This window comes from Tenrec ecaudatus, chromosome 1, assembly GCF_050624435.1.
Source record: "Tenrec ecaudatus isolate mTenEca1 chromosome 1, mTenEca1.hap1, whole genome shotgun sequence".
NCBI lineage: Eukaryota > Metazoa > Chordata > Mammalia > Afrosoricida > Tenrecidae > Tenrec > Tenrec ecaudatus.
Genome location: NC_134530.1, coordinates 1,349,823 through 1,493,968, shown reverse-complemented (window position 1 = coordinate 1,493,968; position 144,146 = coordinate 1,349,823). Strand labels below are relative to the sequence as shown.

The 144,146-nt window shown below is 42.9% G+C and overlaps 4 protein-coding genes across 4 annotated transcripts in view; 2 read left to right on the top strand and 2 right to left on the bottom strand.

Annotated features, from left to right (window-relative positions):
• Positions 1–28,383: 28,383 nt before the first annotated feature.
• LOC142430157 (vomeronasal type-2 receptor 116-like) lies at positions 28,384–66,524 on the bottom strand. The gene is made up of 11 exons (XM_075535167.1): positions 66,367–66,524; positions 64,099–64,390; positions 56,636–57,445; positions 54,777–55,004; positions 52,319–52,442; positions 51,005–51,892; positions 43,978–44,030; positions 43,686–43,759; positions 42,917–43,216; positions 37,787–38,078; positions 28,384–28,461 (listed from the first exon to the last, which is right to left on the bottom strand). The coding sequence occupies exons 1-11, from the start codon at positions 66,522–66,524 to the stop codon at positions 28,384–28,386; spliced, it is 3,297 nt and encodes a 1,098-aa protein (XP_075391282.1).
• A 16,373-nt stretch (positions 66,525–82,897) lies between these two features.
• On the bottom strand, positions 82,898–99,610 carry LOC142430141 (vomeronasal type-2 receptor 26-like). Its single transcript, XM_075535166.1, has 7 exons — positions 99,587–99,610; positions 98,606–98,784; positions 96,113–96,404; positions 88,375–89,175; positions 86,335–86,562; positions 84,235–84,358; positions 82,898–83,811 (listed from the first exon to the last, which is right to left on the bottom strand). The coding sequence occupies exons 1-7, from the start codon at positions 99,608–99,610 to the stop codon at positions 82,898–82,900; spliced, it is 2,562 nt and encodes an 853-aa protein (XP_075391281.1).
• Positions 99,611–114,310: 14,700 nt separating this feature from the next.
• LOC142430125 (vomeronasal type-2 receptor 116-like) lies at positions 114,311–123,935 on the top strand. The gene is made up of 7 exons (XM_075535165.1): positions 114,311–114,471; positions 114,598–114,657; positions 116,987–117,278; positions 118,628–119,434; positions 120,905–121,132; positions 122,471–122,594; positions 123,022–123,935. The coding sequence occupies exons 1-7, from the start codon at positions 114,311–114,313 to the stop codon at positions 123,933–123,935; spliced, it is 2,586 nt and encodes an 861-aa protein (XP_075391280.1).
• Positions 123,936–137,034: 13,099 nt separating this feature from the next.
• The window catches only part of LOC142430109 (vomeronasal type-2 receptor 26-like), a 16,697-nt gene continuing 9,585 nt past the window's right edge, over positions 137,035–144,146 (top strand). The window contains exons 1-3 of the mRNA XM_075535164.1: positions 137,035–137,058; positions 137,859–138,037; positions 140,265–140,556. Of these exons, the coding sequence (XP_075391279.1) occupies positions 137,035–137,058; positions 137,859–138,037; positions 140,265–140,556 (495 nt within the window). The remainder of the gene's footprint in view (positions 137,059–137,858; positions 138,038–140,264; positions 140,557–144,146) is intronic.

Genomic DNA, 144,146 nt, shown 5'->3' with positions numbered 1-144,146 from the left:
CTCCTCCAGCCTGCCTCAGACAAAGTTCTCACCCACACTTGGTGTTCACGCCCAAGGTTTCACGAGCTCATCACTCCACCCTGAAGGTGTCGCCGACTTTGTCAACGCGCACGGAAGCAGCAGGACTCAGAGATCAAGATGGCCACGCAGGCAGATCAGGTGGACAGACCTCTTCAGCGTATTGAAAAGCCAGGCTGTTACTCTGAGGGCTCAGGTGTGCCCGACCCCAGCCCTGGTACTTTCAATGGCCTCATAAGCCTGAAAAAGAGGAAGTCCCTCGCAAGAAGGATGGCCACAGTGGGGGCAGCAATGGGCTAAAATGTAACAACCGTGAGGCTGGGGCAGGACCGGGCAGTGCTGCTTTCTGTGGTGCACGGAGGAGCTGTGACTCGCACCTGACTGGAGGGCAACTAACATCACCATGGTCTGTGACGCTTATCAATAAACAGGTGATACTGGAATCTCTTCTGCCGCATAGGACTATATACTCTTTTCCAAAAGACACGCTCATTTAAAAACACCCACACGACATGGCATTAGGCCTACACAAACATGCATGTAGCTACTTTACTGAATCTTTGCATTAATTATTTTCCTTCTCCAGTGTAGAACTATGACACACAACTTTCCTCTAGTTCTTGAATGCTTCCTCCCACTATCATGATCCCAGTTCTACCTTACAAATCCAGCTAGACCAGAGGATGTACACTGGTACAGATAAGAGCTGGAAACACAGGGACTCCAGGACAGATGAACCCCTCAGGACCAGTGCTGAGAGTAGTGATACCAGGAGGAGAAGGGGAAGGTTGGGTAGAAAAGGGGAACCGATTACAAGGACCTACATATAAGCCCCTCCTAGGGGGACAGACAATAGAAAAGTGGGTGAAAGGAGACAACGGACAGTGTAAGATATGACAAAATAATAATAATTAATAAATTAACAAGGGTACATGGAGGTGGGGGGGGGGAGGGAGGGGGGAAATGAGGAGCTGATACCAAGGGCTCAAGTAGGAAGCAAATGTTTTGAGAATGAGGATGGCAACATATGTACAAATGTGCCTGACCCAATGGCTGTATGTATGGATTGGGGTAAGAGTTGTACGAACCACCAATAAAATGATTTAAAAAAGAAAAAAATTTTTTCCTTCTCATGAGTACCACCCACCTCTCGGGTTGGGTCCCTTTATCACACATATCAGATGCCTCTGGCTTTCCTGTGTGTCTTTTAAGCTCTCTTCCCACGGTGCACTGTAAATCTATGAGTAGACATCATGTCTTCTGCTCTCTTGTCCCTTCTGGCCTGTGACACTGATCGTGAGGAGCACACGGTAGCGACGATCACCTGCTCTCTCTGCTGCTGACAGCACTATCCCGGGAACCATCAGCGAGCACAGACATGTTCTGTGTCTGCGCAGTCCAATGCGACAGCCACCAGCCCCCTGTGCCTAGTTGGCGCAGCACCTACGAGGTCCCTGAGGACCCGGCTGTTTGTAAGCGGCCACACAACAGAGGGTGTGAAGAAGCCAGCAGCACAAGGCAGTGCGTCACAGCTTTTTGTTTGCTGGAAGCTTGTCTTATAGGGAAACGGAGCTGGCCAAAGACAAGACGATATTCCACTTGTTTGTCACTACTACGATTAATTTAACGACAACCCAATTCTGACGTGCTTCATGCGAAGACGGCATGGCACTTGAGCACAGAGGCGACTGGGAGCGGTGAGGCACAGGAAGAGCACCTCGCAGGAGGCGACACTGGCGGGGACACCTGAAGTCTGAGAACGCCCAATCCCAATGGTTAGCGGGGTCTCCTCTAGGTAAAAGAAACACCTGGTGCAAAAGCTGAAAGGTAGAAGAACGCTTCTTATCTTTGAAAAAATATTTTTCAGCCTGCGTAAAGAGCTTTTGTAACATGTAAGTTAGAGAGCCAGCTACAAGCATGGGTGACCAGGGAGGCCAAGGTGAAATACATGGATCTTACTCATACGTTTCTGATTTGCCATGTTTAAAGACACTTTCATCCTGCTGCGTGGAGATGATAAGAGAAAAGGGAGACGAAAGTTCACAGGGGGCGTTCACAAGGTCTCAGAGTAGCCTGGATCGTTTCCAGACCCATCGCAAGTGGATGCTGGTGACACTTACTCAGTGGGAAGGGCAGGTAAGCAGATTTGTCCAGGTGAGATTGTAAACGTGTTGCCTGGAACATGCTAGGCTTCAGAGTTATGCAGCCACAGTGACACAGTGGGTTACATGTTGGGCAACTAATCTCAAAGTCAGTAGTTTGAAACCATGGACTGCTCTGTGGGGAACAGACGAAGTTATCTATTCTTATGAAGAGTTACAGTCCAGCACAGAGGGAGTGGATGTACAGATAATAACGGACGCAAGGGTTTACAGGGGACAGGGGGTGGGCGACAGGGAGGGTGAGGGGATTGCAGGAGTAAACAATGAAGGGGGAGGGGGCACTAGCACTGATTGTGATTACACAACTCATTTTAAAGGTGATTCAACCATGGAGGAAACAATGTTCTAAAATTGACATGGTAACGATTCTTCTGGATATGATTGAATAACTGAACTACTGAATTATATTGACATGTGGATTAGGTGCCAATAAACAGGTAAAACAAACAAACAGACAAACAGAGCTATAGTCTTGGAGGCCCTTGGGGTGCTTCTGCCCTGTCTTACAGGCTTGCTCGGAGTCAGAACTGACTCGATGACAGGAGTTTGATTTTTGTGCAAGCCCATGGTGGACCATGGCTAGGATTGGTTGTCTGAGTCTCCGGGGCCCGTACATAGCCCATCTCTCCACCTGTAGGTTGCATCCTCCTCAGACCAAGAGTCAAACTGTGGCCTCAGAATCAGGCTCTGCTCCCAATTCTGGATCCATCGAGCCTTATGCAGTCTCTTCCTAACTTCTTGACACATGTAGTTATTTTTACATTTAAAAAGTATGAACATTTATTTCTAGTTTTTAATCACAGAGGCTTGGCTATGACATCAAAAATATGAGCAATAAAAAATGGCAACAGAGTTAAATTTAAAAATCTTGTTTTATCAACAAAGTCAAGAGACGGCTACAAAACGGTAGGAGACAGTGAGATGTGTGACATTGGAACTCAGGGGACTGAGGCCCATTCCGCCCCCGACAGGCAGCAGTTTTGCTGTTTTTCTCTTGCTCCCATTAGTGGGAAATGTTTGTGTTTTCCTTTTCCGGCAGGTCTCCACCTGACAGCTCCCAGATTTTACAGGCTTTAATGTATATAAGAGTTATGTGTTGCCTAAGGATTTAGCATCTAGGGTAGTGGTTCCCAACCTTCGTAATGCCACAACGCTTTAATACAGGTCCTCATGTTGTGGTGAGACCCCAATCATAAAATTATTTTTTTTGCTACTTCATAACTAGTTTTGCGACTATTTTGCATCAGGCGACCCCTGTGAAAGGGTTGTACAACCCCTAAGGGGGTCGTGACTCACAGATTGAGCACCACTGATACAGGGTATATAATGAACTCCGACCACTCAGAACACCCCAAAATGGGCAAAACGTGTATACAGACATTTCACCAAAGATGATCAACCAAGTGTCAACAAAAACATGAAAAGATGCAATGGCATTGGTCCTTAGGGAAATGCAAAGCCACCACCACCACCACAGTGAACGAACCATTCCATCATCGCCTGCTGTCATGGTTACCAACAGCAAGCCCAGAAACAACAGAGGAAGGAGAGTGGAGAAGCTGCTGGGGGCGCTGGGAACTGGCACAGTTTCTGCCGAGAACAGCAGCCGTGACTCAAAATGTTCAACACATGGCTCCCGACCTGAAAATCCCCTTTCCAAGAGCAGTCGTCGGCCAAATGGTCATGTACGTGGCTGCCAAGCAAGACTAGTTCTTCAAATCTATAAAGGTGACAGCTAGGAAAACCCCGCGACCTTAATGAGCTGTCTCACTGGGTTGAAATGAGTTTAACATTGCTTCAAAGAGGCATAAACCCCAAAGGCATGAAACCAACCATGCAACCAGGTATATTTACATCAGTGCTCTCTGTAGCACGGCCCCCAATAATCATAAAAGGGAAACTGAGACCAATGTCAACCAACTGAAGCATGGATAAAGACCGCACATTCACTCCTAAAAACATTCTCATAAATGTTAGGATAAGGGAACCAATAACAATGATCTACATGTGACCCTTTCCCAAGGGGGCGGACAATAGAAAAGTGGGTGAAGGGACACAGTGGTCAGTGTAAGACATGAAAAAAAACTTACCAAGGGTTCACGAGGGAGGGAGGGGGGACAGAGGGAAAATGAGGAGCTGATATTAAGGGATCAAGTAGAAAGAGAATGTTTTGAAAATGATGATGGCAACATATGTACAAATGTGCTTGACACAATGGATGGATTGTAATTTGTGATAAGAGCTGTAAGAGCTCCCAATAAAATAATTTAAAAAATGTTAGGATAAGGATAAACCTTGAAAACACTATATATGCTAAGTGAACTGAGTAGTAAACAATGGGACAAATGTGATACGATGTCACTCGAATGATCTGGAACAGGCCACCAGTGACGGTCCAGATGGTCCTGAGGAGGGTGAAAAGGTGGAAGGGAACGGATGCTTAAGGGGTCCGGCGTTTCTGCTCAGGGTGATGGAAACTGACGGCGGGCAGGGTTGCACTACACGGTGCAGTAATTAATGTGACTGGACTGTCCAGGGAAAATGGCTAACACAGGAACTGGTTTGGTTATATATATTTTACCATAGGCAAAAAAAAATCCCTAGCCTTAAATGACAGCATCATTCAATAAAAGAAACTTAGTTCTAGGTCTGAGTGCGCACGTGAAAAACCACAGGCCCAAGCGCTCACTGTGGTCCAGTCCATTCGGACTCACGGCGACTCTGCGGCTACAGGAAGGGCACGGGAAGGAATGCCCGTGACCGCAATTTAATGCCAGGCGTAAGGAGACCGCACAGGAGGAAATGCAAAGTGCAAAGAACAGACCCTTTAAGGCACTGGGTCGGCATCAGCGCGACAGGCAGACAAACACAGAACTGTTTCCACAGTTTAAAAGACTATAGGAACTGCGATTCCGTGAGGATCCCAAAATGCTAACACACAGGCTGTAGGGTGGGCTTAGGAATGATTGCGTGTGTGTGTGTGTGTGTGTGTGTGTGTGTGTGTGAGAGACAGAGACAGACAGACAGACACGGACGGACGTGGGGGAGGGGGCGGGGATGCCAGCCGCGGAGGCCGACAAGGAGACAAAGGGCGCCCGGCGCGCGGGGTCGGGCGTCTGGGGGCGCCGGCCCTGCCCGTCTCCCGCCGGTCCCCGGGGACGCCCTCTGCCCGCGGGCGCGCGCTCTTACCTGGGGACGCCCCGAGCGCGCGGCTGCACCCACCTGGGCGCCCCGCGGCGGCAGCGCCCGGGCCCGGGGTCTCCCGAGGCTCCAGGGGGAGGAGGGGTGTCGGGAAGATCGGGGAGGGGTCGCGGGAAGTCGGCTGGGGACTTGACAGGACCCAGTCGACGGCCGACTCAAGGACAGAACTGACCTCCCACCCCGGCAGGAACGTGACCTAGGACTATTCCGGACACTGTTCGAGGAGGCACACTTCCGCTTCCGGTTACGGGCGCGCGCGCGCGCGCGGTGCCTCAGGAGAGCGTTTCCGTGCGGAAACTCAAAGGGACCTAATTGGGACCGTGGACTTAAGTCCTTTCTTGTTTGAGAACTGTTTTACAGCGAATGAACTGGAACGCGGATTACCACCTTGGAGAGCAGAGAAACTGAGTGAAATTTTACATTTGGGTCGTTAAAAAAAACCCCCAAAACCCGTTAATCACATTATGGTTTAAGAAACGACTTTCTTTGCTTCTCATAAATATTTCATCTATAGAAGTGCTAAATGCTCTTGAGAGCCCTGGTGGCGCCGTAGCTTAAGCATCGGACTTTTAACCACCAGGTAGGGTGTTCAAACCCACCGTTGTGAGGATTTGGGTCTTCTTTACAGTGAGTTGTAATCAATACTGAAGGGTGCAGTCCTTGAGCTTCATGAGAACAGCAAATGCTTCAAGTTCTTGCTTTTAGCAAGTAAGGCTGTGTCATCTACATATTTATTGTAGATTGCTATTAAGCCTCCCTCCAGTCCTGATTCCACCTCCTTTTTCATAGAATCCAGCGTTTCTAGTGATTTGCTCAGCATACCAACTGAATACATATGGTGAGAAAATATAACCCTGACCCATAGTTTTCCGATATCATTTTTTTGTGATTAATCACTCTGCTTTAATTATGGTCGAATTTTAACAATGAAAATACATCTTGCATATCAGGTATTTACATGATGATTCATAACAGTAGCAAAATGACAGTGATGAAGTAGCAACAAAAAAACAATTGTATGGTTGGGGGTCCCCATCACATGAGGAACTGTGTGAAAGGGCCGTGGCCTGGGGAAGGTTGAGAACCACTGCCCTGGGAGAAGGCTTCCTCTCTGTGGCTCTGGAGGAAGGGCCTACTGTCACTGGAGCTTCTCGTCTTGGTGGTCTCCCTGTGACTTGGCATCACTCTTTCCCCAACTCTCCTTTGATTGCTTTTAAAATTCCTTTTATTTCTCAAAAGAAATGGAGTAAATTCTACTATTATCATTAACATAACATCTCACTAACATAACAAAGACAAGCCATGCCCAAATGGAAATATAACCACAGGCAAAGAGGTTAGGATTTACAACACATATTCTGTGGTACATAATTCAATCTACAACAATGTTAAAAGCATAAAGGAGATAATGGGCAGAGAATGTTTCTTAAATCTCTTTGCGGTAGAGTAAGTAGAATACAACAGGGAAAATTATATACAAAGATATTCAATGACTATGAACTTCAATTCACAGACTTCAAATCCACATACCAGTAAACCAAACTGATGAACAAAGTCCCTAAAGAAGTATCGCATGATGTTAGCTAGGAACTTGGAAAGCAAGAGCACAGAACCACAAACAGGTCGTCTAAGGAATATAGTGAATAAATGTGCCTGGACACTCGCCACCGAGTCAATTCCGATGCACAGCTACCCTATGGGACAGGGTAGAACTACCCATCGGAGTTTCTGAGGTTGTAACTTTTTTTCTTTTAAACATTTTATTAGGGACTCATACAACTCTTATCACAATCCATACATACATCAATTGTGTAAAGCACATCTGTACATTCTTTGTCCTCATCATTTTCAAAGCATTTACTCTGCACTTAAGCCCTTTGCATCAAGTCCTCTTTTTCCCCCTCCCTTCCTGGTCCCCCCTCCCTCATGAGCCCTCGATAATTTATAAATTATTATTTTGTCATATCTTGCCCTGTTCGGCGTCTGCCTTCACCCCCTTTTCTGTTGTCCATCACCCAGGGAGGAGGTCACATGTAGATCCTTGTAATCGGTTCCCTCTTTCCAGCCCACTCACCCTCTACCCTCCCCATATTGCCCCTCACACCCCTGGTCCTGAAGGTATCATCCGCCCTGTGTTCCCTGTGCCTCCAGCTCCTATCTGCACCAGTGTACAACCTCTGCTCTATCCAGACTTGCAAGGTAGAATTCGGATCATGGTAGATGGGGAGGAAGCATTTAGGAACTGGAGGAAAGCTGTATTCTTCATCGGTGCTACATTGCAACCTGACTGACACATCTCCTCCCATAGACCCCTCTGTGAGGGGATCTCCAGTGGCTGACAAATGGGCTTTGGGTCTCCACTTCCCCCTTCATTCACTATGGTAAGATTTTTTCTCCTGATGATGCCTTATCCCTGATCCCGTTGACACCTTGTGATCACACAGGCTGGTGTGCTTCTTCCATGTGGGCTTTGTTGCTTCTGAGCTAGATGGCTGCTTGTTTACCTTCAAGCCTTTGAGACCCCAGATACTATCCCTTTTGATAGCTGGGCACCATCAGCTTTCTTCGCCACATTTACTTATGCACCTGTTTGTCCTCGGCGATCGTATCATGGAGGTGTGCAGCCAATGATATGATTTTTTGTTCTTTGATGCCTGATAACTGATCCCTTTGGAACCACGTGATCACACAGGCTGGTGTGTTCTTCCATGTGGGCTTTGTTGCTTCTGAGCTAGATGGCCGCTTGTTTATCTTCAAGCCTTTAAGACCCCAGATGCTATCTCTTTTGATAGCCGGGCACAATCAGCTTTCTTCACCACATTTGCTTGTTCACCCACTTTGGCTTCAGCGGTTGTGTCAGGAGGGTGAGCATCATAGAGTGCCAATTTAATAGAAGAAAGTATTCATGCATTGAGGGAGTGCTTGAGTAGAGGCCCAAGGTCCGTCCGCTACCTTAATACTAAACCTATAAATATAGGCACATAGATCAATTTCCCCATCCTCATACATATTTGCATATGTACATGTGTTTGTCTAGACCTCTATAAATGCCCTTTGTCTCCTAGCTCTTTCCTCTATTTCCCTTGACTTTCCTCCTGTCCCATTACCATGCTCCGTCCCCACCTAGGTTACAGCTATACCTCTTCGTTTCCTTACCCTTGATCATTCCCTACCAGGCCTGCCACCTCCACCTCACCACCAATTTGGATCACTTGTTGTTCCCTTGTCCCTGGGTTTGTTTCCACCACTTCCTTACTCTCCTTAACCCAAAACCCCCCGCAACTGTCGGTTCATTTGCTTTTCCTCCAGATAGTTCATCCAGCCTGTCTTATTTAGACAGACCTGTGGAGATAATAACATGCACAAAAACAAGACAGAGCAAAACCAAGCAACAGTATACAACAAAACAACAACAGCAACAGAAAACCACTGACAAAAAAACAAAACAAAAGACACCAAGAAAGAAAAGCTTGTAGTTAGTTCAAGGATCGCTTGTTGGCCTTTAGGAGTGTTCTCCAGTCCAGTCTGTTGGGGCACCACGCCGTGGCCCCAAAGTCCACTTTCAGAATTCCCTGAGGACCTTGCCACTCCATTCCCTTGCTGTTCCACTGCACTCCCCCAGTGCTTTGCCTCGGTCTGGTGGGATCAGGTCAGGCGCAATTCCCACACTGTGTCTCCGGTGCTGTCCCCTGTAGCACCATGGATCAGTGAGGGGCATCATGTCTCATTGTGGGGCCAGCCATGTTGTCCTCTTTGTGGACTTGCTGCTCCAATGAGGAACATCATCCTCATGGCCTGGTGGGCCAGGCTGTGCTCCGCTTTCTCCTCCTCCCCCTTCATCTGCTCCCATGTGCTCTGATCAGATATGTCCATCTCTCGGACCTGCAGAATCAACGTTGTCCTTTGAAACAAACACTTCTGGGGGGAGGGGCAGGCATCCACTTAATATTTGGTGCTGGGGCCAGCCTCCCAAGACCTCTCCACTGGTTCCCTACTCCACATCGGAATGTTGCATTCATACCTTGAGGCACTGGGTTGAAGTCTGGTACCTCCTTCCCTGTGGAGATACAAGCAACACCCTCCCCTTGGGTGGGTTAGCGCCCCATGCCCCTGCTCCCCATTTCTTCCTTATATTCATCCTTATTTTTCCCTTTCCACACCTCATCCCCAGTTGTCTACCATGTGCATCCCTGGATTTGATCTGGTCTCTATCCTACTACAAAGTCATCACCCCAAGAATGTTTGTATACAGTAGCTTTGTTCCTATGCCCCTTTTGTATTTTTTTTTAATGCTTACCTCAGCGGGCTCATGCTGTACTTGTCCTTTTGTGCCTGAATTATTTCGCTTAGCATGATTTCCTCCAGTTCTTCCCATGCCGCTATGTGCTTCATACATTCATCACTGCTTTTTAGCGATGCGTAGTTCTCCATTGTATGTATATACCACAGTTTTAAATCCAACCGTCAGTTGATGGAAATTTGGGTTGCTTCCAGCTCCTTGCAATTGTGAACTGTGCCGGAAAGAACATTGGAGCACAAATGTCTGGACTTGGTTTGTTTCTTGCCTCTTCTGAGTATATCCCCAGTAGGGGGATTGCTGGGTCATATGGTAACTCTATTTCCATCTGTTTCAGATATTGCCAGATTGATTTCCATAGTGGCTGTACATACTTACAGTCCCACCAGCAGTGGATGAGAGTTCCTGTCTCCCCACAGCTCCTCCAACACTTGTTGCTTTCTGATTTTTTTGAATTGGGCTATCTTTGAGAGTGTCAGGTGGGTACCTCATTGTTGTTTTAATTTGCATTTCTCTTATGGCTAAAGACCGGGAACATTTTCTTATATGTTTGTTGGCCATTCGGATTTCTGTCCCTGTGAAACTTCTGTTCAAGTCCTTTGCCCACCTCTCAAGTGGGCTATTAGATTTTTTTTCTTTTTGGAAGCTAGCAGAGTATTGTAGATTTTAGTAATAAGGCCTTTGTCTGATCAGTCATTGCTAAAGATGTTTTCCCAGTTTGTGGACTGTCTTATTACTCTCTTGGTGAATTCTTTCGATGTACACAAGTGTTTCATCTTCAGTATATCCCATTTGTCAATTTGTGCCTCCCCTGTGTGTGTGTGCTTCCCTATTTCTGATAACCTGTGTACTCCCTGTGCCCCGATTTTAAATCATGCTGTATTACCCAATCTGTTTGCACAACTGCCTCTTGATCAGTGTATAAGTTCTGCATGCGCACCATGAAGTATTCTGTGGTCCCACTATTCTAAAGGTTATCAATATTCTATGATCCACACAGGTGAATCCCTTTTCATAACCTGTAAAATACAAATAAACCTCTTTATGGTATTCCCTGCTCCTGCCAAGATCCACCTGAACGTCTATCAGTACCCAGAAAATGTACTGCTACAGCAAAAATTTACTTACGTGTAACGTCAATGATATGGTTCAATAACTTCCACATTCTTTGGGGTTCTTCTCTTTAAAATAGATACAATATGGGTATCTTCCAGTCAGTTGATTAGGTAGTTGTCTTCAAATTTCTTGGCCTAGATGAATGAATGCTTTCAGTGTTTCATCAGCTTGTTGCAACATGGTAATTGGTAGTCCACCAATTCTTGAAGCTTTGTTTTTGTGGCTATTGGCTCCAGTGGAGCTTGGATTTTCCCTTCAATACCACCAGTTCTTGATCATATGCTTCCTCTTGAAATCGGTGAATGTTGCATGTCAGGGGAGCCAGCCCCTAACAAATTATCACAGGCCCGGCAGGCGCAATTGTACAGAGATAACAGGTAAAGACTGTAGCAAAGTCACAGAGTAGAAGAGAGAATGAAATAAAGGAGTCAGACACACCTCATGGTAGCATGCTCACCTCAGCTCTGCTTGGTGGTCCACGTGAGGATGTGGAAGGTGGAAATTGCAGGAGCGAGAGAGGGGACTGAAGGAGAAGTGACCAGAGGAGAGGGTATGGGGGAGAGAGGACCGGGGCGAGAGAGCTCTTTATTTCTAACCCAGGATAATCTATCTTTGGGTGTGTGCAAGCCTCCTAATTACATCTAAAGACATACATCACAGGAAAGGGTTGTACTATAGGTAATACAGTAATGAGAGGAGGACAATCTATGGATATACACGCAATAGGAAGGGGAGGGATTGGGGTACACATGTGACAAGATGGGCAGATCCTAGATTCAGGAAGGCAGCCTAACTTTGGATGTCACTGATCAGGTTTGATCAGTTCTCTGGCTCACCATGGAAACAATTACTATCCTTATCAGTTAGGGTGTGAGCCCCATCTACAGTGGACCAGACAGTAGTCTGATGCGAAATGCCTTCAGGGAGAACATCTCTAAGAAGCTGATCTCCCACCAGGTGGTGACAAACAGCCTCTAATGTTTGGCATATCTTTGGGTGAGACAAAGTCTTTTTATATCCCATAGTTGACCAGCTTGTTTGCAGAAACATAGGTGAAGGGAGACAGTGGACAGTGTAAAATATGAAAATAAAAATAATTTATAAATAATCAAGGGTTCATGAGGGTGGGGGCGGGGAGAGGGTAAAGAGGAGCTGAGACTAAGGGCTCAAGTAGAAAGAAAATGTTTTGGAAATGATGATGGCAATATATGTACAATGTGCTTGACTCAATTGATGTATGGATTGTGATAAGAGCTGTAAGATCCCCCAATACAATGATTTATTAAAAAAGATAACAAATCCAGGATAGGTAAGTCTATAGAGACAATAACTGAATTAGTGGTTCCTTGGGGTACCGCAGGGGAAGTTGGGGGGAAATGGGGAGCTAATAACGAGTACAGAAAAGAAGAAAATGTCCTAAATTTGATTTTGGTGATGATTGCACAACTCTTCTCAATATGACTGAACGATTGAATTGTATGAGATGTGAATTATGATCCTATCGAGTCAGTTCTGACCCATAGTGACCTTAGCACAACCGAAGGAAACACTGCCTGGTCCTGCACCATCCTCACAACTGTTTCTATGCTTCAGCCCCTTGTTGGCAGCCACTGTGAATTATAACATTGTTTAAAAACAAAGCAAAACAAAGACCCAGCAGATTCCAAATGTCACATTTGGGATTGGGGCAGTCAACTTGGAGTAAAATTTAAAAAATTTCTACAGGTCTCTAGGAGTTATCTTTTCATGTTAAGTAATACGTTTTATCATTGAAATGCAGTTTTAAAGCTGGGCACCAATTCATGGTCGCACTTTTCACTGGCGACTTCTGTTTATTGATCTTGTATCCTGCCCCTCTTCCACACACCTCTATTGCTGTAAGTACTCCAGCTGTGGAGCTTTTGGGGTTTTCAATGTACTGGATCATGTCATCTGCAAATAGTGATAGTTTCACCTCCTCCTCTCCCGTTTGGATCCCTTTGATGTCCTTCCACTGTCCTATGTTGTTAGCCAGAATCTCCAAAACAATATTGAACAGAAGTGAGGACAGGGGACATCCTTGGCTTGTACCCCTTTTCAGTGGGATTGTTTTTGTCTTTTCTCCATTGACTATGATGTTGGCTATTGGCCTTTCATATATAGCTTGTATCAACTTGAGGAACTTACCTTTCAATCCTATCTTCATGAGTGTCTTGATTAGGAATGGGTGTTGGATATTGTCAAAGGCTTTTTCTGCATCTATGGATATTATCATATGGTTTTTAATCCTTTTTTCTTCTCGATGTGGTGTATGATATTGATGGATTTTTGGATGTTAAACCATTCCTGCATCCCTGGGGTGAATCCTATCTGGCCGTGCTTTTGTATTCTATTGGCCAATATTTTGTTAAGGATTTTTGCATCTATGTTCATTAAAAATATTGGTCAGTAGTTCTCTATACCTGTGGGGTCTTTGCCCTGTTTGGGTATCAAAGTAATGCTAGCTTCGTAAAATGAGTTTGGGAGCTTGCCATCCTCTTCTGTGTTATGGAATACTTTGTGGAGGATCGGTGTCAACTCTTCCCTGAATGCTTGGTAGAATTCTGCTGTGAAGCCATCTGGTCCTGGGGTTTTTTTTTTGGTTGGTAAGTTTCTGACGACCCTGTCTCTTTCTTCTGTCTCTGTGGGTTTGTTGAGATTCTTGATCTCTGTCTGAGATAATATGGGGAGAGACTGTTTTCCCAAATATTTATCCATGTCTTCCAGGTTTCTGAATTCATTAGTATACAGACCTTCATAGTACTTTGTGATTATCCTTTTAATCCCAGTGGGGTCTGTTGTTATTGCCCCTGATTCATCCCTCATCCTGGCTATTGGTTTGCTTCTTTCTATCCTTGGTAAGCTTTGCCAGAGGACTGTAAATTTTGTTAATTCTTTCATAGAACCAGCTTTTAGCTGCATTTATCTTTTGCATTGCTCTCTTGTCTTTCCACTGGTTTAACTCTGGCCTGATTTTTTATGATTTCTTTTCTCTTGCTATTGGAGGAGTTGTTCTGCTGACTCTGTTCTAGTTGTTTGAGGTTTTGTGTTAACATATCTCTCATAAGCCTCTCTTCTTTTTTTTTCATATATGCATTTAATGATATCAAGCTACCTCTTATAACTGCCTTCACGGTGTCCCATAAATTTTGATACGTTGTATTCTCAGCCTCATTAGTTTATAGAAACTTCCTAATATTCTCGCTAATCTGGGCCTGTACCCATTCATGTTGCAGGAGATCATTGTTCATCCTCCAGCTGGTTGCCCTTGCTTTTTTTTGGCACCTGCTTATTATTCTCCAGCTTTATGGTGATCTGAGAAAGTTGTCTGGATAATATCTATGTGTTTGAATTTACTCAGGCTGGACTTGTATCCCAGTATGTGGTCTATTCTTGAAAAAGATCCATGTGGACTTAAGAAGAATGTGAAATCCTTTGCATTTGGATGGAAAGCTCTATAAATGTCTTTCAGGCCCTGTTGCCTAATTACATTGTTTAGCTCTCTGGCCTCTTTGCTGAGCTTTTCCCAGTGATCTGTCTTTCTCTGATAGCGGAGTGTTAAAGTCACCTACTATGATTGTTGAGTCTGTGATTTCTTTTTTCATCTTTTTAATAGTTTGATGAAATATTAGGAGTGTAAATATTCAATATGCTAAGTGGTTTACTGAGCCTTTGAGCATTATGTAGTGTCCCTTTTTATGGTTTGGCTCTTGAGGTCCATTTTGTTGGAGATAAGATAGCCACTGCTGTCTTTTTTGAGTTACAATTTGATTGGTAAGCTTTCTGCCAACCCTTTATTCTTAGCATCTTCTTGTCTGTGTGCTTAAGATGTGTCTCCTGCAGGCAAGAGATTTATGGATTATGTTTTCTTAGCCAGTCCTCAAGCCTTTTTCTTTTAATGTATGAATTGAGTCCATTGGAATTCAGAATCACTATCTGTGGATTCATAGTTGTCATACCCTGTTTTGTGTTTTGGGTCTTTACCTATTTCACTTCATATCAGTGTGCTGTGTTTGAGTGGAGAGTTTCTATCTTGTCCTCTTTTCCATCTGAGACCCTGTTGTCCTGGTAATTGTTGCAGGCATGTTGGCTTCTAGATGGAGATGGCTATATGGTGGTCTCCTGTTAGTTCTTGGTGGAAGTTGATCCTATGGCCACAGTGAGTCAGCCAGTATCTTCCGCAGGGTCGGGTGACTTGCAGCATATTCGTTGAGTCTTTCCTTGTCCTGGAAGACCTTTATGCTCACCATCTATCTTAATGGATAACTTGGCAAGGTACAGGATTCTGGGGGAGGCATTTTTTTTCTTTCAGTTTTTGGAAGATGTTGCTCCATTCTCTCCTTTTCATAGTATCTGCTGCTAGGTCTGAACATATTCTTACCTGCACTCCTTTGTATGTGACTGTCTTCCTTTCTCTTGCTGCTTGTAAATCTCTCTTTTTCTCGAAGTTGCATAGTTTTACTATACGTCTTGTCGTGTTCTTCTTGGGGTCTAGTCTAGCTGGCATCCTCTCTGCTTCCTCCTCTACCAAAATCTGTAAATCATGGGTAACCCTCTAGTATTTGAACTAGTGCCCACACCATACTAACATACACCAGAGTACGACAAACTGACAGGAGAGGTGATGAGCGTTTACAGAATTATTTAAAAACAAAAGCCATTTTCATATAACAATTATCCAATATCATGGAAGGTAATGAAGAAATTAGATGGTGCCTGGTTATCAGAAAGCAGAGCATCTGGTGTTTTGAAGGCTTCTTTCCAAACAAGCTACCATCTAAGTAAGGCATCACCTAAGTTCACATGGAAGAAGCACACTAGCCTGTGTGATCCAAAAATGATAAATAATGAAACCCAAATTCAAAGAAGGGAAAGCTACAGAACTCAAATTGTGAACACCCAATTTACAGAAGGTCATGGTTGACAGCTAACCCCTAAATCCATCTGCAAGGCCCCTACAGAGATTAAGCCTGGTGGATGCCCTATGACCATAGCTGAGGGCCAGGAATAACCATGTTATCACACAGATATTGTGGCAGATGTAATTAGGTTAAAACGTGTCATCTAGTCATTGGATCTCTTTTATGATCCATTTTGGATTTGTTCTAGTTTTCAGGATTTCCTGCTTTTTTCTTGACAGAGTTTTTTCCCTCTCTGTTTTATTTTAATACTGCTGTTCTTTCCAAAAATATATTTACTGCTTTTTACTTTGATTTTCCGTATGTCCTTCAAAATAGATAAAGCACAATATGGGCACATATACAGACAAAAACTAGTGAAATGGAATGTGGGGCTATGGAGGCTGGGCGGAAACTTGGAGAGTAATGCGGTGCAAATTATGAATATAGGAGGAGGGAGAATCTTCTAAAACTGATTGTGGAGATGTATATACAATTCTTTCTAACACAACTGACTAAACTATGGAATACATGATACATGGATTCTATCTCAATAAAACTATTGGGAAACAAGTTGTACTTCTCTTCTCCAAAAAAAAAGCAAAGCAAGGGGAAGAAGGATGGGCTGCATGAGGAAAAGAGTAAGAATAATTGTTCATAAATTATATTTTTAAAGTTTATATGGAATTTCAAAATTTTAAGGTATATGTATCAGAAAATATAATTTCAGTAAACCATACTGTACTTCTAAATGATTAATGTCAAATGAGTTATTAAGTGTTTAGTAGAAGTTGCATTTATACATTAATTTAAAATTTTACCATTTAAAATCCAACTGTTATTAAACGAATGTACTTGTGCAAATCTCAAAACTATAAATTATTTCTAAAGAGAGTAACGAGGCACACAAAGGTCTATACATCACCTAATTTCAGCCAAAAGAGTATTTCTATAATGGCCATAACATTTCAGACACTAGACCAGCGGTTCTCAACATTCCTCATGCCATGACCTTTCATACAGTTCATTCATGTTGTGATAACCTGCAACCATAACATTATTTTTGTTGTTACTTCAACACTGTAATTTTGCTAAGGTTATGAATTGTCACATAAATATCTGATAGGCAGGATGTCTTTCCATTGTTACAAATGAAAAACAAAGAATAGTGAGCAATTAATTACAAAAACAATGTTAGTATGTATTCTGAAATGTTTATTTCTAATGACAAATCAATGAAATTTTGTCTTGAAGCATGGTGTAGCATGGGTCAGTCTTCATGCTGAGTACTCATCTTTGGGCGTATCTGCATGTGGGTGGACCTGCCTGGAGACGATAGAGGAGCGGTGTCTTGGTTCCTAAGACCATTGGAGATATGTGTTTACCAATGGTCTTAGGCGACCCCTGTGAAAGGGTCGTTCGTCCCCCACAGGTTGAGAACCGCTGCACTAGAGGCTCTGGCTGACCTTCTCTAGCAGGAGGGAAAGCTTTATGTGAATCTGATTCAAGATAGGAGCCAAGAACAACAACAGTCGTAGGGTTAAATGGCAGCTCCAGGCGAAGTGTGAGAGCAAACCCCGTTTGGGGATTGAAGCTGTCCTCACAGCCCAGTGGAGTGGGGAGCAGGGTTCAGCAATCAAATCTTGAAAAGCCACATATTCACTGAGGAAGCACCCGGTGACTGTGCAGCAGGGTCTTAGCAGGGCTCGCCGCCTTGGTCTGCGGTCCTGCAGCACACAGCCGGTGCCCCTGCAACTCACTTCACACCTCACCCACTTACGGTTACAATAACCCAGCTCTCCTCTGCGGAACTCACCATTTCCTCACGCCAGCTTCCGGGGGTCTCAAGGAATGTCTTCTCTAAGTCCACGAAGTCACTTGAGGAAGAGGGATGGGGGTGGACATAAAGCACGCTGGAAACAGATGAAATAATGTTTACATACCAGTCAGGGAAATTGAAATCCCTCCATGTGATTTAAGGACCCCGGCTGCCTGGACTGGACTTATTCTCCTGCACCACAGGGGCTGAGGAGTGAGGGAAGTGTTGGCTACGCAGCTTCTTCCCAGACTCAGAGCAACCCCCATGGGGTTCTGAACTTGAGGCAGAAGGCTTCAGGGTCCAGAGCTCACATCTGAACTTTCCATGCAGCCCCACAGCCTCTTTTCTCTGACATCACAGGTGCAGACTATCCCACAGTATGGGAAGCATCCAGGGATGAACCTACTGGAAAACTTGAACCCCATTTCTTCTAGGGAGTCAGGAGGTACAATGTGAAGATTCCATTCCTGCCTTTTCCTTTTACAAATAACATTTCTTTCACTCCCTAGGGTTTCCCCTTCTCCTGTGTTCACTAAACATGACACCGCCAGCCCCTGAGCTTTTGAAAATCTGGAAGGATTTCTGACCAATCCTATAAATAAAAAAACCCCCCGAACACTCCAATAAATAAAACGATAAATATGTAAATAAAAACCACTGAACTTTTCTCTAAGGATCCATCTCAGACAGTTTCCATTTCTTTCCGCTCAGCTTGACAACCAAGGTGACCCAAAATCTATCATTTCTTAGTCTCTGTGAAGGTTTATAAAAATATAAACCATTGTCTCCTCTTTCAGCACAATCCCTCCTTTTGCTTTATGTGACAGCACTCCTGAAAACTTACTGGCACACTTATTTCTAGTCTTTTTTAAAATCATACACGAGAAGTGTGTTCAGTATGAAGAATCTCCAGCCCACCCCAGAATTCATGAATGAACATGTGCATTTTAACAAACTCCCTGGTGGGTCAGTCCGGGGAGAGTAGAGAAACAAATTCAAGGACACTAATATGTGTGCACGGAAGAGCTTTATCTAAAAAAGCACCTGTATATTGAGAAAACATCCCAGCCCAGATCAAGTCCCCCAGTCTAATATTTAGCCCGTATGTCTGATAGGGGTCCATAAATTCCTTTTCAGACTCACACAGCACATGCAATGATGTTGAATACAGGAAGATCACAGGCCGGGGGGGGGGGGGGGAAGTCTTGTGGATCCATTGGTGGTAGAAGCATGTCAGCGCTGGTATGGATCTTCATGTGGATCCTCCAGCTCCAGGGCCTCTGGTTCCATTAAGTGTAGCTCCATGTGTCTTGTCAACAAGAAATGTCTCACAACACAGAGTGTGTATCCAAACTTCTTGGGAGGAGACAGGAATTCCCACGATCTTCAGAAGAAGGCCATGCCCACACAGGCTAGACTCCACCCCTTTGAAAGTTGACAGATTATGTAACTGCCACACCTGGGATACCCACTTTGATACTGAAGTATGAGAAATAGTTCCTGATCTTGGAACCTGTAACTGAAGGAACAAGCAGCACTCTGTCAACAGATACCCATTCAACCATTGACAACCACAGTGTATCACTGCACCATCTTCATGATCCCCAACCAATCTCCACTCTAGGCCTTCTCACAGCCTGCCTTGACTGGCCCATAACAAGCTCCTGTCATGGGCGTCGTTTCCAAAATCTCCTTATAGCCCAGAAACTGCTCAATGTCCATCAATGTCCATCCACCGGTCTTCAAAAAGCCCGCATGGTTCTCCAAGACCTGCTGCCATTGCCTCCTTCAGCCTGCCTCAGCCAAACTCCTTCATCCACACTTTGCTTCACGACCTCAATCATATCTGGCTTCCATCAAGGAATGGATGATACTGGATTCTCTTCTGCTTCAGGGGCCCACATATTCTTTTCCCAAATGAAAAATTCTGTCTACCAACACCCATACTTCATGGTATCAGTCTACACAAACATGCATGTGCTAAAGAAAGCTAATTCACTGAATCTTTGCTTGATTTTCCTTCTCTTGCGTTGGGTCCCTTTATTACACATATCAGATGTCTCTGGTATTTCCATGTGTATTTTAAACTCTCTTCTCATGGTGCACTGTAAATCTGAGTAGATATTATGTATTTTGCTCTCTGGCTGTGTTAGTCTGGGTACTTTAGGAGAATTGAAGAGGGTAGAATTCTTTGTCGAGAGAGCTAACAAGATAGAAACACATAGCCTTCAGAAGTGTACAAGCCTCATTGGAGTTTCACATTTTGATGTTTTTGCTAAATAAAGGTTTATATGACCCTTTAACAATTAAAAAAAGAGTTGTATGAACCCCCATTAAAATAAATAAATAAATAAACTGAAAATTAAAGAGAAGGAGAGAAAAGTCACATCCTTAATAATTTCTAGACTACTTCCTTATATAAGCTCTGGTCTGAGTGTTCATAAAGAGAGCAAAGGTTAAAGAAATAAATTAAATTTTAAAAAGTAACATTGTCTTTAATTCTTCTTCAACATGGAAGCTAGTTGTAAGCAAAACCAACCAGCCAACCAACCAACCAACCAACCAACCAACCAACCAACCAACCAACCAACCCACCAACCAATCAACCTTTGTGTCAATAAATTTGAAGCCATAGGACTTCTGTGGCTATGCATCTTTACAGTAGCACTGGGCTCATGATTATCCTGTGCAGAAACTGACCCTGGTGGGACACTGGGTTAAGCAATGGGCTGCTGACAGCAGTCAACAGTTCAGACCACCAGTCGCTTTGATGGAGAAAAACTAGGCTCTCCACTCCAACAGAGTTCCAATCATAGAAAATTCAGGGGCAGGTCTACCATTTCTCATGGAATCACTATCAGTTGAACCAACTCCAGTGAAATGGAAACTCCAGTGAGTTTCATTTTTTTGTTATGTTACAGCTAGCAGCCCCAATACACAAGCCAAAAAACCCCCCAACCCTGACACCATTACATGATGGCCAAACCACCAAGCTCCATAAAATGAATGGTCACATTTAGATAATAAGAAACAGAAACAAACCCACAGCCATCAATTGCATGCTGACCCATAGCAACCGACCCTCATTTGGACTTCCCAAACTGTTACTGTTGATGGGAGTAGAAAGCCCAGTTCTTCTCCTATGGGGCTGTTGGTGGTTTCGAACTGCCAACCATGCAGACCGCAGCCCAACACAAAACCACTGTGCCACAGGGTCCGTAGATCAGATATAAATCCTGTGCAATCCTATATCAGAAGCCTTGGTGACAGAGTGGATCATGCCAGGAAGGTCAGCAGTTGGAACCCCCCAGGTGCTCTGAGAGAAGGATGAGGTTTTCTACTCCCCCAAATATTGACAGTCTCAGAAAACCACGTGGGGAATTCTAGTCATAGGTTGGCTATGAGTCATCTCATTTATTTTTCTCAATACTTTTATTGGGGCTCTTACATCTCTTATCACAATCCATACATTCATCCAGTGTGTCAAGCACATTTGCACATATGCCGCCATCATAATTTTCAAAGCATTCTCTTCTCACTTGAGCCTGATATCAGCTCCCCATTTCTTCCCCCTCCATCCTCTATCCACCTTCCATCACAAACCCTTGATAAGTTATAGATTATTTTTTTCCATATCTTACATTGTCCTCCATCACCCCTCACCCACTTTTCCATTATTTGTCCCCCTTGGGGGTTCTAGGTTGACCCTTGTGATTGATTCCTCTTTTCTCCCCAACCCTCCCCTAATCCTTCTTGCATCTCTACTCTTCTTGGCCCTGAGGGGTTTATCTATCCTGGATTCCCTGTATTCCGGCTCTTATCTTTAGCAGTGTGCATGCTCTGATTTGTAAGGTAGAATTGAGGTCTAATCTGATTTGTAAGGTAGAATTGAGGTAATCTGATTTGTAAGGTAAAATTAAGGTCATGATAGTGGGGTGAAGGAAGCACCAAAGAGCTAGAGGAAAAGTTGTGTTTCATCGGTGCTATACTGCACCCTGACGGACTCATCTCTTCCCTGTGACCCCTCTGTGAGGGGATGTCCAACTGTCTACAAATGGGCATTGGGTCTCCACTCCATGTCCATTCCCCCCACTCCCTATTCACTTTGGGTATGGTTTTATTCTGCATCTTAGATGCCTGGTATCTGAACCCATTGACACTTCATGATCACACAGGCTGGTGTGCTTCATCCATGTGGGCTTTGTTGCTTCTGATCTAGATAGCCACTTGTTTATCTTCAAGCTTTTAAGATCCAAGACAGTATATATTTTGATAGCTGGGCACCATCAGCTTTCTTCATATTTGCTTATGCACCCATTTTGTCTTCAGTGATCATGTCGATTGTGTCAGGAAGGTGAGCATCACAGAATGCCGGATTGTTAGAACAAAGTGTTCTTGTGTTAATGGAGTACTTGAGTTGAGGCCCAATGTCCATCTGCAACCTTAATTCTTAATATATAGATATGAGTACAGAGTTCTATTCCCCTCTCATTTTATATATATCTCATATGTACATGCCTGTATTTACGCTTCTACAAATGTCCTTTAGCTCCTGGTTCTTTCCTCTATTTCCTTTTTACTTCCCTCTTGGCCCACCATCATGTTCGGCCTTCATTTGGGTTTAGTAATTCCTCGCTGCTACATTGCCCTTGATTGAGCCTCAGTAGGCATCTTCCGACCTTCCTTCCATTGATTTTAGTTCACTTATTGTTCCCTTGTCCATGGCTAGGTTCCGTCCACTCAGTGCCGCCCCCCAACCATTGGTCCTGTTCTTTTCATCTCCGAATTATTTTTCCCACCTCTCTTTTCTAGATATACATGCAGTGACATTAGTAAGTGCAAAATCCAGGCAAAGCCAAATAAAACAACAAACGAAGCCCAAACAAGAAAACAATAACAACAGTAGAAAGCAAGAACAAAGTCACTGACAAAAATAGAAAAGCCTATATAAATAGTTCAAGGTCTATTTGTTGGTCTTCACGAGTGTTTTCCAGTCGAATCTGATGGGGTGCCACACTCTGTCTCCAACATCTGGTTTTGATCTTCCCAGGGGTTTCATCACTCTGCTCCACCTGCTGCTCTGCTGCATGCCTTCAGGGCCTCGCCCCAGTGTGATGGGGCCAGACCATGGACTATTCCCACACTGTGTCTCCCATGCTGTCCCCCTGGTTCAGTGAGGGACCATTTTCTAGTTTTTAACAACAGTCTTAGCTATGACATCAGAATAAAAGTCAAAACAGATCAATTGAAAATCTTGGGCATCAAACAACTTTGTCAAAGTTCAGAGAAAACCATGGGAGAGTAGAAAACCCAGTAAAACCTGCACAATGTGGAACTTAATGTGACTGATGGCCTTGGACATGTCGCCATTTTTTCTATTGTTCTCTGTAGTGAAAGTGTTTGCTGTTTGCTTCTTAGGCAGGTTCCCCGCGTACACTAGTTCTAGCTTGTACAAGTTCTAGTGTACTTAAGAATTACACATCTCATATGGGCTTAGTGTCTAGGATAGCTAAAGAATGGTTATGACTCAAAACATTCAAATCTTGGCAAAAGATGTAAATAGCTATTTCATTAAGCATGCCAGAACAGTTAGCAAAAACATGAAAACATGCTGAGTGCCATTAGTCACAACAAACAAACAAAAACAGATGACTGTCCCTTAACAGCCAAATACAATGGCTACTAACAGAACACCAGGAAACAAGAGAAGATGGTGAGAACGTGGATAAAGTGCTGGTGAGACTGTCAAATGGTACAGTCTCTGTTATGAAGTATGGCGGTTCTTCAAAATGTGAAACACACAATTACTGACCTCAAGATTCCATTTCTAAGAGTAGTGGTCAAGCAACTGGTGATGCACTTGGCCACTAATCGGAAGTTCAAATCTATAAAGATGACAGCTCTCAGATTGGTTGCAATGAGTTTAAAATGACCCCAACACCACATAACAGGCACAAGCCCCAACGGCTTGGAAGCAGCGCTATAAAGCAGGTATTTTTATGTCAAGGTTCACTGCAGCACTACTCATCAGAGCCCCAAAAGAGGGAACGGAGATACGTTTCAACCAATGGATGGATGGATAAAGAATATGGATTCACTTGTAAAAAGGAATGACCTTCTTTAAATGTTATAAGGATAAACCTTGAAACCACCATACCTGCTAAGTGAAAAAAGTCATAAACAAAAGGACAGATACTGTAGGATCCCCTCAGATGAATGATCTAGAACAGGAAATGGCCAGAGGCCACGTGCTTACTGAGCCGGGTGAAAGGCTGGAGGGGAACTGACATAAGAGGCCCCGTGTTTCCTGTCCAGGGTGATGGAAACCCAGGAAACTGATTTCAGGGAGGATTGCACGACATGGTGAAAGTAGTTAATGTTACTGGGTGGTCCAGGGAGACTGGCTAAATAGGAACAGAGTTTGTTTTATCTATTTTAGTACTTCTACTACTACTGCTACACACACATAGCATTAAATGTTAAAGGAAACTTAGCTCTAGGTCTGAGTGTATAAGTGAAAAACCAAAAACCATACTCACTGGGGTCCAGTCAATTCTGACTCATCGTGACTCTAAAGGTACCAGGACGCTGTAGCGTGGAAAGCAGATGTTTCAACAACTCAAGGTCAGCTTTAGGCTGCACTGTGGTACATATACAACATGGCATGTGTGGCACTGCAGTGTGTAAAGGACAGGCCCTTTAAGGTAACCGGATCTGCATCACACAAACCCAAGCAGGCTTGCTTCCTTAATTTAAAGGAGCCACTGTATGAACTGCAACTCTGTGCAGTGAAAAGGAGAGAGAGATTATGCTGAAGGCAGTGCTGAGCTCCCCACGATTTCTCAACTAAATTCAGATACTTTAAGTATGCTGCGCCTTTGTGAGAGCTGATCACTGGACTGTCTTGCAGCCACCTATGGGTAGGCTCAAATCACCTACACATCTCAACCTTTCTCACCAGCCAAGGACTCCCTACTTGATCCTCACTTTGTAACTCATTGAAATACTCTTTGTAACGCTGAGCGCTGGTGTTGTCACCAGCAGACCCTCAGGTGAAAGATGACGCTTTCTGCCACGGGAATTCCTACAGCCTCAGCAGCCCATAGCGGCAACTCCACTCTGTTCTGCAAGGGTCACGGTGAGTCGGAACGGACTGGGTGCCAGTGAGCCCTGTAGAGGGACGGACCTTTTTGGATCGGCTGGAGAATCTTGATTCGTATCATACCCACACACTCTCTCATTTCACCTTCAACCTCATTGTTTGCAGTTCTGACATTTTAATATGCAAGGAGCCTCCCATCTATTAAGACATGTGGTTCTTTATATGCTTCAATAGTGTGAATGCACTGAGGATTCTGCAATCACCACTGCACACCAAAAGAAAAAAGAAAAGAAAAAAGTGTGGTTCCTTCACCAGAATCAGCACAGACCTCGCCCCGCCCCCAACACACACACACAAACACACACACACACACGCATGCTGTGTGATGTCTGTACATCCTCACTGCCTCTATTGAGACTGTTCACCAGCATCATGTCTTATATCAGATCAGCCAGGACTGGCTGAACTGTTGATTACACCCCCTTGAAGAAAATGTCCTTGTTGCAGAGAGATTAATTCAAAAACTTACTTTTTCCATCCCCCAAACGAGGCAAGCATGGCCCGAGATGTACATATGATTCCAACTTTTCTTTCTCAATTCATCTGCCTTTAATGACTATCAACATCGAAACACATTCCTCACTAGCATCTTGGTTTTCGTTTTTGAAAAGCAGCAACACTCAACAGGCGTCCTGTCTAACGAAGCACAGAAATCAAAGACGTGCCATCTGGGGCAGGGAAATGGTGAACTAGAATGCGCCTCGTGTTAGAACAGACCTGACTTTTGAGGTAAGGCACCGCCGCCGCGATCCACCTGGGTGCCCCTCTTACCTGGCACTGCCTTCCGATCCATTCCAACTCCCTAGGAAGCGCTTTTATTTCTCCAAGGCTCTGCCTTTCCTATAGCCTGCAAGCACTTCCTATGTCGCAGGGTTGTTTCGTCGGGGTACAGGTAAGAGCCCTCGTGCTGGCCGGCAGAGGGCGTCCCCGGAGCCGGGAAGGGGGAGTGGGGAGTGCATTCCGGACGCCCCGACCCCGTGCCCCTTTGTTTCTCTTTCTCTGTCTCTCTGTCTCTCTGTCTCTCTGTCTCTCTCTCTCTCTCTCTCTCTCTCTCTCTCTCTCTCTCTCTCTCTCTCTCTCTCTCTCTCTCTCTCGGAGGCGCAGGCTTACCCCCCACCCATCATCAGCCCTAAGCCCTTCTTAAGAAGCCTGTATGTTAGCACTTTTGTACCTGTTTCAGAAGGGCTCAATGTAAAGAAGACCAAAATCCTCACAATTGTAGAATCATGATAAATGTAGATTGAAGTTGTCAAGGATTCCTTATTGTTTGAATCCCCAGCCAGTGCTCACAGAAGCAGCAGTACAGAGATCAAGCGATGCATTGCAATGGGTACATCTGCCTCACAAGACCTCTTTAAGGAATTGAAAAGTAAGGATGTTACTTTGAGGACTAAGGTGTGCCTGAATCAAGCCGTGGCACTTTCAATCGCTTCACATGCACATTAAAGAAGACAGGAAAATGATCGAAACATTTAAATTAAGGTAGGGTTTATTGGTATTGAAAATACAATGGACTCTCAGAAAGGCAAAGCAGATAGAAACTTCAAGAGAAATATTAAAAACTAGAACAAATTTAAGTGGGTCAGAAGGGGTATCTGCACCCTGGATGTCTCGTCCCTTCCATGTGGCCCTTCTGTGAGGGGATGTCTGATTATCGACAAATGGGCTCTGAGACTCCACTCTGAGCCCTCTCCTTCACATCCAAGTGATTGTTTTTGAACTTCTGATACCTGTTCCCGTCGACACCTCATTATCACACAGGCTGGGGTGATTCTGCCATGTGCACTTAGTTGTTCCCCTGCTAGATGGCCACTTGTTTGACTTCAATCCTTTAAGTTCCCAGATGCTACATCTTTTAATAGCCGGGCACCATCCACGTTCTTCACGTTTGCTTATGTACCCAGTTTGTCTTCAGTGACCCTGTCAGGAAGGTGGGTATCGTTCAGTACCATGTTACTAGAACAAAGTCTTCTTGTGTTGATGGAAGACTTAAATAGAAGCCCCAAATTTTATCTGTTGCCTTAATGTCTTACTGAATAAATATATGTACATAGGCCAATTCCCCTATCTTTCATCTATTAATATTTTACAACATACATGTCTATATTTATACCTCTATGTATAGTTTTTAATTCCAAGTTGTTTCCTCAGTTTCTTTTTACCTTCCTCCTACCCCACTATCATGCTCACCCCTCATTCACCTCTCAATAATTCCTCTCATCTAGGGTATGATTGATCAAACACAACCAGGAATTATACACCCTCCTTGCTATTCACCTGTCGACGTTGTTGTCTCACCCCTCCCTCCTCTTTGCCTCATTTCCCATGCCTCCCAGATGCCCAACAAGAACTGTCAGTCCCATTGCTTTCCCTTCCAGATCGCTTACCATGCGTACCTTATATTGATAGATATGACAAAATAAAAACAAAACCCTATGCGGGTTTCCAAGACTGTAACTCTTTAAGGCAGTGGTTCTCAACCTTCCTAAGGTCGCAACCCTTTAATACAGATCCTCATGTTGTGGTGACCCCCAAAACATAAAATTATTTTTGTTGCTACTTGGTAACTGTAATTTTGCTACTGCTGTGAATCAGGTAATCCCTGTGAAAGGGTCATTCGACTCCTAACGGGGTTGAGACCCACATATTGAGAACCACTGCTTTAGGGGATTAGAAAGCCTTATTTTCCTCCCGCCTAACAACAATGAAAAAAACAAAAACAAAACAAATTCAAGACACCTAAAGACCTGCCATAATGACGTAAAACCTGGCTGTGAGCATGTGCTGCTTTGTTTTTCTGGTTTACACAAATTCTTTCTAATGAAATATGTAAGAAAAACAAACAAAAGAGATTCTGATCATTTCCCCGTCAAATATGTTTTATTCCTCAATCTTTTCGATGCGCTTGTATCTGGCCTTAGGAAGATAACATAGCACTTTGGGGCAAAGATGCAGCCTAGAAGCCCCAGGCTGGAGGCCAAGATGGAGAAGATCTCCACAGCCACCATGACCTTGCCCTGAGAGCTGTTGTAGACAGGGAGGAAGGTCACCCAGACACTGCAGAACACCAGCATGCTGAACATCAGGAACTTGGCCTCATTGAAGGTGTCAGGCAGGTTTCTGGCCAGGTAAGCCAAGGAAAAGACTCCCAGGGCCAGGAATCCCAGGTATCCCAGGACACAGTAGAAGGTAGAGACAGAGCCCTTGTTGCACTCAACGATGATGCTCCTGGGTTCAGAGGATGAGTCTATGTCAATGAAAGGGGGAGAGGTTCCCATCCAGATGCCACAAATAATCAATTGGATAAGGGAACAGATGGGAACCACCAGGTTTACAACCCCAGACACCAGCAGCTGCCTCATAATTCTTCCCGGTCTCAAGACCTTGAAGGCCAGAATCACAGTGATGGTTTTGGCCAAAACAGTGGAAACAGCCACAGTGAATATGACTGCGAAGGAGATGTTGCTGAGGATGCAGGTGACTGCGTTTGGACGGCCGATGAAGAGTAAGGAGCAGAGGAAGCAGAGGAGGAGGGAGAGGAGGAGGACAGAGCTGAGGGTGAGGTTGTTGGCCTTGACTATGGGGGAGTCTCGGTACTTCACAAACACCCACAAAACCATGGCCGTGATGACAGAGAAACACAGAGCTGTGCAACAGAGCCATCCCCAGTGGGTCTTCATAAGCCAGGAAGGTCACAGTCTTGGGTAGGCAGCGAGTCCTCTCCATGTTGGGATACTCACTTTGGGGGCACTCCATACATTGATTGCTATCTAGAGAGGAAAGCAAGAGGGAATATGAACCCGTGGTAAAAGTGACATTTTTTAAATTTCAGGGAGGTCATGTAAAAGGTTCTTTGTTTTGTTTTAATTTTCTCTTCTCTATATCCACACGACAACTCTGATTTTTAAAATCCCATGTATCAGCTGTTCATGAAACGTTGTGACTTGTCAAAGGAGTTATTTGTAGTCTGTGAGACAACTGAACTAATGGCATGCCCAGAAGTGCAGGGCAGAACTGTGTTCCTTCGGTTGTTCTGTGTCTTTGATCTCTGGAAGCAGATCAACAGGCCTTTATTTTTAGACACCTCTTGGTGGGTTGAGAAGTGAGTTGAGTGCTTAACTGTTTTTGCTCCCGAGGAAAGGCTCATAAGAAGTTACAGAAATCGATTGTGGCATTTTGTCTGTTCCTAACTGTTTCGTTAGATATTCCTCTTTCTGGACACAAAATACAATCAAAGCAGCAGGAAGACTGCCCTTCCTGAGGAATTTTCATGAATCCCCGGCTGCAGCTCTTGCTACACACAGAGTGGGGAGTCTGAAAGAAAATAATTATTGATAATAGTTCACTAATATAGTACAAATGAGTGGTATCTTATCAGGTAATAATATTGTTCTGTTGTTTCTAATTGATGTTGAATAACATTTTGTTGTTGTCAAGTGATCCTGACTCGTGATGGCCCTATTGATCCACACTCGTAATGTGCCTAGTGATCCAGACTGATAATGTCCCTATTGGTCCACACTGGTAATGTCCCTAGTGATCCTGACTCAATGACTCTTGAAGATAAAGTCCAATTGCCTATTTGGGTTTCAAGACTGTAATCTTTGCATAAGCAAACCACAGGCTCTCTTCTCTTACAGCTCCAATAGGTTCCAACTACGAACCTTTCAGGCAGCCGTCAAGTGCTTAACATCTGCACCACAAGGGCTTCTCAGCATCGTTTTCAATGCCTCACACCTTACTTTTGAAATTTTACCATAATGGATGCACACCGGTAGGTCAAAACAATATGTGGATCCGTCCTGTTAATGCAAGTCAAATGGAATACTTCTTGTGTGTTGGGGAAAATGAGAAAAGCCAGTTTCAAAAGTGTGTACAAGTTATGAAAACTCTAGGTCACCAGAATATGTCCTGCCCTGTTTCTCTGCACAGTGGACCCTGCGTGGTTTGTGCTCAGCTAAGAAAGTTTGGCTGTTGGACTCCAGCTAGCAGCAGCACAGAGTGTGAGAAGTCTGCTTCTGTAAAGATTCAAGTTAACAAAACCCTGTTGGTTGCTATTGGTCCCAGTTGGTCCACGTTGGTCCTTGTTGGCCTGCTCTGTCATGTGGTACAGCCCTGAGTCAGAATTAACTCCACAGCAACAAGTTTCAGGTTTTGTGTTTTTGCTTGTTGTGCATCTCAAACAGCAAACTTTCCACCACATTCAGTAAATACTCTTTTCGTGGTTTTTCTTCATGGGGTTATTTTCTTTAGTTCCCGCCCCCCAACAGTTTTCATTGGCTTTTTATTCACAAACAATGCAATTTAAGAGTTCAATCATAACAAGAATAGTTATACAATCATCACCATCATTTTCTTCATTATATTACTCATTGTTATTAGATCCCCATTTCAACCCAACCTCCGCTTCCATCTCCCCAAGAAACCCTTCATCCAGGTATTGCCTCAACAAATGTAACAATTCTGGATTCCATGTACAGAGAAACATTCAAAGACGAGCAAACAATAGCAACAAAAATATTAGCAACATTGACAAAGGATAACAGAGAAAAACTCAATTGAAAAGTGGGTTATTGTAGGTGCAGTTAGATTAAAAGGCAGCACTCTATCATTTGATCTCATTTAAGATCCATTTAAATTTGTTCTTATTTTTAACATTTTCTATTTTCTTTTCAATAAATACTCTTTCTGCTTATCTGAGCAGTTAGTAAAGTATGTTTTAAAATCAGTTCATTGGTCAGAATCAATTTGAGGAAGATAGAAATATATCTCCCTCAAATTGATTCTGACCAATGTTGATGACTGCATTCACTCAGTCCTAACCCCCCCCCCCAGTGATGACCCCCAAAAGACTTTATCACCTGCTTCTGTAAGGATTACAACCAGGAACCACTATTGAGCAATTGCGCTCTGTAAAATATGCGATCACCTTAATGAAAATATTCTTCAAAATCCTTTATCACTACCATGAACAAATGATAAACTACTATATATTTTTGTAGTGATTTATGTGTTTACGCAGTTATTCTCATGTCTGTTCTCTTCTTTGGGATGTAATTGAAAAATTCATCTAACCTCTTCGAATCCAACAGCCCATTCTATCAGCTTCTCTTGGATAATCAATCTTTGACCATGTAGGCCCTGGGAAACAAGCTCTCCTACTTTCACATGAAGTTAAAAACCTTCAGGGAAATTCAGGTAATTTAAAATGTCATATCGTGACATCTCATGTCTGTTTTCTTGCAGTGAGACATGTTCTCCAGTGCTGTTTTCCAGTTCCGTGTGTTTTAGGAATTGGTGGAGCTGGAAGAAAAGCATTTTTATGAAATGAGAGGTGCAAGGACATTGGAGGCAGAATATTCATTCAGATCCCCCTCTTTTTTCCTCCCCAACTACTGAATATGGTATGTATTCTGATTGTCCAAAGTGTTTCCTGCCCCAGGAAACAACCCAACTCAATTTCACAGCCGTCAAGCAATTTCTCATGCATAACCCTAAGTATTACAGATTTTAAATGCTCCATGGGGTTTTCTTCGTGATTGCCTGTCATATTTTCCTACAGTGGTGGCTATTGTGTTACTGTGCTGCTGGAAGCTATGTCAGCAATATTTCAAATGCCAGTAGGGCCTCCAAGGTGGACAGGCTTCAGCAGCAGCCAAGAGAACAAATGTTGTATTGCACGTGTCGATCTGCTGCACAAGGCTTCTTTAAAGTGTTGAAAAACAAAGGCATGAGGACTAAGGTGTACCCAACCAAGTGACGATTATTTTCAATCACCTCATATGCATATGAAAGTAGGACATTAAATAAATTATCAATGAATTTAAATTACGGTACGGCCAAGAATTTGGACAATACTATAGATCGGCCAAAGAGCAAACAGATGTCTCTTAAGAAATACACCTGGAATGCTCCTTAGAGCCAAGGATCCTGAGATTTCATCTCACTTACTTTGGACTTGCTGTCAGGAGAAACCGTCTCCCTGGAGAAGGTCATCATGCGTAGTGAAGTCGCAGGGCAGTGAAAGAGAGGATGCTCTTCAACAAGATTATTGACACAGGCGCTGCCCCAAAGGGCTCAAGAATAACAACGAGTGTGGGGATGGCCCAGACTGGGTGGGGTTTCATTCTGTTCTACGTAGGGTTGCCATAAATCAGAACTAACTCAGTAGCACCTTACAACAAGAATGGGATTTTCTTGGCTGTTCTTACCCTATCCTTTTTCCCTTTCATGGTGTTGCTGTTTGATTTTGAAGGACCAATTTTTAGGCTAGTAGGTTACAAGAAATCCAATCATTTCTGGCCCCTGTGCCCCAAAGGTTATTCATTAGCTTAAGCTGTCCGATAAAACGCATTTCTGACGACTAGTTTAGGGATGGTTGTGACTGAAACCCTGACCATTGGTGCGCTTGAGGGTTGTTGGAGAGCTTCTTCAAATGCACAGAAAGATGCTGTGTCAAAAATCAGTTGACCAAAGAGGTATGCATTTATGTCTGGAGTTTCAATTCTATTCCATTGGTCTATAAGTCCATTACTATAGCAATACCCCCTCTTTCCCCCTAAAACTGGTTCTCAACCTTCCTGATGCCGCGACCCTTTAATACAGTTCCTCATGTTGTGGTGACCCACAACCATAAAATTATTTTTGTTGCTACTTCATCACTGTCATTTTGATACTACTATGAATTGGGTGACCTCTGTGGAAGGGTCATTTGACCCCCCACCAAGGGGTCACAACCCATAGGTTGAGAACCTCTTCCCTAAAACCAAAGAAAAACAGAAACTAAATCCACTGAGATCAAGTCGATTCAGGATTGTAGCAACCCTATAGAGTGTCTGATGCTCTAAATCTTTATGGGCATAGTTTTATTTTCTCCAAATTTTAAACCATTAATCTTTCAACTACCGTAGCTTTTTAGTATGTTTTGAAATGTTAGGTATGTTTGATATAAATAGGTTTTAGTATCTTAGAAAGTATGAGACCTACCCTATTCTTCAAGATTAATTTAGCTATTAAAGGTCTGATCAGAATTTTGTAACTCAATAAAATAACGTTCAGAATCTAACAAGCCATGAATGTAAAGCAAATGTAAGAAGAAGGTTTACCTGCCAGAGGGGACGCACAGGGAGTCTGGCTTCAGTCAGAGACCCCGTTTCTTCTCCTTCCAGAACAATCATTTCATGGAGAGCGTGGGCCACCAGGTGTACAGTGTTGTAAAGATACTCTATGGATTTCCTCCTTGTCATGTCTGTATAAGTTTTATACAGAGACTCCAAGGAGGCATTGGTTGGACTCTCAAAAATTTTCCCACATACAGTTCCTGCAAAGGAGTAATTAAAAATGCCAAGCCATAATTTTCCAAGGAAAAAAATCTTCTGGGTACTTGGAAGGATTCACTGTTCTTAAAAAGTGCTTAAAACCAGGTATCTCTGAACTCTGGCGTACAAAGGTAAGAGTCCCATGAAAAGTATTTAAGAAGAAAGAAAGTGGCAAGTCAAGCTCTTCCCACTGGCATGCAGTGATCCACAGCTTGTGGGCTGTGAAGTGACAGTCTGCTGCAAGGCTCATAGCATTTAATATACTTGTGTCACCATAAACAAGGACCACATTCGCAGATGAGTCTAATACTCTGAGATGGAAGATCCAATCTTTTGGCTTGTTCATTTTCTTTGTCACAGAAACCTTTTCCAGAAGTGCCATGCAGACACCTTTGATGGCCATTTTTCTTCTAAGGTCCCAAAGAAACTGCTCACATTTTGCATCATCTGACACTAAGATAGTGACCCAGGTCCACTCAAAATAAACTAATAAGGAGACCATGCCGGAAGCCAGAGAAGTGTGGCTGGGAGCCATCTGATAGAGGGAGGAAAGCTGGTCTTTATTTCTCAACAAAGGATCAAAAGAGCCACAGAATATCTGAATCAAAAGAGAGAGAGAGATCTTCCATGTGGGTTGCTGAAAGCAGAGTTAACAAGAGAATTACAGAAACACATGAGAGTTCCCCCAAGGGTGCAGAGCCCAGCTGCGCTCCACAGGGGTTTCGGCGTTGAGACCTTTGGGGAGCAGTTTGCCAGGGACTGTATCTGCTCAGGGTTGTGGTGGGGAGCCTTTGAGTGGATCCTGACTCCCAGTGATCTTTAGGAAAGAGTGAAACCGCTCGGGGGGTGGGTGGTGGTGGTGGTGGTCTCAAGGCTGACTGTTGACAGGGGCAGATCTCCAAGTCTCTCTCTCACAGAGCAGTTGGTGAGTTCCAACTGTGAGCGCTTAATCCGTGCATCACTCAGCTCCCGTAGCTGCCAGTTATATTCCTGAAGGGTGCCCAGTGGGTGAGAAGCAATATTCTGAGTCAGATCAATGGATTCCAAGGCCTGACTTAGTTGTGAGTAGCTACATGGTTTTCTACAAATGGAATAACCTGCCGTTTCAGTCTTCACATCTCTGAAAGCTGACCTAATGGCACCCCGTCATTGCCTCCTTCTAAGCTTGAAGCCTGTTACTCTTTGTAAAGAATTTAAAAATGTTAGTTAAAACATGACAGCTTAGGCAGATACTCTACATCCACCTCATGTGGATATAGAAGGAAGCAGCAGCTACAACGTAGAGGTCTCAGTCTTACAGGTAGAAGAGATGAATGGACAGATACCAACTGGGAAATTGAAGGGAGAATCTCATGCAAGGAAACAGAGAAAGGTGGAAAATTCTCAGTGGGCCAACTGCCCACCTACCAGCCCCTCCTATTGCACAGAAGCCTCCAAACCAGTGCACTGGGAGAGAGCAAGCTGTGACCCACTCCCTTGCTCCCATCCCAGTCCTTTGAAAGGGGAATTAGTGGAGAGCTCCTCTAATCCCACAGAGGACCATTGCACCCCTCCTTCACATGTCGGGAGGTGAGTGCACTCTGAGGGAGGGAGGAACTGATGGGAACACACAGAGGGACGTAGAGAACAAGAGGATGGGATTCACTGACTACCCTGTCTTCTTGGGTATCTACTGGTTTGTTGGCAGCTATAGGTGCTGCATTGTGACATTCAGCCCACCTATGACTGTCAGTTCAAAGAAAGACATAAACTCCCAAACCTGCACTGGGGCAGACATATTTTGATGGTAAGAGAATGGACTGGGGTTTTCGTCCATTTGTTAGTCATTTCTTCTATTAGCAGTCATTTTACCTTGAGAAGAGGCTACTTCTGTCCTTGGCCTACAATTTTTAATGATGTAGGCATTTGGCCCTAACCAAAAGTGACAGCCATGTCTGGTTTTAGGATTCAGTGTTTTCCTGGATTTTTTTCATGTTTACTTTCTGTAGTTGTTTTGAATCTGTTTGTGTTTCCTTTTCTACTGTGAGTATGTGTGTGTTTGATTCTGTTTTTTTTTGTGTGTGTCCTTGTGTTATTGATTTTTTGTTGTTGTTATTCACTAACAATCTCTTCTTGGAATAGTCTATCAAGACATGACCCACCCACCACCAAAAGTTCAAAAGCTACAACTACTGCTCAGGGAACATTACCCACTCCAACACCACTGGATCCACAAACTAGAATCCCAAATATAAAATTACAACTCAGAAGAAATGAGGGAGCATACACGAGGAAGTGGCAAAAGAACAGACTCACGGGATTTTCCTGGGGGAATAAAAGACATTCAAATGACCCAGAACGGAGTTCACAACTATAATGTTCAGCTGCTTTCAATGATGGATGAAAAGATTGAGAGAGCTACAGAAACAAACAAACAAACAAACAAACAAAACAGCAAGAGAAAATAGAAGAACTCAGGAAAACACTAAAAGAGACAGCTGAGAATACAAATGAAAAATTGGAAATTATACATCAACCTTAACTAAATATTCAGAATATGGACATTCATATATAAGGCCCGCATAACGTTTTGAAAGGGCAAAGCAGTACAATGGAAGCAAGGAAAGCCCAATTTGGTGTCTTGAAAAAAAATCTCATGAAACAGAGCTACAAGAAAAATCTATAAAAAGAACAAAATAATCTGAAGAAAGCTGAAGAATAATATGGGACACCTTCAAAAGCCACAGGTTATGCTTGATAAACATTACAGAACTAGAAGAAGCATAACAGCCACAGGAGTTCTGTGAATCCCTGCAAGAAAATATCCTGAATATCATGACAGAGGGAAATACAGCGATTCAGGAAGTTGAAAGAACACTAAAGTGAAACAAAACTACAACAAGGACAATAAGGAATCAGAAATCACATTCTGTGAGGAATTCAACAGAGTAGTGGAGGAAATAGAGTGACTACATAACAGGAGAAAGGAGGGGAAGTTGTTTGGATAATCTAAAATCCAGACAAGATAAAAGGTTAATATCAAAGAAGCTAATGCACCTTAATCAGAATTAAAGAGAGGAAAACTACAAGTACTACTCAGAGTAAATTAAAAGCAAAGAGAGTGAAGAAAACTTACAAGGAAATGCACAAAGAAAATGAACACAGCACAGAGAATCATGCAGAACAAAAACCACTAACGCCACCTACCAGAGGGCAAAATCACAGCAACACAATTGTACCTATCAATGTCAACACGGAATATAAGTGGGTTACATTTACCTATCAATATCAGAAACAAGCAGAATGGATAAACAATAAAGAAAATCAAGAAGACAAGAAGTTGATTCTTGATCGGGGCAGGGAATGGATGGATGTGCTTTATACAATTGATGTATGTATATGTATGGATTGTGATGGGAGTGGTATGAGTCCCTAATAAAATGTAAAAAAAGAAAAGGAAAAAATAAAAAAGAAGTTGATTCTTTGAAAGGATTAACAAAATCAACAAAGCACTGGAAAATTTAGCAAAGGAAAAAAAGGGGACGCTCTAAATGTAACAAATGAGAAATAAAATAGTTGAATCACTACAGAAACAACCAAAACTAAAAAAAGGTAACTACACAAAATTATAAAGACCTATACACCAACAAATTTGAAAAGCTAGAAATAATGGAGAGACTTCTACACACACTATCTATCTCAATTAACACAGTCTGATCTGAGAAACATTAACAGTCCTAAGAGAGAAGATATAGATTACATCATTAAGAACTCCAATAAGAATTTTTAAAAAGGAAATAAAAGACCAGGGCTAGACAATTTCGTTGGAGAATTTTGGCAGGCATTTTGAGAAGAGTTGGCACCACTTTTACACAACCAGCCCAGAATGTAGAAAGCACAGACAACTCCTGAAGTGAGTAGAACTCTGATACTAAAACCAGGCAAAGACATTGGCAGAAGAGAACACTCCAGAACAGTATGTTTTATTTATGTAGTTACAAAATTTCAACAATATCTATCGTAGCCATCAGAATTCAACAAAATGTCAAAAATAATATGTCATATGCCAGTAGGATTTATACAAAATATGTTAGGCTTGTCCAATGCTAGAAAAACAATGTAATTCACCATGAAATGAACAAAAGGAAATATATAAGCATACCAGTTAAGGTAGGAAAGGCATTCAAATAAAACTCAAGGCTGATTTTGATAAAAATACACAATAAAGTAGGCATAGAAAGGCATTCCATTTACATAACACATGACACCCCACTAACATAACAAAGGTAACCTTTCTCAAGTCAGTGTGCAGAATTCATACTTTTAGACTCTATGGTGAGAAAACAAATATCTATTCCTGAAAACCATTCGCTCTGAGTGTTTGTTGCTGCAACCCCAGGGAGCTAAGACAAAGTCCAAATGTCAAAAACACATGTTTAGATATACCTGCTTAAAATTAAAGATAGAATAAATAGTGTGTTTCCAAAATTCATTGAAATAATTATATCATCATGGAATTCTTCCCTGAACTTTGGGAAGGCTTTAGGTTTGCCTATTCCATAATACTTTCCACCTTTGAGACAATTTGAAGAACAGAATTTCTAGAAGCTGTCATGGCACAGATCCTGAAGCAACAATATTTTCTGGCTGATTCATCCCTTTCCCAGTTCCTAATCTGAAATAACAAATCCAACACATCCAGGAACAATCTGCAGTAGCGGTGTCCCTTTTGCCTCTCACTGACGTGGTGGAAGAACAGCACTGGAGAAGGAAAATTCCATCCCCCCAAGAACCATACCTGTGGTGTCCTGTAGAGCTCCAGCAGGGCCCCAGTCTGCATTGAGAACTCGGAGGAGAGAGTGACAGTCACAGCCATGCTCTTCGTGTGTTTCTGGCAGGTGTAATTAGGTATGGGGGGCTCACCTTCTGAGAGCCAGTCCAGGGTGCTCTTTAGGGTGCTAACATCGCTGGGATAAGTGTTGTAGAGCCGGAAACCCAGGGACATGTTGGGAAGCAGGTGGGGATGCCTATTAATCTCCTCGATGGCAAAGAGAAAGCCCAACACATAACTATAGACTCTTTCATTAAACCTGTTCAAGGCCAAGAGAAAATAACTTTGAGGAGAAAAATCAAGTTGTACACTTCAAATCATGCACATGCTTCCTTTTATGGTGCTGCACAGATATTGTGTTTTTTACAAATGGAAGGTGTGTGAGAGCCCCGTGCTGAACAAGTCCGTGTGCAACAATTTTCCAATAACGTGTTCCAATCATGTCCCTGTGGCAAATTTTGGCAATTCTCATATCACATTCTGACTTTTTCCTTGTGGTAATGTACACTTATGGGACAGAAGTCTAGTGTCAATATAACTGTCATATTTACTGGGAAGTAAACAACTGGGGTGACTCATTTTATTGAGCAAACATGCACCGTCTTCAAAGTTTGCCTCTCCCAAGCCAAGGAGAGCATTTGGGGCATTTTGTACCCCCCAATTAATTCAGTGCAGATTAAGTTGTAGCCAATAATAGTGTAAGATCTGAAGCTGTGGGCATGATGTTCCTGAAACCCCAGAAGGACCAGACTCTACCACCCTAGAAAGGGAGGAGTGATCAGTTTCTTAAAGGCAGTTATTGGTAAGAACTTGTGAGTCCCATGGGGAGGGCTATTAACAAAGTCCCTTAACAGGAAATAACTCCCATATATATTTTATCATATGTCAACGTACAGTAGGTTAAGGTTGTAAAAAGGTACAGTTAGAGAAAGCAAACCATTGTGATGCATTCCATGAAGCCAGTTAGGAGAGCAAAGCAAGTAGGGAAAGGTTGGAGGTAGGACAATTTGACTAGACAAAGGTATCCTCAGAACGTTCCTGCATAAAAATGTACACCACCATCCACTGTTCTAACAAGTTCTACACGTACAGCAATGTGACATGCCTTACACCCAACAAGAATTTCCCTTTGGGTCTGACAATTTGCTGGAGTGTCTCGCAGCTACCTGTCACAGGGACATTTATTCCCCATAAATTTATTTGAAGTTTACACAGAGCCAAAAACTTCTGCCCTGGTGTCCTAAGGAAACAACTCAAAACCTTTGGAATTTCTGATGTCCTTTTCTTATCTTAACTTTGCCCAGCATGTTGCTTTTCTGTCATGGACGATGCAGTAGGTTTTAGAAACAGAAATGCCCTCTGTAAGCATGCCGAGGAATGGTCCCTCTGAGAAGGGATTTGAATGACTGGTCTCTCCAAAGGAGAAATTATCACAAGGTTTCCATTTGGATGTGATATTTTGTTCATGAGACTTTCCTTCAGCGCTAAATCCCAGCCTAATCTCTGTAAGTCAGCATGTCGATCATCTCCCATATCCTGAGTCAGGAATAAGATGAATTTGGGGTCCCTTGTATGGAAGGGTGGGTCTCTGGTTGCCATACATGGTTTTATTTAGGATACTAAAAACAGTGCTATAACTTACAGGCACCACAATCCATTTTAAGGCAATGATTCGGGGGTTGGCCAGGGAAATTTTATGACATTTTCGATAGAATGTGGCAACATAAGCTTTCCTGAAGAAAATCAGTAATAGTGATTATTGCAAGCCAGTCAAAATGAAAAGATCTTTATTTTCTTCTTCACTCAGAAGAAAAATATACCAGTAGGGAAAAAGCAAGGAAGGCAGAGTAGTGGTGATTGAAACAACAAACAAAAGGAACACCAGGGTCAGTGAAAATCCAAGAAACCCTCTAGGCTGAGACAGTGGCTGCAACAACGGGCACAGGCCTAGCAAGAGCACGGAGCTGGTGCAGGTCTGCGTAGTGTTTTACTCTGCTGCACAGAAGGTCGCCACGAATCAGAGCAGACTTAAAGGTAAGCTACAATCTTGGGAAAGAAAGGGGCATGGAAAACCATCATTATGGGGAAAATCTCAACATAATTTCCTTCTCTCTCTCTCTCTACACACACACACACACACACACACACACACACACACACACACACACACACACACACACAATTTACCAGAAAAGTTTCATTTCTTTTGGACGGGTCATGAACAATTTGCGGTGTAGTTCTGAGTCGTGTGTCAACATGTAAAGGGGGAAAAAGCCCCCGAGCACCAGGTCCCCGTCCCGGTAGACACTGGGCTGCATGAAAACTCACATTCAAAAGAACTCATTGTGAGCACTGGAGTGGGAAGCTGCCAGAGGAGAGGCAGAAGGAGCACAGAGAGCATCCCAGCTGTGACTCACCACCTAGACGTAGAGCCCTGAATCCCCGAACAGGAGGAAGAATTGGAAGGAGACTGGAAAAGTTGCCCTGCGCTGGGAGACGCTGCATCTACGCAGGGCACAGATGTGTGTGAGATGGCTCTCTGTCCCTCCAGCCTCTGGAATAACACAGGGACTGTCAACCAGAAGGCAGTGCTGGAAGCAAGGAGGAGCTCCACATGTATATAGGTCAGTCCTCAATACTACTGGGGACCACAAGGGCTCTTCCCCTGATGTCCTCAGTGCAGCCCCATCTGGTCACTTCTGTAGATAAAATCCCTTAAGGCTCTGCCTGCCCTGGGGCTCCACACCTGAGACACAGACCAAAGTGAAAATACAGGTAAAGGAAACATGTCTTCAACCGTTCAACTTAATTGGAGAAGTGAGTTGTGTTGAGCTCTGTGTTCTTTGAAGAACCCCTGTGGAATCACACTGACAGCAGGAACTTTTTGTGGACTAGCTAAGAAACTTGGGGACAGGGAGTTTATGTAAATATAGAAGGCACATCTCAAGAGAGAAGGGCAAGGATGGTCGCAGACTCACGGAAGGCCGGCTTTCTGGGTAATTGAATTGTATGTGCAGGCATTCCTGGGATTAATATGTGTTTCCTGCGTATGTTCTCAACAACAACAAATAAAATCATTTAAAAAGAAAGACATATTGGGGTCATTTCTGTCAGTGCAGGATCCACCAATTTCCTAGAAAATGGGGGAGAGCCCAGCTCTGCATATACGTCCTGCTGATCCTTCATTGTAGGTACAACAGATTTATTGCAATGAGTGCAGTATAGTGGCATCAGGATAGCCAATGTGGCAGTCAGTCAAAGGTCTCCTTGAGATTCTCTGTGGTGCTGGGGAGGAGGGTGCTGCAGTGACCAGAGATATCACAGGATGTGCTTTAGAACTCCTATCAGAGCACCGATGAGCGCTGCCGCCAGCCCACCCTCAGGTCCATGGAACGTGGTCTGAAGAATGGGTTTGTGATCACTCAGCAAATGAGTGCTCTTTGTCCTAGTTTCCATCAGTTTGGCAATTAAGGAACTAAAATAATTTATATGTGTATCATGAACTGGATGAAGTTTTAGGACATTGTGTGGAGTGGAGTTATTCAATCACAAAAGGACAAATACTTTATGGGCTCACTGTCACGCTTTGGGAAAAAAAAACCCAAAGAAAGTATATCATGCAAAATGTGTTAGTCTGGATTGACTGAGGAACCAAATTCATTGATACTCATACATGTATAAGAAAGGGCTTTATATAAAAGTGCAATTGTATATTGAGAAAACATCCAAGACCAGTCCAGTTCATGTCCATGTCCAAAATCCAGTAGGTCTGATACGAGTCCATAAATTCCTCTTTAGACTCACACAGTGCATACGATGATACGGAATGCAGGAAGATCTCAGGCCAGGGGGTGGAAAGTCTTGTGGAACCAGTGGCAGTGGAAGCATCTCCAGACTGGCATATGTCTCAGTGTCTCCTCCAGCTCTCTGAGTGATGCAACAGCAGAAAAGAGAAGGTAGAGAGTGTGTGTCTTGCTCCCAGGGAGGAAGACAGGAGTCCCAAGATTTTTCAGGAGAAGGCCTTGCCCCCCCACAGGCTTCATTGGCTATGACCTGATGACAGGCTAGACTCCACCCCTTCCTTCAAGTTGACAGGAGATGATGTAACTGTCACAAACACAAAAGCAAACAAACAACTTTGATGGTTACAAAGAGATGGAGGAGAAGGGAGAGGAGGTGAAGTAGTAAGTCAGAGCGTGGACAGATGTTAACGTAGGGGAAGGGGAAAGGAGAGGAGGGGAACAAGGCAAGATTTGAGAGGTTTCATATGTTGTGTAACCTTTCATGAAAAATATGATGATATATAAACTACATCTAATCCACAATTAAAATTTTCATACAAGAATCAATGTGTTTGAATGATAGGGTTGGAGAAGAGTACTGAGCAAACCATCGACTGTCAGAAAAACTAGTAAATCCGTGTTTGAATAATTACATTCATAAGACTCCATGAGGATGGTAAGACTTCATCTCATGTACTCGGGACCTGTAATAAAGAGGGATCCATCCTTTGGAGCAGACATCGTGTTTGGTAAAGCCAGTGTCAGGGAAAAATGAGAAAGATCCTTAACAAGATTGACTGAAACAGTGGCTACAAAAATGGGTTGCAATATTAAAACCTCCGTGAGGCCGATCAGAAACAGTTAGATTTATGTTTTCTGTCTTACACGGGGCGGTCATGAGTAGGAACTGATTCTGAAGCAACTAATGAACTGCCATGTAATCAATTATCACTCAAAGAGACCCTAAAACACTGAGCAGAAAAATCGCCTCTGTGGGTTCCCAAGACTGTAACTCTTTGTAGCCCACTATTCCATGAGGGGTCCTACTGTCACTCTTTATGGCAATAGAAACCCTCCTTTTTCTCCAACCAAAGCACCTAACACCAATGAAAAAACAAACAAACAAAAATCAACACACGCCATAGGACTTTAAATGTGGCTCTGAGCATGTGGTAGTTTATTTTTCTGGCTTACACTAATTCTTTCTCAAAAATTATATCAGGAAAATGAACAAATAAAAGAGATCATTTCCCCTGAATGTATGTTTTATTCTTGAACTATTTTGATATGTTTCCACCTGGCCTTAGGAAGATACCATAGCACTTTGGGGGCAAAGATGCAGCCTAGAAGCCCCATACTGGAGGCCAAGATGGGGAAGATCTCCACAGCCACCATGATCATGCCCCGAGGGCTGTTGTAGACAGGGAGGAAGGTCACCCAGACACTGCAGAACACCAGCAAGCTGAACGTCAGGAACTTAGCCTCACTGGAGGTGTCAGGCAGGTTTCTGGCCAGATAAGCCAAGGAAAAGGCTCCCAGAGCCAGGAATGTCAGGTATGCCAGGACACAGTAGAAGGCAGAGACAGAGCCCTTGTTGCACTCAATGATGATGCTCCTGGGTTCAGAGGATGAGTCCATGTCAATGAAAGGGGGAGAGGTTCCCAACCAGATGCCACAAATAATCAATTGGATAAGGGAACAGATGGGAACCACCAAGTTTACAACCCCAGACACCAGCAGCTGCCTCATAATTCTTCCCGGTCTCAAGACCTTGAAGGCCAGAATCACAGTGATGGTTTTGGCCAAAACAGTGGAAACTGCCACAGTGAATATGACTGCGAAGGAGATGTTGCTGAGGATGCAGGTGACTTGGGTTTGGACGGCCGATGAAGAGTAAGGAGCAGAGGAAGCAGAGGAGGAGGGAGAGGAGCAGGACAGAGCTGAGGGTGCGGTTGTTGGCCTTGACTATGGGGGAGTCTCGATGCTTCACAAAGACCCACAAAACCATGGCCGTGATGACAGAGAAGCACAGAGCTGTGCAACAGAGCCATCCCCAGTGGGTCTTCATAAGCCAGGAAGGTCACACTTTGGGGTAGGCAGCGATTTCTCTCCCTGTTGGGATACTGACTGTGGTGGCAGTCGGTATATTAATCGTTATCTAGAGAGGAAAATTAAAGGGAATATGAGACAGAGCACAGAGCCACATCTTTCAAATTCACCGTAGTTATGTAAAAAGATTTTGGTTTTGGTTTCTTAATTTTCTCTATATCCACCTGACAATTCTGATTTAAAAACCCCGATATCATCTGTCCACAAGTTATGTAACAGGTCAAAATAGTTTTTGTTGCATTTAATTCAACCTGACCCATGCCATACCCAGAAGTGCAGGGCAGAACGTTGCTCCATCAGATGTTCTGTGTCTTCGATCTCTAGAAACAGATCAATAGCCCCTTTTTCCCTGAGGCACCTCTGAGTGGGTTGAGACTATAGTTCAGTGCTTAATACTTTGTGTTATTTAGGGCTTCTTAAGGCTAGTAAGAAGTTTGAGAAATTGCTTGTGGAATTTTGTCAGTTCATACCTGTTTGATTAGATATTCTTATTTCTGGGCACAAAATGCAATCAAAGCAGCAGAAAGGCTGCCCTTCCTGTGGAATTTTCATGAATCCCAGGCCACAAGTGTTGCTACACATAGAGTAGAGAGTCTGAAAGAAAAGAATCATGACTGGACTGGAGAACACTCCTAGGGGCCAACAAACGGTCCTTGGACTAACTACAAGCTTTTCTTTATTTAAGTGTTTGTTTTGTTCTTTGTCAGTAGTTTGTTGTTCCTGTTTGTTGTCTGGTTGTATACTGTTTCTTTGTTTTCCTCTGTCTTGTTTTTGTTCATGTTATTGTCTCCACATGTCTGTCTAAATAAGACAGGCTGGATGAACTAACTGGAGGAAAAACAACGGGACCGACAGTTCTGGGGGACTTGGGATAGGGGGAAGTGGGGGAGGGGTTAAGGAAGTGGTGCCAACAAACCCAGGAACAAGGGAACAACATGGGATCCAAATTTGTGGTGAGGGGGGAGTGGCAGGCCTGGTAGGGAATAATCAAGGGTAAGGTTACGTAAAGAAGAGGTATAGCTGTAACCCAGGTGGGGACGAAGCATGATAGTGGGGCAGGAGGAAAGTGAAGGGAAATGGCAGAAAGAGCTAGGATGCAAAGGGCATTTATAGAGGTTTAGACAAAGACATGTACATGCAAATATATATATGAGAATGGGGAAATAGATCTATGTGCCTATATTTATAGGTTTAGTATTAAGGTGGCGGACGGACCTTTGGCCTCTACTCAAGAACTCACTCAATGCATGAATACTTTCATCTATTAAATTGGAATTCAATGATGCTTACCCTCTCGACACAACTGCTGAAGCCAAAGAGGGTGAACATGTAAATGTGGTGAAGAAAGCTGATGTGTCCAGCTATCAAAAGAGATAGTGTTTGGTGTCTTAAAGGCCTGAAGATAAACAAGCGACCATATAGCTCAGAAGCAACAAAGCCCACATGGAAGAACACACCAGCCTGTGTGATTACATGGTCCCAAAGGGATCAGTTATCAGGCATCAAAGAACAAAAAATCACATCATTGGCTGCACACCTCCATGATATGATCGCTGAGGACAAACGGGTGCATAAGCAAATGTGGCGAAGAAAGCTGATGGTGCCCAGCTTTCAAAAGAGATAGTGTCTGGGGTCTTAAAGGCTTGAAGGTGAACAAGCGGCCATCTAGCTTAGAAGCAACAAAGCCCACATGGAAGAAGCACACCAGCCTGTGTGATCACGAGGTGCCAAAGGGATCCGTTATAAGGCATCATAAAAAAAAAAATCTTACCATAGTGAATGAAGGCGGAAGTGCAGAGTGGAGACCCAAAGACCATTTGTCAGCCACTGGAGATCCCCTCACAGAGGCGTTCTAGGGGAGGAGATGAGTCAGTTAGGGTGCGATGTAGCACCGATGAAGAATACAGCTTTCCCCCAGATCCTGGCTGCTTCCTCCCCCCAACTACCATGATCCGAATTCTACCTTGCAAGTCTGGATAGAGCAGAGGTTGTACACTGGTGCATATAGGAGCTGGAAGCACAGGGAATCCAGGGTCGATGATACCTTCAGGACCAGGGGTGTGAGAGGCGATACTGGGAGAGTAGAGGGTGAGTGGGTTTGAAAGGGGGAACCAATTACAAGGATCTACATGTGACCTCCTCCCAGAGGGATGGACAACAGAGAAGGGGGTGAAGGGAGACTCCGGACAGGGCAAGATAGGACAAAATAATAATCTATAAATTATCAAGGGCTCGTTAGGGAAGTGGAAGCAGGGAGGGAGGGGGAAAAGAGATCCTGATGCAAAGGGCTTAAGCGGAGAGCAAATGCTTTGAAAATGATTACGGCTACGGATGTGCTTTATACAATTGATGTATGTATATGTTTATGTATGGATTGTGATAAGAGTTGTATGAGCCCCTAATAAAATGTAAATAAATAAAAATAAATAAATAAAAAAAGAAAATGATTACGGCAAAGAATGTACACATGTGCTTTATACAATTGATGTATGTTTATGTATGGATCATGATAAGAGTTGTATGAGCCCCTAATAAAGTGTTTTTAAAAAAAGAAAATGGCTCAATAATATTGCATTAAGAATAGTATCTTACCATGTAATAATATAGACTAAGATGATTTTGTTATTATTAAATGATATTGAATAATATTTTCTTTTTGTCAAGGGATCCTGACTCATGATGGTCCTAGTGATCCAGACTGGTAATTTCTCTATTGATCCAGACTGGTAATGTCCCTAGTGATCCTGACTCAATGGCCCTAGAAGACAAAGTCCAATTGCCATTTGAGTTCAAAGACTGTAATCTTTACATAAGCAAACCACAGCCTTTCTTCTCTTATAACTGCAATAGGTTCCAACTATGAACCTTTCAGGTAGACATCAATTCCTTAATTTGTGCTCCCCCAGGGCTCCTCAATACTGCATTCAATGCATCACAACTTACTTTTGATGTTTTACCGTAATGGATGCACACAGGGAGGTAAAAACCATACGCAGATCCGTCCTGTTGGTTCAAGGCAAATAGGATACATTTTCTGTGCTGTGGGGGGATGAGTAAAGCCAGCTTCAAAAGTGTGTACAAGTCATCACAATTCTACCTCACCAGCTTATGTCTTGCCCCGTCTCTGGACAGAGTTGTCCCTGGGTGGTTTGTGCTCAACTACGGACTGAAAGCTTGGTTGTCCGAGTCCACCTAGCAGGAGCACAGGGTGTGGGAAATCTGCTTCTATAAAGACTCGAGTCAGTGGAACACTATGGGTCCTGGTTGTGCTCGATCACAGGGCACAGTCATGAGTCAGAGTGAACTTGACAGCAACTGGTTCAGGGTTTTGTTTTAGTTTGTTTGTTGTGCTTCTCAACGGCAAACTTCAGCCACATTCAGTAAATGCACTTTCTGTTGTTCTTCTTCATGGGGGTTTTCTTTTACTTTTCTTTTCCCAAGCACTTTATTGGCATATAATCCACATATCATACAATTCAAAAGATCAATCACTTCAACAAGAGTTGTTCAATTACCATCGCCATTGGTTTTAGAATATTATCTTCATTATTGTACTCACTGCTTTTAAATCCCCACTTGACCACAACCTCCCCTACCATACCCCCAAGGAACAACTAACCCAGGTACTATCTCTGTAGATGTACAAAAGAAACAAACAACAGCAACAATAAACTAGCAAGAATAACAAAATAAAACAGATCGAAAGCCTCAAATAAAACGTGGGTGATTGCTGGTAAACTTAGATTAGGAATGCAGCACCAAGTCATTTGATTACCCTTTCATCCTTTTCCTGTAACGCTTCCCTCATACCCTGAATGACTCCAAGAAGAATTCTGAAGATTTCTTTCTATGGTAGCTCAACTTTCTGCTACTTCTATGCACGTGTCTAGGTCAGGATTTCCTGAGGGGACCAGTCCTGCCACGTGACGTCAAAGACAGAGTCGAACGACGTCTGGCCTGGCTTCAAAGAAGCTGGATGGTGGGAGTTGGCTGCCCAAACCCGCTCTCGATATGTATTTGGATTTGTTTGATTGGCCTTGCCATAATTATTTGGAGTGCCTTTGTGTAAGATTCTAAAAAAGTTTATCATCTAGTTTTTCCATTTCCTTATCTTGGTTACCGCATAGGGGGCAGAATACGGCATCCCTCTCTAGGAAATAGCCGAAAGAGAAACAGAGTTCCTGACCCTGATTTATCTTATACGAGGGCTTACAATGAAAATGGCATAAGAATAGTTAACAAAGAATGGTGTACAAGTTCATTTTAGTAGTTTAAGTTTTATGGACAGGTTAGCAAGAAGAGGGCCTCCGTGATGTTTGAAGTCCACTGAAGCAAAGCTACCTATTGTGAGGCAGCTCATACCTTGGGACAGAAAGACTTTTGGGAGTTTAATTTATGAGAACTTAGTGGAAAAGTAAGAACAAGAAATGAAAGCCCTAGAGGAACAGCCTAAGAAAGAACAGAAAGAACAGCCAAAGCATGTCAAGTAATTTTTGATAATGAAATGTATTAATGCTTTATTGATTTCATAGTTAGAACAATGCGCCCTAGTTGGATGAAGTGTGCTCAGTTATTGTTAGAAGGTTTATGTCTATTACCCTTGTATGAGAATGTTTTAGTTGCAAGATGCACTAATTTTTAACCAAGAATCATGATGTGATTGATGTGACTTGTTACGGTTTGTGGCCTGAGAATTTCCTAATGTATGATCTCAGACCATAAGATTTAAGCCAAGAAAAAGAATATATAAGTTGAAGCTTTACATGAATAAAATTGGAACGGTCACCGCAACCTTTGAGTTGTGTGATTTCTGTCTCCCACTCGTCGAAGTCTTACCCACCTAGCGGGGGACCCGAACCCGCTGCGGCTGGACCATGGCAATTTCCTCAGATATTGAATGCTGTTTTTCCGGTTTTATCGTTGAAGTTGTCCTAGGTGGTTGCAGTCTTCGTGTCCTGTTGATGGTTCCTGGAGCCATTTTCCAGGGAGTCATAAAGCCTTGGGAACTCTGTGTGAGGCTGGTAGGAATACTTCAGTGCACTACCAGTAGGCAATTGCGCCATTTTGGGGAGCGGGCAGGGGTCAGGATACTTCTTTATCTCACTATGATTTTGCTTCTCCTTAGACATCTATGATTCCTCATTTGGAGAAAAGTTCTTGTGGCTCTCTCAGGGCACACAGGCAGTATGGTCGAGGGCAGCGAGTGTAGCTATGTGGTGGGGGTGCTGGACAATGGTGAGAGATGTCCTGCTACCACGAGAGGGGGTGCAGGGGGAAGCCTGACAAAGCCCCTTTGCTGCAGGTGGACGTGCTGTGCAGAGACGCGAGAGAACCCGCTGTCCCTGGTGAAGGTGACAGGTGACAATAGTGCCGCTGGTGCAGGTGCCCGACTACCACAGGGAAAGCCTCACTGTCATGGGAGGAGGTACTGGGAAAGCCAGGAGGGCCCTATTGCCACCAGAGGGGCTGCCGCGAGAGATTAGGAAAGGCCCTACTGCCACAGAGTGGTGTGACAGGCAACAGTGGGGACAGCTGCTGCGGTCTTGGACAAGGGCACTGAACTGTGGGCAGAGAAGGCATCTTTGCTTCAGGGGTGGAGGGTGCCAAACAATGTTCAGGAGAGACACCGCAGCTAAAGGCGACTGAGCCGACTGCAGGCAAACTGCATACGGGCTCTAGCCACAGCAGCTAGTGCCTCGGGTGGGTTGTGGGAGGGACCTGAGCTCGGTATCCTAACACACAACTGTGTGGCGAGAAGGGAGCCTCCTCAAAAGGGAGCCGCTCACGGTGGAGAGTGTGCAGGCAGACTGGCGTCATGAGGGAGTATAGCCCAGGTGGTGGGAGATGGAGTGGGGCAGCTCGCTGGCTCTGGGTACGGTGTCAGGGTGAGGGGTTCCTATTTATGGGTGATGGCGATATTGGAGTCAAAAGTGTCTCATCTGCTCAGGCCAGATAAGCTTTGGGACCGGAGACTGTAACTGTTAATGGGAGTAGAGAGCCCAGTCTTTCTCCCAGGAGCTAGTGCTGGTTTTGAATTGCCGAGCAGGAGGATGATAGTCCAACGTGCAACCACGACACCACCCTGGATCGAGATCACCGCTAGCCTTTATGCCCAGTCTGTCAGCTCACAGTCTAAGGTTGTCTTCTTAGGGGAATGGTTTTCCATAGAAGACACTTTGGAGAACTTCTTGCTTTTGTTCCCTTCCCTTCCTCCATGACTGGGCTTGTACTTCAGTGCCCATCAACCCTGGTAGCTGCCAGTGCACTGTCACAGTCCTGTGGAATTTGTATCCTAATTACTCTGCTCTCACCTTCGATACCCTACCTACCTATTCTGGCTGCTTGCTTTATCGACAGCCAGCAGTCTGAGTCCAGGACCTCCAGTTAGCATCTAACTCATGGACCTAAGTGAAACTGGAGTGGGCCACTCCCATGATAGAATGTTTATCTTGATGTGAAATTATATGTATATTCACACTTATACATTTATATACATATTCAAATATATTATATACAGATAGAGATCAGGATTGCAGGAAGGCTTATTAATAACATGTTATATTCAGATGACATAACACTGCCTGCCCAAACTGGGAAGGGCTAGAAAAACTTCCTGGTGAACATCAAGCGCTGCAGCCCTCAGGAAGGTTTACAATTTAATGTAAATAAGGCCAGATCCACAAAACAGGACCAATAATTACCACCAACACAAATGGAGAAGAGGTTGAAGTTGTCTAAGATTTTGTTTTCTTGGATCCACAATCAATGCTCATGAAAGCAGTAATCAAGATTTCAAATGATGGGTCTACTGGGTAAATGTGCTGCACAAGACTTCTTTAGAGTATTGAAAAGCAAGGACTAAATCAGTGTCTACAAAAATGGCTCCAATATTATGACAACTGTGAAGACGACACAGGAGAAGTTAGCTTTATGATTCCTGTCATACATAAGGCAGCCATGAGTAGGAACTGATTCCAAAGCAACTAACTCACTGCCATCTAGTCACTTACAACTCACAGAGACCCTAAAAGACTGAGCAGAATCACCTCTGTGGGTTTCCAAGATTATAAGTCTTTATGGGAATAGAAAGCCTCATTTTTATCCCACCTAAGTTGTTTTTCTTAACAACAATGAGAAAAATTCAAGATACATAAAGACATGCAATAATGACTTTAAATCTGGCTCTGACCATGTGGTAGTTTATTTTTTGACTTGCACTAATTCTTACTCATGAAAAAGACAAGAAAAACAAATAAAAGATATTCTGATTATTTCCCCCTCAAATATGTTATACTTTTTAACCCCTTTGAAGTGTTTCCATCTGACCTTATGAAGCTATCATAGCACTTTGGGGCAAAGATGCAGCCTAGAAGCCCCATACTGGAGGCCAAGATGGAGAAGATCTCCACAGCCACCATGACCTTGCCTTGAGAGTTGTGGTAGACAGGGAGGAAGGTCACCCAGACACTGCAGAACACCAGCATGCTGAACGTCAGGAACTTTGCCTCATTGAAGGTGCCAGGCAGGTTTCTGGCCAGATAAGCCAAGGAAAAGGCTCCCAGGGCCAGGAATCCCAGGTATCCCAGGACACAGTAGAAGGCAGAGACAGAGCCCTTGTTGCACTCAATGATGATGCTCCTGGGTTCAGAGGATGAGTCCATGTCAATGAAAGGGGGAGAGGTTCCCAACCAGATGCCACAAATAATCAATTGGATAAGGGAACAGATGGGAACCACCAAGTTTACAACCCCAGACACCAGCAGCTGCCTCATAATTCTTCCCGGTCTCAAGACCTTGAAGGCCAGAATCACAGTGATGGTTTTGGCCAAAACAGTGGAAACAGCCACAGTGAATATGACTGCGAAGGAGATGTTGCTGAGGATGCAGGTGACTGTGTTTGGACGGCCGATGAAGAGTAAGGAGCAGAGGAAGCAGAGGAGGAGGGAGAGGAGCAGGACATAGCTGAGGGTCCGGTTGTTGGCCTTGACCATGGGAGAGTCTCGGTACTTCACAAAGACCCACAAAACCATGGCCGTGATGACAGAGAAACACAGAGCTGTGCAGGCCAGAGCCATCCCCAGTAGGTCCTGATAATCAAGAAAGGTCTCAGTTTTCAATAGACAGCGATTCCTCTCCATATTGGGATATTGATTCTGGGGGCACTCCATACATTGATCGCTATCTAGAGAGGAAAGTAAGAGGGAACATGAGACAGAACGACATCTTTCAAATATTAGGCGATCATGCAAAAAGGGTTTTTGTTTTGTTTTCTTTTCATTTTCTTTGGTCTATATCCACCTGAAAACTCTGATATTTAAAAACCACATATCATCGGTCCATGACAAGTTATGTGATTTGTCAAAAGAATTTCTTTGTTGTCTTTGAGTCAACTCAAGTAATGTCAATCCAGAAATGCAAGGCTGACTGTGCTGCATCAATTGCTCTGTGTCTTTGATCTCGGAAGGCATATTAACTGACCTTTTTTTCCTGAAGCATCTCTGGAAGGGTCAAAAATATAGTTGAGGCTTAATATTTTGTTCTACTCAGGGCCTCTTAAAAGCTCATCATAAGTTAGAGAAATTGCTTGTGTAATTTTGTCAGTTCATACCTGTTTGATTAGAGATTTCTCTTTCCGGACACAAAATACAATCAAAGCAGCAGGAAGGCTGCCCTTCTTGAAGAATTTTCATGAAACCTGGGCCACAGCTCTTGCTACACACAGAGTAGGGGGCCTGAAGGAAAAGAATCATTGTTAACGGTTCTCTAAGATTGCATGAAGGAATAGTATCTTATTTAATAATTGACTAATCTACTTTTGTGGTTATGAAGAGATATTGAATGACATTTTGTTGTTGTCAAGGGATCCTGACTCATAATGGTCCTTGTGATTCAAGGAAAAAGTGCCAAATGAGTAAAGTGAATTTCAATGATGTGTGCAAGTTTTGAAAATTCTAGGTCACCAGGTTCTGTCCTTCCCTGTTTCTGTGCACAGAGGTCCCTGGGTGGTTTGAGCTATTAACACAACGACTAACTGAACGTTTGGCTGTCTGAACCCACCTAGAAGCACAGCAAACTGTGAGAAATCTGCTTCTCTAAAGACTCCAGTCCACGAACCCCTGTTGGTTTCAGTTCTGATCTATCACAGGGCACAGCTCTGAGTCAGAAACAACTTGACAGCAACAGGTTCAAAGTTTTGTGTTTTTGTTCATTGTGCATATCAAGAAACAAACTTTCCACCACATTCGGTAAATACTCTTTTCATTGTTGTTCTTTATATGGATTTTCTTTAGTTTTTCCAAACAGTTTCCATTGGCATTTTATTCACAAATAATGCAATTCAGTAGTTCAATCATATCAAGAGATGTTGGACAATTATCAACACCATAATTATCAGGACATTTCCTCTTTATTTCACACATTGTTCTTAGCTTCCTATTTTTAACCCAACCTCCCCAAGGAACTTTTAATCCAGGTGTTGTCTCTGTAGATGTTCCTATCTTGGATTTCAGCTACAGAAATCTTTCACAAACAAACAAGCAATAGCAGCAAGAAAACTAGCCAGATTAACAAATGATGACAGAGAAAAACTCAATTGAAAGGTGGATTATTGCAAATGCAGTTAGATTAAAAGGCAGTACTCTATCATTTGATCACACTTAAGATTGATTTACATTTGTGCTAGTTTTTATCATTTTCTACTCTCTTTTCAATAAATACTCTTTTAAAAATTTAATAAATCTTTTTACTGGCGCTCATACAACTCTTATCACAATTCATACATACGTCATTTGAGTAAAGCACCCTTATACATTCGTTGCCCTCGTCATTCTCAAAATTCGCCTTCCACTTGGGTTTCTGGAATCAGCTCATTTTCCTTTTTTTCTCTCCCCCTCCCTCTCTTCTCCCCCTCTCACCTGAACCCTTAATAGTTTATAAATTATTATTTTGTCTTATCTTACACTGCCCGGCGTCTCCCCTTATCCACCTTCCCATTGCCCATCCCCCAGAGAGGAGGTTACACATAGATCTCGAGATCTATGTGTAACCTTCCTTTCTACATCCCTTTCCTTCCCGGTGTCACCACTCTCACCGCTGGTCCGGAGGGGTTTATCCATCCTAGATTCCCTGTGTTTCCAGATCACTATTGTACCACTGTGCATCCTCTGGTCTAACCAGGTCCGCAGGGTAGAATTCGGATCATAATAATTGGGAGGGGAGGAAGCATTCAAGAACTAGAGGAAGGTTTTGACTTTCATTGTTGTTTCACTGAACCCTGAGTGACTCATCTCCTCCACACTACTCCTCTGCAAGGGATGTCCATCTGTCTACAGATGGGCATTGGGTCCCCATCACCCACTTCCCCTCCTTCACGGTGATGTGATTTCCCCTCCCCTGCCTTTGTTGTTTGAAACCTGGTCCCCTCTGCCCTTCATGATCACACATGTTGGTGTGCTGCTTCCATGTGGGCGTTGTCGCTTCTGGGATAGATGGCTGATTGTTTATTTTCAAGCCCTTAAGTCCCTGGACGCGATATTTCTCAATAGCCGGGCACCATCAGCCTTCTTCACCACACTGGCTTTTGCACACATTTTCTTCAGTGTTTGTGTGAGGAAGGTGATCACACAGTGATGATTTTTGTTCCTTGGTGTCTGCTATCTGGTTCATTTCAATGAATACTCTTTCCGCTTATTGGAGCAGGCAGGGAATTACATTTTTAAATCAGTTCACAGGCCAGGATCTATTTGAGGGAGATTGACACAAATATATCTCCTTCAAATTGATTCTGACCGATGTTGAAGACCCCATTCACTCAGTCCTAATTCACCCAGAAATGCCCCCCAAAAGACCTCATCTCCCACTTCTGGAAAGAGTAAACAAGAGAACCACGATGGAGCAATTCTACTCCGTATAATATAAGATCACCTTAATTAGAATAGTCTTCAAAATCCTTTGGCACTACCATAAAGAAATGATGAATTACTGTATATTTTTTTGCAGTGAGTTGCGTGGTTACACAATTATTCTCATATCTTTTCTTTGGGATGTAATTGAAAAATTCATCTAACCTCTTCGAATCCAACAGCCCATTCTATCAGCTTCTCTTGGATAATCAATCTTTGACCACGCAGGCTCTGGGAAACAAGCTCTCCTACTTTCACTTGAAGTTCGAAACCTTCAGGAAAATTCAGATAATTTAAAATGTCATATCGTGACATCTCATGTCTGTTTTCTTGCAGTGAGACATGTTCTCCAGTGCTGTTTTCCAGTTCTGTGTGTTTTAGGAATTGGTGGAGCTGGAGGGAAAGCATTATTAGGAAATGAGAGGAGCAAGGACATTGGAGGCAGGATAATCAGACAGATTTTCTCACCTCTCTTTCCTCCCTAATTACTGAATATGGTCCTTATTCTGATTGTAAAAAAAAAAAGAGGTACCCTAACCTGCCCCTGGAAACAACCCAACTCAAATTCATAGCCATCAAGAGTTTTTGATGCATGACAACACAAGTACTACTGGTTTTCAATGTTCCATGAGGTTTTCTCCACCATTGGTCTGTCAGATTTTTCTACTGCGGTGGCTTCTGTGTTGCTGTGTTGCTGGAAGCCATGTCACCAGTATTTCAAATGCCAGCAGGGTCCCTTGGTGAATAGGTTTCAGCAGCAGCCAAGAGAACAGATGTTGTATTGCATGTGTCGATCTGCTGCACAAGCCTTCTTATAAGGGTTAAAATACAAAGACTTGAGGGCTAACGTGTGCCGAATCTAAGTGATATTTTCAATCACGTCACATGCATATGAAAGTAGAACACTAAATAAGCAAAGCCGAAGAATTTTGAATACATTTCAATGACGGTACTGGCCAAGAACCTGGAAAATACCATGCAAGGACAAAAGAGCAAACAGTTTTTTTCTCAGAAGAAATACAACCAGGATGCTCCTTCATCTGGACTTGCTGTCAGGAGAGACCAGTCCTTAGAGAAGGACATCATGCTCAGTGAAGTAGCAGGGCATGGAAAGAGAGGAAGACCTCCAACAAGATGAATTGACACAGGAGCGGCACTGATGAGCTCAAACATAAGAATGGCTGTTGGGATGGAACAGCACTGGGCAGTGTTTCATTCTGCTCTACATAGGATTGCTATGAGTTGGAACCACTCAATAGCACCTCACAACCGCAATGGGATTTTCTTGGCTGAAAATTCCAGACTTTATTTAATTTTTAATTGGGTTACTTTTTGATTTTTGAAGCGCCAAACTTTAGGCTAGTAGGTTAGAACAAATCAAGTCATTCCCGCCATTGTTCCCCAGATGCAATAAGTTTAAAATATCCTATAAGATATATTTCTGATGAGTATTTTAGGGATGCTGATGACCAAAACCCTGACCATTGGTGTTCTTTAGGACTCTTGGAGAGCTTCTTCAAATGCACAGAGATGCTTTGATTAAAATCAGTTGACCAGAGATGTATGAATTTATTCCATTGCAATTCTATTCCATTGCTCTCTATGTCATTGTGATAGCAGTACCCGTCCTCTCCCCTAATAACAAACAAACAAACCAACCAACCAACCAACCAACCAACCAACCAACAAACAAACGGAAAGCAAACCCACAGCAATCAGTCAGTTCAGAGTCACAGCAACTACATACGGGGGACAATGCTCTAAATCCGTCTGAGCACAGATAGCCTTATTGTTCCTCAATTATGAACCAATAATGTTTTAACTGCAGTAGCTTTTAAAACGGTTTGATACTTTAGGTATGTTTCAAATAAAAATGTTGTAGTATCTTAGAAAGTATGAGATGTTCCCTATTCTTCGCGATTAGGATAGCTATTAAAGGTCTGAGCACCATTTTATAACGCCATAAAATAATTCTCAGATGCTAACTACACATTAATGTAAATATAATGTAAGAAGAAGCTTACCTGGCTGGGGAGAAACCCTGGGAGCTTAGCTTCACTCAGGGACCCTGTTTCTTCTCCGTCCATAACAATCATTTCATGGAGGGCTTGGGCAACCAGGTGTACAGTGTTGTAGAGATAAACGATGGACTTCTTTCTCCTGATGTCCACGAGAGCCTTAGGCAGAGATGCCAAAGAAGCATTGGGTGGGCATTCAAAATTTTCCCCACAGAAAGTTCCTGGAAAGGAGCAATTGAAGTTTTCGCTCCACAATTTGCCAAGGAAAAAGTCTTCGGGGTACTTGGAAGGGTTCACTGTTCTTAAAAAGTCCCTAAAACCATGAATCTCTGAACACTGCTCTATAAAGACAAGGGACCCGTGCAAAGTATTCAAGAAGAGGCTAAGTGGTAAGCCAATCTCTTCCCTTTGAGAGGTAGTGATCCACAGCTTGTGGGTTGTTAAGTGATACTCTCCTGCAAAGTACAGCGCAGTTGACGTACTTGTGAGACCATAAACAATAACCACATTTGCAGATGAGTCAAATATTCTGAGAAGGAAGGTCAAATCATCTGGCTTGTACATTTCCTTTGTCATAGAAACCTTTTCTATACTTGCCATGCAGACACCTTTGACGACCATTTCTCTTCTAAGGTCCCAAAGAAACTGCTCACCTTTTGCATCATCAGACACTAAAATACTGACCCAGGTCCATTGAAAATGTACCAATAAGGAGACCATCCCGGAAGCCAGACAAGTGTGGCTGGGGGCCATCTGATAGAGGGAGGAAAACTGGTCCTTGTTTCCCAACAAAGGGTCAAAAGAGCCACAGAATACCTGAATGAAAAGAGAGAGATGTTCCATGTAGGTTGTTGAAAGCACAGGTAACAAGAGAATTACAGAAACACAAGGGAGTGCTCCCAGTGTGCAGAGTCCAGCTGTGCTCCACAGGGGTTTCAGAGTGGAGACCTTTGGGGAGAAGTTTGTCAGGGATTGCATCTGCTCAGGGCTTGTGATAGGGAGCCTTTGAGTGGATCCTGACTCCCAGTCCCCCACGAGGACAGAGTGAAACCGCCATGGGGGGGTGGGAGAGGAGGACTCAAGGCTGACTATTGACAGGAGCAGATCTCCAAGTCTCTCTCTCAGGGAGCAGCTGGTGAGTTCCACCTGTGAGCGCTTAACCCGTGCATCACTAAGTTCCTCTAGCTGCCAGTTATATTCCTGAAGGTCACCCAGTGGGTGGGAAGCAATACTCAGAGTCGGATCAAGGGATTTCAAAACTTAACTTTCTTGTGAGTAGCTAAGTCAATTGGGACAAATTAAATAACCTCTTTCATTTTTAAATCTCACATCTCTGAAAAGAGTATGATGGCACACTGTCATTGCCTTCTCATAAGGACGAAACACGTGACTCTTTGTAAAGAATTTTAAGATCTTCAGTTAAAATATGTCAACTTAGACAGATGATCTACATCCACCCCATGCAGCAAAAATAAAAGAGAGAGAGAAGAGGAGAAGGATGAGGAGGAGGACGACTTCAGGTAAGATGATGACCAGGTAAGAGGGTCCTGCTGGGAGCTCTGAGACAATGGCTTAGACTGGGGACCAGCAGGCTGTGTGGAGGATCCAGAGCATATAATTAAGACTCATGGCACACCGGAGCTCTTCTCCGACCTGGGGTTGTCCTTCCTTCCACCTGGACATGTATTCACTGTGAACTGGTACCAGGGCCTCTGTAGCCTGTGGGTCTTGTCCTTCTAGGTTCCTGTCTCAGTCAGGCCTTGCCTGCAGCCAAAGCCCATCCACAGCATGTCCTTCACTCTCCAGTTCCAGCTTCCACGTCTGATTATGGCTCCTGCAGCCAGACCAGAGCCACCCGCTGCCTGCCTGTGGTCCCAACAGACACTGGCCACCAGCCAGCACTACTTCACTCTTATTGAAGACTTACACAGTGTTAGTAAACACAAAACGAAATCAAAGGCATCCAGACTGCAAAGAAGTAAGATACTCTCTGTTTACAGATGATATGATTCGGTATGCAGCAAACCCCAAAGACCTGACAAAACTATTGCTGTAACTAATTGAAAAGGTTGGCAGTGCGCACGGATACATGGTCAATATAACAAAATCAATAGGACTCCTGTACACTATGGAGAAGACTCTGAAAAGGAGAGTAAGGAAATGCTCACAATAGGCTCTAAAAGATAGGACACTTGGCAACAAACCTAGCCAGAGAAGCAAGTCTTCTGCACAGAAAATAGACATCACTACTGTAAGAAACCCAGAGAGAAGTACTGAAATGTGAGAGGGTTCCATGCACGTGGATAGAAAGGCTCGATATTGTAAACATGTGGATCCTGCTGACAGCAGTCTATAAATATAGTGTAATTGTGTTCCAGATCAAAGCATCATTCTCCAAAGAAATTGAAAATAGAATCACCAACTTTATATAGAAAAGAAACAAATCCAGGAGAGGCATAACACTGTTAAAGAAGAAGAAAATTCTCACTTCCTGTCTTCAAAACTTATTACAAGTCACTAGTCAAAAAACCCTGTTTCTGTTACATTGGTAGCCATGTCGACCACTGATGCATCACAGACTTTTCAAAGGTCAAACCACACTACACGCAGAAGAGAGCATCATTCGACAAATGGTGCTAGCAAAATAGAGCACTTTTCGCAAACAGGAAAAAGAAAGAAAGAAATATACAAGAGCCATCTCTCACACTAACTACAAAAATTAGATGGATTAAAAATCCAAAAGTAAACTCTAGAAATATAAGGTAATCAATTAAAAAAAGTGGGTGCGACTAAAACGAAGACCCAAATCCAAGTACAACAGGAAAAATAACAAAAAACAGCGACAACAACAAAACACCCACAAAATTAAAGACAGAAATTTGGGATTTCCTAAAATATGAAATTTGTGTACACCAAAGACTTCAACAAAAGGTCTAAAAGGAACCCACAGATTACGAAAACTTTTTAGACAGGACATTATCATATAAGGGGCAAATCTCAAAATCTAAAGAAACGTGCAATGCCTCAAGAAGAAAAAGGCATGTGATAAACATCTTGCTGGAATATTCTGCACTGAGTCAAAATCCAAGTAACCTCCGGAATGATATCCCTTGCTCCACGTCCTCATCTGCATAAAGTCTGAACTTCTGGCAGTTCCCTGTCAATATACTGCTGTAATGGTTGTTATGTGATCTTCAGGAATATTTTATTGACATGATTTCAGTGATATTGTTCTATAGTGTGAGCATAATGTTGGACCACCTTTCTTTGGAATGGGAACAAATATGGATCTCTTTTAGTTGGATCACCTTTCTTTGGAATGGGAACAAATATGGATCTCTTCTAGTCAGTTGACCAAGTAGCTGTCTTTCAATATTCCAAGAATAGACAAGCAAATGCTTCCAGTGCTTCTTCAGCTCTCTGAAATATTTCAATGGGTATCCCACAATTCTGGAGCCTTGTTTTGGAGGAATGCATTCAGTGCAGTTTGAACTTTTTCCTTCAGCTTCACTGTCTTGCTCACATGCTACTTCCTGATATGGAAGTATGTTCTTTTTGGCACAGTGAATCTGTGTGTTCTTTCCATAGACTTTTGGTGCTTCCTGCACCATTCAATATTTTGCCTACAAAGTCTTTTAAAATTGCAGTTTCACAGATTGCATTTTTTTCTTGAGTTCTCTCCATTTAGGAAAAGCTCAACATGCTCTTTCCTTTTGATTTTCTAATTCCCGGTCCTTGTACATTTCATTAAAATATGATTTTGTCAGCTAGACCCGCCCTTTGTAATTTTCTATTTAGTCCCATGACATCAGGCTGTTTTCATTGGCTTCAGCAACTCTACTATTAGCAGCAAGTTTCAGAGTCTCTTCTGACATTCTCTTTGATATTTCCTTTCTTTCCAGTCTTTTTAATGGCCTATTAATGTCTTCTCGAATGCTGTCCTTGATGTCCGCAAGAGGTTGTTGGTCATTAGTGTTTCATGCATCGGATTTGTTCTTGAGATGTCCTTGAAATTCAGATGACATTGGCTGAAGATGGTATTTTGGCTCTCATGGACTTTTAAATTTTTCTTCAGTTTTATCCTGAACTTACATGTGAGCAGTCTGTGGTCTGATCCACAGTTGGTCCCTGCTCTGGGCTCAACTGCTGATACAGATCTTCTCCTTCGTGTCTCCTCACACATGTTGTACATTTGATGTCTATGCATTTCATCTGGGGAAATCCCTGGGTATAGTTGCTTTATGTCTTGTGGGGAAAAAACAAGCTTTGAACAAGCCTTTGGTTTTTCAAAATTCTACCTACAGTTTCATATCTAAAAAAAATTCCATACTATCCAACTACTGTCCCTTCCTCTTGATTCCCCACTTTTGCATTCCAATCACCAATAACTATCAATGTATCTTGATCGCATGTTTGATCAATGTGTGAGTGAAATTTTTGGCAGAATTCTTCAATCTGTTCAATACATTTTATGGGTGGTGCGTAAATTTGAATAGTAATCCTATTGATTGGTTTCCTTGAAAGTGGATAGATCTGATCTGATCACAGATAGCAATGTCCAATATCAGGAACTTAGCAAGATCATTTCTGACAGCGAATGCTATGAGATTTGCTTCATTGTTTTATCTCTGGCATAGTAAATCATGTAATTCTCTGACTTCAAATAGGCAGTACCACTGTGTGTCAGTTCAATAATGCCTGGGATATTAATCATCTTACGTTTTATTTTTGACCACTTCTAATTTTCCTACCTTCATACTTCACACATTCCTACTTACAATCATTAAAATATTTTTGCAGCTGTGTTTCAGAATTGGTTGACTAGAGAACCAAATGTGTGTGTATGTATATACACGCACACACGCACATATATGAAATCGCTTCATATTAAAGAATAATTGTATACTTAAAAATTCCTGCACAGTCCAAATCAAGTCCATAAGCCTGATATCAGCCCTAAAATTCTATACTAGTCCATATACCCCTCTTCAGAGTCACGTAACATATACAATGATGCAAAATGCAGATGACAGGCCATGAGTGCATAGTCTTGTGGACCCAGTGGCTATGGAAGCATCTTCATGGCCCTGGCAAGTCCCAACAAGACTCCAAGTGGCTTGTCAACAGTAAGGCAAAAGCAGAGAGTGAGAGTTTGTGTGTGGTCCACATCCAGGGAGAAATAGAGAGTGGCTGGCTTCCAGGAGTCATTGATCTCAGTTGTTCATCAATCAAGCTGTGACCTGACTTTCAGGCTGGACTCTGCTCACTTGATCCTATGGTTTCCACGTTGGCACAAAAAACATTAACCATCCCCAGCTGTTTCTCCTGACCTTCAGTTGTGCCCCATCAGCAAATTAAGATCCCAAGACTTCACTTCCATAGGTGTTAGCCTGCTCACATCCCCATGGTCGACTCTCCACTGGGAAATCAGCTCCTCTCCAGTCACATTTCCAGTGCCCTTGAACCTGTGGGCCCCATGTGCCTGCTGTATTGCCATCATTTTCTGCGAACTTTGTTGAGGTCTAAAGTATCAGAAAATGCTTCCAAGCTATGCATAAGGTCTTCAGCATTTTGTTCCTCCGAAGTGGGGAACCAAGGCTGTCTTCTCTGTCAGTTCTTAGTCCGAAGGCTCCCACATAACCTATTTACTTTGAGTGACCCTGCTGGCATTCAAATACCACTGACCTAGCTTCCAGCATCACGGAAACACAGCAGCCACCACAGTTCAAGGAACTCAGAGACAATTCATGGAAATGGATATTAATAGAAGTGAAAAATAGGTATATGCCCATTTACATAAATATAATGATAAACATGAATGCATAATTTTTAACAGGAAGACAACCCGATAGACAATTAACAAATTGACATCTAGGTAGCTAGAAAAACTCACACAGGCATGCTTCATATTACTATAAATTTTAGAAGCTCATATTGAAACAGTGTTAGATACCACTTTACATGACATTGAAAACTAAGTTTAAAAACAAAAAAAATTTAAATGCTAGAGACGATGTGGAGAGATGAAATTTTCACATCCTGCTAATGGACTTGTAAAGCTGTACAACCATTGTGCAAGGTGGTATGAATATTCCTCAAATAAAATGGAATAGATATATTATATGAGCAAGCAATCTCACTCACAAAACCAACTCATCGCAATAGAGTCAATGCTGACACCAGCAACCTTCTTGAACAGACTAGAACTGCTCCTGTGGATTCCCATGACTGTAACTCCTGATGGAGTAGAAAGGCTCATCGCCCTAAATAAATAAGGGGCAGAACGCACACACCAAAGCAAACAAACAAAACCATGCACACTTATGGATCTTGAAATCTAATCCCAAATGCAATGAGTTTGGAAATTAACCAAAATTCCTTCAGGCTAGGAGTGGATAACACATTTTGATACCTACATGTAATGGAATATGTGCATCATTCGAGTGAAAAATGCCAGGAGATTATAATGATAAGATGAGAAAATGGGTTTCACACCAAAAGAGCAAACTTTGATGATGACAGAGGAGCTGGGGGGAGGGACAGTGAAAGTCGGGGAAGGGGAGGAATATCCATAAATACAATTGATTATTTTACACGATATGGATATAGTAAAACCAAAAGATAGGTTAAAAGGGGGCAATTCTGTTTCCTGGCAGCCTAACGTACATGGAATAAAAAAAGTTAACTGTTTAGTCTGTATGGATTAAAATGCATTCCCCAAATGCGTGTTAGGGTCCTGTTTCCAATACCTCTGGATGAAATCACTTATAGAAATAGGATTACCTTTGTTACATTACTGAGGTCATATCTGTAGATGTGCCCTCATTTTTGAGTCCTGTAAGGAACATCACAAACACATATTAGCAAACACAAATGGGGGATTTTATGTCATTGTGAAGATTGCCAAGGAAACGAGTAACCGAAGAAGAAAAGAGAAAATTTCCCCCAGAGCTGGCACAGAGCAAGGTGCTCTCTCGAGTCAGCATGCTGAATGCAGACGGCTAGTCTTTACTGTGAGAAACAAATATCTATTCTTGAAAACCATGGCCTTGCAGAGTATGTTACAGCAGCTCCAGGGAGCAAAGACAATGTTCAAATGCTATCAACATGCCTTCACATCGAATTGCTTAATATGGAAGGTAAAATTAATAATAGTTAGTTTCCAAAATTCAAGGAAAAATATCATTACAAGCTCTTCCACAACCTTTGAGAAGGCTTTATGTTTGCTAATTGCAGAATATTTCCTACCTGTGGGGAGTATTTGAGGATCTGAATTTGTAGAATTAACTTTGAAATAGGTCTTAAATCAACAATAATATCTGGATGATTCATTTCCTTTCCAGTTTCTGAGCCCAAATAACAAATCCAACATATTCTGGAACAATCTGCAGTAGCTCAGTCCTTTTTGCCTTTGAAGTGGAGGAAAAACTGCACTGTAAAAGGAAAATTTCATCCACCAAGGACCATACCTGTGGTGTCCTGTAGAGCTCCAGCAGGGCCCCAGTCTGCATTGAGAACTCAGAGGTGAGAGCGACAGTCACAGCCATGCTCTTTGTGTGTTTCTGGCAGGTGTAATTAGGTATGGGGGACCCACCTTCTGAGAGCCAATCCAGGGTGCTCTTTAGGGTGCTAACATCGCTGGGATAAGCGTTGTAGAGCCGGAAACCCAGGGACATGTTGGGTAGCAGGTGGGGACTCCTATTAATCTCCTCGATGGCAAAAAGAAAGCCCAGCACATAACTATAGCCTCTGTCATTAAACCTGTACAAGGCCAAGAGAGAAATAACTTTGAGGAGAGAAATCAAACTGTACACTTCAATTTGTACACATGCCTCCCTTTTTGGTGCTGCACAGATATTGCATATTTGACAAATTGAAGGTTTGTGCAAACCTCACACTGAACAATTCTGTGTGCACCAATTTTCCAATAACTTGTTACAATCGTGTCTCTGTAGCACATTTTGGTAACTCTCAACAACCTTATGGCTCTTTCTTATGCAACAGAAGGCTGATGTCAATACAACTTTCGTATGTTGTGCGAAGTAGAAACCTGAGTGTGACTCATTTTATCGAACTGCTCTGTAACCGAACATGCAGTGTCTCCAAAGTATGCCACCCCAAGCCAAGGATAGAATCTGGGGCGTTTTGGCCCCCACATTAATTCAGTGCAAATTAATTGTTGCCACTGACAGTTTGAGATCCCTTAACAGGAAATAACTCCAGCATATATGTTGTCATATGTCAAACTGTGATTCATGAATGACCCCAACACACAGTAGGTTAAGGTTATGGAAAGGTCCAGTTAGACAAAGCAAACAATTGTGGTGCACTCCATGAAGCCAGGCAGGGGAGGAAACCAAGTAAGGAAAGCTTGGAATAAGACAATTCGACAATACAGTGGTATCTTCAGAACGTTCCTGCGTAAAAATGTACACCATCATACACCATTTCAACACGTTCTACACATACTGCAATGTGACACAACTTACACCCAACAATTCTCACTTTTGGTTTGATAATTTGATGGAATATCTCCCAGCTACCTGCACAGAACATCTATTCCACATGAGTTTATGTGAAGTTTACTTTGAGCAAAAAAATTCTGTTCCCGAGTATTAAAAACAATTCTAAACCTTTGGAATTTCTGAAGCAATATTCTTATCTTGGGCAGATTCTAACAGTGAGGGAAGAAAGTATGCATTTTGTGAGACAACATTGCCCAGCATGTTAACTTTCTGTCATGGATGAATCAGGAAGTTTTAGAAACAGAAATGGCCTCTGAAAGCATGCAGAGGAGCAACTCGGATGGGCCCAGTGAGCTGCCCTTTCTTATGCTTTCAAATTCCTGACAACTCTCAATGGTCCCGCTGAGAAGGGACTTTAATATTGTTCTCTCTACAAGGCACATTATCACAAGCTTGCAATTTAGTTGTTCTATTTCTCATGAAATTTTCCTTCAACACTAAATCCAGCCTAATGTTTTTAACTCAGCATGTCTATCATCTCTCGCCTCCGGAGACAGGAACAAGATGAATTTGGGTTCCTTTGTGGGGAAGGGATGGTCCCTGCGTGACAGAGTTTCCTTTAGGCTACAAAATTCAGTGAGAGGTTCAAACTAACCCAACAGTGGCCTGGCAGGAAGGGCTAGTTATTTGCTTCTGCAGAGAGTACCACTAAGAAACCGTCAAGAGATCGTTCTCTGCTGTAACACAATTGGCCACCAATTTCATAATCAACTCTGAGGCAATGATTTGGGATTTTGCCAGGGAGGTTTCATGACATTGCCCATAGAATGTGGCAACATAAGCTTTCCTGAAGATAATTGATGAGAGGGATGATTATAAGCCAGAGGAAATTAAAGAGTGTTTATTCTCTTTTTCACTTGGAAGAAAAATATACCAGAAGGGAAAAAGAAAGGAAGGCAGAGTACTGTTGATTAAAGAACAAGAACACCAATAACAAAAGAAGATCAGGGTTGGTGAAGTGGAGGGTGAGTGAAAATCCAAGAAACCCTTTAGACAGTGGCTGCAACAATGGGCACAGGCCTAGCATGGAGCACGAAGATGGTGCAGGTCTGAATAGTGCTTTACTCTGCTTCAGAGAAGGTCACCATGAATCAGAGCAGACTTAAAGGCAATGGGGAGAATCTCTAAACAGTTTCCATATTTCTCTCTTCTCATTCACAAAATCACACTCTCAGACATACACAAACACAGACACATACACACAGGACTTACCAGTTAATTTTCATTTCTTTTGGACGGGTCATGAAAAATTTGTGGTGTAGGTCTGAGTCGTGTGCGACCTTGTAAAGGGGGAAAAAGCCTCCAAGCACCAGGTCCCCATCCCTGTAGATACTGGACTGTGTGAAATCTTGACATTCGGAAAGATTCATCGCGAGCACTGGAGTGGGAAGCTGCCAGAAGAGAGGCAGCAGGAGCAGAGAAAGCATCCCACCTGTGACTCAACAGCCTCACATATTTCCCTGACTCCCTGAACAGGAGGAAGAATTGGATGTTGAATGGAAAAGTAGCCTTATGCCAGAAAATGCCACATTTATGGAGGGCACAGATGTGTGAGATTTCTCTCTGTCTCTGGCCTCTGGAACAACACAGGGACTTTCAACAGGAAGGCAGTGCTGGAGGCAAAGAGGAACTCCACATGTATATAGATCTGCCCTCAATGCCACTGTGGACTACAGGGACTCACTCTGCTCTTCCCCTGACGTCGTCAGTGCAGCCCCATCTGTTCACTTCTGTAGATAAAATCCCTTCAGGCTTTGCCTGCCCTGGGGCTCCACACCTGAGACACAGACCAAAATGAAAACACAGGTAAAAAACATGTTTTCAACCGCTCAACTTAATTGCACAAGTGTATTGCCTTGGGCACTGTATTCTTTGAAGAATCCCAATGGAATCACACTGATAGCAGGAACTTTTTTTGTGGACTAGGCTAGAAACTTGGGGACAAGGAGTTTTTGTGAAAGCAGAAGGACCATCTAAGGAGAGAATGGCAAGGAAGGTCAGACTCACGGAATGTCAGCATCTGGGTAATTGAATTATATATGGAGACATTGTTGGGTTAATATGTGTTTTCCTGTGTATATGTTCTCAACAACAACAACAACAACAAAAAATAAAACCATTTAAATAGAAAGACATGTAGGGGTCATTTCTGCCAGCCTGTGATCCAAGAATTTCATGACAAATCTCTGGAAATACCTCCTCCTGGTTCCGCTACTTCCTCTTGAGTTACGCAGATTTCACTTCAATGGGCGCACTTGTGTGGATTCAGAATAGCCAGGGTGCAGTCAAAGGTCCCCTAGAGTTTCTTTCTGGTGCTGGGGAGTATTGTACTGCAGTAACTAGAGTTATCACAGGATGTGCTTTATCATTTCTATCAGAACACAGATGAGCCCTGCCTCCAGCCCCTCCCTTAGGTCTATGGAACATGGTCAGAAGAATGGATTTTGTGATCACACAGGAAAGGAACATTCTTTATCCTACTTTACATCACTTTGGTAATTGGTGAACTAAAGTAAATTATATCCATATGAATATATTTCTAGTGTATATTCCCTCAGAGGACCTATCTAGTGCAAGGAGGTAAAGCTCGGCCCCTATTCCAATGGTAAGCATTACAAATAATCAAGCAGCACCTCAGAAGAAAGGGCTGATGATCACAATCACTGAGAACCCTTTGGTGCAATAGCAAAGAAATTTTACTGGATGAATTTCAGATAAAAATGTCACAAGCAACCATGCTCTCTCTGATGCCAAAAACTTACTAGAACCTGTGCACCTCTTATCTAGGCATAGCCCATGACGGCAATAGGTGGGGCACTGGCAGATCCTGCCCATCCTTCATGCACCCCTCCAAGTCACCCTCAGATACCAAAAGACCCTTATAATATTAGCTTCTCATAGCTCCTGTCCCCAGAACTCGAGGTCTGGAATGAGAACTCAGTATTCATTCCATTTATGTCCATTCTCATAATGAGTTTAATGCCAGGTGCCCTTTGCTGAGATAAGTCAAAGCTAGTGGCATGACTGGGATATGTAGGCTGGGGAATTAAAGAGTCATGCTTGACATGGAGTAGGGTGTTTGGATGATACAGTTGTTAAGCACTTTGCAGCTAACCAAGAGGAAGTCTGGTGGCTTAAACACACCAGCTGCTCCTTGGAAGAAAGACTTGCTGATGTGTTTCCATTGTTTTAAGCCTTGTCAACCTGATGGAAGGCTCTACCCTGTCCTGTAATGTCATGATGAGTCAGAATGAACTGAATGGCAATGGGTTTATTTATTATTGTTTTTACTTATTCCCTGTCTACGATGTTTTATGGTTTTGAATTAGGCAAGGTTCATATTTCAGAAAATCAACTGCATATCCGGTAGTTTAAACACTTCAACAAACCAGTCAATACTTTACCTCCCCTCCTTTCCTGGTTTCTCTTCTCGCAATGTGGACTAATATATTTATCCTATCATGCAAATTACCACCAGGGAACAGTCTACCATCTGGTTTTATCTTCCCTCCCTTGTTTTCTGCACTTTGAAGACTACAGTCTCTTCCTTTTGGTAAGGAAGTCTTTGCTTTGAGGTTTCTATGAAACTGTGTTGTCCTATAATATTTGTCCTTTTGTGATTGGATATTTTTCTTTACATCATTTATGAAGAAAACTGAAAGTACCATGAACTGCCAAAATATAAACCAATCTCTCTTGGAAGAGGTAAGGCCAGAATGCTTCATAGAGGCAAGGAGGAAAAGACTTCCTCTCATGTCTTTGGACATGTTGTTAGCATAGAACTGTCCTTGGAGAAGGACATCATGTTTCAATGGAGGGGTTGCAAAGAGAAGGAAGGCTCTCAAGCAGGTGGACTGACACCGTGGCTGCAATAATGCACTTAAGCATAGGGACAATGTGGAGGGTGCTGCAGGAATGGCAGAGTTTCATTCTGTTGTGCAGAGGATCAAATCAACTTGAATAGATTTGAAAAAATTTGATAGCACCTAAAAAACCCAAAATAATCACATCGAATTGTGTTCTTAAGGTCTATTTATGCCATGAGGTTCCTCTTGTTTCTTCCAAATTTTATTAGTCCTCCTGAGGATGCCATTGTGTGTATGTACCAAAATTTTAAAATCTAGTCTTCAAGTGAGGAGATATTAGGTTGTTTCCATCTTCTTGCCATTGTGAGCAGCGTGTGGATGAACAAGGATATGCGTATATCTGTTCTTGTTATGACTAGCACCATCTTCATGGGTTCACAACCACCGAAAAAGTGTCCCCTGAGAGGACCATCCAACTTGCCCTCCAAAGAACAGAATACTGGTTGGCTATGCAAAGAGTGAAGCAACAGGAGTATATTTAGCAGTAGGCTCATCCCATAGGGCAATTAGCTGCAAGAAGTTTGAAGAACCATTCCTATGAGATTCCCAGAGAGAACCCAGTGCTCTTTGACCTTCTGCAAAATGGTACCAGGATCCTCTAAAACAATGCAATGCAAACCGCAATCATTCCCAACGACCTCAACAACAACAACAACAACAACAACAAAAGCCCCAGGAAAAATAAAAGGCAATGTCAGAAGATGTCCTGAACCTAACAGAGCACTTAGAAAAAGCAGACATTGATCTGCCACAGAAAGAAAATTTCAGAATGCTGCTTGGAGTCATACAGGATATAATGAAAACAATAGAAAAAGATTGAAATTATAGAGGAAATAATGACCACACACCAAAGGGAAATACAAGAGCTCAGGAATGAGATAAGAAAAACCAGTAGCAGACTCATGGATTTTGAAAACCAACTGGAGGAGGCAGAGAACCACACAAGTGACCTAGAGGACAGCCAAGCAGACTTTAGAAAACTTGAACAAAAGTCTAATAAGATCATCAAATAAGCCTTAGAAAACCTAAGAGCTGTATCTGATACTATGAAGAGGAACACCATTAGAACAATTGGATTACCTGAGGGAGACACATCTCAGAAGTCATCTGCAACTATAGTGAGAGAATTTGTGGAGGAAAACGTTCCCAGTTTAATGAATGAAAACTAGACAACCATTCATAAGGCTGAAAGAACATCTGCTAGACTGAATCCCAAGAAGAAGTCACTAAGGCACATAATAGTTAAACTCTCCACCTTCGAGGAAAAGGAGAAAATCATGAGAGCAGCTAGGGAAAAATAAGCAATCATATATAAAGGTTCCCAAATAAGAATATTCTCAGACCTATCAGCATACACTATGAAGAAGAGGAGAAAGTGCGGTAACATATTCCAAAAATTGGGAAAAAAATAGCAGAAACCCAAGAATACTCTATCTATTGAAATTACCTGTCAAGATTGATGAAGAAGTAAGAGTCTTTCCAGACAAGGAAAAACCAAAGAACATGTTAAAAGAAACCCAGCCCTACAAAAGATCCTTGTTTACCCAGTAGGGAACAGAAGAATAGCATTCACTGAGCAAAAATTAGAGACTGCCACATAGAACAGACCCATCTAAAGTGCAACAAAGAGAAAACAGCTCCCACAAAAGCATTGGCTTAAGAGGGGAATGAAGACAAGAATGAACCACACAAATGTACATGCACAATACACTTATAAGAAAGGGAGATAGGAAAACACCCAATACAAAAGGAATAAGATGACATCACAGAGTCCACCGATGGAGGCAATAACCCTGAATATCAATGGACTGAATTCGGCATTAAAAGACTGAGGCTAGCAGAAAAAGCAGCCCATCAATCTCCTGCCTACAGAAAGCACATCTCAAGATTACACACAAATAGTCTGAGAATCAAATGCTGGAGGAAAACATAGCCAGCAAACAGCAATTAAAAAACAAACAAACCAGGGGTTGCAATCCTCATTTTAGATAGAATTGACCTCAAAGTACAAACCACGAAAAAGGCATAGAAAGGGTCACTGTATAATGCACAAGGGAACTTATGACAAAGAACCACTAAGCATTTTAAACATATATTCCTCAAATAAGACAACTGCTGAATATCATCAACCAAATGCTCGAAAAGATGAAAAAGAAATCACAGGCTCTACAATTATACTAGGTGACTTCAATACACCTACTGAGAAAGATACACCTTTAGTTCATTCTCTGAGAAAGATAGATCACAGGGAAAGGAACTCAACAAGGAGGTTACAGATATGAACACTACAATTAGACAATTTGACCTGATAGATATTTACAGAGTTCTTCACCCAAAATACATAATAATCACATTCTTTTCAAGCCCACATGGCACATATTTAAAGATAGACCGCATGCTGGGGAATAAGTCAAATCAGCATACAGGCCTCTCTCTCTCTGAACGCTCAAAGAAAAGGCTTGAAATCAACAAAAGGAAGATGAAGAAAACAAGGGCAAACAATTGCAGGATGAATAACTATTGTAAAAGAGAATTTTCTCTCTTTTGAGTACTGGCCCAGTTAAGAGATCAAATTAGGAAATTTGTAGAAACCAAGGAGAATGAGAACACAATGTACCAAAACTTGTGGGACACAGCAATAGGTCGGGAAAAAACAAAATGCTGCTAAAAGTTGGTTCTTTGAGAGAATAAAGAGAATCAACAGACCGCTGTCAAACCTAACCCAAGAAAGGAAGGAACAAGGATGAGGGATGAAAGAGGGAACATTGCAAAGGACACTAATGAAATGAAAAGGATAATTGCACAGTACTACAATGGATTGTACACCACTGAATCCAACAACTTTGATGACATGGAGAAATTCTGAGGAAAAAATATCCCTCCCTGGACTATCGCTGATGGACATCAAGAATCTCAACAGACCTATAGGAATAGAAGAAATAGACAGGGTTATCAAGGGATTACCAACAAAAACACTCCCCTGGACCAGATGGTTTCAGAGGATAATTCTACCAAGCATTCAGGGAAGAACTGACATCCATCCTACATAAACACTTCCAGAACATAGAAAAAAGATGGAAATCTCCTGAACTTTTTATTATTAGTACAAATCATTTTAGTGGGGCATCATAGAACCCTTATCACAATCCATCCATCCATCCATCCATCCATCCATCCATCCATCCATCCATCCATCTCTCCATCCATCCATTATGTCAAGAACATTTGTACATATGTTGCCATCAACATTTTCAAAGCACTTTTTGTCTACTTGAGCCCTTGATATCTGCTCCTCATATTTCCCACTCCCTTCCCCACTCTTCCTCCCTCATGAACACTTTTTAATTTATAATTTTTTTTCATGTCGTGTCCTGTCCGATGTCTCCCTTTACCCCCTTGTCTGTTGTCCACCCCCCTGAGAGGGGTTTATAGTAGATCACTGTGATGTGTTCCTCCTTTCTTCCCCCACTTTCCCCTTACACCCCTGGCATCGCTACTCTCAATATTGGTCCCAATGAGTTTATCGTCCTGGATTCACTGTGTTTCCAGATCTTATGTGTACCCATGTACATGCTCTGGTCTAGCCAGATTTGTAAGGTAAAATTAGGGTGATGATAGTGGAGGGTGGGGAGGGAGCAAGCATTAAAGAACCAGAGGAAGGCTCCATGTTTAATCAACGCTATACTGCACCCTGACTGGCCCGTCTTCTCCCCACTACCCTTCAGTATGGGAATGTCCAATTGCCTAAAGATTGGCTTTGGACCTCCACTATGCACTCCCCACTCATTCACATTATGATTTTTTGCTCTGGGTCTTTGATGCCTGATACCTGTTCCTGTCAACACTTCATGATCACACACGCTGGTGTTCTTCTTCCATATTGGTTTTGTTGCTTCTCAGCTAGATGGTCGCTTGTTTATCTTCAAGCCTTTAAGACCCCAGATGCTCTATCCATTGATAGCCTGGCACTATCAGCTTTCTTCACCACATTTGCTTATGCACCTGCTTTGACTCCAGCGATTTTGTTGAACTCCAGAACTCTTTCTATGAAGCTAGTATAACTCTGATACAGAAACTGAGCAAGGATCCCACAAGAATGGAGAACTGAAGATCAATATCCCTAAGGAACACTGATGCAAAAATCCTTTACAAAACACTGGTCATTAGAATACAAAAGTATATAAAACAAATAACTCTCCATGACCAAGTGGGATTCATACCTGAGATACAAGGATGACTCAACATACGAAAGACCAGTAGTATCATTCACCACATTGACATGGAAAAAACTATAAGAAGCACATGGTAGTATCAATAGTTGCAGAAAAATGCATTTGACAATATCCAAAAGCAACTTTTGTTTAAGACACCCAAGAAGATAAGAATGGAAGGAAAATTTCTCAATATAATACAAGCTATATATGAAAACCCCACAGCCAACGTGGTCATTAATGGCGAAAAGACAAAAATAATCCCACTTAAAAAGGAGACCAGGAAAGGAGGACCTTTGTCCCATGTTATTTTACATCGTACTGGAGGTGTTAGCTAACAGCATAAGGGAAAGAAAAGACATCAAAGACATTTGCCTGGGGAATAGCGAGGTCACACTATTATTATTCGCAGATAATATGATTTTATATATGGAAAAAAACAAAAGCTCCACAAGGGGAGTACTGGAAGCATAGAGTTTGGCAGAGGGGCAGCATACAATATTAAAACACTATAAGTCTATCAGGCTGCTATACACATCAGACATTACCACAGAAGAGGAGATAAAAAAAGGTGGTACCCTTCACAATAGCCAAACACAAATTGAAATATCTAGGATATACCTGACTAAAAAGAAACCCCAAAAGATTTGTATGAAGACAACTACAGACCACTATTACAAGAAACCAAGCGTGATTTCAACAAATGGAAGAATATCCATGCTTTTGGATTGGAAGACTCCATATAGTAAAGATGTCAGTTCTTCCCCAGATATTTTATAAATTTCATGCAATCCTGATACAATCACCATCACCTTTCTTCAAAGAATTGGAAAAAATGATTACCAACCTTATATGGAAAGGAAAAAGCCCAGAATTAGTAGAGTACTCAAGAAGAAGGACAGAGTGGGAGGGTTTGCTTTAACTCACTTTAGCACATATTATAGAGGCACAGTGGTCAAAACCGCATAATATTGGGATAATGACATACTCAAACCAATGGAAAAGAACTGAAAACCCAGGAATAAAATCATCAGTATACAGGCAACTGATTTTATATAAGGGCCAGAAAAAAATCAAATGGTAAGCGGATGTCCACTTCAACAAGTGGTGTTGGGAAAAATAGTTATCTACCTGCAGACAAATGAAGCAAAACCCTATCTCACTCCATGCACACGAATAAGCTCAAGGTGGATCACAGACCTCTAGGTAAAACCCCATAATATTAGGGCCATCAATGACAGAATTGGGGCAAACCTGCAAACTTTGGCACGGGGAAAACATAGGCTATCAGAAATACAGAAGGACACAAATACAGATGAGTCACAAATTGACAAGTGGGATACACTGGAGATAAAACATCAGTGCACATTGAAAGAATGCACCAAGAGAATAATAGAGACTGTGGACTGGGAGAACATCTTTAGCAATGATATATTAAAAGTCTTATGACTAAATCCAACAATACTCTGCTAGCTTCCAAAAAAGAAAAAAAAAACTGATTGCCTACTGAGGAATTGGCAAAGGACCTAAACAGAAGTTTCACAAGGGCAGAAATCCAAATGACCACTAAACACATGGCAAAATGTTAGCCATAAGAGAATCATTAGCTGATCATTAGCCATAATAGAAATGCAAATTAGAACAATTACTAGATACCACAGAGCATGCTCAGATATAGCCCAATTCAAACAATCAGAAAGCAACAAGTGTTGGAGGGGCTGTGGTGAGATAGGAACTCACCTCCATTGCTGCTGGACAAGTAGGTATGTACAACCACTATGGAAATTTATTTGGCTATTCTAAAACTGGTGGAAATTGAGCTCCTATACGACCCAGCAATCCCCTGACTGGGCGTATACCCAGAAGAGGCGAGAAACATACCACGGTCTGATATCTCTGCTCCAATGTTCATCATGGCACAGTGCATAATTGTAAGGAGTTGGAAACAACCCTAATTTCCGTCAACGGATGAATGGATTAAAATACTGTGGTACAGACATACAATGGAGTACTATGCATCCTTAAAAAGCAGTGCTGAATGCATGAAGCACTTATGCTAAGTGAAGTAAGCCAAACACAAAAGGATAAGTACAACATGAGTCCAGTGAGGTAAGCTTAAAAATGGGAAGGGGACACAGGGAAAAAGCTAGTGTATACAAATATTCCTGAGGTGAGGCCCAGGTAGCATGGCAGGGGCCAGATCAAATCCAGGGATACATATGGTATCCAACTATAAAGCTGGGGGGAGGGGAAAGGCAATAAAAGACATGGGTAGCGGGAGAACAAATTACTAACCCACCCAATGGGAGGGTTCTGTTTATATCTTCACAGGGAAAGACCAGACTTCAACTTGGTACTCTCTGACTTGAATATAACGTAGCAGAACAAAGCAGGGAACCAATAGAGAGGTCTGATGGGCCTACCCCACTCACAATTACATGGACAGCCCCTCTTCCGCACAGAAGAATTCACTTTAGAGGACAGCAGTGAAGCTACAGCTCAGGAAGAGGGACATGTCTGATCAGAGCACATGGGAGTCAATGAAGAGAGAGGAAGAGTGAGTGGAACACTTCTTGGCCCACCAAGGGACCAGGATGATATTCCTACTCAGAGCAGCCAATACACAGAGAGGACCACAGGCCTGGCCACTCTATGAGACATGACATCCCTCACTGACCCATAGCGATTCGGGGCACGACACTGGAGACACACTTTGGGAATTGCACCCAATCTGACCCCACCACACCGAGGCGAAACACTAAGGGGGTGCAACAGAACAGCAAGAGGAGCAAAGCAACCAAGCCCCTAGGAAATACCAAAAATAGATTGTGGGGCTAGGGTGTGGCACCCATTCAGACTCCACCAGAAAACATTCCTAAAGGTCAACAAACAGACCTTGAATTATTTATTGACTTTTGTTTTCGCCATTGGCTTTTTTTGTTTTTTTGGTTGTTGTTATTATTTTCTTATCTCTTGTTGCTTTGTTATGCTCTGTCTTGTGTTTTCACATGTTGATATTTCTGCATGTCCATCTACATAAGATACGTGGGATAAACAAGCAGGAGGAGAAAACAACAGACAATGGTTCTGGGGTAGGGGACATGGGAGAGAGCGAGGAGGTAGAAAGGAAGTGAGTGTTAACAGTCCCAGGGACAAGGGAACAACAAGTGACTGAAAATCAATGGCAAGGAGGTTATAGGAGGTCTGTTAGGTTTTGATGAAGGGCAATGTAACCAAGAGGAATTACTGAAACCCAAATGAAAGCTGAACATGCTAGTGGGACAAGAGGAAAAGAAAGGAAATAGAGGAAATAACTAGGAGGCAAAGAGTATTTAAAGAGGTCTAAATACAAGCATTTACATATGTATATTTATATATGATGATGGAGAAATAGATCTATGTGGATATATTTATAGGTTTAGTATTAAGGTAGCAGGTGGACATTGGGCCTCTACTCAAGTAATCCCTCAACGCAAGAACACTTGGTTCTATTAACTTGACATTCCCGACACGATCACTGAAGACAAAATGGGTGCATTATCAAATGTAATGTAGAAAGTTAGTGGTGCCTGGCTATCAAAAGATGTAGTCTCTGTGGTCTTAAAGGCTTGAAGATACACAAGTGGCCATCTAGCTGAGAAACAGCATAGCCCACATGGAAGAAGCACACCAGCCTGTGTGATCATGAGGCGTCAGATACAATCACGTATCAGGCATCAAAGAACAAAAAGTCATATCATTGTGGGTGAGGGGGACTATGGAGTGGAGACATAAAGCCCATATGTAGGCAATGAAACATCCCCATACAGAAGGGTTACAGGGAGGAGATGAGCCAGCCAGGGTACAGTGCAGAACCAATGAAATGTACAACTTTCCTCTATTTTTTAATGCTTCCTCCCTCCCACTATCATGATCCCAATTCTACCATACAGATGCGGCTAGACCAGAGGATGTCCATTTTTACAGATAAGAGCAAGAAACAAGGAGTCCAGGACAGATAAACCTGTGAGGACCAATAAGGGGAGTAGCTATAGCAGGAGGGTAAGGGAAAGTTCGGGGAGGGGGAGGCAGAAAGGGGGGACTGATGACAGTGATCTACATATAACCCCCGCCCTGGGGGATGGCCTACAGAAAAGTGGGTGAAGGGACATATTGTTCATTGTAGAACATGAAAAAATAATAATAATTTATAAATTATCAAGGGTTTGTGAGGGAGAGAGGGTGGGGGAGGGAGTGGAAAAATTAGGAGCTGATATCAAGGGCTCAAGTCAAAAAATGTTTTGAGAATGATGATGGCAACTAATGCACCAATGTGCTTGACACAATGGATGAATGTATAGATTGTGATGAGTTGTATGCACTCCCAATAAAATGATTTAAAAAATAAATTATATTATTTAACTCCGAACTTATTTACTTTGAAATTGCTGTGTAATGTTTTATATAAAAAGGCAAGGTTGGGGTAAAAACTTTGTGGTCCAGAATGGATTAACAATTTTTCGGTTATTTATTATGGGAAAAATTGATTCAGAGTTCAACTGCATCACATCTCTATGCTCCTTCAAGAATGGATTAGTGTCGTGGTCTGGGGTTCTACTGTACATACTGTGGTAGTTATATAATCTGGTGTCAATTTGAGAGGATTACAAGTGAAGGGGTGAAGTCTGGCATTTCAATCAAGATATAGCCAATGAGGCCTCAATGTGGGCATGACCTGAGAATTCTGGGAATTCTGGTATTTCCACCTTGGAAACCAGAGAGACTCTCTCTGCTCACTTCCTGTGAGACATTCCTGAGGAGTGGCCATGTGGACCTACCCTGATGCCACCCTGGGTGCTGGAGAAGCCATGTGGAGACTCCTGCCAGCACAGATTTTTGTAAAGCCACCGGACCCAAAGACTTTGTACCTACTGGCCTGTGATCATCCTGCACTCAGCGTCATTGCATGTGTTTCATGAGTCTGAAGAGGACTTTATAGATTGGTATTGGACATATGGGCTAATATCAGACTTATGGACCTGGACTGGGTAGGGATGCTTTCTGGATATACATTTACTCTTTGATATCAAGTTCTCTCTTACATATATATGAGTGTCCTGGAATTGTTTCTCTAGTTAACCCAGACTAACACACAAACATTCCTGGGGTGAGATTCAGGTACTATGGCATGGGCCAGACTCAAACCGGGGATACCTATGACAGCCAACTAACAGAGAGGGGGAAAGAAAGAGGGGGAAAAAGACATGGATAGTGGGGCAACAAGACACAGACCCACCCAAGGGGAGGGTTTATATATCCATAGGAGAGGACTTCAACCCAGTGTGCCAAGACTTAAATGCAACATACCAGCATGAAACAGGGAACCAATAGAGAGGTCTGCAGGGACACATCCTCCATCGCCCAACACTGCCCCAAAAGAACCACTTCAGAGGACAACACTGAAGCTACAGCTCTGGGAGAGGGGCACATCTGATCAGAGCACACAGGAGCAAATGAAGAGAGTAGGTGAGAGAGTGGAACACATTCTGGCCCACCCAACCCCAAGGACGATATTCCTGCTCAGAGCAGCCAATACACAGAGAGGAACTTAGGGCTGCCTCCCACCCCCCCACCCCAATGTCACAACACACAGCATTCCTCACTGTCCTATAACACTATGAGGGACAGCATTGGAGGCAAAGGGCAGGAATTGTGCCATATTTGACCCAACCACACCAAGGCAAAATGCTAAGGGGGTGCAACAGAGCAGCAAAGAGAGCAAAGCAAAGATGCCCAAGGGGAATATGAACAATAGACTTTGGGTTCAGGGCATAGATATCAGACCCGACTGGAAAACATGCCTAAATGTCAACAAACAGTCCTGGAACTATTTATAGGATTTTCTTTTTTTGTCATTGGTTTCTGTTGTTTTCTTTTGGGTTGTCTTGTTTCTGTGCTTACTATTGTCTCAGCTTGTCTATTTATCTATATAAGATAGACAGGATAAACAATCTGAAGGAGAACATAATGGATCCAATGATTCTGGGGGCTTGGACAAGGTAGAGGGGGAAGTGGGGGAAAGGAAGTGGGTGTCAACAAACCCTGGTATAAGGGAACAATAAGTGATCTAAAATCAATGGCTAGGGGAGCATAGGATGCCTGCTGGGGCTTAATCAAAGGCAATGTAGCCCAGAGGAATTACTGAAACCTGAATGAAGGCCAAACATGATAGTGGGACAAGAGGAAAGTAAAAGGAAATAGAGAAAAGAAGTAGGAGGCAAAGGGCATTTATAGAGGTCTAAATTCAAGCATGTACATATGTAAAATATTTATATAATGATAGGGAATAGATCTGTGCACATATATTTTTTTGTTACGTATTAACATAGTAGACAGCTATTGAACCTCCTCTCAAGAACTCCCTCAATGCAAGAACACTTTGTTCTAGTAACCTGGTATTCTGTGATGTCACCTTCACGACATGATGACTGAAGACAAAATGGGATCATTAGCCAATGTGGTCAAGGGAGTTTATGGTGCCCGGCTATCAAAAGATATAATGTTTGTGGTCTTAAAGGCTTTAAGATAAACAAGGTGAGAGAAGCAACAAAGCCTATATTGAAGAAGCACACCAGGCTGTGTGATCATGGGCATCGATGGGAATCAGGTACCATGCATCAAAGACCCAGAACAAAAAATCATATCAAGGGAAAGTGGGACCAGACTTCAACTCAGTGCCGCAAGGTGTGAATGCAATATCCCGGCGTGGAGTACGGAACCAGTGGAGAGGTCTGGGAGGCTGGACCCAGCACCCAAAAATAAGTGGTTTCCTACCCCTCCCCCAAAAAGAATTTGTTTCAAAGGACGACATTGATTCTGCAGCTCCGGGAGATGGACATATCTGATCAGAGCACACGGGAGCAGATGAAGGGGCAGGAGGAGAGAGTGGAACACAGCCTGGCCCACCAGGCTGTGAGGTTGATGTTTCCGAGTAGAGCAGCCAGTCCACAGAGAGAACAACATGGCTGGCCCCACTATGAGAAATGATGCCCCTCAGTGACTAAGGGCAATACAGGGGACAGTACCGGAGACACAGTGTGGGAATTGCACCTGACCTGATCCCACCACACCGAGGCAAAGCACTGGGGGAGTGCAGCGGAACAGCAAGGGAATGGAGTGGCAAGGTCCCCAGGGAATGCTGAAAGTGGTCTTTGGGGCCAGGGCGTGGTGCCCCAACAGACTGGACTGGAAAATGCTCCTAAGGGCCAGCAAACGATCCTTGAACTAACTACAAGCTTTTCTTTTGTGAAGTGTTTTGTTCTTTGTCAGTGGTTTGTTTTTGTTGTTTTGTTGTATACTGTTGCTTTGTTTTCCTCTTTATTGTTTTCGTGCATGTTAGTGTCTCCACAGGTCTGTCTGAATAGGACAGGCTGGATGAACTATCTGGAGGAAAACAACAGGACCGACAGTTGTGGGGGGATTTGGGGGTGGGGTAGGGGGCAAGGAAGTGGTGTTAACAAACACAGGGACAAGGGAACAACATGGGACCCAAAATGGTAGTGAGGGGGAAGTGGCAGGCCTGGTGGGGAATGATCAAGGGTAAGGTTGTGTAGAGAAGAGGTATAGCTATAGCCCAGGTGGGGACGGAGCATGGTAGTGGGGCAGTAGGAAAGTCAAGGAAGATGGAGGAAGGAGCTGGGAGTAAAGGGGCATTTAGACAAAGACATGTACATGCAAATATATATATGGATGGGGAAATAGATCTATGTGTCTATATTTATAGGTTTAGTATTGAGGTGGCGGACGGACCTTGGGCCTCTACTCAAGCACTCCCTCAATGCATGAATACTTTCTTTTATTAAATTTGCACTCTATGATGCTAGAGAATACAGCACAGAAAGTAAAAGAAAGGAAAGATTTAAAAAAACAATGCTGGATGGAAGATGTGTAGATCTAAAAATTTCCCCCTTCTTTTCCCTCTAAGCTCTGGTGATGCCTAATAGAATGCGGAGGTGGGTGAGTTCGCGCTGTCCCAAGACGTGGTGCTGATCGGGGCTCCGCAGCGGGGCTATGTGGTGGGGGGTGGCGGTGGGAATGCTCTACAGATCAGCAAGCCCTTGCAGGTCCCTGCAGGCCTGTAGAGTTTAGCCTGTGGTTGGAGGCTACACAGGTGGGAGCAGCTCCCCACTGGCGGTCCTCCTGCACTAGCTGGAAAATGCTAGGGCAGCTAAGGGTGCTGAGAGGAGGCACAGGCCATAGTGCCCATCTCCTGTGGTGGCTGGGGAGGGCTGCGGAAGGCTCAGGAGCTGGCACTGGGGACCCCACAGGGTTCCTAGGTGCTGAGAGCCAGCTGGAGCGCACAGAGGGCTCTGCAGGGACTGCCAAGCCGAGCCCCAGGTTCCCAAGCAGGCGGAATGTTTATTACTTAATCTGCCCAGGCTGTGAGCACGCTAGGGCAGGCTGCTCAGCCCAGCCTCACAGACAGCGGTGGCTTGGCAGGAAACTGCAGGGGGCAATGGCCCCCGTCCTCTACCCAGGCTCAGAGCTCAGAGTCTCAGCCGCTGGGATCCCCACAGCACACGGGGGTGCAATGCCAGCCCGCAGAAGTGCAGAGCTCTTTCACTCTTGCTCCCTTTCAGCAGGGGCACCCACTCTTGCGCCTGGCGCTGGGAGGGGCCCTCGGTGGCAGACTCAGTAGCGCGGGAGGCGGTGCTCCGCAAAAAAACAGGGTTGGGGTAGGCGCGGTTTGGGTTATGGCTCCTGCGGGAAGTGCTCAGCGCAGGGTCCCAGCTTCGAGTGGAGTAGGTGCTAAGCTGACAGGGGTGGGCGGCCGGGCACACGGAGGACCGGTGGAGAGGTCCGCGGCAGCGGTATGGGTGGATGGTTCCCCGTGGGGGTCGCCACACAACCGCAGGTCTGTTACTCGGAGTTTGGGTGAATGGGACTTGGGCCCAAGGGCAGATTGCTGCCACGAGGGGAGAGGGGAAATGTGGAAGAGGAAAGCTTCTCTCCTAGTGAGGTGCCGGGGTGTGGGCAGCTGGTGTAGGGGATCTCACAACCGGCTGCGCTTGTCTAGGCAGTGCAGGAAAGCGACTCTGGTCTGGGGTCCGGTCTGTGGATGGAGCTTAGGCTAGTCGCGGTGCGATGGCGGCAGCCTAGTGACTGGAGTCCTGTCCTGTTTCACCGAGGCCCCGCCCAGGACAAATGTGTGGGGTGGGGTTGGGGTGCTGTCCCATGGGGATATTTCACTCACCAGACTCTTACCATTCTGCTACCTGGACACCAAACCCGCTTTGTTCGGAGACCCCAGGTAGGCCATCTTCCTCACTCAAGTTAGTTTTATTGTGTCTGTCATGCGCAGTGTGGAAATGAGTAGGCACTGATTCTGAAGCACCTAATCCGCTGCCATCTAGTCAAATTGAACTCATAAAGATTCTAAAGGTCTAACCAGGATTGTCTCTGTGGGATCCTAAGACTATAACTCTTTGTGGGAATATAAACCCTCATTTTTCTCTACCAAAATTGTTTTCTCTTAACAACAATGAACAAAATAAAATTCAAGACGCAGAAAGAGATTTAAGAATGACTTTAATTCTGGCTCTGAGCACGTGGTAGTCTAGTTTCCTGGCTTACGTGATTTCGTTCTCATGAACTATGCGAGGAAAACAAAAAAAAAAGAGATTCTGATCATATTCTCCTCAAGTATGTTTTACTCTTTAACCCTTTCGATGTGTTTCCATGTGGCCTTAGAAATATAACATAGCACTTTGGGGCAAAGATGCAGCCTAGTAGCCCCATGCTGGAGGCCAAGATGGAGAAGATCTCCAAAGCCACCATGACCTTTCCCTGAGTGCTGTTGTAGACAGGGAGGAAGGTCACCCACACACTGCAGAACACCAGCATGCTGAACGTCAGGAACTTGGCCTCATTGAAGGTGTCAGGCAGGTTCCTGGCCAGATAAGCCAAGGAAAAGGCTCCCAGGGCTAGGAATCCCAGGTATCCCAGGACACAGTAGAAGGCAGAGACAGAGCCCTTGTTGCACTCAATGATGATGCTCCTGGGTTCAGAGGATGAGTCTATGTTAATGAAAGGGGGAGAGGTTCCCAACCAGATGCCACAGATAATCAATTGGATAAGGGAACAGATAGGAACCACCAGGTTTACAACCCCAGACACCAGCAGCTGCCTCATAATTCTTCCTGGTCTCAAGATCATGAAGGCCAGAATCACAGTGATGGTTTTGGCCAAAACAGTGGAAACAGCCACAGTGAATATGACTGCGAAGGAGATGTTGCTGAGGATGCAGGTGGCTGTGTCGGGACGGCCGATGAAGAGTAAGGAGCAGAGGAAGCAGAGGAGGAGGGAGAGGAGCAGGACATAGCTGAGAGTGCGGTTGTTGGCCTTGACCATGGGAGAGTCTCGGTACTTCACAAACACCCCCAAAACCATGGCCGTGACGACAGAGAAGCACAGAGATGTGCTGGCCAGAGCCATCCCCAGTGGGTCTTGATAAGCCAGGAAGGTCACAGTCTTGGGTAGGCAGCGAGTTCTCTCCATGTTGGGATACTGACTCTGGGGGCACTCTGTACATTGATCGCTGTCTAGAGAGGAAAGTGAGAGGGAATATGAGACAGAGCACAGAGCGACACCTTTCAAATCTCAGGGTTTTCATGTGAGAGGGGTTTTGTTTTAATTTTCTCTGTTCTATATCTACCTGACAACCCTCATATTTAAAAACCACATGTCATCTCTCCCTGAGAAATGGTGTGTCTTGGCAAAATAGTTATTTGATGCATTTTGGATCAACTCGACTAATGGGCATCCCCAGAAATGGGAGCAGAACTGTGCTCCACTGGTTGTTCTGTGTCTTTGATCTCTGACAACAAATCAACCAACTTGTTTGTGCAGCACCTCTGGGTGCGTTGAGAACATAAATGATCCCAGAACTGTTTGTGTTACCCAGAACCCTTTTCAGGCTTATACGAAGTGAGAGAAATTGCTTGTGGAATTTTGTCACTTCATACCTGTTTGATTAGTTATTCCTCTTTCTGGACACAAAATACAATCAAAACAGCAGGAAGGCTGCCCTTCCTGAGGAATTTTCATGAATCCCAGGCCACAGCTCTTGGTACACACAGAGTGGGGAATCTGAAGGAAAAGAATCATTGATAACAGTTCATTAATACTGTATGAAGGAATAGTATCATGGAATAATACTGACTAATATTGTTCTGTTGTTATTAGTGATATTGAATAACTTTTTGTTGTTGTCAAGTGATTCTGATTCATCATTGCCCTAGTGATCCAGACTGGCAATGGTCCTAGAAGATAAAATCCAATTTCCCATTTGGATTCCAAGACTGTAATCTTTGCATAAGCAAATCACAGGCTCTCTTCTGTTATAGCTCTAATAGGTTCCAGCAATGAACCTTTCAGGTATCCATCAAGTGCTTCACATCGGCACCACCACTGTACCTGAACACTGCTTTCAATGCCTCACAACTTACTTTTGAAATTTTGCCATAATGGATGCACACAGGGAAGTCAAAACAATATGTGGATGTGTCATGTTGATTCAAGTCAAATAAAATACTTCTTGTATGCTGGGGGGGGGGGGCGGGGGCGGGAAAGGGGGGACCAAAGAGTGAAGTCAGTTTCAAAGGTGTGTACAAGTCATAAGAACTCTAGGTCACCAGATTCCTTCCTGCCCTGTTTCTGTACACAGTGGTCCCAGCGTGGTTTGTACTTAACTGTGAAAGTGGATCTCTGCATGGAGCCGGCAGCACCACAATGTGTGGGAAATCTGCGTATAAAAACTCAGGTCAATGGAATCCTATTGTTCCCAGTTCTGCTCTGTCACAGGGCACAGTCATGAGTCAGAATCAACTTCACAGTAACTATTTCAGGGTTTTGTTTTACTTTGTTGGTTGTGCATCTCAAACAGCAAACTTTCAACCACAATCTTGTGTATATCAAGCAGCAAACTTTCAACCACATTCAGTAAATACACCATCTGTTGTACTTCTTCATGGGGTTTCTTTTACTCCCCCCCCATTTTTATTAGCATGTAATTCACATATCATACAATTCAAAAGTTCAATCACATCAAGAAGAATTGTACAATCATCATCACCATCTGTTTTGGAATATTATCTTCATAACTGTACTCATTGTTATTAGCCCCCCATTTACTGCAACCTCCCCTACCATACCCCCAAGGAACAACTGCTCCAGGTATTGTCTCTGTAGATCAGTGGTTCTCATCCTGTGGGTCGTGATCCCTTTGGGAGTTGAACAACCCTTTCACAGGGTCACTCAACTCATAAGAGTAGCAAATTTACCGTGATGATGTAGCAACAAACATTATTTTAAGGTTGGGCATCAGTACAACATGAGGTGTTAAAGGGCCTCCGCATTAAGAAGGTTGAGAAGCCCTGCAGGAGATGTGCCTCTCCTGGATTTCCCATACGGAAAGACATTTAAAAACAAAGAAGAGCAGCAATAAACTAGCAAGGATAACAAAGTAAACCAGATTGACAACCGCAAATAAGAAGTGGGTGATTGTGCACAGAGTTACATTGCATGTTCAGCACCCTATCATTTGATTTCCCTTAAGATCCATTCAAATTTTTCTGTTTTTAATTTTTTTCATGTAAACATTTTAAACATTTTCTACATTCTTTTCAATAAATATTCTTTCCACTTAGATGAGCAATTACTGAATTATAGTTTTAAGTAAGCTTATTGACCAAAATCTACTTGAGAAAGATATGTCTTCCTGATTGTCATTGACCCTTACAAAGTATTGACCCTCTACACTCCATCCAAATCCACCCAGTGGTGGTAAGAGAAACGAAACCTGACCACCTGCTTCTCTAAGATCACAGCCAAGAAACGACTATGGAGCAAGTCTATTGTGTAGCACCCTGATCACCTTAGTTAAAAGTATTCTTTAAAACCGTTTGACAAAAAAAAAAAAACAAAAAAAATAAATAAAACCGTTCGACAGTAACAAGTATATAATGATATGTTAATAAATACAAATTTGATAGCGAGTTATGTGGTTACACAATTATTTTCATATCTTGTCTCTTCTTTTGATGCAGTTGAAATATTCATCTAACCTCTTCGAATCCAATAGGCCATTCTATAAGCTTCTCCCGAATCGTCAAACTGTGGCCATGTAGGCCCTGGGAAACCAGCTCTCCTACTTTCACATGAAATTCAAAACCTTCAGGAAAGTCCAGATAATTTAAAATGTCATATCGTGACATCTCATGTCTGTTTTCATCCAGTGAAACATGTTCTCCAGTGCTGTTTTCCAGTAGCGTGTGTTTTAGGAATTGGTGGAGCTGGAGGAAAAGCATTTTTATGAAATGAGAGGAGCAAGGACATTGGAGGCAGAATACTCAGACAAATTTTTCTCTCCCTCTCTTCCTCCCCTGTTACTGAATATGGTCCCTATTTTGATTATCCACAGAATGGAATGTCCTAACATATCAGAACAGGAAAAAACAATCCAACCTAAATTCACAGCCACCAATCAATTCTGAGGCATGATAACCCAAAGTATTACAGATCTAAAATACTCCACGGGGGTTCTCCACCAATGCCTGTGAGTGTTTCATACTATGGTGGCTTTTGTGTTATTGTGATCCTGGAAACTATGTCAACAGTATTCCAAAGGCCAGCAGGGGCACCAAAGTCACAGGATTCAACAGGATGTAAGAGTTCAAATTATGTCATTGGGACACTATGCTGCACAGGATTTCTTTAAACTGTTGAAAGGCAAAGTCTTGAAGACCAAGGTGTGTCTGATCCAAGTCATGATATTTTGAATCATCTCACATGTATGTGAAAGGTAGATATTAAATAAAGAAATCCAAAGAGGAATCAATGCATTTAAATTATGATTCAGGAAAAGAATATTGACACTACCATGGATTGGCAAAAGAGCAAACAGATTTGTATCCAAAAAAATACAGCTGGAATGTTCCTTAAAGCCAAGGATTCTGAGATTTCATCTCACTTACTTTGGACTTGCTGTCAGGAGAGACTGGTCCCTGGAGAAGGACAGCATGTGTAGTGAAGTAGCAGGGCAGGGAAAGGGAGGATGCTCTTCAACAAAACTAATTGACACAGCAGTGGCCGCAATGGGCTCAAACACAAGAGCTATTGTTGGCATGGGACAACACTGGGCACTGTTTCTTTCTGCTCTGCATAGGATTGCTTTCAGTTATAACCACTCAATAGCACCTACCAAGAACTATGGGCATTTTCGTGATGTTCCTGTTTCATTTTGAAAGACCACACTTTAGGCTAGCAGGCTAGAATAAATGCAATCACTTAATCCATCTGTGCCCAAGATCCATCTGTAATCAGTTTAAACTATCTGAAAAAAATCCCAGAGGGTCTCAACCTGTGTGTCATGCATGCTCCCTTTGTGGGGTTGACCAACCATTTCAATGGAGTCAACAGATTCATACAAGTAGCAAAATTACAGTGATGAAGGAGCAAAAGAAACAATGTTATGACTGGGGGGCATGACAACATAAGGAACTGTATTAGAGATTGTAGCATTAGGAAGGCTGAGAACCACTGTCATAAATATATTTCTGATGACTATTGTAGAAATGATCACGATATGAAACTCTGATCATTGGTTTTCTTTAGAGCTCTTGGAGAGATTCTTCAAAATCAAAGAAAGAGCCTTTGCCCAAATCGGTTGGTTGGCCATAGTTGTATGCATTTATTTCTAGAGTTTCAAATATATTCTGTCGGTCTGTATGTCTATTATAAACCAGTACCTTTCGTCTCCTCCTGAGAAACAAGACTAAATGGAAACAAAATCCACTACCTTCAAGTAAATGCAGACACATTGATGCCCTGAACAGTATCTGCTGCTCTAAATCTTTATGGGCACATACCATCTTATTTTCTTCTATATTTGAAACATTGTTTTTACTACTGCAGCTTGTTAGCATGTTTTGAAATGTTAGGTATGTTTAAAATTAGTATGTTTTACTATCTTAGGAAGAGTGAATTCTACCTTATTTTTCAAGATTAACTTAGCTATTGAAGGTTTGATAATTTTATAACTCATTAAAATAACATTCATTGCTAACAAGCCATTAGTGTAAAGCAAATGTAAAAAGAATTTTTACCAGCCACACAGGGAACCTGTCATCTCTCAGGGTCCCGGCTTCTTCCCCTCCTATAACAATCATTTCATGGAGAGCTTGGGCCACCAGGTGTACAGTGTCGTAGAGATACTGGATGGATTTCATCCTTGCCATGTCCACAAAAGGCTTAGGAAGAGACGCCAAGGAGGTATTGGGTGGGCACTCAGAATTTTCCCCACAGAAAGTTTCTGGAAAGCAGCAATTGAAATGGTTGAGCCACAGTTTGCTAAGGAAGATATCTTCAGGGTACTTGGAAGGATTCACTGTTCTTAAAAAGTGCTTCAAACCAGGAATCTCTGAACTCTGCTGTGTAAAGACAAGGGACCCGTGGAAAGTATTTAAGAAGAGGCTAAGTGGTAAGCCAATCTCTTCCCTTTGAGATGTAGTGATCCATAGCTTGTGCCTTGTTAAGTGATAGTCTGCTGCAAAGAACAGGGCATTTGATGTACTTCTGTCACCATAAACAATGACCACATTTGCAGATGAGTCTAATATTCTGAGAATGAAGATCAAATCTTCTGGTTTGTAAATTTCCTTTGTCACTGAAATTTTTTCTGTAAGCGCCATGCAGACACCTTTGAGGGCCATTTCTCTTCTAAGGTCCCAAATAAACCGCTCACCTTTTGCATCTTCTGGCACTAAAGTACTGACCCAGGTCCATTGAAAATGGACCAATAAGGAGACCATCCCGGAAGCCAGACAAGTGTGGCTGGGGGCCATCTGATAGAGGGAGGAAAACTGGTCCTTGTTTCCCAACAAAGGGTCAAAAGAGCCACAGAATATCTGAATGCAAAGAGAGAGATGTTCCATGTAGGTTGTTGAAAGCACAGGTAACAAGAGAATTACAGAAACACAAGCGAGTCCTCCCAGTGTGCAGAGTCCAGCTGTGCTCCACAGGGGTTTCAGAGTGGAGACCTTTGGGGAGCAGTTTGCCAGGGATTGCATCTGCTCAGTGGTTGTTGTGAGGAGCCTTTGAGTGGATCCTGACTCCCAGTGACCCACGAGGACATAGTAAACTGCCCTGGGGGTTCTCAAGGCTTCCTGTTGAGAGGAGCAGATCTCCAAGTCTCTCTCTCAGGGAGCAGCTGGTGAGATCCAATGGTAAGCACTTAACCAGTGCATCCTGAGCTCCTTTAGCTGCCTGTTATATTCCCGAAGGTCACCCAGTGGGTAAGACACAATATTCAGATTAAGATAAATGGATTTCAAATATCAACTTTGTGAGTAGCTAAGTCACTGTGGACAAGTTAAATAACCTCTGTCATTTTTAATTCTCACATCTCTGTAAGGTGCATAATGTCACCCTGTCATTGTCTTCTCATAGGACCAATCATGTGACTCTTTGTAAATAATTTTAAGATTGTCATTAAAACATGTCTACTTAGGCAGATGGTGTATATCCATGCCATCCAGCAAAAATTAAAACAGAGATAGGTGAATAGGAGGAGGAGGAGAAGGAGGAGGACTTCTGGTACGATGGTGACCAGGTAAGAGGGTCCTGCTGGAAGCTCCAAAGGAATGGCTTAGGTTGGGGACCAGGAGGCTGAGTGGGGGAGCCAGAGCATATAATTAAGGCTCACAGCACCTGAAGGAATCCATTATCACGCATCAATAACAAAAAATAATATCTTTGTGTGCTTACCTTCCTGATAAGATCACTAGAGACAAGTGGGTGCATAAATAACAGTGGTGAAGAAAGACGGTGTAGGGCTATCAAAAGATATAGTGTCTGCTGTCTCAGTCTTTAATGTAAACAAGTGGCCATGAAGCTGCGACGCAACAAAGCCCACATGGAACAAGCACACCAGGTTTTGTGATCATGAGGTGTCAAAGGGATCAGACATCAGGCATCAAAGGACAAAAAAATCAAATCATTTTGGAGGGGGAATGCCGATTGGGCACCCAAAACCCATCTGTAGGCAAATGGACATTCCCTTACAGAAGGGTCAAGGGGAGAAGACAAGCCAGTCAGGGTGCACTGTAGCAATGATGAAACCTACAACTTTCCTGTAGTTCTTAAATTCTTCCCCCCAACCCCTCTATCATTATCCCAATTCTACCTTACAAATCTGGCTAGACCAGAGGATGTACACTGATACAGATAAGAATTGGAATCACAAGAAATCCAGGGCAGATGATCACTTCAAGACCAGTGCTGAGAGTGGTGATACAAGGAGGGTGTACGGAGGGTGGGGTGGAAAGGGGGAACTGATTCCAAGGATCTACATATGACCTTGATTCTTGGGGATGGACAACAGAAAATTGGGTCAAGGGAGACGCTGGACAGTGTAAGATATGGCAAAAATAATTTATAAATTATCAAGGGTTCATGAAGGAGAGGTGGTGAGAAGGGAGGGGGAAAATGAGAAGCTGATACCAAGGGCTCAAATAGCAAGCAAATGTTTTGAGAATGATGATGGCAACAAATATGCTTGACACAAAGGATGCATGTATCGATTGTGATAAGAGTTGTATCAGTCACCAATGAAGTGATTTTAAAAAAAAGACTCATGGCAAACCGGAGCTCTTCTCCTTCCTGGTGTCGCCCTTCCCCCAAACCCCTACCTGTATGCACTGTGGCCTGGTACCCAGCCACCCTACACCATCGGCCTTCCTGCTGTTGTGGTTACTGCAGAAGCCAGCCTCCTCCTGCTGCCAGAGTCTGCCCACAGTGTGTCCTTCCATCTCCAGTTAGTTTCCCCATATGATTATGGTTCTTGCAGCCAGACCAGAGCCCACGCACTGCCTGCCCTTGGCCCCAACAGATGCGGCCACCTGCCCACAGTACTTCACACTTATTGACGACTTATGCAGGGCTAGTAGACACAAAACAAAACCAAAGCCATCCAGATTTCAAAGAAGTAAACCACTCTCTGTTTATAGATGATATGATTCTGTATGCACCAAACCCCAAAGACCTGACAAAACTATTACTGTAACTAGTTGGGGATGTTGGCAGTACAGACAGATACATGATCAATATAACAAAATCAACAGGACTCCTGTAGACTAAGGAGAAGGCTCTGAAAAGGAGAGTAAGGAAACGTCACAATAGGCTCCAAAAGATAGGAGACTTGGCAACAAACCTAGCCAGAGAAGCAAGTCTTCTGCACAGAAAATAGACAGCACGACTGTAAGAAACCCAGAGAGAGGTATTGAAATGTGAGAGGGTTCCATGTACGCAGCTTGAAAGGCTCGGTATTGTGAACATGTGGATCCTGCTGACAGCAGTCTATAAATATAGTGAAACTGTATTCCAGATCAAAGCATCATTCTCCATAGAAATGGAAAAATGAATCACCAACTTTATATAGAAAAGAAACAGATCCAGGATAAGCATAGCACTGCTTAAGAAGAAAATGGGAAAATTCACACTTCCTGTCTGTAAAACTTATTACAAGTCACTAGTCAAAATACCCTGTTACTGTTACTAGTCAAAATACCCTGTTACTTGTAGACAACTGATGCACTTACTGACTTTACAAAGAGCCAAACCACACTACATGGAGAAGCGATCATCATTCAGCACATGGTGCCATCAAAAAGGAACTCCGTTCTCAAAAAGGAAAAAGAAAGAAAGAAACATACCAGAGCCATCTCTCACACTTCATACAAAAACAAGATGGATTGAAGATCTAAATGTAAACTCTTAAACTATAAGATCACCATTAAAAGAAATAAAAAGTGGGTCGGATGAAAATGAAGACCAAATCAAAAGCATCAGTTCAACAGGAAAAATAACAACAAAACAAGAACCAAAAAAAACACTCCATACACAAAATAGAAGAGAGCCAGAGGCCTGAGATGTCCTAACATATGAAATTTGCGTCCACCAAAAGACTACATCAGAAGCTCTGAAAGGAACCCACGGACTGGGGAAGCATTTTAGACAGGACGTATCAGAAAAAGGGTTAATCTCAAAACTTAGAAAAACGTGCAATGCCTCAAGAGAAAAAGGCATATCATCTTCGGGAAGAAGATATAAATATTGTTTTCAGATGTCCTTGCCTCGGCTCCAAGTGACAGCGAGCCAATGCACACAAGAAGGAAACACTGCACAGTCCTGCTCCCTCCTCACCATTGTTCCCACGCCTGAGCTAACGGATGGAGACACTGTTTCAATTCCACCTCGCCTAGTGACTCCCTCTTGTGCACCGCCCCTCCACTATCCCAAACAGGATGTCCCTCCCCAGAGACCAGTCCCTTCTGAAAATATGTCCCATGTAAGGAAGATGAAGTCTTGCCAACATTACCTCTAAGGAACATTCTGGCTTTAGTTCTTCCAATACATATTGATTTGTCCTTTTAGCAGTCTGTGGCATTCTTCTCCAGCACCACAATTCAAATGCATCTATGCTTCTTTGGTTTTCCTTAGTCATTATCCAAATTCAATGTAGAATGCCATGGTTTGGGTCAGACACAACTTAGTCTTCAAAGCAACATCCTTGTTCTTCAATACTCTAATGAGGTCTGGTGCAGCAGATTCACCTAATGTAACACATCTCTTGACCTCTTGACTGCTGATTCCAGAAGCAGTGATTGTGCATCCAGTGAAGGCAAAACCCATGACACCTTCAAACGTTTCTCCATTTATCATGATGTTACCTCTTGATCCAGTGGTGAGGATTTGGGTTTTTGTTACGCTGAGGTGTAATCCAAACTGAAGGCTACACTACTTGATTTTCACCCTTAAGTGATTCAAGTCCTCCTCGCTTATAGCTAGCAATGTTGTGCCATCTGCACACCACAGTCTGTTATTAAACCTCTCTCCCATCATGATGCCACACCCCGCTTCATAGAATCTAGCTTCTCTGATGATTTGCTGAACATGTTGATTGAAGAAGTATGGGACATGATACAACCCTGACACAGCTTTTCTGATTCTTAACCGTGCAGAAATCCCTTGTTCTGTGGGCACAACTGCCTCCTGATCCACGGAGAAGTTCTGAATGAGCACAGTGCAGTGTTCTGGAATTCCCCAAGGTGATGCACAGTTTATTATGGTCCACACGATCGAATGTTTTTGTATAGTCAATGAAGCACAAATAAAAATCTTGCTGGGATATTCTGCACCGAGTCCTAATACATGTGACCTTAGGAATGACATCGCTTGTTCCACATCCTCTTTTGCATAGGGTCTGAACTACTGGCATTTGCTTCCCGTGCTTCGTCAGCTTTCTGAAACAGTTCAATGGGCATCCGACATTCCTGGAGCCTTATCTTTGGTGAATGCATTCAGTGCAGTTTGAACTTCTTCCCTCAGCACCAGTGATTCTTGTTCACATGCTACTTCCTGACATGGCGGGATGTTCTTTTTGGCACAGTGACTCTGTATTCTTTCCATCGTCTCTTGGTGCTTCCTGAATCATTCAGTATTTTGCCTTTAAAGTCTTTCAAAATTGCAGTTTCAAAGATTACGTTGTTTTCTTGAGTTCTCTCCATTTTGGATAAGCCCAACATGCTCTTTCCTTTTGTTTTTCTAATTCCTGGTCCATGTACATTTCATTAACATGTGTGATTTGGTCAGCTGGAGCCGCCCTTTGTGATTTTCTGTTTAGCCCCAGGACTTCAGCCTGTTTTCCATTGGCTTCAGTAACTACCATTAACAGCAACTTTCAGAGTCTCTTCTGACATCCACCATGATCTTGCCTTTCTTTTTAATGGCCTTTTGCTGTCTTCACAAATGATGTCCTTGATGTCCGCAACAGATCATATGTCATTAGTGTTTCATGCATCAAATTTGTTCTTGAGATGTCCTTGAAATTCAGATAGAATTGGCTCAAGGTGGTATTTTGGTTCTCATGGACTTTAATTTTTTTCTTCAGCGTTATCCTGAACTTACATGTGAGCAATCAATGGTCTGTTCCACAGTTGGCACCTGATCTGGGCTTAGGTGCTGATATTGACCTTCTCTTTTTGTGTCTCCCCACACATGTTGTACATTTGATTTGTATGCATTTCATCTGGGGAAGTCCATGTGTATAATTGCTTCACGTCTTGTGGAAAGAAGCAAGCTTTGAACAAGCCATTGGTTTTGCAAAATTCTACCTACAACTTCACTTCTACCAACAATTCCATATTATCCAAGTACTGTTCCTTCCTCTTGGTTTCCCACGTTTGCATTCCAATTACCAATAACTATCAATGCATATTGATTGCATGTTTGATCAATGTCTGACTGAAATGGTTGGTAGAATTCTTCAATTTATTCATCACTAGATTTTGTGGTTATGCATAAATTTGAGTATTAATCCAATTGATTGATTTCCTTGAAGGTGGATAGATATGATCTGGTCACATATAGCATTGTTCTTTAGGATAGACGTAGCATGATCCTTTCTGACAACGAATGCCATGAGATTTGCTTGATTGTGTTATTCCTAGTATAGTAAATCATGTGATTTACAAACAAGGGGCAGAACACACACACACACACATACACCAAAACAAATAAAAACCATGCACACTTATGTATCTTGAAATCTGATCTAAAAAGCAAGGAGACTGGAAAATAACCAAAACTCCATCAGCCTATATGAGTGGATAAAACAATTCATCCTGCATGCAATGGAGTACACGTGTCACTCGAGAACATTGATAAAACTGACAAGTCTCTGATGGCATGGACATGTTTTGAAGACACCATGCTGAGAGAAGTTCACCAAGCCCATAGTGAAAAATACTAGGAGACAATAATGATAAGATGAGAAAATGGTTTTCACACCAAAAGAGCAGACTTTGATGATGGCAGAGGAGCTGGGGGAAGGGACAGTGAAAGTCGGGGAGTGGAAGGAAATCAATAAACACAATTGATGATTTTATGAGATATAGAGACAGTAAGATACAAAAATAGGTTAAAAAAAGAAATTGTTTCTGGGAGCCTAAACTATATGGAATCAAAAAGAGCATAATCGCTTAGTCTGATATGGATTAAAATGCATCCCTTCAATGTGTGTTAGGGTCCTGCTTCCAATACCTCTGGATGAAATCACTTATAGAAATAGGATTGCCTTTGTTACATTACTGAGGTCATATCTGTAGGATATGCCCTCAACTCCATCAATTTTGAGTCCTGTAAGGAACATCACAGACACATATATTAGCAAATGCAAATGGGGGGATATTGAAGTCGCATGAATTGCCAAGGTAATGAGTAAAAGCAGAAGAAAAAAGAAAAGAAATTTACCCCAGAGCTGGCACAGGTGTTTTCTAGAGTCAGCATGCTGAATTCAGATGGCTAGTCTCTACTGTGAGAAACAAATATCGATTCTTGAAAACCATGCCCTTGCAGAGTTTATCACAGCAGCTTATGGCAGCCCCAAAGCAAAAACCATGTTCAAAAGCCATGAACACGAGTTACATATAAAATTGCTTAAAATGCAAGGTAAAATTAATACACGTGAGTTTCCAAAACTCAAGGAAAAACTAAATTACATCATTATGGAACTCTTCCACAAGCTTGGTGAAGGCTTTATGTTTGCTTATAGAAAAATACTTTCCACCTTGGGGATCATTTGAGGATCCGAATTTCTAGAAGTTATTTTGCATAGGTCTTAAACAACAACAATGTCTTGATGAATCATTTCCTTCCCAGTTTCTGGGCCAAAATAACAAATGCAACATATTCCAGAGCAAACTGCAGTACCTTTGACCCTTTTGCCTACAAAGTGGTAGAAGAACAGCACTGAAGAAGGAAAACCCATCCCCCCAAGGACCATACCTGTGGTGTCCTGTAGAGCTCCAGCAGGGCCCCAGTCTGCATTGAGAACTCGGAGGAGAGAGCGACAGTCACAGCCATGCTCTTCGTGTGTTTCTGGCAGGTGTAATTAGGTATGGGGGGCTCACCTTCTGAGAGCCAGTCCAGGGTGCTCTTTAGGGTGCTAACATCGTTGGGATAAGCATTGTAGAGCCGGAAACCCAGGGACATGTTGGGAAGCAGGTGGGGACTCCTATTAATCTCCTCGATGGCAAAGAGAAAGCCCAACACATAACTATAGGCCCTGTCATCCAACCTGATCAAGGCCAAGAGAAAATAACTTTGAGTAGAAAAATCAAGTTGTACACTTCAAATCATACACATACTTCCCTTTATGGTGCTACACAGATAGTATATGTATATATATATTTTAAAAGTTGAAGGTTTGTGGGAACCCCGCGTTGAACAAGTCTGTCTGCAACAATTTTCCAATAATTTGTTCAAATTGTGCCTCTGTGACACATTTTGGTAATTCTCATACCACATTCTGGCCCCTTCCGAAGGGTATTACACGATTCTGGGACAGAAGGTTAGTGTCAAGATAACTGTCATTTGTTGTGGGAAGCAGAAACCTGAGTGTGACTCACTTTATTGAACTGCTCCACAACCAAACATGCATTGTCGCCAAAGTATGCCAGTTCCAAGCCAAGGAGAGCATCTGGGGTTTTTGGCCCCCAAATTAATTCAGTGCAGATCAATTGTTGCCAATGACGGTTTGAAATCTGCAGCTATGGGCAGGATGTTCCTGAAACCCAAGTACCAGAATCTATCACCCTAGATAGGGATAAGTGGTCCGTTTCTTAGAGGTTATTGGTAAGAACTTTTGAGTCCAATGGGGAGGGCTATTAAAAAGTCCCATAGCAGGAAATAATCCACATATATATGTTGTCATATGTCAAACTCTGATTCATGAATGACCCCAACATACAGTAGGTTAAGGTTGTGGAGAGGTACAGCTAGACAAAGCAAACCATTGTGATGCATTCCACGAAGCCAGGCAGGGGAGGAAAGCAGGTAGGGAAAGCTTGGACATAGAACTTTTGACTAGACAGTGATATCCTCAGAATTTTACTGCGAAAAAGTGTACACCGCCATGCACCATTTCAACAAGTTCTACACATACAGCAATGTGACATGCCTTACACCCAACGACTTTTCCTTTGGGTCTGACAATTTGCTGGAATGTATCTTAGCTACCTGTCATAGAACATCTGTTCCCAATGAATTTATCTGAAGTTTACGTTGAGCAAAAAATGCTTGTCCCTGTGTCCTAAGGAAACAATTCTAAACCTTTGGAGTTTCTGAAGTAATTTTCTTATTTGGGAGACCCTACCAGTAAGGGAACAAAGTATGCATTATTGGTAACAACATTGCCCAGCATGTTCATTTTCTGTCATGGATGAGCTGGGAGGGTTTAGAGTCAGAAATGGCCTCTGTAAGCATGCAGAGGGCAACTCAGAAGGGCCCGGTGAGCTGCCCTTCCTTATGCTTTCAAATTTCTGAAAACGCTCAATGGTCCCCCTGAGAAGGGACTTTAATATTGTTCTCTCTACAAGAGACATTATCACAAGCATGCGATTTAGATGTTCTATTACTATTTTATTATTTAGCACTAAATATAACCTAGTCTTTTTTAACACAACATGTCTATCTTCCCCCACATCCTGAGACAGAAATAAGATGAATTTTGAGTCCTTTGTGGGGAAGGGTTGGTTCCTGGGTGACAGAAATTATTTTCTTTAGGCTACTAAACAAGGTTAGAGGTTCAAAATAACCCATCAATTCCCTGGCAGGAAAGCCTAGTGATCTGCTTCTGCAGAGAGCACCACTAAGAAACCTCCAAGAGATTGGTTCTATGCTGTAACACACTGGGCCACCTGGTTTCACAATTAACTTTGAGGCAGTGATTTGGGGTTTTCCCAGGGAGGTTTCATAACATTGCCCATAGAATATGGAAACATAAGCTTTCCTGAAGAAAACCGCTAATAAGGATTCTTGCAAGCCAGCTGAAATTAAAGGGTGTTAATTCTCTTTTTCACTCAGAAGAAAAAATATACCAGAAGGGAAAGTGAAAGGAAGGCAGAGTTGTGGTGAATAAAACAAAACAAAACATCAGGGTTGGTGAAGTGGAGGGTCAGTGAAAATCCAAGAAACCCTCTAGGCTGAGACAGTGGCTGCAACAACGGGCACAGGCGTAGCAAGAGCACGGAGCTGGTGCAGGTCTGGGTAGGGTGTTACTCTGCTGCCCAGAAGGTCGCCATGAATCAGAGCAGACTTAAAGGCAAGCTACAATCTTTGGAAAGAAAGAGGCATGTAAAACCATTATTGTGGGGGAAAATATGTAATTTCCTTATTTCTCTCTTCTCATTCAGAGAGAGAGAGAGAGAGAGAGAGAGAGAGAGAGAGAGAGAGAGAGAGAGAGAGAGAGAGAGAGAAACAGAGAGAGAGAGGACTTACCAGTCATATGCACTTTCTTTTGGATGGGACATGAAAAATTTGCGGTGTAGTTCAGAGTTGTGCGTCAACTTGTAAATGGGGAAAAAGCCTCCAAGCACCAGGTCCCCATCCCGGTAGCCACTGTGCTGCGTGATATGTTCATATTCAGAAATGTTCTTTGGGAGCATTGGAGTGGGAAGCTGCCAGAGAACCAAAAGGAGCAGAAAGAGCATCCCACCTGTGACTCACCTGCCTCCTGTAGAGCCCCAACTCCCTGAACAGGAGGAAGAATTGGAAGGAGCCTGGAAAAGTAGCCTTGTGCTGGGAGACACTGCATCTACGCAGGGCACAGATGTGTGAAATGGCTCTCTGTCCCTCCAGCCTCTGGAACAACACAGGGACTGTCAACCAGTAGGCAGTGCTGGAACCAAGGAGGAGCTCCACATATATATAGTCTGCCCTCAACACCACTGTGGACCACAGGGGCTCTGCTCTGCTCTTCCCCTGACTTCCTCAGCGCAGCCCCATCTGGTCACATCTGTACATAAAATCCCTTAGGGCTCTCCTGCCCTAGGCCTCCACACCTGAGACACAGACCAAAGTGAAAACACAGGTGAAAAACATGTTTTCAACGGTTCAATTTAATTGTTGAAATGAGTTGCCTTGAGCTCTGTGTTCTTGGAAGAATCCCTATGGAATCACACTGACAGCAGGAACTTTTTGTGGATTAGACAAGAAACTTGGAGACAGGAATTCATGTGAATATGGAAGGATCATCTGCAGAGAGAATGGCAAGGATGGCCACAGACTCACAGAATGTCACCCATCTGGGTGATTTGATTTTATATGAAGACATTGCTAGGGTAATATGTGTTTTCCTGTGTATGTTCACAAGAGCAAAAATTAAAACCATTTAAAAGAAGGACAAATTGTGGTCATTTATGTCACGCTGGGATTCACCAGTTTCATGACATGTGGGTGAGAGCACAGCTCTACAAATACCTCCTGCTGCTTCTGCTTCTTCATCGTAAGTAACACAGGTTTCACTGCAATGAGCACAGTCCAATGGAATCAGGATAGCCAGTGTGACTCTCAGTCAAAGGTCACCTTGAGATCTTCTGTGGTGCTGGGAGGAGGGTGCCCCAGTAACCAGAGATATCACAGGATGTGCTTTATCAGAGCATGGATGAGCCCTGCCTCCAGCCCAACCCTTAGGTCTCTGGAATATGGTTTGAAGAATTGATTGTGTGGTCACTCAGGAAATGAGCATTCTCCATCCTATTTTCCAACAGTTTGGCAATTGAAGAAGTAAAATCATTTATATCCATAAAATTTAATTCTAGTGTATATTCTCTCAGAGGACTTAGGTAGTGCAAAGGGTAAAGCGCATTCCCTTCTCCAATGGTAAGCAGTTCAAATAACCTCAGAAGAAAGGCCTGAGATCACAGTCACAGAGAACCCTATCAACAGTAGCACCTGGCATGTTTCCATAAGAAGGCTGTGAACAGGGAGGAAAAAGGGAAAGAGATTTTACTGGATGAATTTCAGATTAAAATATAACAAGCAATCATGCTGTCCCTGAAACCCAAAACTTCCTAGACCCTGAGGACCACTTATCTAGGCCCAGCTCCATGGAGGCAACATGTGGAGCCTGGCAGAGCTTGACCATCCTTTATGACCCCCTCGCAGTCACACCCAGATTTCCAAAGACCCTTCTAATCCTGGTTTCTCACAGTTCCCATCCCCAGAGCTCAGGTCTAAAAGAAGAACTCAGTATGCAGTCCACTTGACTCCATTCTCATAATGAGTCCTATGCCAGGTGCCAGTTGCTGAGATGAGTCCGATTCAAGGGCAGGGCTGCAGATTGTAGATGGTTGAATGCTGGGGAGTTAAAGACTCACGCTAGACCTGGAGTAGGGTGTTTAGAAAATGCAGTTGTTAAGCACTTTTGCTGTTAGCCACCAGGAAGTTGGGTGGCTCAAACACACCAGCTATTCTTTGGGTGAAACGTGTGCTAATCTGTTCCCTACAATTTCCAGCTTTGTCAATCTGTTGGACAGTTCTACCCTGTTCTGCTGTGTCACAATGAGTCCGAATGAACTTGATGGCAATGGGTTTATTGCGCATTGTTGTTTTTCTTGTTTAAGCTCGATTTCCTAAATTGTAAATTACCCGATGTTCATAATTCAATCAACTTTGTATCCAGTAGTTTAAACTCTTCATCAAAACACTCAATAAAGTATGCCTCATCCTTTCCCTGATATCTCTCCCCGTGTGGACTACTACCTTTACCCTATCACCCAAATCAGCACCAGGGTACAAGCTATCCTATTGTTCTATCTTCTCTGCCTTGCCTTCTCCACCTTTGCAAACTACAGTGTCTGTCCCCTTTGGTAAGGAGGTCTTTAGCTTGAGATTTTATGAAACAGTGTTGTCATATACTATTTGTCCTTTTGTGATGGGGTCATTTGAATTATGGTGCTTGTGTAGAATATTGAAAGTACCATGGGCTGCCAAAAGCCCAAACAAATCAGTCTTGGAAGCAGTATGGCCAAAATGCTTCTTAGAGACAAGTAGGAAGCAGTATGGCCAAAATGCTTCTTAGAGACAAGTAGGAAGCAGTATGGCCAAAATGCTTCTTAGAGACAAGTAGGAAAAGACTTCATCTCACATCCTTGGGCATTCCGTCAGGAGACAGATGTTCTTGTCGAAGGGTATCATGATTGGTCAAATACAGGGGCAGCAAAACAAGGAAGGCCCTCCACAAGATGCATTGGCATGGAGTCAGAAACGATGGGCCCCAGCACAGGAACACGTGCAGGGAGGCTGCAGAACGAGCAGCCTCTCCTGCTACTGTGCACAGAGCCACTGTGGGTTGGGAGAGACTCGGGGCACCTGACAACAAGGAACACTTCACTCAGCACGACGTCCTCTAGGCCCATCCACACCTGTGGCGCCTCTGGTTTCTGTCATTGCTTATTAGCCATGTAGCGCGTTCCATTGTATTACCCGACTTTGAAACCATGCTCTTCTACTGATGTGCATGTATGTGGTTTCACCATCTTGCCGCTCTGAACAGTCTTGATGAGCAAGCATGGGCCTGTGTCTGCTCCTGCTATGACTACTACGTCTTAAGGATATAGATCTTGCAGAAGACCGCTGGAGAGTATGGAATCTCAATTTCCAGTTGTTGAAGGTAAGCGCCATATGACTTTCTAGGGCAGTGGTTCTCCACCTTCCTAATGCCGTGACCCTTTGATACACTCCCTCATGTTGCGGTGACTCTAACCGTAAAATTATTTTTGTTGCTACTTCATAACTAATTTTGCTCCTGTTACGAATCAATTGACCCCTGTGAAATGATTGTTCAACCCCCCCACCCAAAGGGTCACCACCCACAGGTTAAAAACCACTGTTCTCAAGCGATTGCACATCATTATATTTCTCTTTGCTTTACACGAGGGTTCCAAACTTTCCAAAGCCTCTCTGGCATTTTTTTTAATTTGACTGTCATTCTTGGTATACGGTGATCTCATCATTTCTTTTATTTGCATCTCATGGATGGATAGTGATTGTGAAGATCTCTTCATATGTTTGTTGGCCATTTGAGTGTCTTCTTTTTTTAGATCATTTTATTGTGGACTCATAACTCTTATAACAATCCATAAATCAATTGTATCAACAATATTTGTACATGTTGCCACATTTAATTTCTAAACATATACTTCTATCAAACCCTTAATAGCAGCTCATCTTTTTCCCCACCCTCTTACCCCCCCCCTAAATTATACATTATTATTTTCATATTTACACCAACCACTGTCTCCCTTCCTCCATGCTGTTATTCCCTTCCCTGAGGGGAGGGTGGTTGTGTGTCAATCATTTCAATCAGCTACCCCTCCTCCCCTCCCTTCCCCTCCTGGTGTTGCTTCTCCCATTTTGTTCAAGAGGGGTTTATCTAACCTGGATTCCATGTGTCATGAGCTCTTATCTGTACCAGTGTACGTGTTCTTGTACAACCTGCAGTGAAAGGCAGGACTGGGATCATGATAGTGGAGCCTTAGAAAGCATCAAGGAATGAGAGAAATATTGTGTTTCATCATTGCTATACTGCACCCTGGTTGACTCATCACTTCTTTGTGACCCTTCTGTGAGGGGATGTTCGATTGTCTACAGATGGATTTGGGGTCTCAGCTCCAACACCGCCGTCCTCAACAATGTTTTTTTTATTTTGGGGGGGACCATCTGAAGCCTGTTACCCAATCCATTGGGCACCTCATGATCGCACAGGCTGGTAGCCTTCTTTCATGTGTACTGTTGTTTCTCTGCTAGATGCCCCCTTAACTTCAAGCCTTTGAGACCCCAGATGCTATATCCTTGATAGCTAGGCACCACCAGCTTTCTTCACCACATTTGCCTGTGCACACATTTTGTCTTCAACGATCATGCCAGGAGGGTGAGCATCACAGAATGTCAGGTTGTTAGAACAAAGTGTTCTTGTGTTGAGGCAGGGCTTGAGCACAGGCCCAAAGTCCATCCACTGCCTCAATGTGTTGCTATATAAATATATGCGCATACACCAATACCTCTATTTTCATGAATTGATGTATTTACATATGTACACACTGATTTTTTATACCTCTATCCATAGCTTTGCTTCCTAGATCTTTTGTGTTTCCTTTTACCTTCCTCCTGTCCCACCAACATGCTCACCCTTCTTCTGCCTCTTCCTAAATCCTCTCAGCTAGGTGGCTGTTACTCTAATACCCACAGGATCGCTACATCCTCCTTGTGGTTTATTTTAATGCCCTAGTTGTTCCCCTGTCTATGCTGTTGTTTGCTCACCACTCCCTTCCCCTGCCTTCTCCTCTCCACTAGTCAGTCTGAACCATGGATCTCATTGCTTTCTCCTTGACCTTTCTTCCCATGCTTATCTTACATAGGTAGGCAAACCAACAATAATAAAGACCAAAGAAAATATTGAATAAAATGACAAAAAATAATAACAAAAAATACATAATTCCAGGTCTGTCCACTGACTTTTATGATTACCTCACTGAGATACTTAAAATTTATTGTGCCAACCTGGTTGATAAACACATGTGGGGTTAAGTGAAGGGCAAAGAGATAAATGGCTCAGTGAGCCTCGCTTTTCTCGTTCTCAGGTTTTTGGGTTTGTGATGGCCAGACCAGGGTGCAGCTTCCTTAGCCACTTTCCTGGTTCAGCTGGTAAGGCTCACTCCCTGCAAGACATCCCCGAGGAGAAGCCACATGGACCTACCCCGTTGCAGCCCTGGGTGCTGGAGCAGCCGTGTGGAGACCCCTGCCAGCACTGAGATGCTTACACATTCACTGATTGGCTTTCCTCCTGCAGTCTGCATCATTGCATGTTTTTTGTGAGATTGAAGAGAACTTTGTGGATTGGTGTTGAATATATGGTGTCGAATATAGTGTTGGACTTAAGGGCTTGGGCAGCACTGGGTTGGGATATTTTCTTGATGTGTGTTTACACTTTATATAAAACTCTCTCTTATACATATAAATTTCTATGGATTTGTTTCTCTACTGTACCCAGACTAACACACTCCCCAATGCCCCTCCTAGCCTGAAGCCTCTTTGGGGGGTCATCGGGGCTTTGTGGCTTGGCTTTGCTCCCGTTGCCACTCTGTTATTTTTCTTTCTTGGGTTGCCCCACTGTGGGGGTTCAGACCAGACTCACTCCGTCGTGTGTCCTCAATATTCCCCTCTGTTGTGGTATGCTCCAGCGAGGGGCCATCATGTCTTGACCTGTTTTCCGCCCTACAGTCCTTTCTATGCCTTAGCATCTCCGAGCAGGGATGTCATCCTCAGGGCTTGGTGTACCAATTTAGGGTCTAGACTGTTACTCTCTCTGTTTCCTCCTTGATTTGCTTCCGTGTGGGCATGGCATGTCGGCCCCTCTTTGCAACTTGTAGGTTGAGTGTTGCCCTCTGTAGCACACTTCTAGGGAGGAGTCAGTTTGTCTCTGATTGGGGGCGGCCCTGTAGCCCACTCTGTTCATGGATTGCTGCATGTAGTTGCGCTGCCCTCAAAGTTTGGTACGCCATGGTGGCGTCTGTATGCACACTCCCAATTCTGTGGAGACATAATCAATACACTCCACTTTGGCAGGCTAGTGCCACATTCCTCCAGTGCCATCATCTTCCCCACCCCACTCCTATTTCTCCCTACCTCTTACCCCTTGCCCCTTCTTTGTGTTGGAATGACACGAACATCTTTGTGTTTGGTCTGTGCCCCACCCAATTGCCTGTACCTCAAGCCATATAATGTGAGGTAAATGGTTTTTCTTCTATACCTACTGTGCTGATTGTGCTTACCTCAGGGGACTCTTGTTCTACTTGTCCTTTATGATTGGCTCACTTAACCTTGCATAAATTCCTCCAACTTTTCCAATGAGGCAATGTGTTACATGTGATCATCAGTGCTCTTTAATGATGCACAGTAATACATTGTGTCTATGTGCCAGACTTTTCTAATCCACTGTCTATCCGTGGAAATTTAGGTTGTTTCCAGTTCTTTGCAATTGTGCATTGCACCACAATAAATATTGGAGCGCTGACGACTGGTCTATTTCTTACCTCCTCTGGGTTGATGCCCAGTAGAGAGATAGCTGAGTGATGAGGTAGCTCAATTTCCACTTGTTTCAAATATTACCAGATCGCTTTCCAAGTGGCTGTACAAATCTACACTACCACCAGCAGTGGAGGAGTGTTCCTATCTCGCCACATCACCTCCAACATTTGTTGCACTCTGATGTACTCATTTCGGTTTTCCTAAAGGGTATCAGGTGGTATCTCTGGTTCTTTTAATTCACATTTCTCTGATGGCTAATGATCAGGAGTATTTTCTCATGTTCTTATTGGCCATCTGGGTCTCCTCCCTAGTGAAACTTCTTTTCAGGTCGTTTGCCCACTTCTTCAGGGGGTTAACCATTTTCTCTTTTTACAGGCTAGGAGGGTATTGTACATTTTAGTAATAAGCCCTTTGTCTGTTGTGTCATTGCTAAAAATTCTCTCCCTGTCTGTGGGCTCTCTTGTTATGCTCTTGTTGAAGTCTCTCGGCTCACACACTTTTTTTATCCACAGTATATCCTACTTGTTGGTTTTAGGCTCACCTGTGTGTGTGTCCATCTGTATTGCAGTTAGCCTACATATTCCCTTAGCCAAGGTTCTTACGTTTGTCCCAATTCTCTCACTGGTGATTCTGATAGTTTGGGGTTTTACATCTAGGTCTGTGATCCACCTTGAGTTGTTCTTTTCATGGGGCAAGGGTGTTGTTTCATTTTTCTACAGGTGGTTATCCATGCTCCCAGCACCACTTGTTAAACAGGGCATCTACCTCCCACTGGTGCCCTTGTTGAACATCAGTTGTCTATGTGCTAATGGTTTCATTTCTGGGTTTTCCGTTCTTTTCCATTGGTCTGAGTATCTGCCATTGTTCCATTTCCATGCTGTTTTGACCACTGTGGCTGTGTAGTAGGTGTTAAAGTCAGAAAAAGTGAGCCTCCGACTTTGTCGTTCCGCTTGAGGAGTTCTCTGCTAATTTTGGGCTTCTTTCCTCTCCATATGAAATTGGGGGTTAGTTTTTCCAATTCTTTGAAGAAGGTAGTTGGTATTTGAATTAAGATAGCGTTAAATTTATATTGTCCCTTGGGTAAGAGTGACATTTTTACTCCATTGAGTCTCCTGATCCAAGAACATGGGATATTCTTCCATTGTGGTGTAGTGAGTTTTGGGTAAATATATCCCTAAATATTTCATTTGTCCTTGGCTATTGTGAAAGCATGGTATTTACACAATGTGTTATCACCTTGAGACTAGTAAGAGTGAAGTGCTGGAGTTGATCCTGTCAATCAGATTGCAGCTTGATGACTTCATTTAGATGCGCTAAGGAGATAAATACCTTGCTAAAGGCAGGACACACATTTAATCCCTGTAAGACATTCATGTTGACAAGCCACATGGACCAATGCTGATGGCAGCCAGAGCCTTGGAGCCGAGGAACCACATGGAGACCCATGCCAGCACTAAGATGCTTCCACTGCCATTGGATCCACAAGACTTTCCACCCACTGACCTGTGATCTTCCTACACTTGGCATCATTGCGTGTGTTGCATGCTTCTGAAAAGGAATTTACAGACTGCTACTGGACATATAGGCTCATATCGGACTTATGGACTTGATCTAGACTGGGCAGGGATGTTTCCTTAATGTACTCTTTATATAAAGCTCTCTCCTATACACATGAGTGTCTATGGATTTGCTTCTCTAGTCTACCCAGACTAACACTGAAGGGCACTGACTGCTTGATCTCCTCTTCCCTGGTCTTGTCCAATGTGTATAGCAAACCAATAGGTTTCTGTTTCAACAAACATATCTTGTATCCTGTCTCTCTTCCACATTCCTCTATTGCTGTCAGTACTCCTGTTGTGGAGCTTAGGGTATTTCCAATATATAGAATCACTATCTGATTAGCATTTAAATAAATGGTGTATTGTGTAAACAGAGTGAACACACACACATTTCGAGCACGTTTTATACACACAAACATAAATTTCATGGTATAATGCCTCAAAGGTCTGTCCAGGTTGTGCTGATCTTCACTATCATAGAATTCACAGATTTCTCCTAGTACAAATGAAGAGGACTTATTCCTCATGACTCCCATTATTTTTATTTTTTGTTGTTTATTTTTTGTATCCCATTACTATATGCACATTGAGTTTTTTTGTTCTTGTTGTTTTGTATCCCATTATTATGTGCAGATTTGAAGACTTTTGTCCACTACTATACTGTTGAGAGACTGTGCCAATAATTTCAAGTGGCTTTCATAATGTAAAACAAAACAGGAGAAAAATTCGCTGTGGAAAGGGCACCTGTAAGCAAAGCAACACTGAGGCTTCCCACGTCTTTGGTAAACACAAAAGAATAAGAAATATTACTAGTAATTAATTTCAGGACAAGGGAGTAACATTCACTGAACAAGTATACAAGAAAATTAGGAAAATGAAGCCATCCCTATCTGAGTGGAGGTTCCTGAAGGTTTCCATCATCACGTCTCTGTCTCTGTAAAGTTTCCTGTGAGAAACATCCAGCAAAGCCCACTCCTCTTGAGTAAAGTCCAGGACCACATCCTCAAATACCACCGAGTCCTAAACGTCACACCTTCTTGCTAACAAGAGATGATATTCTCCAATGTGTACAAAAGGATGGGTGAGACAGAGCAGGAGAATATAATATATAGGAAGATGATGCAAAGATCTGGATTCTCCCTAGTATGGAATTCCAAATTGTGGCTGCTGTTTGCATGTAATATCTTGCCCGTATTATCTTATTCCACAGATTTAATATACTAGACATATTTCTTCATTTTCACTAAGGCAAATTCCAGTCTTATTCCTCTCTAAGGGGTGGGGGGAGTGCCAGTAGAGCTTTAGTTTATATAAGCCTTGAGTTCTCCTAAACAAATCCTGCATAAACATGTCTCTGGCATCACTACATCATTTTAGGTATCTTCTCTCCATAATACTTTTTTGTTTTCAATCTCGGTTGACTCAGTGAGGGGAAAAAGGGGATGCTGTTTTGATATGGTATTAAAAAGGCAATTTTGATCTTAACACTAAGAAGAAAATTCAAGTGGAACTCTTCTCAAACCACTGAACTTTGCCAAAACTACATGTCTCGGGGAAGCAAAGGAGGGAAAGGACCGCCCTGCGAGCAGGGACTGGGGTCTCAGGGGACCGGGCCCCGGCGCCCATGAAGCCCATGAAGCCCGGACTCACCAGTCCTCATACGCTCCCAGGGGCGTGGAGACTAAACTTCTGCAAACCACAGTCGCTTAGCATCTGACATATCTGACCTGGAAACAAACCAAGCACCGGGCGTAAAGGCTGCGGGCCCGGCTCTGAAACAGGAAGTGCCCTGTGAGAGCAAAGAGGTTGAGACTGAGCTCCACAGCAAGGGGCGGAACCCTTCTTCGCCAGCCAGGCCCTCCAGTGCAGCGGCTCTCCCGGAAGTGAGCGAGGCCGGACCAATACGGAGGGACCGCAAGTGGGAGAAGGAACGGTACCAAACAAGGCACCAGTACAAGCGCACACTTCCGCTTCCGGTTTCCCAGACATACGCGGTGTGTTGGCGGAGAGTATTTTATGTCCAGACCCAGAGTGATTACGTACTGGATGTTCACTATTATAATTGGTTTTTATGTTATTGAAACAAAACAATTCTAATGTATGAGTCATTGTGTTGTAAGGTGGGCACCAAGCGGCCCGCATTGCCTGGCCAACGTTGCCAGATTACAGAAAGCAAATGATTTCAAAAGATTCTAAATTTTATTTTCACATGGATGGGAAAGGAGAACAAGGAGATCTGGACCTTCCTCCCAAAACTGGACTCTCCATCTCTACACACACACACACACACACACACACACACACACACACACACACACACACACACACACACACACACACACACACAGTGAAACAGATTCTCAGACACAATTCTGGGGAGCAAGTATAGAACTCTCAAACTAACTGCTATAGACTCAATTCTGACTCATGGTGACCCTATAGAACAGGGCAGAACTGCCCCCCCACCCCTGCCATGAGTTCCTGATACCAACGCTTTATGGGAGCTGAATGTCTAATCTTTCTGTGGTTTTGAACTGCTGACCTTGGGGCAATCAGCCTAGCATATAACCATTAGCGACCAGGGCTCCTCGGCTCCTCTCTAAGGGAAATTTAAAACAGCTGGAGGCAGACTCCGTCAGTTGTGGGTCTCCTGGGCTGCAATCAAGGTGCCAGCTGCTTTCATCTGGAGGATCTATAGGATTGCCACCCCCAGCCCTGGTGGCACTGTGGGGTAGCGTTGGAACTGCTGATGGTGATGTCAACTGAAACCTACCAGTTGCTACAGGGTGGAAAATAAAGGTTTCTCTTCCCTTAAAGAATTGCAGTTTAATAAAAAAATAATAATTTATAAATTATCAAGGTTCATAAGGGAGAAGAGGGGAAGAAGGGGAAAATGAGCTGAAACTAAGGGCTCAAGTAGAAAGCAAATATTTTGAAAATGATGAAGGCATCATATGTACAAATGTGCTTGACACAATGAACGTATGGATTGCTTGTGATAAGAGCTGTGAGAGCCCCAAATAAAATGATTTTTAGTACAATTCAATAATCCAATCATATCTAGAAGGGTTGTAAAACCATTACCACAATCAATTTTAAGACATTTTCTGCTTCCTTGCATTCTTCGTTATTCATATAATTATAATTTTTAATAATGGCAAAAATATACACATGAAAACATTTTTCCAATTCAACAATGTCTTTATGAATAATTCACAGTGATTGATCATATTCTTTGTGTTGTATGGCCATTATTGATATCCTATTAAAATTGTCCCATGACCATTAACATAAACGCAATGTCCCCCAAGCAAAAACTCTCCTTCACCCACAGTAACACTGGTAATTTTGGTTTCTTTTTTTTTCAAAGTGTTTTCTTGATATAATATTTGCGTATCATACTCACATCATTTTTAAAAAGAGTTGTATATGCATCCTCAGTCAGGTCTAATACTCCCTCACCCCTCCTGTGCTCAATATTTTCTCCTCATCTCCACTCACCCTCCCCACACCACAGCCCCCCATGCCCAACCATTGCATCAGGTTTTGTCTCTTTGAAAACACAACATTTGTGCACCACAGATAAAAATGAAATAAAGAGGGAAAAAGAGACCACTAACAATATCGAAAGAGCTAGAGAAGAAATGTCTATCATGGAACAACGTAGAAATATTTGAGCTTAGAGCCAATCCAGGTTGGGTCAAAGGCAGATCAAGTGACCGAGTACCGTGTTATACCTTGGTTTGATCCACCAAAATCGAGGGCATAAACGTCTCAGTCTGACAGTAAAGCTGACAGTAAAGCGAGTCCCTGGCCTGTGGCTTGCTGGAGGCTTGACCTCACTAGAGAGACTGCAGGTGGATTTGGGGCTCCCGCTGTCCCCATAGCCTTCTACAAATTGGGTGTTCACAGTTTCAGCCCTGATACGTTTCCCTCCGCCATCTATGGATTTTGTTCCTGTCATCTTTGGATCACGCCATATGGACATATATGGACACTATGTGGACTTAGTTGATGCCTCGCGTAGATGACTCTTTATATGAATACTCCCCTAAGCTGTGGGTCTCAGTATTGCACACGTGCACCAGGGCTCCTTCTCCCTTCTTCCCCCAACCTGTCATTTCTTACAGAAATCAATGTGCCAACTGCTTTCTTCTGGAGGCTCTATGGAATTGCCACCCCCAGCGCTGATGACATTGTGGGGTAGTGTTGGAACAGCTGATGACGATGCTGACACCAGAAATCTACCATCTGCTAAACGAAAAAAATAAAGATTTCTCTTCCCTTAAAGAATTACAGTTTAATGAAAAGAATAATTTATGAATTATCAAAGATTCATGAGGGAGAACAGGGGGAGAGGGGGGGAAATGAGCTCATACCAAGGGCTCAAGTAGAAAGTAAACATTTTGAAAATGATAATGACACCATATGTAAAAATGTCCTTGATACAATGAATGTATCTATGGATTGTGATAAGACCTGTGAGAGCCCCCAACAAAAGGATTTTTCCATACAATTCCATACTCCAATCAAATCTCAGAGGGTTGTAAAATCATTACCACAATTTTAAAACATTTTCTTCGTCCTTGTATTCTTTGCTATTCATGTAATTATAATTTTTAACTGTGGCAAAAATAGACAGAAGACAACATTGTCCAATTCAACAACTTCCTTTTGAAAAATACACTGCCATTGATTATATTCTTTGTGTTGTAGGACCATTATTGATTTCCTTATTCAAATTATTCCATGACCATTAACATAAACCCAATGCCCACCAAGCAAAAACTCTTCTTCACCCACAGTAACACAGGATACTTTTGTTTTATTTTTTTCTGAAAGTATTTTCTCTATACAATATTTGAGTATCATATACTTGCATAGTTACATCGCTTCTAAAAGGAGTTGTATATGCATCATCAGCCAGGTCTAATGCTCCCTCACCCCTCCTGTGCTTAATATGTGCCCCCATATCTGCTCACCCTCCCCACACCACAGCCCCCCATGCTCAACCATTGCATCAGGTCTTGTCTCTGTGAAAGCACAACATCTGTGCATCACAGCTAAAAATGAAACAAAGAGGAAGAAAGAAGAGACCATCAACAATATTTTTAGAGCTAGAGAAGAAATTTGTATTGTGGAACAAGGGAGAACTATTTGAGCTTAGAGCAAATTCAGGTTGGGTCAAAGGTGGATCAACTGATCACGTATTGCATTAAACCCTGGTTTGATCAACCAAAATTGAGGGCACAACCATCTCTGTCTGACATGAAAGCTCACAGTACAGTGAGTTCCTGGCCTGTGGCTTGCCGGAGGCTTCATCTGACTAGACAGTCTACAGTTGGATTTGGGGCTCCCACGGTCCTCCATAGCCTTCTACAAATTGGGTGTTCACAGTTTCAGCTCTGATACTTTTGCCCCCATCACATTTGGCCTTTAGGCTTGTCATCTTTGGAAGAGACCCTATGGACACATATGGACACACTATATGGACTTAGTTGATGCCTCACTTAATGGCTCTTTGTTTGAATATTCCCCTAAGCAGTGTGCCCCAGAATTGCACCCATGCACCATGGCTCCTTATCCCCTCTCCCCCGGCCTGTCATTTCTTACAGGTGCCAGTCCTTGTTTCTGAAATTAAAATCTGTCATTCTCAGTGAACTTGTAGGACATGGTAGACTGACACCTAGGGCTTCCAAGGCTTTGATCTTAATAAAAGTAGACAGCCGCATCTTTCCATGGGGAACAGTGGGTGGTCTTCAATCACCAAGCTTTGAGTCAGCAGTGTGTTCTTAGATGCCAAGCCACCAGGGCCCCTTCCTTCAGGACTTGGGTGGCTCTCTTGTCCCAGTATGAAGCAACCAGAAATTCCAACTCCCACCACTGACCACAGAGGGCTCTGAGTCAATAGCAGCCACCACAAGGTCCCCTACTGGAAACAGGGTTTGTGTGGGCTGTGGACTGAGTCCTTGTCCTACCAGACCTGAAGCTCTGGGACAAGGATTGGTGGGAGACTAGAATTCAGAAGTGTAGCTGGACTCAGAGAACAACAGGGAGAGTGCAGGTGGGATGGAGTGTGCCCTGACCCCTAATCATGTCGCCTCAATGGAGCTATGGCTGGTTAAGGTCTAATGAGCAGAGTCCAGTTAGTTTTCGGTGTCAGATGGAGAGTGATTGCTTCTGATGTTTACTCTCTGAAGTTTGGCAACCTTGTTTTCTTCTTGTTCAAAGTCATCTGATACCATATGCACTGAATGCTGGTGCCCTATATGCTTCTCAGTGGCAGAGAATTTTTTTAGAATGAGTTTGCCAAACATTTCTTTGGAGGCTCCTCTGAGTGTATTTTTACTGCTCTCTTCTGATTTGTTGCTGAGCACTTAACCAGTTGCACTACCTAGAGACTCCAAGGAATATGCACTGTAGGTAAATCCATTTGGATATAGATGATTCTATTTTGTCACTTGGCAAACTGATAGCAAGTGAAATCCTGAATGTTCATTTTCTCAGTGATCAACAGATCTGGGGCAGCCTGGAAAAGGGTCAATAGTGCTTTTGGGTGCCACTCGAGGCACCGCAAGCTCCTTGCGTGGATTCTGCAGGGCCCTGGTCCTTGAGAACTAGGAGCAATCCATGCAACTGACTGCCACCAGACCCTCCCAACACCTCAACTCTCAGCGCCTTGCAAGAAACACCATTGCATCCAGCGTGGCTGAGCCCACAACCTTCATGAAGTGCTACTGATAAACTTGCTCTCCATCGTGCCTGACTGGATTCCTGGAGCCATTAGGGGAATAAGGTGCTCAAATATGTCTTTGTTTTGTAGCATAATTTTATTTGTGGTTCTTGAGATACACAGAGCAACGCACACGTGAATTCAGAGGCACCTCTGCATACAAAGCAGTGAGGTTGATGGATGACATATTTTGAGTTAAGAGACCATCCTAAACCATTTAACAATATGATCCTTCCCCATTCACATAAACTCACTGTCCTTCAAGTTTCTTGTGAAAAAATCCCCAGAGCTGCTCTTCTTAGTTTGATTCCATAGAGATTCTTTAAGAGCACCGAGCCCAAGGCCACATGCTTGTCTAATTAACCTCAGGTGTTGCGAGCTTGTTTTTCAACCATGTTTTTACACAGAGGCCAGGTCTCAGATGTGCAGCCCCAGGGCAAGAGGGGACCCAGGTGTTCTTACCCTCAGAAGTGACCATTTGGGACTGGCCAGAGGGAGCGAGAGAAAGAGCAGGACATGGCAGCTGGGGTCACAGTGGCACTGAGGGCAAATGAATATATATCTGGGGCTCTCTGCTTCCAGCACTGCCCTCCTGCTGAGCAACAGCCAGTCTTGTCTCCGTGGCTGAGGGAGCAGGCAACTTCATCAGTCTCCTGCACAGCTACAGCTTTTCCCTGCAGCAGGCGGACTTGTCTGTTCTCCATTTCTTCTCCCCATTCACCTGGGACTCAGGGCTCTGCCTCAGGCTGGTGAGTTGTGGCTGGGATGCTCTCTCTGCTCTTTTTGATTCTGTTCTGCCAGATTCTTCCTAAGGAACCCAGCATGAACGTTTTTGACTGCCGCGAATACATGCAGCCCAGTGTCTACAGGGATGGGGATCTGGTGCTCGGGGGCTTTTTCCCTGTCTACACGCTGACACACAACTCAGAAGCACAGTGGAAATTCTTTGTGACCAGTCCAAGACAAAATGTGACATTTAACCTGTAAGTCTCTGAGTGTCTATGTGTGAATGGGGAACTTGAAAACTACTTTGAGATTCTCCCCGAGCTGTGATTCATAAGTTCTTCCCTCTCCTTGCTTGGATGACTTTGAGTCTGTTCTGGCTTCAGGTGGCCGTATTTGCTGCAGAAAGAAATGCAGGGGGACCTGAACCACATTCTTGGTCCCGGGTAGGTTTCTAGCCTTTGTTGCAGCCACTGTCTCTACCTGTCCCCTGGCCAATGGCCCTTATTTTCATGGATGCCCCACATCAGCAAACCTGATGTTCTCTTTTTACTCTAATCACCATTTTGAATCTTTTCCCCTTTTCCTTTAGGTGTATTTTTCTTCAGAGTAGAAAATATTATGCCGCTGTAAAAAATGGAAACTTGCTGCTGTTGAATCAATTCTGACTTCTGAAGCCCCGTGTGTTACAGAGTAGAACCGACTCCTTGGGGTTTCCTTATTTGCCTTTTCCACAGAAGCATATCATCAGGCAGTCCTCCCATGCCTCTGTTTGGTTGATTTGATCCTTGAACTCTGCTCAGCCACCAAACACTAACCATCTGTGTCACTCAGGGACTTAACCTCCCACACCCGTGACCCATATACCCTGTCCTATTCCTGACTTATGATGCGAGAGGTATGAGACTCTGGATTTAAACATATTAAACTCTGGGCTGGAGTTTAGTGTTAAAGGAAAGTCATTGATATACAGTTTTCAAATTAGGGGGAAGCCATCAAGTTGCCCTCTCAGGGCGATCACTGTGTTTGTCTCCGCAGCAAGGTCTTCATGTCCTTTGTAGAGCAGCCAGAAAGAATCAACGGACAAGGACTGAAGAGCACAGGTCGGCAGGTTTCTCTGTGTGAGTCAGACTGCTTTTCTCCACTAGGCCACGGACAGATTCCCTGATAAGCAGGGCCAGCCTAGGCTTTCTTATGCTTACTTACTAATCTGTAGTGAATAAATTCACATGGGTTTCCCTGCATGTGAAAATATAAGTGTCAGTGTGCCCTATAGATTAGGAAGGAAACATACAGAAGCCTGTGTTTTCCACTTCCTGGGCAATTCCTCCCACCAGCGTTGGTAAACATGAAGAGACCTAGCTCTGTAGGAGGATTCTGTGGGATTGGAAGAAAAGAGATGTCAGTTAAATGTAGAAGCAGAATCTGTGCTATGGTGACATGGTTTCTTGTTCACTGTGTAATTACCACTGCCCAAGACTACCTATGTCTTCAGGTGACATTTCTCAGATGCTGGCGATCTGTCCCATAAAATTATGAGGCACACTGTATCAGAAGTGTACTTTGCAAAAATTCTGAGGATTTTCTCTGGAGCCATGGAGGTGAGGTGAACCCCTCAACCTATTGTGTTGAGGAAATACTTACCTGTAAATCTTAAATCAAACTGTCATCTGAATCATCATTAAATGCAATAAAAGAAAGAGAAATGGTTTATCTTTATAATTAAAGAAAGTCTGCCTTGAGCAATGTGCTCTTGTGAAGACCTCTTTTTGTGAAGTCAGAATGATAATGACAACTGGAAAGGTTAGTTGAGAAGCTTAGGGGGCACGGGGTTGAAGTGAAGAATGGGGGAATAATCTGTGAGAAAAACAGGTTGTGTGCACAAGGGGGAGAATACCATCAGAATCAAAGTGTTGTTTGTGTAGAGCTCGCTCAAATGCTGTCTGACTGTGGACATCTTCACCAAGAAATGCTGATGATTCCATTGTGTCCTCAAGCTGTTCTTCCTCCAAGCTTTCTCTGTTGCCTTCGCTGTCCTGCCTGGCTTCATTGTGTGGATCACAATCATTTGCTTTATCGAGTTGTCTACTTCCCACGTTCCTAATGCACTGACTTTTTGTGAGTCAACTCCAAAATTCACCGTTTGAGAAGTAAACATACATACAAGTGAAAGACTTCCTTTGTAATCCCTTCACCTCAATGAACTCATGTGTTTTTAATATTAACTCACTTTAGGAAATCTTTTTCTCTTCTCCCAGGGTAGGATTTTAGGTGTGAACCTGTTGATGATTTAGGAACAGCATGCACAAAAGCTGAGTACCCAAAGCTATAAACACAACATTTTCTGTGCACTAACATTTCAGTCAAAACCTCGCAATAGCTCTTCTTGGTTCGGGACAATCATGCCTTTTTAAAATTGCAGGTTCTTAATCAAAACAGGTCCATACAGCAAGTCACAATATTGATTTTTCCTCGTACGTCTCAGGGCATAACCAATTTGGGTTGACGCTAGACTGTAGCCTACTAAGAATGCAATGCCAATGGGCACAGTTTAGATTACAGTGAGACTTAAGCACTGTGGCACAGAGACATGAAGGGAGCACACACTTTTGGAAAATCTTGTTGTTGGACCTGATCAATGCACACTTGCCACAAAGCTTCAATTTTGAATAAAACACAGAATATCTGTGTATCATAATTAAGAGAAGCCTGTGTAGGATTTTAAGTGTATCCTTTTTATTTCTAAAGTGCATTCATTTTTTTTACCTTTTCCAGGTTGAATTTCCAAAATTATGGTTATGTTCTGTTATTTCTTTTTGCCATTGAGGAGATTAACAAGAGTCCCCTGGTACTCCCCAACATATCCCTGGGTTTCCGGCTCTACAATGCCTTTCCTAGTGTTTTCAGAACTCTGGAGAGCGTCCTCGGGTGGCTGTCAGAAAACGAGCCCCCCATCCCTAATTACACCTGCGAGACACACACCAAGAACATGGCAGTCATTGCAGGAATCCCCTCTGAGTTTTTTGTGCAAGCGGGGCCCCTGCTGGAACTCTACAGGATGCCACAGGTATGAACACTGGGGCAGCGGAGCTTTCCTTGCTGATTTTGCTTATTCTGGCACTTAAGTGGAAGAGAAGAGAGACAAACGTACTTTCCATTGCTTTTAAATGAGTTGTAAAAAATATTCTAGCTTGAAAATGAGACAGGTAGATATGTACTGTTGCTTCTGGGCCAACCCAAAGTGGCTTCTAGAAATTCTGTTGCTCAGATCCTCTCAGACCTGCAAACTAGCTGTCTGGAATACGTTGAAGCATAAACACCCTAATGGAAGAATTAATTCCATGATCCTTCATTAAGTTATTTATTTCTTCTTCCACTTAAAATTGTTAGAACTAACTGTGTGCTGTGTGGGCGTTGCCTTAGTTACTTAGTGCAGTGGTAACAAATACCACAAAGCAGTAGTTTTTAAGATGGGTTTTCATTTCTCACACTAGAGGCTAGAGTCTGAATTCAGGGCACTGAATTTAGAGGGAGGCTCATGCTTTGTCATTCTGGGAGGTGATCTTTTTCTGTCTTCAGTGTTTGTTCCCTGATTCCTGAGCTATCCACACATGGGATCATTTCCCCACATTTGTGTTTGCGAATCCATGTCTGTGCTGCTCTTTACAACACTGAGCAGTGACAGGCTTAGGACAAGCCCTACAGATTTGGGTTCATTAACATAACAGACAAGCCATTTCTTAAACGGATTGGGTCCACAGGTGTAAGTGTTAGGACACCCACAAAATTATGAGGGAATACAATGTTATCCTTAGCGCAATTTAAAATGCTTTTCATGGACTAACACACACAGCCCCAGTCATGAGGAAATGACAAGGCACGATGATTAGGACAGCGATTGGAAATGTGCAAACTATGATGCACAGTACTTATCTAACCTGCCTGAGATCATTGAGCTACACTCAATAGAGTCGGAAATTGAACCCGGTACATCTGATTCTCAATGTTGCTTCACACCCACAGGGTTCTATTCAGCAGTGATAGGTTGGTTAAAGGAGCCCTGGCCGTGTAGCTGCTAAGGGCTAAACTGTTAACTGAAAGGTCAGCAGTTTCAACTCACCAGCTTCTCCATGGGAGAGAGACGTTGTCATTTGTTCCCACAGAGATCCAGCCTAGAAAACGCTGTGAGCAGTCCTGCTCTGTGTTACTCTGAGTCTAAGTTCACTGCCCCACTCACACACCACCTATGAGGTCCCTGACACTCTGCCTCCAATGGTCACAGTGATGAAGTCAGTGGAGCGCAGCTCTGCTTTGTTCACACCACATCACTATGTGTCAGCATCACGTGAAACTACAGTTCTGTTTTTCATTTTGCTTCTGCGAACTCACATGGCATATTTCTCTCTTCTGATGTAGATATCCTACGGCACTTTTGATCCTTTGCTGAAAACGAAGGACCAGTTTTCCTCTCTCTATCAAATTTCCCTCAAACACAGTTTTCTGGCGTCAGCCCTGGTCTCCTTATTGATCCATTTTGGATGGACATGGGTTGGCATCTTAGTGCCAGATGAAACAAAAGGCGAAGAGTTCATTGGGTACCTTATCAAAGAGATGACTACCCAAGGAGTGTGTGTGGCACTCGTAGAAAAAGTTCCCGTGACCAAGATAATAAACACACCAAGAGATGTGAACTACCTCCCCAGAGTCCTGAAATCAACAGCAAATGCATTCATCGTTTATGGTGAGACCAGTACATTAGTAACTATGAGATTCATCGATGACTATAATTTAATAACCCACAAGATATGGATCATTACGTCCAAGTGGGATTTTTATTTCTTACCACCTGCTTTTTTATTAGACATTTTCCATGGGGCTCTTTTCTTTTCACACCAGAACTCTGAGATACCTGGTTTCAAACACTTTCTCAGGACAGTGACTCCTTCCAAGTACCCAGAAGACTTCTTCCTTACCAAGTACTGGCTCTATGCTTTTGATTGCTCACTTGCAGGAACTGTATGTGGGGAAATTTTGGTGTGCCCACCCAATGCCTCCTTGGAGCAGTTGACTGACAGATTATTAGACATGACCATAATGAAATCCACCAATGATCTCTATAATGTTGTTCACCTCTTGGCCCATGCCCTCCATGACCTGATTTTCATGGGCGAGGAATCTAGGTACCAGATGGAAGCAGAATTCCCTGTGCTTCTCCCTTGGCAGGTAAAATTTCCTTGGCAAATGATTCTTAATAATCGCTTGTTAGTAGCTGAGATTTAATTTGTTGAATTAAAATTTCATTATTCGACCTTGGTGTCGTAGTGGTTACCATTGGGCTGTGAATCACATGGTCAGCAGTTTGAAACCAGCAGTAGGATTTCTCCTCCTGTAAAGAGTAGAGTCGTTATGATTTAGCATTGACACGATGGCAGCGAGTTTTATTTTTGTAATCTAATGTAATCTTCAAATTGAGTGATGATTAATATTTCCAAATTTCAAATCATACTAAAGAAGTATGGAAAATAAATCATGGGTTGTTGGAATCCAGGGGCTTAAGTGGAGTGCAAATATTTTGAGAATGATGAGTGCAGGGAACGTACAAATGTGCTTTACACAATTGATGTATGTATGGATTGTGATAAGAGTTGTATGAGCCCCCAATAAAACGATTCAAAAAACATTCATAGGGGCAATTCTACGCTGATCTCTAGGGTCATTATGAATCATAATCAATTTGACAACCCGGGATTTTCTGAGAATGCACTTGAGTCACTGGCTGGCAGTGAGTTTCTTTTCTGGTAGTTGGGAGAAAGCCCGCTAGTCAAATAATCCACAGATCATTGTATGAGAGGGAAGCCAACACTTGTGATAATAGATATATCTCAGACTCACTACGATTAAGTCATTGCTGACTCAAGTGACCCTCTGTGGGCTTATGAAACTGTAACTATTTATGGAATTAGAAAGCCCAGTCTTTCTCCCTTAGAGTTGCTAGTGGTTTTGAACGGCTGACCATGTGAATAGCAGGCTGATGCTTAACCATTACAGCACAGGGGACCATAGTAGACATATCGACCAAAGGAATTAAAACTCCAGAAAGGAATCCATACATCTATGTTCAACTGTCTATTGACAAGGAATCTTTGTCTCTTCCTGAATGTGCTGAATCATCTCAGGAGCCCTGTGAAAGCCAATGGTTGGGGTTGACTATCTTGATTCCTAATACAGTCAGTAGCAGTGAAATTTTCTAGAAATGTATAGGGATTATTCCCGAGGCACAGGTAGCACAAATTATTTTATTTTCTCTTGACTACTGGCTAAATGTTGGTGATTCCATCTTAGTCAACTTCACTACAGAAAGAACAAAAATTCCCCAATAGTCTGGCAAGTATGAAGAAGAAAACCAGATGTAGCAGTTCATTCTGTTAACAACTAGTGTTGTTGTGAAACACACTTGCTTAATTGTTATGGCTTGAAGTTTTCATTTCCCTGGGCTAGGCTAGAGTGCTCTTCCTGAACATGCAGAACAGTCGGTGAACATCCTGAAATGATACCTGTTCAGAAAGGGAGATTGACACACATGAAGAAAACCTGTGTAACTGCTTGGCAACTACACATCCCTTTAGTTCACACCGGAATGTTTTGTCTTTAATGTCCATGATAATCTCCTTTGTTAATGATTTCTCTCCTTAGCTCCACCCATTCATAAGGACTACGCAGCTGGAAAACAGTGCTGGAGATCACGTCTCCCTGAATGAGAACAGAAACTGTGTGTCACGGTATGATATTCTGAACTTTCTGAATTTTCCTGGTGATCTTGGCTTTCCCATCAAAGTCGGAGAGTTCATCGCCCAGGGTCTACGTGGGCAAAGTTTGGTGATCCAGGAAGAGCTGATAGAATGGGCTTTTGGATTCACTGAGGTTTGGATGAATTCCTCATATATATCCCAAAGCAAAAACAATTCATGATAATAATCCTCTGGCCACGTAACCCATTACAAAATCGCTATTGTTTAATGTGGTCTGGTGGGGTTTACTTGGGGGGGGTGTCTTGCTCTAGAGGATATGAGGGACCACCTTGAATTAGGCAATGCCATATGTTACGGAGTGGAATTTCTCCCTAGGATTTCTAGGCTGCAATGTTCACAGAGGCAGGTGGTCAAACTTTTTTCTTTGCTATCTGTGTTTGTGTTAGTATTGAGTGCATGTGCCACCACTTGTCAGAATAAAGTTGAGGGATATGTATATAACATAGAATATATAATACAAATAATATCAAAATATTTTATATACCAGACTAACACGACAATACTAATGATTCAGCAATATAAACTAATTTAAAAATTCAATTTACATCTTTCTCAGATAAGTTGAGAGAGTACTCACTGATTTTGGTTGAATTTATTGTTTGAAAGCCATGAACTCCAACACCAATTATAAAAAACAAACAAACCTCAAACCTATTTTTGTCCGTTAATCCTGATTCATGTGTTTTCTTATAGAGGTTCCTTGGCTCTAATCTTTACGGAAGTAGGTCTGCTTCATTCTGTGGTGACTTGACGTGACTTCAGACAGCCCACCTTTCAGTTAGTTGTTGACCAGAAGTCCTTCATGTCCCATTGCCTTGTTGTTGCTGACAGGTGCCATCGAGTCAGTTCCAACCCATAGCAATGACGTGCACCATAGAAGAAAACACTGCTCTCTCAGCCCTGCTGCATACTCACAATGGTTTCTACTCTTGAACCCATTGTTTCTGGTTGACCTCCACTTATGATAGCACACATGTACAAATCAAATCAAACTTCCTCATTTCCTTTTTTCTTGTAAAAACAAATTTTATTCTATTTAACTTGCATCCTAAGGATGGATCGTTATTTTGCTTGACATCACTGTATGCACCCAGCAAGGTCAAAGTATGAGGGTATCTAAAAAACCCTTTTATACGTTATCAGACTGGTAGTGCAGCAGTTAACATCTTGGATACTAACTAGAAGGGTGGTGATGGGACCCTACATTGGCTCCAACAGAGGAAGTCCTGTTGATCCGCTTCCTGAAGAATACAGACTTGGATCCTGATGGGGCTGTTCTACTGTGTGTTATAGGAGTAGTATCATTGTGATGCAGGATTATTCGGGCCCTTATGAGTCAGGATTATTAAAGAAAAACAAAACATCATTATGCACGCTGATCATATTCTTTGGTAATATGATCGATTCATACAAGACAACTGGACTATTATCATTGATTTCTTTGTTACAGACTCCTCACTCTGTGTGTAGCAATAGCTGTGATGCAGGATTCATGAAAATCCCTCAGAAATGGAAGCCTAGTTGCTGTTTTGATTGTATTTCATGTCCCGAGGGAGAAATATCTAATCAAACAGGTAAGAATTGACAAAACACCACAGTCAGCTTCTCTCGCTTCTAACCAGCCTCCTGGAGTCCTGGGTGGCACAAACAGGTAAGCACTAAAGCACATTCTGAGTTTTCCAAAAAGGTAGCTCAGAAGACAGAACTCCTATCTATGTACAGGAGATCAAAGTTACAGAAACAACCTGGAGTCCAGTTTTGTTCTGCCCTCATGGGCGGACTACGAGTGGAATCCACACAAAAGTCACTAAGGAGGACTATTGTAAAATGTCACATAACATTTCATAGATAGCTGATATGGGGTTTATAAAAAGAAATAGGAAGTTGCCAGATGAAGTAAAGATGAAAATTTCAAAACACAGTCCCTTCTGTCCAGCACAGTCTACCCGTTGAAACAGTTTTCCTTTCTCTCTTTACACTCCTTTTCAATTTTCTCACCAGATAGTGATACCTGTAAGGAGTGCCCTCAAAGTCAGTATCCCAACATGGAGAGGAACCGCTGTCTGCCCAGAATTGTGATCTTCCTGGCTTATGATGATCCCTTAGGGATGGCTCTGGCTTGTACAGCCCTGGGTTTCTCTCTCATCACTGCAGGGGTCTTGTGCATCTTCGTGAAGCATCGAGACTCCCCCATAGTCAAGGCCAACAACCAGACCCTCAGCTATGTCCTGCTCCTCTCCCTCCTCCTCTGCTTCCTCTGCTCCTTACTCTTCATTGGCCGTCCCGACACAGCCACCTGCATCCTCCGGCAAATCACCTTCGGAGTTGTGTTCACTGTGGCTGTTTCCACGGTTTTAGCCAAAACCATCACTGTGATTCTGGCATTCAAGGCCTTGACACCTGGAAGAACCATGAGGCGGTTGCTGCAGTCTGGGGCTTCTAATGTTGTGGTTCCCATCTGCTCCTTGATCCAACTCATAATCTGTGTTCTCTGGCTGGGCACCTCTCCCCCTTTTGTGGACATAGACACACACTCAGAGCCCAGAAACATCATCATTGTGTGTAACAAAGGGTCAGTCACGGCTTTCTACTGTGTCCTGGGATTCCTGGGCTTCTTGGCCCTGGGGACATTTTTCTTGGCTTACCAGGCCAGGAACCTGCCTGACACCTTCAATGAGGCCAAGTTCCTGACCTTCAGCATGCTGGTGTTCTGCAGTGTCTGGGTGACTTTCCTCCCTGTCTACCACAGCACCCAGGGCAAGGTCATGGTGGCTGTGGAGATCTTCTCCATCTTGGCCTCCAGTGTGGGGCTTCTAGGCTGCATCTTTGCCCCCAAGTGCTATGTCATCTCCCTGCATCCAGATAGGAACACATCAAAAGGGTTAAGGAATAAAACATGCTTTGAGGAAAAGTGACCAAATATTACTTGTTTTCGTTTAGTTTCTGTACAGTTGGTTCTTGTTCCTAGCGACCCTTGGTGCAGAGGAACAGACCACTGCTCTGTCCTGCACCATCCTCACAACTGTAGCAGCCACCGATTCATATCATTCTGTGCCACCCTCTATGTTGCAGACCTTTTGCTTTACAGAGTATTTACTCCTTTCCTAAAGACTGGTGCTTCTTTAAAGAAAATCATTTTATTGGGGGCTCAGACAACTCTCATCACCATCCATATACACATGAATTGTAAAAAGGACATTTGTGCATTCATTACTCTCACCATTCTCAAAACCTTTACTCTCCACGTAGGCCCCTAGCATTGGCCCCTCATTTTCCCCAAACTGCATATGCCACCCTCTCCCATGAACCCTTGATAATTTATAAATTATTTATTTGGTCATATTTTACACAGTATGACGTCTCCCTTTACCCACTTCTCTGTTGTCCGTCCCCCAGTGAGCAGGTTATATTTAGATCTCTGTAATCGGTTCCCCCTCTCGACCCCTCCCTTTGTCCACCCTCCTGGTATCGCCACTCTCACTACTGGTCCTGAAGGGATCATCCGTCCTGGATTTCATGTGTTTCCAGTTCCTATCTCTACCAGTGTACATCCTCTTGTCTACCCAGGTTTTTAAGGTAAAAATGGGATCCTGATAGTGGGTGGAAGGAAGCATTTAGGAACTAGAGGAAAGTTTTATATTTTGTCATTGCTACCCTGCACCCTGACTGGCTTGTCTACTCCCAGTGACCTTCCATAAGGGGATGGCCAGTTGTCTACAGATGGGCTTCTGTCCCCACTCGGCACTCCCCCTCATTCACAATGATATGATTTTTTGTTTTCTGATCACTGATACCTCATCCCTTCGACACCTCGTGATCACACAGGCTGCTGAGCTTCTCCCATGTGGACTTTGTTGCTACTGAGCTAGATGGTCGCTTGTGTACCTTCAAGCCTTTAAGACCTCAGGCGCTATATCTCTTGATAGCCATGCACCATAAGCTTTCTTCACCACATTTGCTTATGCACCCGCTTTGAAACTGGTACTTCTTGTTACCAAGTCAAAAGTGCATGAGATAAAGGCTTTCCAAGCTGATTTCTAAGAGCATTCTCACTGACCTTCTTTGAAATATTTTTTTCTTTTCTATGGCTGTCCTTCGTTTATTTGCTTTTCTTCACCAACACTATCATTCACATGAATTAATGATTTCTACACTTTTTGATTTGCTCTCCAGTTCTCACATGTATATGAGAGGATTGAAAATACCATGGCTCCCATGAAGAGCATGTTAGTCCTCAGAATGAAACGTTTTCTCTTTCCCATTTTAAATGATCGTTTGGCAAATGTACTCTGTTCCATAATGTTGCTACGGATCTGAATCCACTAGATGGCAGAACACTTTATTTATTTCTATGTTTTGCAAATTTGTCCCATGCAATGTGTCTTTTTGTTTCTTTTTCTGCAAATTTGCCTGTTTGTCACTAAATTCTCCAAGTCCTCTTTCGTTTTCCTGTTATTTTATGTTTCTCCCACTCAGACTATTATTGCAGTTTAAGGGACTAGGAAGCTGGTGGGATTTTTACAAATTAACCAATTATAGTTTCTTTTTTAAAATAGCACGTTGTTTCTATTTGCATGGCCCATCTCAAGAAATGAAATCAAAAGTTATTCTCTGTTAACACTCTCCCTTCTTCCTCAGTATCCTATCCCATCCTTACCTCCTCTTTCTTGCCCCTTGTCCCTGGCCATCTTATAGCTTTCCAAGCCTTATCTTTTCTTGTATAATCCACATTTCTTTGTTTTTCCTTATATTAATGGTGTTCTTAAATATTTACCCGTGTAAAATTGGCCAAGTTCGCTCAGCATAATATTCTCTAGCTTTGTCCTTTGCAAGCAGTGTATAGAGTTGTTTTGTTTGTTTTTATAAACGTAATATTCCATTGTACATATGTAACCCAGTGTGTTCATCCATTCCTCTATAATAGGGGATCTTGGTTGTTTTGAGACTTAGATATTATGGAAACTGCTTCAATAAACATAGATGTGCATATGCCTGTTTATGTTGTATTCTTTATGCCTTTAAGGTATATACCCAGTAGAGAGATTGCTGGGTCATAAGATATTTGTATTGCATTTGTTTAAAGAAGTGTCGTACTGATTTCCTGCATGGTAGTACAATTCTACCGTCCTACCAGCAATGCGATCGCATTTTCATAACTCCACATTCCCTCCAGCACTTATTATTCCTTCTTTCATGGACTTTTGCTAAAAGTGTGCTTTTAACTTGTATTTCTCTTACTGTGAATGAATGCGCATGTTTCTTCATGGGGTTGTTGGCCAGCTGGATGTCAAATTTTTTTAATTGTCTATTCATGTTATGTGTCCATTTTTGACTGTCTTATTTATATTTTTGTGTTTTAGATGTTGTAATTTTCTTTATATTTCAGAGATAATCCCTTCATCTGATGTGTTATCACTGAGTATTTTTTTCCTAATCTATGGGTCCTTTGTTGACTGTTTTCTTGAAATCATTTGATGTGCATTCATAGTGCATTTTCAGTAGGTCCTCGTTTTTATTTTCAATTTCCATGTATTATGATTTTTGGAGTTTATCTCTCTGTGGTTGATTTCTAAATGTATGGCCTTGTGATCTCACATGACGGTTTGTCGTACATCAATGTTTTTTTTAATTTACAGATGCTTCTTTTGTGATCTAAAATATGATTTGTTGTAGAATAGCTACCATAAGGAAGAGAAGGAATTTTGCTAGAGAAGGAAGAGAAAGGAATTTCGTTGGTGAGGTGTTCTATATCTATCTGAGAGCAAGTTGACTATTTTTTCTGTGTCCTTGTTGGTTTTCTTTAGAATTGATGAATCTTTAGTTGAAAGTGATGTACTCAAGTCTCTCAGTCTTATATAACTTAACTTATTTTTCTCTTCATTTCTGTGAGAATTTGATTGATATGTTTGGATGCTTTTTCATTCGGTACATTGATTTTAATGAAAGTAATGGTTTCTTGATAATTTAAGACTTCCATAATTATATAGTGACCTTCTTTGCCAGTTATTATATCATTAAACTAGATGTCTATTTTGTCTGAGATTAATATTGCTACATCTTTCTTTTGATGACTAATAGGTTGGTATTTTTTCCATCCTTTCATTGTGAGTCTATGTTTACCTTTATTTCTAAGGCATGTTTCGGCTAAGCGGCATATTAAAGTCCCTTGTTTTTTTAAAATCCATTGTATTAGTCTATTTTTTAATCGTTTTATTAGGGGCACATATAACTCTTATCACAATCCATACATAACAGCAATTGTATAACACATATTTGTACATTCATTGCCCTCATCATTCTCAAAACATTTGCTCTCCACTTAAGCCCCTGGCATCACGTCATCATTTTCCCCTCCCTCCCCAATCCCCATTCCCTCATGAACCCTTGATAATTTATAAATGATTACTTTGTCATATCTTGCCCTGTCCAGGATCTCCCTTCACCAACTCTTCTGTTGTCAATCCCCAGGGAGGAGGTCACATGTAGATCCTTGTAATCGGTTCTCCCTTTCCAAATCACCTTCTCTCTACCCACCCAGTGTAGCCACTCACACTACTGGTCCTGAAGGGATCGTCCGCCATGGATTGTCTGCGTTTCCAGTTTCTATCTGTACCAGTGTACATCCTCTGGTCTAGTCAGAGTTTCCAGGTAGAATTGGGATCATGATTGGGGGGGAGGGGTAGGAGGATGCATTTAGGAACTAGAGTAAAGTTGTATTTTTCATCCCTGCTACATCATATCCTGACTGGCTCGTCTCCTCCCTGAGACCCTTCTGTAAGGGGGTTTCCCGTGGCTTAGAAATGGGCTTTGGGTCTCCACTCTGCACTCCCCCATCATTCACTATAATAAGAATTTTTGTTTTGATAATGCCGGATAACTGATTCCTTCGACGCCTCGTGATCACACCAACTGGTGTGCTTCATCCATGTGGGCTTTGTTGCTTCTCAAATAGATGGCCGCTTGTTTACCTTCAAGCCTTTAAGACCCCAGACGCTATATCTTTTGATAGCCAGGCACCATCAGCTTTCTTCGCCATAATTGCTTATGCACCCAAATGTCTTCAGTGATCGTATCATACAGGTGAGCACAGAATAATATGATTTTTTGTTCTTTGATGCCTGATAACTGATCCCTTCTGCACCTCGTGATCACACAGGCTGGTTTGCTTCTTCCATATGGGCTTTGATGTCTTTCAATGATGATATTAGTCCATTTATATTCAGAATTGTGATTGATAAATATAAGTTTGTTGGTTTCATTCAATTATGTTTTTTATTGTGTGATCGGGTTCAGCTTTCATGTTTTTTTGTGTGTGCTTCGTACCTTTCATCTCTTGGTTGTCTGGTGGATTCTCTACTTTTTTGTTTTCTTATTGTTTGCCTTGCTTAGATGATTTTCCTTTTGTTAGTTTTATTGAGGTTTTAAAATCTTCTCTGAAAGTGATTTGTTCATGTGGTTGTCTTTTCAATTTCAAAATAGTTTCTTTATTTGGAGAATGGTTCAAAATCTTTTTTGACTATTTTTGTCTATGCTATTCCCCCTGCTTCCGTGTGTTTACTTGTCTATTTATAACTCTATAGCAGAATGTTGCCTATGATTCCTTGATTCAATTTTTGTCTGCTTCACTTTTAGTATTGCATGTATAGAATTTTTTGTGACGCTTTCTTTTCTAATGTTTTTATAGGTTGCTCTCTATTGTTGTTAGATTTATCAACCCATCTAATTCCTTTTAATACATTAGTAAAGGTGATTCTATTTTCATAAAGTCCTTTCATTTTTACTCATCTGTAATTACTTTAATTTCTCTCTCATAATTTTGCTAAATATAGCATTTTTATTGAATAATTTTTTCCTTCAAAATTTTGACAATATCATTCCATTGCCATCTTGCCTGAATGATCTAAGTGGAAAAATCTGCACATATCCTGATAGCATGGCCTTTCTTGATCACTGCTCTTGTTTTGTTGGATTGCTCTTGGGATTGGTTCCTTTTCTTTAACGTTGGAAAGTTTGATTATTATATGTCAACATGATTTCCTTTCAGGGCCAATTTTGTTTGGAGTTCTATGGAGTTTCTGCTTAGTTATTTTATGTTCCATTATGATGTTAAGGAAGTGCTAATTTCTTAGAAGCTCAGTATTTATTATCTCTTCTTTTCTTTTCTGGGACATTTATCAGAAGTATATTGTTCATATTCATAGTGCCCCATTGTATTCTTAGGTTTTTTTTATATATATAATTTTTATAATTTGGGTCTTATAGTTTGTTCTTGAGCGATTTATCTTCCAGATCACTGATTCTTGTTTCCAATGTTTCTGTCCTGCTGTTTTGTTTTCCACAATGCTGTTGAGTTACACTATTTTAACATCTGTCTATTGTGTTTCTGTTACAAGGTACATTATGATTGCTAACTTTTCTTTCCTTTTATCAGAATATTCCTTTAAAGAATTCACGAGTTACTGGATTAGGGCTTTTGTTTCTACTCCTTTCTCTCTATTTTTCCTCCATCCACTTAAAGTAACTGGAGATCGAATCTGTCATCTCCCTTGTGGGAAGCTCTGAGTCCTTTTCTCCTTCAGGAGCTCCTCCGGGTCAATCTCATGTGCTGTAGATTGTTGTGCTGTTTTTCCTTTTTCCTCCAGTGTACAGAGATAGACTACTCCTTCCAAGACACGATCCTATTGATTGCCATTTGATTTATGTTTGACTAAATACACACAGCCCACAGACTCTTTGACATTGAGAATGGCAGGCAATTCTGCGCTAGCCCAGCCACAGTAGGGGCCAAACTCAGCAAACTATTCAACATGGGTTCCAACAAAGGCAGGGTGTGGATTCAGATCCCCATGTCTCCATTGGGTCTCTGACAATGATTGATCAAATCAGCATTTTGAGAGAAAAGCAACCAGTGAAAAATTAGTGTTCACCAAAATTATCTCCTGCAGCATCTGGACGATGGTGTTGGGCCCAGCTTCTGTTTGGAGATGGACCCAAGGGCAGGCTGGTGTTAGCACTTGAGTTCTGGGCCCATGGAGAAATGCCCACCCACTACTGAGTCTGCTGCCTCCCCTAATAGGTATCCTATAGATTCTACACCTGCTTGGACACTGCCAGTCCCACTGATGATCTGGTGAAACTACCAAAATCCAAACACCAAGGTTCCAGTCAGTCCACTGCAGCCTCAGGTTTCCCAAATCTGGCTCGCTTTCCATGAGCCAGTTGTTGGTGCTCTTCTGGTCCTGGGCCTAATAAGACTGTGTATCATCCTGGCCATGCTCCCACTCAACCTCTCTCAATGATGCTGTGGGAGTGTATTTGACCAGTGGCAGGAGATGTGGAAGGGGCTATACACTCCCCCCTTTTGTCTGGAGCCACTGATTTCTCAGAAGCATCCTGCCCACGCTGAACATTACCCTTCGATTCTCCTCGGTTCCACTTTTGAGGATTCTTCTCGTTGGTTTCTCCTCTTGTCCCTTTATGGCAGTTGCTGGCTTTTCCCAGAGGGTGGTCTGGAAGTCAGGCTTCTACCGTTTTTCCCACAAGTTTTTCTGGAGAGAGGGGTGAAGAGCGGCTCTGTCCACTCACTCATGTTGTTTTCCATACGCCTGTGTTGTTTGATCTCTTGACTGTTGTTTCCAAGACCCTTGATTGTGGATCCAAGCAAGATAACATCCTTGGGAAATTCATTTCCCCCCTAAAGCCCATTGAAAGCAGTGGAATCCTGCATCTTCACATTGTAGAGTACACTTATCTATCAGCTTCCTACAAATTTTCCAAAAGGAAAACTTATCCATCAGCTTCCCACATAGTGACAGCCTGGTCATGCTCTCAGCCACATGGGAAGGTTGCCTGCAGCCTCTGAGAAGACCGAGCTTTACCAGGATGTGGAATGTCACACAGGGTGGAACACTGAGAAGAGGAGGAACAGAGATCTCTCTCATAAACCAAAACTGAGCAGTTGCCTCTACGTCAACTCGGACCTAAGACAACACCAGATGTGTCAGAGCAGGACTGTGTTACACAGGGTGTTCAGTGTTTGATTTTAAAATATAGATTGTTAAGCCTCCCTTCCCCAGTGGCTGAGTGGAATTAAGCCTCCTAAAGTAAGGCTAGGACCTGAATGCTTAACCACAAGCACCTCAAAGTCTCTTGGTCAATCCCTTTGTCTCCCCGTTACAGGTGGTTCCCCTTTCCCTCTGCAGCATTATGCAGATGGTTCACATCTTGGAAGGAGAGCCAATTACTAGTGAAGCTTACACTATGAACACTGGTTTCCAGGGTCTAATAACTAACTGATGAAATATGCTGCTACCCAGTCAGCATTTACTCAACACTGACTGTTTAAGAAAGGAACACTGAGATCTGTAATGTTTTCTTGACTGCAATTTTTGGGAAATTAGAGTTTGTGGTAGTTGGATGCAGATGTGTTGGTTCTTCATGATAGCTACACAACACAAAACCGATGGATGCTGCACCATTTTTACATTTGTTGTATGTGAGTCAATGATTGGAGCCATTATGACAGTACATCTTGTGGTGGGGTCCCTCTTCTCCACTGTCCCTGTGCTTTACCAAGCAGGATGGTTTATTTGTTTTCCCCCAGAACCTGGTCTCCCCTGTTGACATGTCCAAAGTAGGTGAGACAGCATTTCCCCAATCTTTCATTGCTTCTAAGAAGGATTCGAGCTGTACTTCTTCCCAGACAGATATGTTCATTATTTAGACAGCTGTGTTAGGTTGGGCAGTCTATGGAAACAAACCAGTGTCCATGCAGCTGCTCAGCCTGTCATCCACCCAGCTAGATCCAGAACAGGGGGAAATCGGTCCAGATAGTTGGTGGACTGTGCTCTGCTGGCTAATTCCAAGGGTGGATGACAATGGGGAATCTATCAGTATGCTTTGCTGCTGTATATTTTAATAAATTTGTGTCTATTTAGCTGTAGGCTAAAAATCTGTAGGTCTGGAAGTGTAAGATATCTCTCTCCGTGGCTTGCTGAGCTAGTCTCTGCGTGCACCCTCGTATATGTGCTACTCAGTGGTTATCTTTCTCCTTCTCCGTTTTTACTCTAATCTTTATGGAAGCAGATCTCCAGCGTCCCATGGCACCTTTTTATGCTTTTCACTTTATTATCATATTCTCCATGTTTCCATAAGCATTTATATATTTATTTTATTATTTGTAGTATTTCATACTTTCCATAACCTTTTTAAAAGTTTCTCCAACAGTTTTATTGACATGTAATTTACATACCATACAGATCAATGGTTTAAATATATTAAAAAGAGTTGTGTAATCATTAGCACAGTGGGTTTTAGAATATTTCTTTCTTTTTTTTCCACATGGAGAATTTTTTTGAGAGTCTCTGGAATAGAAAGTGAGCTCCACTAGCTAGCATGGCTATGTCTGTGCCTCTCTCTCTGTACCAGCCACTGTGAAACTGTTTTGTTGTTGTTGTTATTTTATTCCATTGAAGGTGTCCAAATGATTATTTTTTTAGATAATTTTATTGGGGGCTCTTACAATTCTTATCATAATCCCCAGGGCTCTTCTTGGTGGGTGTAGACAGTCACTTTCCTGTTTGTAGTTCAGTGAAAACACCATGTGCCATCCCGGGGTTCACGCGGGCAAAGCCGTATGGAATATATTCTGGTGATCTATAGTTATAATCACATGCATGCACAATTCAAATCATGTTTGTTCATTTGCTTTTATGCCCGCAACGTAATTTTATTCGATTTAACTTGTATGAAAAGGATATATCCTAATTTGGTTTAGACCTATCTGGGTGAGTGCATCATGGTGAAAATTTCCAGGGGATGTGCTAATTAGTTTTTCTTCATTATAATCATGGTGTTGCCTACTACCCAAATGGTTCCTGTTAGTAACCTACATGGGTTCCAACCGAAGAAGTTCTCTTGAACTGCTTCCTCTGGGGATGTTCTCCTTTGCTCTATAGGGTCATTATGAGTTAGGATCACTTGGGGTCTTATGACGCAGGATCTCTCAACAAAATCAAATTTGTTTTATCCAAAATTACTACTATGTAAGATAATGTGATTCATTCACACACCACAACTGAACTGTGATCAGTGATTCCCTTCTTACAGATTCCACACTCAGTGTGTAGCACAGCCTGTGACACAGGATTTGTGTAAATCGGTGAAAAAGGGAAGCATATTTGCTGTTTTGATTGTATTTTCTTCTCACTGAGGAAAGTCTCTAATCAAACAGGTACAAACTGAAAAAAAAATGCAAAAATGAGCTACTCTCACTTCTTATCGGGCCCCGGCGATCGTTGGGTAGCTGAGCTATGTCCTGCTCTCTCCCTACTCCTCTGAATCCTCTCCTCATTACCTTTTATTGACGTGCCAACAAAGCCACCTGCATCCTCAAACACATCACCTTCATTTTTGTGTTCACTGTGGCTGTTTCCACTGTGCTGGCCAAAACCATGAGTGTGATTCTGTTAGACAGGGTTCTCTAAAGAAAAAAGCCTGGACACTTTTGAATATATATATATATATATATATATATATATATATATATATATATATATATATATATATATATCAAGAACTGTAACAGCTAATTTGTCCACACAGCAGTACAGAGGGCTTAGTTCAACTCACTTCTGTAGAAGAGTTAATATATTGGAAGAGCTACAACACACGAGGGCTCCTCGGTCCAAGGTTAAGGAAACAAACAACTGAGTCTTCTGTAGTGCAATGCAGGCATCCAAACGACAAAGAGCAAACAGGAGGGAAGATCTACAACAGTCAGCCAGACGACACGATCCCACAGTCTCAAGCTCAAGTGATGCACACACCCGCAGAGGGGTAAAGCAGTTTTCGAAGGAACCTCAAGCTCTGGCAACAGGATCCATGGTATGGGTTTCCTACAGGCAGTGTAGCTCACAAGTGGAAGCAGCAAACCAGCTAAGGCAGGTGCAAACTAGTCTCCTCACCAGAGAGCTAGAGGGAGAGAGATGGGGCTTGCTGAGCCATTTATCTCTTTGTCCTCCAATCAACCTGTGACCTTATTAGTCCCACATGTTCTTATTGGCCAGGTTGGCCCTATAAATGATTGACACACAACCACCCTCCCCTCAGGGAAGGGAATAACAGCATGGAGGAAGGGAGACAGTGGTTGGTGTAAATATGAAAATAATAATGTGTAATTTAGGGGGGGGGTAAGAGGGTGTGGAAAAAAGATGAGCTGCTATTAAGGGTTTGATAGAAGTATATGTTTAGAAATTAAATGTGGCAACATGTACAAATATTGTTGATACAATTGATTTATGGATTGTTATAAGAGTTATGAGTCCACAATAAAATGATCTAAAAAAAGAAGACACTCAAATGGCCAACAAACATATGAAGAGATCTTCACAATCACTATCCATCCATGAGATGCAAATAAAAGAAATGATGAGATCACCGTATACCAAGAATGACAGTCAAATTTAAAAAAATGCCAGAGAGGCTTTGGAAAGTTTGGAACCCTCGTGTAAAGCAAAGAGAAATATAATGATGTGCAATCGCTCGAGAACAGTGGTTTTTAACCTGTGGGTGGTGACCCTTTGGGTGGGGGGGTTGAACAATCATTTCACAGGGGTCAATTGATTCGTAACAGGAGCAAAATTAGTTATGAAGTAGCAACAAAAATAATTTTACGGTTAGAGTCACCGCAACATGAGGGAGTGTATCAAAGGGTCACGGCATTAGGAAGGTGGAGAACCACTGCCCTAGAAAGTCATATGGCGCTTACCTTCAACAACTGGAAATTGAGATTCCATACTCTCCAGCGGTCTTCTGCAAGATCTATATCCTTAAGACGTAGTAGTCATAGCAGGAGCAGACACAGGCCCATGCTTGCTCATCAAGACTGTTCAGAGCGGCAAGATGGTGAAACCACATACATGCACATCAGTAGAAGAGCACGGTTTCAAAGTCGGGTAATACAATGGAACGCGCTACATGGCTAATAAGCAATGACAGAAACCAGAGGCGCCACAGGTGTGGATGGGCCTAGAGGACGTCATGCTGACTGAAGTGTTCCTTGTTGTCAGGAGCCCCGAGTCTCTCCCAACCCACAGCGGCTCTGTGCACAGCAGCAGGAGAGGCTGCTCGTTCTGCAGCCTCCCTGCACGTGTTCCTGTGCTGGGGCCCATCGTTTCTGACTCCATGCCAATGCATCTTGTGGAGGGCCTTCCTTGTTTTGCTGCCCCTGTGTTTGACCAATCATGATGCCCTTCGACAAGAACTCCTGTCTCCTGACGGAAGGCCCAAGGATGTGAGATGAAGTCTTTTCCTACTTGTCTCTAAGAAGCATTTTGGCCATACTGCTTCCTATTTGTCTCTAAGAAGCATTTTGGCCATACTGCTTCCTACTTGTCTCTAAGAAGCATTTTGGCCATACTGCTTCCTACTTGTCTCTAAGAAGCATTTTGGCCATACTGCTTCCTACTTGTCTCTAAGAAGCATTTTGGCCATACTGCTTCCAAGACTGATTTGTTTGGGCTTTTGGCAGCCCATGGTACTTTCAATATTCTACACAAGCACCATAATTTAAATGACCCCATCACAAAAGGACAAATAGTATATGACAACACTGTTTCATAAAAATCTCAAGCTAAAGACCTCCTTACCAAAGGGGACAGACACTGTAGTTTGCAAAGGTGGAGAAGGCAAGGCAGAGAAGATAGAACAATAGGATAGCTTGTACCCTGGTGCTGATTTGGGTGATAGGGTAAAGGTAGTAGTCCACACGGGGAGAGATATCAGGGAAAGGATGAGGCATACTTTATTGAGTGGTTTGATGAAGAGTTTAAACTACTGGATACAAAGTTGATTGAATTATGAACATCGGGTAATTTACAATTTAGGAAATCGAGCTTAAACAAGAAAAACAACAATGCACAATAAACCCATTGCCATCAAGTTCATTCGGACTCATTGTGACACAGCAGAACAGGGTAGAACTGTCCAACAGGTTGACAAAGCTGGAAATTGTAGGGAACAATTTAGCACATGTTTCACCCAAAGAATAGCTGGTGTGTTTGAGCCACCCAACTTCCTGGTGGCTAACAGCAAAAGTGCTTAACAACTGCATTTTCTAAACACCCTACTCCAGGTCTAGCGTGAGTCTTTAACTCCCCGGCATTCAACCATCTACAATCTGCAGCCCTGCCCTTGAATCGGACTCATCTCAGCAACTGGCACCTGGCATAGGACTCATTATGAGAATGGAGTCAAGTGGACTGCATACTGAGTTCTTCTTTTAGACCTGAGCTCTGGGGATGGGAACTGCAAGAAACCAGGATTAGAAGGGTCTTTGGAAATCTGGGTGTGACTGCGAGGGGGTCATGAAGGATGGTCAAGCTCTGCCAGACTCCACATATTGCCTCCATGGAGCTGGGCCTAGATAAGTGGTCCTCAGGGTCTAGGAATTTTGGGTTTCAGAGACAGAATGATTGCTTGTTATATTTTAATCTGAAATTCATCCAGTAAAATTTCTTTCCCTTTTTCCTCCCTGTTCACAGCCTTCTTATGGAAACATGCCAGGTGCTACTGTTGATAGGGTTCTCTGTGACTGTGATCTCAGGCCTTTCTTCTGAGGTTATTTGAACTGCTTACCATTGGAGAAGGGAATGCGCTTTACCCTTTGCACTACCTAAGTCCTCTGGGGGAATATACACTAGAATTAAATTTTATGGATATAAATGATTTTACTTCTTCAATTGCCAAACTGTTGGAAAATAGGATGGAGAATGCTCATTTCCTGAGTGACCACACAATCAATTCTTCAAACCATATTCCAGAGACCTAAGGGTTGGGCTGGAGGCAGGGCTCATCCATGCTCTGATAAAGCACATCCTGTGATATCTCTGGTTACTGGGGCACCCTCCTCCCAGCACCACAGAAGATCTCAAGGTGACCTTTGACTGAGAGTCACACTGGCTATCCTGATTCCATTGGACTGTGCTCATTGCAGTGAAACCTGTGTTACTTACGATGAAGAAGCAGAAGCAGCAGGAGGTATTTGTAGAGCTGTGCTCTCACCCACATGTCATGAAACTGGTGAATCCCAGCGTGACATAAATGACCACAATTTGTCCTTCATTTAAATGGTTTTAATTTTTGCTCTTGTGAACATACACAGGAAAACACATATTACCCTAGCAATGTCTTCATATAAAATTAAATCACCCAGATGGGTGACATTCTGAGTCTGTGGCCATCCTTGCCATTCTCTCTGCAGATGATCCTTCCACATTCACATGAATTCCTGTCTCCAAGTTTCTTGTCTAATCCACAAAAAGTTTCTGCTGACAGTGTGATTCCATAGGGGTTCTTCCAAGAACACAGAGCTCAGGGCTACTCATTTCAACAATTAAATTGAACCGTTGAAAACATGTTTTTCACGTGTGTTTTCACTTTGGTCTGTGTCTCAGGTGTGGAGGCCTAGGGCAGGAGAGCCCTAAGGGATTTTATGTACAGATGTGACCAGATGGGGCTGCGCTGAGGAAGTCAAGGGAAGAGCAGAGCAGAGCCCCTGTGGTCCACAGTGGTGTTGAGGGCAGACTATATATATGTGGAGCTCCTCCTTGGTTCCAGCACTGCCTTCTGGTTAACAGTCCCTGTGTTGTTCCAGAGGCTGGAGGGACAGAGAGCCATTTCACACATCTGTGCCCTGCGTAGATGCAGTGTCTCCCAGCACAAGGCTACTTTTCCAGGCTCCTTCCAATTCTTCCTGCTGTTCAGGGAGTTGGGGCTCTACAGGAGGCAGGTGAGTCACAGGTGGGATGCTCTTTCTGCTCCTTTTGGTTCTCTGGCAGCTTCCCACTCCAATGCTCCCAAAGAACATTTCTGAATATGAACATATCACGCAGCACAGTGGCTACCGGGATGGGGACCTGGTGCTTGGAGGCTTTTTCCCCATTTACAAGTTGACGCACAACTCTGAACTACACCGCAAATTTTTCATGTCCCATCCAAAAGAAAGTGCATATGACTGGTAAGTCCTCTCTCTCTCTGTTTCTCTCTCTCTCTCTCTCTCTCTCTCTCTCTCTCTCTCTCTCTCTCTCTCTCTCTCTCTCTCTCTCTCTCTCTCTCTCTCTCTCTGTGTGTGAATGAGAAGAGAGAAATAAGGAAATTACATATTTTCCCCCACAATAATGGTTTTACATGCCTCTTTCTTTCCAAAGATTGTAGCTTGCCTTTAAGTCTGCTCTGATTCATGGCGACCTTCTGGGCAGCAGAGTAACACCCTACCCAGACCTGCACCAGCTCCGTGCTCTTGCTAGGCCTGTGCCCGTTGTTGCAGCCACTGTCTCAGCCTAGAGGGTTTCTTGGATTTTCACTGACCCTCCACTTCACCAACCCTGATGTTTTGTTTTGTTTTATTCACCACAACTCTGCCTTCCTTTCACTTTCCCTTCTGGTATATTTTTTCTTCTGAGTGAAAAAGAGAATCAACACCCTTTAATTTCAGCTGGCTTGCAAGAATCCTTATTAGCGATTTTCTTCAGGAAAGCTTATGTTTCCATATTCTATGGGCAATGTTATGAAACCTCCCTGGGAAAACCCCAAATCACTGCCTCAAAGTTAATTGTGAAACCAGGTGGCCCAGTGTGTTACAGCATAGAACCAATCTCTTGGAGGCTTCTTAGTGGTGCTCTCTGCAGAAGCAGATCACTAGGCTTTCCTGCCAGGGCATTGATGGGTTATTTTGAACCTCTAACCTTGTTTAGTAGCCTAAAGAAAATAATTTCTGACACCCAGGAACCAACCCTTCCCCACAAAGGACTCAAAATTCATCTTATTTCTGTCTCAGGATGTGGGGGAAGATAGACATGTTGTGTTAAAAAAAGACTAGGTTAGATTTAGTGCTAAATAATAAAATAGCAATAGAACATCTAAATCGCACGCTTGTGATAATGTCTCTTGTAGAGAGAACAATATTAAAGTCCCTTCTCAGGGGGACCATTGAGCGTTTTCAGAAATTTGAAAGCATAAGGAAGGGCAGCTCACCGGGCCCTTCTGAGTTGCCCTCTGCATGCTTACAGAGGCCATTTCTGTCTCTAAACCCTCCCAGCTCATCCATGACAGAAAATGAACATGCTGGGCAATGTTGTTACCAATAATGCATACTTTGTTCCCTTATTGGTAGGGTCTCCCAAATAAGAAAATTACTTCAGAAACTCCAAAGGTTTAGAATTGTTTCCTTAGGACACAGGGACAAGCATTTTTTGCTCAACGTAAACTTCAGATAAATTCATTGGGAACAGATGTTCTATGACAGGTAGCTAAGATACATTCCAGCAAATTGTCAGACCCAAAGGAAAAGTCGTTGGGTGTAAGGCATGCCACATTGCTGTATGTGTAGAACTTGTTGAAATGGTGCATGGCGGTGTACACTTTTTCGCAGTAAATTCTGAGGATACCACTGTCTAGTCAAAAGTTCTATGTCCAAGCTTTCCCTACCTGCTTTCCTCCCCTGCCTGGCTTCGTGGAATGCATCACAATGGTTTGCTTTGTCTAGCTGTACCTCTCCACAACCTTAACCTACTGTATGTTGGGGTCATTCATGAATCAGAGTTTGACATATGACAACATATATATGTGGATTATTTCCTGCTATGGGACTTTGTTAATAGCCCTCCCCATTGGACTCACAAGTTTTTACCAATAACCTCTAAGAAACAGACCACTTATCCCTATCTAGGGTGATAGATTCTGGTACTTGGGTTTCAGGAACATCCTGCCCATAGCTGCAGATTTCAAACCATCATCTCAACAATTGATCTGCACTGAATTAATTTGGGGGCCAAAAACCCCAGATGCTCTCCTTGGCTTGGAACTGGCATACTTTGGCGACAATGCATGTTTGGTTGTGGAGCAGTTCAATAAAGTGAGTCACACTCAGGTTTCTGCTTCCCACAACAAACGACAGTTATCTTGACACTAACCTTCTGTCCCAGAATCGTGCAATACCCTTCGGAAGGGACCACAATGTGGTATGAGAATTACCAAAATGTGTCACAGAGGCACAATTTGAACAAATTATTGGAAAATTGTTGCAGACAGACTTGTTCAACGCAGGGTTCCCACAAACCTTCAACTTTTAAAATATATATATACATATACTATCTGTGCAGCACCATAAAGGGAAGTATGTGTATGATTTGAAGTGTACAACTTGATTTTTCTACTCAAAGTTATTTTCTCTTGGCCTTGATCAGGTTGGATGACAGGGCCTATAGTTATGTGTTGGGCTTTCTCTTTGCCATCGAGGAGATTAATAGGAGTCCCCACCTGCTTCCCAACATGTCCCTGGGTTTCCGGCTCTACAATGCTTATCCCAACGATGTTAGCACCCTAAAGAGCACCCTGGACTGGCTCTCAGAAGGTGAGCCCCCCATACCTAATTACACCTGCCAGAAACACATGAAAAGCATGGCTGTGACTGTCGCTCTCTCCTCCGAGTTCTCAATGCAGACTGGGGCCCTGCTGGAGCTCTACAGGACACCAAAAGTATGGTGGTTGGGGGGATGGGTTTTCCTTCTTCAGTGCTGTTCTTCTACCACTTTGTAGGCAAAAGGGTCAAAGGTACTGCAGATTGCTCTGGAATGTGTTGCATTTGTTATTTTGGCCCAGAAACTGGGAAGGAAATGATTCATCAAGACATTGTTGTTGTTTAAGACCTATGCAAAATAACTTCTAGAAATTCGGATCCTCAAATGATCCCCAAGGTGGAAAGTATTTTTCTATAAGCAAACATAAAGCCTTCACCAAGCTTGTGGAAGAGTTCCATAATGATGTAATTTAGTTTTTCCTTGAGTTTTGGAAACTCACGTGTATTAATTTTACCTTGCATTTTAAGCAATTTTATATGTAACTCGTGTTCATGGCTTTTGAACATGGTTTTTGCTTTGGGGCTGCCATAAGCTGCTGTGATAAACTCTGCAAGGGCATGGTTTTCAAGAATCGATATTTGTTTCTCACAGTAGAGACTAGCCATCTGAATTCAGCATGCTGACTCTAGAAAACACCTGTGCCAGCTCTGGGGTAAATTTCTTTTCTTTTTTCTTCTGCTTTTACTCATTACCTTGGCAATTCATGCGACTTCAATATCCCCCCATTTGCATTTGCTAATATATGTGTCTGTGATGTTCCTTACAGGACTCAAAATTGATGGAGTTGAGGGCATAGCCTACAGATATGACCTCAGTAATGTAACAAAGGCAATCCTATTTCTATAAGTGATTTCATCCAGAGGTATTGGAAGCAGGACACTAACACACATTGAAGGGATGCATTTTAATCCATATCAGACTAAGCGATTATGCTCTTTTTGATTCCATATAGTTTAGGCTCCCAGAAACAATTTCTTTTTTTAACCTATTTTTGTATCTTACTGTCTCTATATCTCATAAAATCATCAATTGTATTTATTGATTTCCTTCCACTCCCCGACTTTCACTGTCCCTTCCCCCAGCTCCTCTGCCATCATCAAAGTCTGCTCTTTTGGTGTGAAAACCATTTTCTCATCTTATCATTATTGTCTCCTAGTATTTTTCACTATGGGCTTGGTGAACTTCTCTCAGCATGGTGTCTTCGAAACATGTCCATGCCATCAGAGACTTGTCAGTTTTATCAATGTTCTCGAGTGACACGTGTACTCCATTGCATGCAGGATGAATTGTTTTATCCACTAATATAGGCTGATGGAGTTTTGGTTATTTTCCAGTCTCCTTGCTTTTTAGATCAGATTTCAAGATACATAAGTGTGCATGGTTTTTATTTGTTTTGGTGTATGTGTGTGTGTGTGTGTGTGTGTGTTCTGCCCCTTGTTTGTAAATCACATGATTTACTATACTAGGAATAACACAATCAAGCAAATCTCATGGCATTCGTTGTCAGAAAGGATCTTGCTAAGTCCATCCTAAAGAACAATGCTATATGTGACCAGATCAGATCTATCCACCTTCAAGGAAATCAATCAATTGGATTAATATTCAAATTTATGCATAACCACAAAATCTAGTGATGAATAAATCGAAGAATTCTACCAACCATTTCAGTCAGACATTGATCAAACATGCAATCAATATGCATTGATAGTTATTAGTAATTGGAATGCAAACGTGGGAAACCAAGAGGAAGGAACAGTACTTGGATAATATGGAATTGTTGGTAGAAGTGAAGTTGTAGGTAGAATTTTGCAAAACCAATGGCTTGTTCAAAGCTTGCTTCTTTCCACAAGACGTGAAGCAATTATACACATGGACTTCCCCAGATGAAATGCATACAAATCAAATGTACAACATGTGTGGGGAGACACAAAAAGAGAAGGTCAATATCAGCACCTAAGCCCAGATCAGGTGCCAACTGTGGAACAGACCATTGATTGCTCACATGTAAGTTCAGGATAACGCTGAAGAAAAAAATTAAAGTCCATGAGAACCAAAATACCACCTTGAGCCAATTCTATCTGAATTTCAAGGACATCTCAAGAACAAATGTGATGCATGAAACACTAATGACATATGATCTGTTGCGGACATCAAGGACATCATTTGTGAAGACAGCAAAAGGCCATTAAAAAGAAAGGCAAGATCATGGTGGATGTCAGAAGAGACTCTGAAAGTTGCTGTTAATGGTAGTTACTGAAGCCAATGGAAAACAGGCTGAAGTCCTGGGGCTAAACAGAAAATCACAAAGGGCGGCTCCAGCTGACCAAATCACACATGTTAATGAAATGTACATAGACCAGGAATTAGAAAAACAAAAGGAAAGAGCATGTTGGGCTTATCCAAAATGGAGAGAACTCAAGAAAACAACGTAATCTTTGAAACTGCAATTTTGAAAGACTTTAAAGGCAAAATACTGAATGATTCAGGAAGCACCAAGAGACGATGGAAAGAATACAGAGTCACTGTGCCAAAAAGAACATCCCGCCATGTCAGGAAGTAGCATGTGAACAAGAATCACTGGTGCTGAGGGAAGAAGTTCAAACTGCACTGAATGCATTCACCAAAGATAAGGCTCCAGGAATGTCGGATGCCCATTGAACTGTTTCAGAAAGTTGACGAAGCACTGGAAGCAAATGCCAGTAGTTCAGACCCTATGCAAAAGAGGATGTGGAACAAGCGATGTCATTCCTAAGGTCACATGTATTAGGACTCGGTGCAGAATATCCCAGCAAGATGTTTATTTGTGCTTCATTGACTATACAAAAACATTCGATCGTGTGGACCATAATAAACTGTGCATCACCTTGGGGAATTCCAGAACACTGCACTGTGCTCATTCAGAACTTCTCCATGGATCAGGAGGCAGTTGTGCCCACAGAACAAGGGATTTCTGCACGGTTAAGAATCAGAAAAGCTGTGTCAGGGTTGTATCATCTCCCATACTTCTTCAATCAACATGTTCAGCAAATCATCAGAGAAGCTAGATTCTATGAAGCGGGGTGTGGCATCATGATGGGAGAGAGGTTTAATAACAGACTGTGGTATGCAGATGGCACAACATTGCTAGCTATAAGCGAGGAGGACTTGAATCACTTAAGGGTGAAAATCAAGTAGTGTAGCCTTCAGTTTGGATTACACCTCAGCGTAACAAAAACCCAAATCCTCACCACTGGATCAAGAGGTAACATCATGATAAATGGAGAAACGTTTGAAGGTGTCATGGGTTTTGCCTTCACTGGATGCACAATCACTGCTTCTGGAATCAGCAGTCAAGAGGTCAAGAGATGTGTTACATTAGGTGAATCTGCTGCACCAGACCTCATTAGAGTATTGAAGAACAAGGATGTTGCTTTGAAGACTAAGTTGTGTCTGACCCAAACCATGGCATTCTACATTGAATTTGGATAATGACTAAGGAAAACCAAAGAAGCATAGATGCATTTGAATTGTGGTGCTGGAGAAGAACGCCACAGACTGCTAAAAGGACAAATCAATATGTATTGGAAGACCTAAAGCCAGAATGTTCCTTAGAGGTAATGTTGGCAAGACTTCATCTTCCTTACATGGGACATATTTTCAGAAGGGACTGGTCTCTGGGGAGGGACATCCTGTTTGGGATAGTGGAGGGGCGGTGCACAAGAGGGAGTC

Coding starts and splice junctions, on each gene's coding strand:
- LOC142430157 (XM_075535167.1), bottom strand. CDS start 66,524: ATGAATCTTTCCGAATGTCAAGATTTCACACAGTCCAGTATCTACAGG. Junction 52,443..54,776: donor GGGCTGTTGGATTCGAAGAG/GTTAGATGAATT, acceptor CTTTTCCTTCAG/GCCCCCTACTCTGTGTGTAG. Junction 38,079..42,916: donor TTTGCCCCCAAAGTGCTATG/GTATCTTCCTAA, acceptor GGCCTTGAACAG/GTTTAATGAAAGAGTCTATA.
- LOC142430141 (XM_075535166.1), bottom strand. CDS start 99,610: ATGAAGAAGCAGAAGCAGCAGGAG. Junction 89,176..96,112: donor AGCTCTACAGGACACCACAG/GTATGGTCCTTG, acceptor CTTTGCATTCAG/ATATTCTGTGGCTCTTTTGA. Junction 84,359..86,334: donor GGCCTATTGGATTCGAAGAG/GTTAGATGAATA, acceptor CTTTTCCTTCAG/ATTCCCCACTCTGTGTGTAC.
- LOC142430125 (XM_075535165.1), top strand. CDS start 114,311: ATGAACGTTTTTGACTGCCGCGAATACATGCAGCCCAGTGTCTACAGG. Junction 114,472..114,597: donor CAAAATGTGACATTTAACCT/GTAAGTCTCTGA, acceptor TTCTGGCTTCAG/GTGGCCGTATTTGCTGCAGA. Junction 114,658..116,986: donor AACCACATTCTTGGTCCCGG/GTAGGTTTCTAG, acceptor TACCTTTTCCAG/GTTGAATTTCCAAAATTATG.